Source organism: Lacerta agilis, chromosome 3, assembly GCF_009819535.1.
Source record: "Lacerta agilis isolate rLacAgi1 chromosome 3, rLacAgi1.pri, whole genome shotgun sequence".
In the NCBI taxonomy this organism is placed as follows: Eukaryota; Metazoa; Chordata; class Lepidosauria; order Squamata; family Lacertidae; genus Lacerta; species Lacerta agilis.
The window spans coordinates 72,012,414-72,156,592 of NC_046314.1; the positions used below are offsets into that span (position 1 = coordinate 72,012,414).

Consider the following 144,179-nt stretch of genomic DNA (forward strand, 5'->3'; position numbering starts at 1 on the left):
GACTCTAATCAGTCTTTTGGGTGAAGGCAGAATTTAATTCCTCCTCTCCCTCTTTCCCCAATTAACCAGACAAAAGTGCTAGGAAGTTATCTGAAAAGGGCTGTGTCCATTCCACCCTGCTGGACTACTCTCAAACAAGTTGACCAGGACATAGATTTAAATTCCTCCCACTGGAATCAACAGAATTTGAAAGTGTTCAATTTCTGACTAGATCATGAGGGCACCACTATTGTGTGCTTGAGTTTCTGCAAGATACTGCATAAAGGACAGAAGTCTTGCAAGCCAACACCTATAATGCTGGTAAGTTGGGAAAGGCAAGTTGGTTCCTGTACAGTTTCAGCTCATCCTTTGCTAACATGACAAATATGAACCTGCCCTTCCCAGCTGACCAGCATTTTATATGTTGGGCTGTAAAACTTCCTTCTTGTTTAGGAGTTCAACCTATGCATAGGTCCCACTGAACACACTGGGATTTACTTCTGGGAAAGCATACACAAGCTTTTGGCTATTATTTTCTCTGGATAAAATACTAACTATGTTGATCTGCTATATTAGTAACCACATAAGCAGTCAGCAAGGATCTTTGCCAGTCTCATGTCTGGGAGCTGTTCAACAAAGGGAGGCAGAAGCGAAGGAAACATGCTTATCACATGCTGAATGCCACAAAAGTCAAGTTGACCAAAGAGACGGAAGAGTGAAAAGGCTGCCTGTTTAAAGTAACTGGTTTTCCCTCTGCTAATGTCTGTCACTCAGCGCTAGAAAGAGGCATGGAAGCAACTGTCTGCATGTGTAACTGATACAGGCACATCTGGATGTAGCTTTCCATACATTGTAATGCTTATTCGGAACCCATTCATAGATGCAACCCCCTCCCCACCAATTGCTGCACGTACACTACATCCTACTCAGGCCTAGAGTTGGATCGGGGCCTTTGGGCATTGTTGCAGCTCAGCCATTCAACATGAAAAAAGTTGTCATGGCAATGCAATATATAAACCACACTCCATGCACAATAAATTATCCTCGGAGTATCGTGTTGCCATGCTCTGTTAAGATGTTCCTTCGACTACTGTTTATTATTATGGAATGGAACCTCTTCCTGCTCTCTAAAGCTCAATATCAGGGCAAAATGAGTGTTGTTAGGGACCTTTTCTGAAAACTCTGAATGCTCAGTAGGACACAGGCTCCTGACTGCCCCCCTTTCCCATTTATATGTTTGACAATTAAATGGTGGGGTTTAAAACAGAAACCTGTTGGGCTCCACTTTTTGCTCTTCCTAGCCATCCCTTCCAGTTACTACTTTTGTTCAGTTTAAAAAAACCAACAGAAATCCTTGTTCCCACATGCAGTTCTCTTGTGGCATTTAATAATTGATTTGGGGATATCACGATTTTTCGTTCTTGTACATTTATGAAGATAGAGCTTCCTAAAGTTTAGCAAGTGGGCAGCAACTCAAAAAGAAGCCACAAGATTGATGCTTCCCTACAGAAGGCTTTGTTCTGCTAACAGGTGCTTAGCAGAATCTCGTCTGACCTGGCAGTTAATGAGACCTCTCCTAGCCCGGGTTAGCCACTCACAAATCCACCCTTGAATATTGGAGTGGCTCTATCTGGTGTATATGACAGCCAAGTGTCCACAATCAAGCTTACAGCTTGTTAGTAGTTGTTTCCATCAATACTCTTATGAGATCTGGTGGCATTGCTGATGTTTTATGACCATTCCTTTTTGCATCAGAAGTTACATTCCATGCCCAAGATCCTAGTGAATCTTAGGGCACCATATTTGACATTCTAGCACTACTTCTTTCCTGCCTTCTGCTACCAATATATGAGCTGGAGGTGTCTCTGAGCATTGCATATCTAACATGAAAGCCTAATAAGATGAAAGGGTTAAGCCTGTAGTGCAGCTGGCTGCCTATTCTCTGCAGTAATTCATATTTACTTCTCATGAGCTTCCAAAGTTGTGTGAGATCTCCATGCACTAGAAAGTTGTGGTTCTGAATACTATATTCAGAATAGACAAAATGCTTCGTGTTCTTTTGACTGGTAGTGATTTTCAGTGTTGCCCACTGCAATGGGACAAAATGTAGGCTTTCCAAATAGAAAACTAGCAGAAAGGAAAATGGAAAGTGACCAGGCTAAGCAATTGTTGCCTGCAGGAGCTACCAATGACCACAGCCTAATGAAATGACTGGAAATGAGGACATTAACTAAACTCTACAGAAATTTTCTTATAGGTGAGGTCCCAGTAGGGATGGGGTGAAAGTCAGTTCAGTTTGCATTTTAATGCATGCCTACCTTAAGCCACACTCATTGAAATAATAAATGACTAAAATGAAGCTATCCTTTAAAATTCACACTTCTCCAAATTTTGTGATGTTGTGGTCCAACCAGGAAACAAACAAAAAAATCCCAAATACACACATTAGAGGAAATAGCGTATAAAAATGCACATTAGTGAAAATAACATTAAAAATGCCTTACAGATGAGGAAATTGTGTTGCAAAAATGTGTGTCATGCGCAAGATTGCATATAAGAAGTATACATTAAGAGATGTGCAAACTACAGGCTCATTTTTGTGAATATATATATATATATATATATATATATATATATATATATATATAAGAGAAACTGATGCAGACGTGCTGCACTGAATTCAAGACTAGAAAAATAAGAAAATGAGATAAAAGCAAAACTGACCGACTTGTCCCTTCTTAGATTCCAACCTCCAGAATCTGCAGCTAAACCTGCTCAATAGAGACCTTTCAAAGTTAAATGGGGAGCTCTAATATTGATGCTCAGCAGTGCTTTTCTTTTTTAAAAAAAGAGGTGCAGGTATCACATGTCCTTGATTACCCCCAGAAAAAAAGCACTGCTGCTCAGTGAGGTTCATAACAGAGATATTAGAAGTAACACCTTATCATTGCATTGTAACAAACTATTAGTATGTATAGATTTGAAAGAGCTGCTTAGTCTCCCTTCCATTGTGTCTTCTCATACTCTCTATGAAAGAGTCTTCTCAGATATAAAGCAAAATAACACCCTGTAATAATTACAGGTAGGTAGCCGTAGTCGAAACAAAATTTAAAAAATCCTTCCAGTAGCACCTTAGAGACCAACGTAAGTTTGTTCTTGGTATGAGCTTTCGCGTGCATGCACACTTCTTCAGGTACTTCTTCAATGTATCTGAAGAAGTGTGCATGCACACGAAAGCTCATACCAATAACAAACTTACGTTGGTCTCTAAGGTGCTACTGGAAGGATTTTTTATTATTATTTTGTTTCGACCCTGCAATAAGTTTAAGAGACAAGAGCAGAGGGTTAAAGAGGAATTGCAACCCACTGTTCAAAGAGAGTAGCAAAGTCAGCACTATCCCAGATATTAATGTAGGCTTTACTGTGGATTTTGAAAGATGTGGCAGACCTTCCTAAGGCTTACAGTGCAATCCTATTACACATTGACTCAGAAGAAAACTTCACTGATCACAGCCTCACACAGTGTCTTCCCCAACTTTTCCAGATTTGGGTCTTGGGATGAACCTCAAAAGTGTTGATGAGCTGGTACCATATGATGCCGCAACAGACCTTTTTCTTTTGGCCACACTGCAGTTCGCTGCCTTTAGAAAATAAATTCAACCTGACTAGGAGATACGAGCTTACCAGAGAATTTGCGATGGGTCTTGAGCATTAAAATCCACCATCGCGGCCCACGTACAGATACCCTGAGGCAACAGCAGCTTTCTCCAAGTAAGAAACCAACACTCGTCCTCTGCAAAAGCACTTATTCTATGCATAAGTCTGCCTTTGAAGTAAGTTTACTTAGGTTTTTAAATTAAACAATCAATTCCTATGCACCCAAACCCGCTGATTTCAAACAGCTCAATTTTCTGTTATTAAATGCCATTTCTTTTTAAAACAATATCTGTACCAAGATTCCTCGTTAACGTGTGTGTCACGAGCCTTGATTTTTTAAAAGCATCATTGGTCCTTAGAAACCATTTTCAACTTACACTCCCGTAAGTGCTTAGGTCAGGAGGTACCGGCTCAACCCCTCGTGTTACACCAGTGCAAGTATGAAAATGCAATTCATTTTGAAGCGTTGAACTTTGGCCATTTAGTTATGTACGCATGTGTGTAAATTTCATCCAAATCAAAGACAGGGTATATTGATGGCAATCACTGTGACAGGGCAACCTATTGTGGCAAAGATATCAGAGGTATCCCATCAGCCACCATGCTTTTTACTGTATGCTGCATTTTTCTTTTTGGTAACTCTATTGTGCTTAATGGGATCTTGGTAGGCTTTTTAAACTGCACATGGCATCAACAGCTCTCTGGAGCCCTGCTCAAGTATACCTACATATCACTATGAAGTAGAAGTGTATTAGATGTGGTGTGTATAAAATGTCACTCCCTTCAACTATTCACCTGTTTCCGGAAATAGATATTTGCCATCATGTGTGTAATAATTTAAACAGGAGACCAGCCCTGTTTCTTGATAACCTGTTACTATTGTACTGGGGCAGGATGTTTACTAGATGAAGACAAGAGCTATCTAGGCACAGATGATGGAAGATGGCAAAATCCTCCTGAGCAGAAGACAAGATGGGAACAGCACAAATTGGGTAGCAGCACGAGATGCTTTTGTCCCAAGCAAGGAAGGGGCAATGCTGCAGCTAAGTTTGAGGCAGCACTCAGAGGGGGTCTCCAGAGGGCAGAAATGCTAGTGAGCCTGCCTTCCCTTCCTCTGATCAGAACTTTTGGTGCCATTTATGGAGAACGCCAAAGGACAGAGCGTTGGGAAGTGTGGCTGGAGCATCTACTTGGCGTTCAGAGGATTCCAAATTCAGTCCCTGGCATCTCCAGTAAGGGCTGGGCTGGGAGTGACTCTTACCTGAAACCCTGGAAAGCTGCTGCCAGTCAGTGTAGACAATACTGAGAAGAATGGACCAAATGAATGGTCTGACTCAGTATAAGGTAGCTTCCCATGTTCCCAGTTTTGTAGGAAAGTTTTACAAATTAATCTGTATCAAGGTGTACAATTAGCAGAGACTCCACACTTCACCGCAAGCATGGGATGCTGCTGCTCATGCAATTGGTAAGGGGGAAGATGCAAACAGTTGGACATTCAACTCAGATTGTTCCCACTATACACTTTACAGCTTGTTTTGTTTCCTGGGCTCTGATTCTGTAGCCACTTTGTAATCTGACCCGGAGAGAGGTTTATTTATGAAATCTGTATACTGGAGAGCAAAAGCGAAACTGACCAAAAAAAATATTTATTTTTTTCTGGCCAAACTAAACCAACTTAGCAGTTATGGTATGACGGCTGATATATGTGGCTTGGCATGTGGGAGGAACCAGAAGTGCTGAGAAATCTGAAAGGAAGAGTCAGGTTTTAGTGGCTTCCTTCACCAATTTCAATTGTTTTGGTTTAGGAATGGCTCAGTTTCTGGTTATTAAGTCCTCTTTTTCCCCACAAAAAAAACCAAGACAAACCCTACAAGTGGTTTTTGATGCAGACAGCCTTTGCAATTTTCCCTTTGGTGCACTAGAAAGTTATGGTTGAGATAGCACCAGTCAAGGCACTCAAAATAGATCTTGGGATTTGTTGTCACTTAAACAGGCAAAGGCAACACAGAGATCATGTTCTGGAAGGAAGCCCTATGAGCTACAATTTTTAAAAAAACTTTTAGTTCTTTCCATCTTTGCAACTTACATTCCATCAAATGAAATGACTGTACCGAACACTATTGTAGTGCTGTTGTTGTGAAAAGTGCATTCAACTACCCTTGTATTATCAGGCTATGCTCACAACACGACAATGATAGCAGTTCAGTTGCAAGCTTCCATTTTCTTCCCAAAAAATGTTCTGTTAAACAATGTCAATGATAGATTTAAATGTGCGGTGCTGTTTTGTTTACCATTTGGTTTGAAACTTTTAAGATCAATTTTATACATCTATCTATCTATCTATCTATCTATCTATCTATCTATCTATCTATCTGTATTTGTTCAGGAAATGCATGTGTGGGGACCCTAACAGAATGTTCCCATCAGTATTCCTGGCTCCTTGGTTCATGTGAGGACCTAACTTTTGTGACTATGGTTTTTGTTCTACACAAAGGCACGCTTGCAATAAAATTTTTACACGTTTTCTACACCATAAGCTAAATTCTGAGTTCCAAAATGTGAAGTGTGGTAACAAAACAACTGAATGGATTTATAGTATCACTCTGATATCTTGTCATGTGATTTCCCCCTTCCCAATGCAAAGTTTGTTTACAATCAACAACTTTGAAATACAGTCAAATATAGATTAAATCTTCTCTTGTCTCATTTTTGTTGGAGGGAAGGGTGGAGGACATGATTAAACATCTGAAGCAGGGATGGGGAACCTCTGGTCCTCCAGATGTTATGGGATTCAAAGTTCTAGCATCCCTGACCATTGGCTATGCTGAATGGGGCTGATAGGAGCTGTAGTCTATTAACATCTGGAAAGCCACAGGTTCCCCATCCCCAATCTAAAGAATCCCATCAGCCACAAAGAACTGACCTGTTCAAAGCTCAAATTTGATATCTGACAGTTTGGATAAACAACTGGTATTTTTCTTGTTACTTGGTCATATTTGTTTTAGCTGATGGGGCTCAGTATTTTGACAGCATGTGATAATTGCCAGGCAATGGTATTTGATTTTTGAGAACTATTATTGGAAAAACTGGTAGGATTTGAAAATTGTCAGCTTATGGCATTTGATACCTATCAACAAATAATTCCCAAGCAGTCAGAAGCACTCAAATTTATAACTCAAATTTTGAAGTCAAAACATTTTGAAATTTTATTAATTTCATTATCTTAATTTCAAATGCCCAGAATTTGGCTTAAGCAGATGCACTGCTTTTTCATAAATACCATTTTCTCCAGTAGCATGCTGAATTTTTATAGTTAACAATCGTACTTGAACATTTTAGCTGCAGAACGCTGCAAACCCGGAAGTGTGTTCCGGTTTGCTAATGTTCTTTGGAACCCGAACATCCGATGCGGTTTACGTGGCTTCTGATTGGCTGCAGGAGCTTCATTTCCGAACATTCTGGAAGTCGAACGGACTTCTGGAACCGATTCCATTTGACTTCCGAGGTACCAATGTATTTCTATTTTTTTTAAAGCATACTAAGTGGGGTATGTAGACATGATTTGCAAGCCACAAGATGCAGCAGGCTCAAGTGGAGTCAGAACTAGGAACCGGTTGCTTGCGCTGCTGTGCTGGGAAGCCAAATTACAATTCCTGATTCATGGTATCCAGCTAAAAATATCTGAACACATGGCTGAAGATATTGTGTGTCCCTGTCATTGGCAAAGGCATCAGCAATAACACATTAGATCTGAGAATTCAGCACGGGAGATTTCACTGGAAGGAAGGCATAGGACATACACAACCAATTAGGCAAGCATTATGTGCAATGATTGGAGACACACTGGAATGCATCCAACTGTGGCTTTGCGTTAGTGCCAGGCACTTCCATTTGCATAATGCAGTGATAATTGGCAAAAATTGTTTATCTCATCTTATGCACAGAAGCCACTATTGGGCACAATCCAGTCTCTTCTGTAACTCAATGAATTCCATCTCATACATGATGGCTAGAATTATTAGAGCTCGTATCTGTTAAGTCGCATTTGGAATTTAACAGTTTCAGCAGTATAATAAGAGTTTTTGCATTGATACACCACCTTTCCACCAAGGGCCCCCAAGGTTTGCAGTCCTTACATGCAGGAACATGGTTGCTTTCCTTCTTAAGAAAGGACGGGGAGCATGTGGACCTCCTGATATTGTTGGACTCCCAATTTCTATCACCCGCAGTCAGCTACAGGATGACAAAGGCTGTACATCTAGGGTCACAGGTCACCCCTGCTCTGAGAGTAGTGCTGCATGGTCCAATTTCTAAAAAGGTTGGTGTTTTTCTGCCTCGTTAGGAAATCTTTAGAACTCGGGTGGGTGCAGGGTTTTGATTTTACCTTCTCACAGCAAGGTGACCGTGGACAGGGCGTGTTTTTCTTTCTGGTAAACATTTCACCAGCCCTCTGCAGCATCCCTGGCTGTCCACGCCATCTAAGGGAAGATCTAATTGAAACATCTAATTGAAACACGCCATCTAATTGAAACATGGGCACCCAGGCAGGCTGCAGAGTGAAGTCCATTTGTAGAATGAAAAGCAAGGGCACTCGCAAAAACCCTTTAGCCACCTCAAAACTAAGGTAACTGCACCCCCCCAAAAAAAAACTCTGCACCTGACCCGTGAGAATTGCAGAAGAAAATTTTCTCATGGTAAGTTTTGAATGCAATTTTTTTTCTCATTAACTGGTGAAGGGTTTTCATTAAAGCCCCAAACAATTACCCCCCCATGCCACCCTACAGGATAATAAAGCTCTCTAGATTGTAATCTACATTGAAGGGTTTCCCAATCCTCTGAAGCAGATTTAGGCCATGCAAGAGAGAAGAGAGGGAAGTCCACCAATGCAAGGACACCATTGACTAGCAATTGTGCCTAGCATTTTAATTCCCTGCTTGGGCAAAGGAGAGGAAATTATGGTTTTCAACAGCAAGCATCGATTGTGAAGGACATAGATGTGGCAGAATTATACGTAGGGAGGTGAGAACAAGTGAGAACACTGGAAATCTACTACCTGGCAGGCCAACTATTGCTCTGCAATCCCTTCACTTTTCCAGATACTTGGTTCTGGATATCGACCCCACCTCCAGGAAATAGCAACAGGCTATTTTAACATTCGATACAAATACTTTCTCAGCTGTGGCTTGATGTGAAAGTTAAGGGGAGAGGTAAGTTTCCGGAGCCCAATTTGTCCTGAGCAAAGAAAGGAAAACTTTTACACAACATGCTGTTTCAAAGTTGTGAGGAACTGCAGCAGTTGGTACAGATAGTAATATAGTATTGCGTTAGTAGAAATGGCAAGGAATTGGAGGTGGAAACAGAATGTTTCTGGTGAGGAAGGCAGCTTCCTCTTCAATCTACATTAGATGCAACAATACTGTCTAGTGGCCACGGTGGAAGCCTCCTATCTTCAGCAACTCATAAAACAAATTCATGAAATCAAATCCAAAGCACCACGAACCAATTCAAAGCATCCTTGGTGTTTTTCAAACACCCACCAACCACGACAAATCTCTTTGGAAACTAAGGGAGATTCAGAAGCGCTTTCAGATACAGCGTGAAGGTTTGCTGTTCAAAGTAAAAACCAAAAACCAAATCAGACAGATGCACCTCCCCGACTGGAAATGTCTCAAGCATTCTTTGGATCTGCAAAATTTGGTTTACAAAAACACAGGCCCGGTTTGCACACTCTATTAAACTACAGCTTATATGAAACTTAGGATCCATGTGAATGAGCAACATGCTGGCGCAAAAGTCCCCACCTTTCTTCACCGCATGGAAGAAACAAACCAGGAGCTGGCTTTTTTTAAAATGTGCAGACTAGTGCTTGTAGTTTATTACTGGTACTTGTGTAACAAAACACATACATACCGCCATGGCTTGTTAGGAGAGAAGCCACCCACAAAGTTCACATGTAATGGCAATCCAGCCTCTTTCGGTTCACTCCATTCAGGAAAGGAAGCAATACGGAGGAGTGCTGCACGTGCTCACTTTAAAACCATAGTTGAATTTAATTTATGGTTAAAAGCAATGTCCAAACTAAGTCACCGTAAGAATGCTGGCTAGCCAAGGAGATCAAGTGGTCTGAAGTTCATGTATTCTGGGGCCAGTTCCTGAGTGTACACAAAAACAGAATGGCAGCAAACCTCGCTATCTTATCTATAAAGTATTTATTTCCTTAAGTTAAACAAACAGGTTTTTTTTTTTCAAGGATGGTTTCCATCTATAAAATGAACAAAGTACAAGCTCTGTACAGCAGATTTTAAAGAACCAACTGAAATGACAGTTTCCAAATGACAACTGATTTGCAAAATAAAATTCACATGTACCCCCAATAATTTTTGCTTTGAAGACACTCAGATAAGGTTAGCACAGAGATAGCATTGCAATTTGTTTCCAAGTCTCCTAGTGATTCATTATAAAAGGAAGCGGGGTGGGGTGGGGGAGAGATGTTGGCTATTTCTGATACCTAAGGTCAATATCTGCCACTGCACACCCTCCGTTCATGCCAAAGGTTTTCACACAGTGCTCCTTAGTACACCCCACTGACAGAGGATCTGTGCAGCAGCAGTCGTTGGTGCATAGCACCAGAAATCCGTAGACTTTAAAAAAGGATGAAGTCACAGTAAATAACTTTGGCACACTGTGTCATGTAAACATAGCTAACACCACATTACCATTTTTCCATTCTCATCCATCACCCACAATTTGCGGTCTCAGCATGGAGATACTGTCTGCGTAGGATCTTTAGAATTTTAAGAACATATTCTCATTTTATAATACATAGACGACATTAGAGTTTCTGGAGTGGGGAGATATTATTAATAAAACTTACTAACAACTCTGGTTAGGTTAACAGTCAAGGCAGCAAACTCCTATTATTTCAGAAAACAGCAGCTGGTTTGTCTGCTAGCTTTTAAATCACAAGAAAAAAAATGTTAATATTTCAGCTCCCCTTCATTAAGTTCTTTTCCTAGAAGCGCTGGATCATAACCAGTTGGCTGTATAGTTGTGAGTTGAATGCATATTCCCTCAAATATTAAAACATCACCATCTTCATCTTCACTAATATTTTTCACGTCAAGTGTTGGGCGGCTGAAAATAAAGTGAATCTTGAAAAACACAAGTCCAAAGTTTCTCTCTTTTTGTTGCCAAGGTCATATGTAAATAGGATAAACATGGGAACTTGGAGTGTGGCAGAAGGAAATTTGGTCTGGAAGAGGATTATATGCACAAATCCACATTCAAGGAAAAAGCAATGTGGATTCAAACCATGTAGAATTCATATGACATCTCCGAATACTACCTGAAGATATCACAAGCATGTCATATAACAGTTCAGCAGCCTGTTTTAAACCGGTTCTGCAAATGTCAAAGCCTTTGTGTCCATTTTGTGGCAAATACTGCAGCTATAAGGGAAAATACAGTTTGTGGAACACTCTTAAGACCTATGTAGCTGGAAGAGAACACTGTCAAAACATGATTGCATAACAATTTGTCTTTGTCCTTTGTAATCACCAGAGGGCACCGTTAAAATCTTACATAAGCTGTGTTTTTAAGAAGAGTGTGTGTGTGTGTGGGGGGGGGGATTTACACGCAAAGATGTCAGAGTAACCCCTGACATTACTTTGATATAAAAACAGCAGTTGGATTGAAATGGCTCCTTCCAATGTACTCAGATTATTTTCCTCCAGCCAAGTTTGAAACACCAGTTTAAAACAGGACACAGGTGCAAAGAAAAAACCCAGACCATGATAAAGCCCCGCCCCAAAGCAGAGGCATAACAGCTGAAATGTTGATATTCAGTAGGTAGCTGCCCATGCTTCCACGAGAAGGCTATTGTGATCTTGTGCTGTCAGACAACTTTTTAAAAGGAGAAAAAGAAACGTGTATTGATAAGAACACAACCTGAAGACTAAACCCACCTAGCTGCATTATTTTAAGAAGGCCAAACTATTTTTTTTAAGTAGCCCAAAACTGCCCAATACAAATACCAAGTTTATAGATATCCAGACAACATGGCATGAATTCCCGAACTGGAGTTGACGATGCTGGTGAGATGAACCGTGCCAGCTCCTTTCTGCCATTTGATCACCCTCCTCTACGGAGGTCCGAGATTTCCCAGGAGGAGGAAGCGCAAAACAATAAAAAATAAAAATAGGCACACTTCACAAAGCAGAAACATCCAGTGTTTGCATTAACACAACTCAGCAGCACAAACCTGCATCTTCACAAAGTTTTGTTCTTCTACCAACTGTCCAGTCCACTTCCCAGAAAAGTGTTAAATTGCTTTTCTTTTTTTCTGTTTTGTTTTTTTGGGATAAATTACAGGATGATGAAAAATTGATAGAAAGTTGAAAATTTTGACAATATATATTTTATATATATATATTTATATATAAACATATATAATGTTTATATTTAAGAGTTCTGTCATAGAAAAGTCCATGGTGAAATATACCAAGTACACATGGCAAAAACCCTTCAAAATGCTTTGATTTCTGGAAACCACGAACACTGATTTCTATGTAAAATGGAGACTGCCAATGATCTTCTCCAAACAATTTGCCTCCCTCCCCTCCAGTCCCTCCCTCCCTCCCACCCTCCCCCTCTTCTGTGTGTTGAAAGCAGTTTCCTACTACTGTACATCTGTTGTTCCTAGGAATCTTATCATCTGCTGTGGAAGGATTTAGCTTGATGCTGGAAAGGAACTGGTGAGCCTTTGCGGTGGAAAGGAGCAAGTCGTGCAGCAGCTACGTTTTGACCAGGCAATGGCACGGTCCCCAGTTCACTTGCTTCCCTTTTGTTCACTTGTCGCCTACTTTCAGACAAAGATGGAATACTGAGGTATATAAAGTATCAGTAACGCAATCAAAATGTTGCCCAAGGTTTCGGAAACGAGAACAGTCCTCCTGAGCAAGCCCTACTACTGCTGCAGGTTAAGTGTGAACTTCCACTGCTGCGATAGCGAGGGATTGCAGACTTCAACCGTCAGACCACCGTTTTTGGCATTTCGGCTGTCTAAGCAGAGGTTACTGCCCACGTGCCTCAGTTTTGCGTTGCTTTCAATTTGTTCCCATTTCTAGAAGAAGAAGAAGATTTAAAAAGTTATTCCACTTAGATAAATGTTGATTTTAAAGCCCGGTATTTTCTAGGGTTATTTTGTCTACCATCTATTTTCCATACAGTTGTACCTCTTGTTACGTCAGTCTCCGGTTGCGTTTTCTTCAGGATACAAACGTGGCAAACCCGGAAGTTTATACTTCCGGGTTTTGCCGTGCGCGCATGCGCAGAAGCTCTCTACGTGTCTTGCACATGCGTAGAAGCGCTCTATTGCAGCAAGTGCAGAATAGGCGCTATAGTTGCGGACTTCTCGGGGTGCAAACGGCACCCTGGAACAGATCCGAGCCCGTAACTAGAGGTACTACTGTACAGCAAATAATTTTAACTCCTTAAAGTCATTACTGTTAAATTTACTTTGCAAACCCGCTGTGGCTGTAAATTTTCCTTTAGCATTGTCCACATAAACTTCCCAAATGGAAGCTGAAAGCCCCTGGTATACTAGAGTGAGAGATTAAATGCTGGGAGGTGAATGAAACCTAAGGATTTAGTTACACTAGACAGCTTGCTGTAAGAAAGGCCAGTCATCAGTTCTACTGTTTGTGGAATGCTCTCCCCAGGGAGGCTTACCTGGCACCTTCATTATATACCTTTAGATGCCAGGCGAAAACATCTTCAACCAGGCCTTTGGCTGAATAACATCCTATATCCTTTTAAATGTGTTTGTGGGAGTGGGTGGAGGGTTATTGTTTTGTTTTTATTATGTTTTTATTGTTTTATGTTGCATTTATATGCTGTGAACTTCCCTGAGATCAACATACGAAGGGCGGTATACTACTACTTACTACTACTACTATTACTACTACTAATAATAATAATAATACAATGAGTCTCACAGTAGCCAACCCAAAGTGATTCAATGACACAAACTCAACACTGCTCTACTGGCAGAAGTCCAGCAGACATATATAATATCCTACGGAAAGGTAGGTGGCAGAACAAGGCACAGGGAAGAGGAGCAAATATCTACAAGGGTGTGCATGATATTGGTGTGCTCTCGGCCCTATTTGCACATGGCTGTATTCTGTGTACTGACCTGTCTACCATCATTTTCTCTACAGCCCTGAAGTTTTATGAGTGAGCCAGGAGCTCGGTCTACAACAGTAAGGCACAAATCCATATGTTTCACTGACTTGTCCTTTGTTAAGGCCCATTCCTGCAACAGAAAGGAAATGACACATAGTCATAATCATGCAGAATGCTTGCAAAACATTTCATTTTTACCTGATTGTTACAACGTTCTTCTAACACGAGAAAAGGCTCTTACAAAGACAGAAGTGTCTGTTATGAAATGCAAATTGCTGGTATTCTCCCCCCCCCCACCTAGGGAGAAACATTTGAGAACTCTGCCCCAATGATTTTAGATGGTGCTTTGGAATCCGATATTAATCCCGGAATTGTGAATCTGGAAGTGCAATACTGTACTGCTTTTAAGATGAACTGGAGAGAGTTGTCCTATACTGCCCTCTGCTGGCGGTACAGCACACCATCATACAGCTGGATCCTACCTTCTGGGAATATCTAAATGTATTGAATGAATTTAAAGGTTTTGCTTCACCCCTAAGAAAGTAAGAAACAGGAAAGACTCACAGACAACATTTGAACTGCCAGTGACATTTTATACCCATCTCTCTTATAAAACTTGTATTTCAGCATATAAGGTAATGGACCCCTGGACAGTTAAGTTCAGTCAAAGGCGACTATGGGGTTGCGGCGCTCATCTCGCTTTTCAGGCTGAGAGAGCCGGTGTTTGTCCACAGACAGTTTTCCGGGTCATGTGGCCAGCATGACTAAACCCCTTCTGGTGCAACCGAACACCGTGACGGAAACCAGAGCGCACGGAAACGCCGTTTACCTTCCCGCCGCAGCGATAGCTATTTATTTACTTGCAGTGGTGTGCTTTCAAAGTGCTAGGTTGGCAGGAGCTGGCACAGAGCAATGGGAGCTCAGTCCGTCGCGGGGACTTGAACTGCCAACCTTCCAATCGGCAAGTCCAAGAGGCTCAGTGGTTTAGACCACAATGCCACCTGCGCCCCTTTCAGCACGTACACCAGGCCACTTCTGATGACTATCGCCCACATAGGTAATGCATACTGAGGGTCTCGTTCCATCTTGAACTTGCCTTGAAGTGCAATTTCCCATCATTGGAGATGATCAAGATCTACCTCTCTGCTAACTACACTGTAAGCACGCGGCTCTTCCATAGGAATATTTCAAATGCAGAATTGCAGCAGCGCCTCTTCATTTTCAGTAAAGAAACATGCAGCCTACTTCTGGGAAGTGGCAGCAGATGAAATCTGATTGTACTAGGAGGCACCACTGAGCAATTGACATAACTAATGGGGTTTGGCAAAGAAGCCATTTGGTAACAGTGTTTTAAAATGATTAATGTGCAAGTCAGCCCCTGAATGAAAATACTGAAAAACTACGGGAAGCATGAGATGTTAAAGGGTATTGCATGCATATCTTTTCCAAGTATAAGGTTGTACGTTTAACAAACAATTATTCTTGGTTTTCATTCCATCAGCTTAATTTTACTTCCCACATGACCTGACACGCCTAAGTGGAGACTCGTTCCTCAACTATTAGGGCAGCTTAAAGTATTTCCAAAATGGAGCAACACTTACAGCGAATGGGGAGGGAGGGAGTGTGGAAAAGGATTGAGGCAAAACAAATGTAGAAAAAAGACTGTGGAAGAAAACAGCAGGCTAGGTTGGAGGGAAAGGAGGGCTAGAGAGAAGCAGAGAATGAGGGCTTCCGAGTTGCAGACAGCATGGGTAGCCAAGAGGAGAATGGAACAAGGAGGAGGCATTTAATGAATGGCTGCAGTTAGAAAAAGATAAAATTAAGAAGCTTAAGGAGAAGTAAGGGCCAGGAGCTAAAGGAAAGTGTTCCGCTTTGACAAAAAAGGCAGGAGTGATCTGAATTGTGGGAGTTGCCTACTTTCCTTAAGTTCCACTCCTGCCTTTGACCACAAGATGGAGCCATTCCCAAACAATGACCTTCACAAGCCAAGGGAGAAAAGGCAACTGAAGTTGCAGCGCTAAGTTGCAAGATGAGAACAATTTGACTGCAACTCTGCTGCAGGAAAAGATGACCACAGGTACTTAATGCATCCACTGCTTGAGGTCTGTTGTGTCTCGGAATCCAGCCTATTTTGTCTGGATTCAGTATACAGCACACTCCACTTCCCCTTCAGCCTATGGAGTTTGTGCTCCTGTATCCATGCCAGATATTTTATTTCTTTTCACTCAGCCAAACTATCCCCCATGCACTGCATGGCATATGGAAATAAATACGTAAGTTTATTGACATCACCTCTGCACATCATCTCAACGTGAAGCAAAAAGGCATGAATTTTGAAAATGTCAGCTTTGTGTTCTCTTGTTTAAGGCACCATTTCATCGGTAGCTGTTTAATTATGTTTAACCCTGAGGTTCAAGAGCTGTTAATGGAAATCCATGTTCTAAAAGTAAGAATGTCTCTCTCACACGTATATACACTCAACCCATTCATTCACCCACCTTATCCTCAACATGGGGGGAAAAATGCTTGCAGGCCAAGTCTCAGAAGGATGAAGTAATACTTCAAACGTCTATATGTTAAGTTTCTGTATCTGCACAAACAATGAGGAGTCAAGCCTATTTACAGCCCGCAAAAGTTAAATTATCCAGTATCCTTTCGTTTGTCGTGTCATATCTCCTTAACACAAATGGAAATCCTCAAAGCCGTATTTGGCAAACGTCAGAAGGAAAGGTGACCAAAACACAATTTAACAATGAATTTCCAAATAGGCAGGTCTGAAAGACTTAAAAGGAGTAATACGGTAATAAACCTACTTTCTTTGCGGTGATAAGGAATATAAAATGTGATTTCCCCATCAGTCTTGTTTCTAACATGTAGTGAATTTAATTTATTGCCTCTTGTGAACCTGTGATTACTAACCTGGTTTCCCCCGGCATTATGACATTCATAAACACCAACAACGCCATCTGCAAAATGGCCTAAAGTGTCAAGGCAATTGGTTCCTTGCTGCAAGGCCCCAAAAGCTATATCTTGGTGATCAGGTACCCTGAAAAGTGAAACGCCACAAAACAGTTTAGAATTCCAAACATCCTTCAGTATTAAAAACTACTCTATGCTTGCGTAAAATTCAGAGGCAACACAATGCAATTCTTTTCTAGAGCTTTCCTGTTGGTAGCTCTCTCAGCCTCCCCCAAACCTGCATTTTAAATTCCCCTGGATTTGAAGATAAATGATGCAACAGCCGCCAAGTTTTCCAATAAGCAGGTCTTCAGGCACAGTTATGGGGGTACAGCAGAGAGTAGAAAAATACTGTGCACCTCTCTGCCTTGTATCCTTTAATGTAGGCATTCAAATTATTCTTTCAAATCCCACTTTCTCCCCATAACACACCCGATGAAGCAGCTAAAATAAACTGAACTGCATCCAGAATGACGATTGACAAGAGATGAGAAATTACTTCACACTGATCTGGTTTAAAGTACTGTCAGGGCAGAAACTCCCAATGTACCGTATTTTTTGCTCCATAAGACGCACTTTTTTCCTCCTAAAAAGTAAGGGGAAATACCTGTGCGTCTTATGGAGCGAATGGTGGTCCCTGGAGCTGAATTGCCCAGGGGCCAAAAGCAGATTGTGCTATTTAATTTACAAAGAGAAAAGGGAGTGTTGAAAGGACCCGCTCAGCAGCTGATCAGCAAGAGATCGGGAGAGAGATAAGAGTCCCCGGCTCCCTTTCAGCCCCGCCCTCCTTTGTTGAATGTGCTGCAGAGGGAGGTTGTTTTTTTCCCCAGGACATGTGACTGGCTGATTAGATTATCTGTCTGGCAACAGTAGAAATGGCTCCCTTTCCTTTAGAAGCTGCAGAAATGTGAGTTAAACCCCATAAAAATGGGGCTTTTCCTCTTTGCTTTTCCCCCTTTGCAAAAGGAGCTTTGCTTTTCCCCCTTTGCAAAAAAAGCTGCAAAACCTTTAGCTGATCCTCAACCCCCCCAAAAAACCCCCCAGGGCTTTTCCCTTTGCAAAAAAAAGCTGCAAAACTTTTAGCTGATCCTAAAAAAGGGGCTTTTGCCTTTGCAAAAAAGCTGCAAAACTTTTAGCTGATCCTCAAAAAAGCCAGGGCTTTTCCCTTTGCAAAAAAGCTGCAAAACTTTTAGCTGATCCTCAAAAAAAGCAAAACAAAACAAAACAGGGCTTTTAGAGGAGGAAAACCAGAAATTTTTTTTTTCTTGTTTCCTCCTCTAAAAATGAGGTGCGCCCTATGGTCCAGTGCGTCCTATGGAGCGAAAAATACGGTACCTTAATTAAACATGAATTAGTTATTCCTCAACGTCTTTTCGTCCCACCCTGTTAAATTCACATTTATATGTACAACAGGAAAAAGGGGGATTCTATCTACTTTAGTAATTATGAGTATGAAATAAGGAGTTGATAGCTCTTCCAGATTATTTCCCTAGAAGTGACCACACATAGAAGAAGAAAAATTACCCATGTGACTTTTATATAGTATGGGAAAAACATGGCTTGAACCAGAAACTCTGTGGTTAGGACCCAGCCTAGTAAGCCATCTGGGTCTGTATATTCCGATCTTCAGCTGCTTTTTATGTGCAGATGGGAATAGGGACATGAAATGTTAGCTTTTGTGATTGGCAAGCAGCAGCTGGCCTCTGAAGCAGCCTTCTATTCCAGCCTAGGCTAAATGGCAGAAAGGCAACTTGCTTCCTGTCCCAGCCAACAGTACAGGACACCACTTGGAGCTCCTTAGATCAGGCATAGGCAAACTGGGCCCTCCAGATGTTTTGAGCCTACAATTCCCATCATCCCTGACCACTGGTCCTGCTAGCTAGGGATCATGGGAGTTGCAGGCCAAAGACATCTGGAGGGTCGAGTTTGAGGAAGCCTGCCTTAGACAAAAGGAAGGATAGAAATGAAATAAATAAACCAACATGTATATGCTGCATGTTGTGTTTTTAGTTTATCATGGATTTACAAAAGCAGCAAACCTATTCCTAGCAACACTGTCACACCTGATGTACGAACTGCATTTTGAAGGTATTAAAACAGATGGGCAAAAGTCACAAAATAAAAGTTCAATGAGGAAAGGATAGTGCCCCGTCCCCCCACTCCCCAATTTGCTGAAAAGCAACAGCAAACATCACTTGTATGAAACAGATGACTCACCTTAGCTCAGGGTACACATTTTCAAGATACCACTTGAATGGTTTGCAGTTAAGTCTCCTTCTCAACTCCATTCGGCTTTGAATACTATTGAGAGAAACAGTGTTTATCAGCTATATTTAAACTAGCATAATCTAAAAAGAACCATTGGTTCCTATCTCAAGGGTAAGTTCTGTGGTCAAAGGCAGAGAAGAGAACTTGAGGGAAATCTCCCAGAGTCCTAGCGAAACTCCAACAGGTTGCTCAGACGAGACACAGAAACATACACCGAGAGAACAAATGCCCACTTCCCAAACAATAACTAAATGGGGAAAGCTTGTTAAGCTGGATAAACTATGGTGATTAATTGGAGCAGCCAAAAACAGAGCGGGACCTGATGCCCCTCATCCAGCAACACAGAACTACCTTTCAGGCATGAACCAATTCTTCTTTCTCTTGTTGCTGGAGAAGAGCTTCAGTGAGGAACATGTTAAATAGAAAAAAATGAGGTTTGTTCTTCCACTCAAGATCCCTCACTCCACTCCCCCGGATCATATTCAGGGTTAACGAAGGGATCCAGTGAGCCCAACACTGGTGCTAGAGGAGGGTGTTGCAATAATTGATAAATATTAGCTGTCCCTTGGGGAATGTCAAAAGGGTTAAGGGAGTCTGGAGCAAGTTCAGTCTGACGTGGGGGTTGAATGTGGATGGGTGACCCTTTTGTTGTGGAGCTGCAACTGATCACACTGTCCGTTCTGTGAAGGCAATACAGGAGTAGGTTTTGCCACAGGCAAGTCAGAAAGGATAGCAGTAATGTGACCCTTTAGCTCCACATACATTATCTGCCAACGAAGCTTCCTTTATTTGTTCTGAGAATGTCAGTAGTAAGCTGAAAGATAGGAGCCTGAGAAGCAGTTTGTAGATTGCAGGATTTTATTGGGCACAGAAGGCTGAACGGACTGAATAGAGGGATGGAGGGGATGGGGAAGGAGCTAAAAAACAACAACACAAAACCATAAATTGCCCATCCTCAGAATAGCGGGGAGAATGCAAAACCTCTAAAAGGGAATGCTGCGAGTTGTCACATGGTATCCTCAAGCCCTCACTCTTGATAAGGAAATGGGCAGTCACTAGTCTCAGTCAGGAGGACTGAGTGCTGCTAGGAGGCATGCCTAGATAATAAGAGCAATTGGCTTCACATCCATTTGCTGCTTCCCCTACATGGCTTTCAGGTTTTGTGTTGCTCTGCAGATTACCGGTTGGTTAGTGCTACCTGAGGCAGCATTCTCTGCCTAGCCGACTACCACTAGAGCAGCAAGGAGGAGCCTGAGAGGCCAGGAAGCAAAGTTCCCTTAAGGGAGAGAGCTAGGTGCAGAAGATTCTGGGTTCTGGGAGCTTCCCTCAAATCTTTCTTATCTCTGACCATAAGGTGGGACTGAACCCTTCACTGGAGACAAGTGAAACTGTATTTCTATAGTCAACGATACTTTAAGCATTAACTTTATAATATTTTAAATCCAGGCTGCCTCCGAAAGGCAATCTCAAAACGCATTAACAATAGGAAAGGAGTAATTACACTTACTTGCCATAAGGTACATTTCTGGCTGAAGGCACTGCTGCATAATAGAAATTTTTGTATTCATCCATCCAGACTTCTGCTGCTCTGCGTGTATTTCTGGAAATATAATTCAGTATGTTATGTTACTTTTGCTCTTATTAATGTGGCAGGGTCCTTACTCCCTTGCTATCTGAGTACTGCAGATCCTTGAACATTGAAAGATGCTGCAGGAAACCAAATAATAGACAAGTTTCATTCTTTCCCTCCTTTAGGTCATGATCTTGCTCATAAAAATGAGGATCTTCCTTCTCCACTGACCAAGCGTTTGTAGAAAAACTGATTTCCATGCCATTGTCAGTAAGATATATTTTGAGGTTAACATGTTCACAACTAGCATGACATGTTCCTTTCCAATTTGTCTTTTTATTGCTGCCAGTAATATTGTTGGAGGATTCATTTTGATCTCATGTCCTACTATACTTCTGATACACTTAGCATCTGATCTGTGTTGGCTAACCCAAGGACCTTGATACCAAATATGGGCATGTGTGCACTCTTCCTCTTTTATACTAACAACTCTGACATATTCGGGTACATTTTGACTCCCATATTTTTTCTCGTTGTCATAGAAACATGCTGAAATCTTTATTAATTCAATATGCATTGGTGGATGCTCAATGGAATTTATTCAAAACCTTCTATTTTAACCTTGATAGGCAATAAAATAAATATTATTGGTAGAAGTACTTACACAAATATTTGGCAATATAATTTCATTTTTCTGACTGCTGCCCTTCCTACCCATGAACATGGTAGCTAGGCCTAACTAGTCATGTTCAGCTTTGCTTTCTCTACACTGGCCTGAAATTAACTTCTAAAAGATTTGCTGTATCAGTGAGATCAACCCCGCCTAAACCTTCTAACTACAATTAGGACTTGTCACACTTTCAATGGTTGGTTGGTTGGTTGGTTTGATCATCAATACCGGCAATATCGGAATTCCCTAAAGTGATTTTGTTTCCCAGCACTTTTCTATAATATGGTTACTCTCTTCAACAACCTTTTCGACTGATGTCATTAGTCTTCGAAGGAGAAAAACTATACCACCAGTGTAGTGCATAATTGTTGCCCCATACCAGGGAATGTTTGCTAAAGGTTAACTCATTTAGTTATTCTGACAGTAGTTTAAGCTGCAGTTAGAGACTTTTTAAAAGCCTCAACAGCATTTTACTCTTTGATAAAGAGCTCTGCCAGCTAATTACAGTCGTACCTCGTGCTGCATTCGCTGCGGGTTGCGAACGGCGTGGGTTACGAATGCAGCAAACCCGGAAGTGTTTACTTCCAGGTTTCGTCACGCGCACACATGAAGAAGCGCTCTGCGCAGAAGCGCAATATCGCGCTTCCGTGCATGCGAGATATCGCCGCTCGGGTTGCAGACTTTTTGGCGTGCGAACGGCACCCCGGAACGGATCGTGTCCACAACCCGAGGTACCGCTGTATAAGCTAATCATCTTTGGTTTCATTGGTTTACTTAAAGCAATCTCTTGACCGTTACCTTGCAAAAACGGTACCACTTCCTCCTGGGAAGGTATAAGGGTGTTGTTTTCGGAACACGTGGCCAACTCTGCTACATGGGATTATTTCTAGGCTCCCTCCGCACTGCCAAACACGGAATGAAATCTCTGTCATTGGGAAACAAGCAATAGATAATAAAAAAGAAGAAGACAAGAATGCAGAAATAGTTAGTTCTCTGTTCCTCTAAACCAGGGATGTCCAACAGGTTGATCACGATCTGCTGGTAGATCCCTGTGAAGTTTTGGTAGATCGCGGTCAATCTGTGGCTCCCTTTCTTTAGCGTCGCTAAAACTGACTCCTGCCATGCCCCCTTGCCCCACCCTCCATTGTTGTATGATCTCTGGAAGGGAAGACCGAGGTTTCTCTGGCTGCTGTTTTGATCCATAGTGATCTTTCTGTGAGTGACGATACCCCTTTGTCCCTTGCTTTTAACACCCCCCAAACGGAACTCCCCCCCCAAAAAGCTTTTTTAATAACCCCTAAAAAACGCGGCTTTTCTCCTCCCTAAAAAGCTCAAAAACTTAGAGCTGAATCCAAAAAACCAGGGGTATATCACTGCTAGTTTTTAATTCTGAAAGTAGATCGGGAGAGTTTTTATGACTTGATTGACAAAAGTAAACAATGTGATGGGAGAGGGGGTGTGCATGCACAGATGCGCAGGAATATCTGAATCAACATTTCCCATTTATTTTCTTCCCTTTTTTGTTCTTTAATATGGATTTGTAGGCTATGGAAGCAGTGTGATTGCCTCTGAGGTTATTATCCCATTTTGCTTCAGTAATTTTTGCACAATGAAGCAACATCACACGAGAAGAGCAAGAATGAATGATAAGGAACTCATCAATGTCAGGGGTGGTGGGACACATGTGTGCAAGAATCAAGCTCGTCTCTCCCACGTGGTTTCTATATTCTTATATACTGCAGCAATGTAGATGGCAACCACTTCCCTCAGAATCAGTAAGAACAAAATTGCTATTTTGTCCCTTTACCTTTACTAAGGGAGTGTTTGTATTTAGTTGTGGGGCATCAGAGTTTTTAGGGGGCTAATCAGGTAGGGTATTAAAGTTTAGGAGGTTAATTATGCATAAGCAGGATGGGGAATGAGTCGACAGGCATTTTCAGGATAGTAGGCTTGTCGGTTTTTGCATGTCTGGTGCAGATTTTTCAATGTCGTTGTTCTGTATGGGACAATGACAATAAAGATTATCATATCGTATTGTATCGTATTATAAACCTGCTACTTCACCTCTCAAATTCCCATTTGGATCAGGTTAATTTACTCCCTGTCTTTCCTAATACAGCAAACAGGACAAGCTTATGTCATCAGTACAAATTATTTAAAATGCCCACGCAGAGAAAGAAGTACTCTTTGTACTTACAATTAGGTAATTAAAAATGTTTAAATTCCAACATTCAATACCATAACTATGTAAACATTCGTATTTCTTGACTCTTACATTAACACCTTGAAATAAGGGCCAATAACTAAAGTGCTAGCATGGGGGGGATCAATATTTGATGGTCTAATAGAACTATAAAATCACCATCCATCTTCGGCTAAGGTGCCAAGTGTCTACTAGGAATGATAATCAAAATTAATTAGCTCATCCCTCAAGTAACTACTTTACAATAGATTCCTTAAAGTATTCACAAGAAAATTGAGCCCATAAAATGTGTGTGCCCTGCTTTAAGTTTTTAAAAGTGTGGAACGCTTTCTTAAAACCCTGCTAAATGACACACTTTTGCAACATTTTAATTAACACAGAATGGTGTTTCCAAATTATGCATGACTTGTTTTAAGGCTAAAATCCCTTAAGTTTTTGTCTGCTTCTTCGTTGTACAAAGAAGTCCCCTCAGCTTTCATTTTTCAACATAAAGCTCTAATTTTAGAATGCAGCCCTGTTGTGGCTGAATTTTTGCCAATAATCCACTTAAAGTATTAGTTGTCATTTTAACCCACTCCAGACAGTGAACTAAAGGCCATGAACTCACAAAAATTAGATTATAGTATAATTTGCTTTTCTTCAAAAGAGAATTCTATGCAGAAAGATTCTTACCTAGATTTTCTCCACCCCATACATCCATCATCATATCATATTTTCCCAGCTCTTCAAAATAAAATTTGTCCATCACAAAGAGTCCGCCAGCTATCATTGGTGTTCTAAAGAGATAGGAGGGATAAAAGAAGGAAACTGAACATTACATACTGGCACGGGATAATCGGATATGAAGAATCTTCAACAAAGCATTTTCTGTTCATACCTTAAATAGGCAATTTTGCTCAGCTCTAGCTATCTGCACATGCTACCGCTCTGAAACACGTTATCACGTAACTAATGCGGTTAAGACTGATTCCTGGTTAACCATTTCTCAGATTTCTTGGACGTAAATGTGGCTATTCCTAGAAATTGAAAAATGTTATCTGCAAGCTTGTTCTGAAACTGACCATAAGTAGCCAGAAACTAGGATCCCTAGTTCAGATTATACAAGAAGCTGAAATTCAAACTGAAAGTGAATTCTGCTACAGTCTTCCTTTGGACTGTGCACAGAGAAGTGGGGGAGAAGCGTGCGAGTCCAAGGCTTGTTAAGGCTCCTTCCTGCTCCTGCATACAATCATAAATTAATATGATGTGCCCTAGAGCAAGTTATAGCTTAAGATACATGAAAATATAATTCTTTGCCCTCTGAAGTTCTTGAAATATTTTACAAACCAACACACAAATCTATCCCATTTATCGATTTAAATTCAGGATAACGCGTATTCTGCTCAAAACATTTGGTTATTCTGCTTCTTGTGTTCATGGAGAGGGATAAGAATTTATGTGGCACACAAATCCCACACCTCTGACCACTGGAATTGTAAGAGATCCCCTGCCAACTTTTAAGCGCATCATTCTGAAGGAAAAGAAATTTACATTAATTTAAAGTGAGAGCAGATATCCCATGAAACAGAGTTCTATGCGGAGAACTAAATTTAGGATCTGCATGGAACACACACAGTGCAACAGTTTAAAACAGGGGTGGACTATATATTCATTCTTGGCCAACCCTCTGAAGGGTACATACCATGGTGTGGGCAAAGTGGGTGTGGACAGCCCTCTCTTGCTCTCTCACACAATCCACACACCAACTCATGCAAACCACACACCCCAGAGGCTGCTCTCATTTCCCATGTAAAGTTCAGACTGCTGCCATTTTATTTCTGGTGGTGGGTGGGTGTGGGGCAGTCAACCACACCAAGCTAAAAACAAATCCTGTTTTTGAAAACATGTTAAACTGAAAACAAAAACCAAACTTGCCAGTATCAGGCACAAATTGAGACGGGGGGGGGGGAGTCAAGCTGGGAAAACACCTTGCCTGGGGGGGGGATCAAAGCAGCAACCACATGGACTGCACTTTGCATGCTCAACCTTTCCCTCTTTTTTGGATTTATTTTTATTTCTTGATCCCAAGGAGATGCAAAGTGCAGCTGGGACCAGTCTCAGCAGCCTGGCCCCAGCCTCATTCCAAACTTGCATCTTCTTTTCCTCCCTGCAGGCAGTGGGTGTGGAATGCAAGGGAAGGGGGGAAGCTCATCCTTAGAAGGCTATGGGATGATATATTGACTGTGTTACGTTTTGTTTGCTTCAGAGTGCTACTCCCTTCTGGGAAGGGGCTGACAAGGGAAAAGGAAAGCAAGGAAAGGGAAGGATGCACCACCAGCAATCCATCGTAAGATCATAGCAAATCTCTGTTTTTGAGCTAGATAACCCTATCTGCTCATCCTGCCCAGCAAGAGCCAGTGACTTCAGCTACTCTAGGGAACAGACATATATCTTCATTCATTAAGCATTGGCACAAAGGATGCTAAGCATTGCAGAAGCTCCCTTAAAGAGGAAGGAGCTCTTAATAAAGGAAGTGGCAGCTGCCTCTTACAGTGACTGCACAAAGGAAATTCAGCCCTGCCAAACAACAAAACACAAACAGCCAAACACCCATGGAACACAGTCTCAGTGCCATTATAATAATAATACAAAGCTGCAAAAATTGAGGGGGTCCCCAAAGACCCACCCGAAAACCTTCTGGGAGGCCTGAGATTGCCCACAGGTTAGCCATCCTTGGTTTAGAAGTTAATAGCTTAAAGTTTAGCTTGAGTTTGGCCAAACTGCGAGAGGCAGTGAAGGATAAGCATGCCTGGGGTGCTCTGGTCCATGGGGTCATGAAAAGTCGGACATGACTGAATGACTGAACAACAAACCTTAAAAGTTCAATAGAAATAAGAATCAAACTGTGTACACAAGAATAATTTGTATGCTCACTTTATGCTATTTGGGAGGACAGCAACTTAAGAATGAATTAAGTTAGTACTCTATCCATTTTGTGAGACCACTACTGTTAAAGGAGTCTTGTATTAACTCATTTTCTATATTGCTTTCTTGGTATGTTGTGCACAAAAGAAAATCACTAAGGTTCATGAAACAGTTTTCAATTTCTCCTTCCTTGCGGGCAGTTCAACCTCACCTTAAACGTAAGGTTATACCTTTTTATTTTTTCCAATGGCAAGTCTCAGATGACTCAATATCACTACCACAGCAAAGTTCTTGTATTTAATACACAGTTAGCAATATCTGACTTCAAGTACCAGCCTGCCATATTTCAAGTTGAGACTTTAATTTGCAAGAGTTTCCTCCTGCATTTAGAGTTTGTGGTGTGCAAAGTAATTCAAGAGCAGTCTGCCAAGCATAACCTGGGGAGATGGTAACTCAAAGTTGCACTTACTAAGAACCACAACATTGTTTTGTGAGGGGAAGGGTGGTGGCAGGAACATACTTTATGGGAGCAACTGGGTTTCCTTGCCGTGCTCTTCTTTGCTCAGGTGTCATGTAATCCCACTTGAATACCAAATTCCAATCGAAGCCTAAGAGGCAGTGGGGAGGTGGGGAGGGAAAGGAGAAAGTTACAAAAGTGCAGATCGGATATTATTACAACATTTTGTTTCTTTTAGTTTTTGGACCCATGGTTTAAAACAGACCAAAGTTTGCTTTAAACTAGGGCTTCTCGTTTGCACGTAACGACAAGCAAGGGTTCTAAAGTTAAATTAAACAGTGTGGAAGTCCTGCTGTGCAGGAGAATGAAAGAACAGGAAGAATGCACGAGATTTCCAGCTCATTCACATAACATGGAACCATGTGCAATTTGTAAACCGCAGCTAAGGGTTTACAACGAATGCATCTTTTGGGGTTGTTTGCTTCCTCTCTGCTGATGCAGAAAGGAAACAGTGTTATGAATGAATCTGGGACCGTGTTGTTTTGCTGCAACAAAGCACAACGAGCAAGCCAAGAACAAATAATGGCTACAGACTGAGGCAACAATTCCAGGTTAAGATGTAATGTTATACAGAGGTCCTGGCTTGTCTGCTCCTCCCTGTGTGCACTTAGAGGGCCAAAGTGACCAAGATCAGAGCCCATTACTGGGATGTGCAAGCGAGACCACTGTCTCCGCGCTGGCTGGGCTAGGGAAAATCAGAATGAAATTAAGGCTGCTTTCCCCTGCGCATGTGTTCACTTACTAATGCTAAATTAGGACAATAGTTGTGAGACGTAAATTATTCCTGCTGCTCTGCAAAAAATAGTCAGAAATAGCTTGCAACCATAACTACTGGAGTTATGGTTAGGAGCTTGCAAACAGCTTGCAACTACTAACCATAACTCCAGGACCACATGTGCAGAGACCAGCTGTTAGCCGTTATAGAAAAATCTGCTGATATGGAGCTAACAGACAAGCTTCTACTAATGAAGAATCAGTGATTACAGTGCAGGACTAGGATTGTGAAGACCCAAACTGAAATCCCCAGATTGACTTTGGGCCAGCCACACACTCTCAACCTAGCCTACTTCAAAGGGTTGCTGTGAAGTTAAGTAGGGAGGGGAAGAACCATGTTCTTCAACTTGTTCTCCTGGGTGGAAAAGCACAATTTAAATGTAACACAGGAGAGACAGATATTCTTGTTACCCCAGATGATTGCATTCAGGAATATTCTGCATGTGCCACAACAGTGTAATTTATAATCCTTTTGTAATTGCTGGATATCTGACTCCTAAAAAGTTAAGACAATTATGCATTTCCAAACTTTCCTTTGATGAATAATTATTTTATTTCCCCCAGAAGGAAAGCGGCATACTTTTGGAATATGTATTTCCCAAGTCATACCTAAACACCGTCCAGAAGCATTTTAATATTTTTCTGCAATTTGAAACTTTGTACAACAAGCCATTTTATTTCCCTAAGGCTACGGGACTCTGCTTATCTTGCTAGACTATACACAAGGGGACTGGAAATTGGTTAGAAGTGTCAGAATAATTCACTGATTTTCAGTTGAAAATGAAGTCCAATGGTAAAATGTGCATAATAGGCTAATTAGTATGATAGCAGAAGCAAAATGAGTCTCAACTGTTTCTTCTACATGTGTATACATGCGCTGTTCTTATTCATATGCCCTCCTCTGCTTAGCAGATCTGTAGGCTATCAGAAGCAATATACCAATTAAGATACAAGCTCAACTTACTTGCATTGTACTGAGATCCTTCATCTGAAAAGCATTTTGCATACTAATTTTACACAGCACTAATTGTAGTGTTGTGATCACTAAAATACTTTTTTCAAATAGCAGTATGTTAGGGGGCACAGAATGTCCTTAATCCAAAGAGTAGAACAAATGCAACTGCTTCCCAGCTATTATTGAGCCAGAAGTGGTATGCACGGGAACAGGCATTAGGGGGCTCTTCTGAAGCACGAATGAAAAACAGAGCATAAGATATCTCGAAGGGCTGGCAGGATTAAGGAAAGTAATCTGACATGAATGCATCGGCCCAATTTGATCAGACAAGTTCCACCTACTTTAAGGCTAAATGGAAATTGTGTACCAAGATGATTTGTACAGCTAAAATGGACAACACCATAAATAAGTCTCTCCCCCTTTTCATAATGAAATTAAGTCACCATCACCTGCTCATAATGATTATCTGAAACTAGAAGACATGAATGGTTTGGAGGGGAAGGCCTCAAGGATATGGGAAGGGAAGAGCAAGGGCTTTTTCTGTTCCCTTTTCCCGAAATCCAGTTCAGCCCTTGTAAAGCCTATAAGATAACTGTTTCAGGTTTACAGAAGCCCTCTTACGAGGCGTGGGGATATACTGAACATTCTGCTTGTTCTTCTTGTTATTTTATTTGTTGCTTTCTCCAAAAGATCTCCAAAGCTAATTACAGCAATAAACTTCACACAAATGTAGTTCATACAGATGTAACATTTAAAATCAACTAACCGAGAGAAAGTAATAGCAAAAGAACTAGGCATCGTATATTCTGTTTCCATGCATGCTACTCTTGCATATATGGACTCAAATTTGAGGTAGAAACATAACACTTTATATCCCCTGAACACTTCTGTTTTCATGGCTTAAATATAGCCTTACATTTTTGTGAAGTCATTATAAAGATCTGCCATTTCTATCAGATTTTTCGATTCAGAAAGTAGCATTTCTTTTTTAAAATAAATAAATAAATAAAACCTAACTTAACAGGTATTCATTCAAAACTATGCCATAAAAGACCTGATTCAACAAGAACACCCCAACTCTTTTTACGATTTCAGCCATATGTTGTGTGTTGAGATGCTTTGATGTGTTCACATTTAGGGGTACTGGGAAGATCCTATATTCCAGTGAAGGTACATACCTCCTTTTAAATCAGCAGATGCTCCCACATACTGGAAGTTGTCCATATTAATCACATCAATTATAGGAGACACAACTCGGGTCTTGTCCTAAAATAAATATTTGGAGGGGGGTGGAATCAGTGTAAAATATTCAAGATGGAAGGTCATTAAAACTTTTTGAAATGGATGGAAATTGCCACAAAATCCATACAAAGGCAATCTACTTTTCTGATTATCCCTCCTCCCTTGAAATGTATTTGCTAGAAAATATTTCTCTATAATTAAGTTTTCCTTATGTCCTCAAGCCCCAGTGTTCATTCTATACTTTATTTATGTGAAAAGTAGACCTGGATACTGAAGGCACTATTCACATGGCAAGCAACAGTAATTTGTGCAGGCCTGGCCCTGCAATAGTCTCAAAGTTGAACTCTATAGCCCCTGCCATCGAAGTCATAAATTTACTGGTATCCTATCTTTCCTATAAGAAGTGTTTAACCTCTAATGCATCTGTTGAAGGGAGATTAGGCAGATAAGTTGATCAAGAACCCTCAAGGGAGCCTTGAGTTCAGATCCAACAGGGATTTGAACGTAATTTCCCCCCACATCCAAGGCCAATAATCCAGCTGGTAGGAGGATCACGAGGATCTGGGGAAGGGCGAGGGCAACAGTGGGATGGTACCAAATAAAATGGGTCAGGAGACAGAATTGATGTCAAATCAATTGTTGGCTGACACGTCAACTATTGTTAGGGTTAATTGTGTGTCCTACTAAACCAAGAACTAGCCTCGGGAATTCTTTATTTCAAATCAATGATTATTTACAAACAATTCTGCTCAAATCATGTGAGGGGCAAAATGTACAAATTTCCCTGCCTGAAATACTACTTTTTCAAATTTCATTTCATTCATTTATTTGGTTCATTTACAGACCACCCTTCATCGAGTTAGGATCACAATACAGTAAAAAACTGCTATCCATAGATGAAATCAGGAGTTCACAACTTTTTGTATCAAATTGGCATCCTAGTTAGTACACTGGGAATTATTTTGGGAGAGCGATTTGAAATGAGATGCAGATTGAAAACAGACTACAAATTATTTTAAGCACCAAAGAATTCAAACGAAAGAGTGTTTATGGATCAATAGTCTATGTTCCTCATAACAAACCTCAGCTACTCTCTCTAGAAGAGGCTCCAGCCAGTGCTCGTTGCATTCACAATGACTATCCAAGAACGTCAGTACTTTAGCCTGTGCTGCATCTGCCCCTCGGACACGAGAGCGCATCAAACCTGAAAATCAAGACCGCATATTAGCCAATTTCTTTTCTTTTCTTTCTTTTTTGTCACTCACTCTTCCATCAGTTTAGTAATTCAGTTCAAAAATAATCAGAGCTACTAACAAAGGCAAAACAACTTATCATCCTGCTACACTTATACCTTCAACATCTAACAGTGGCTGCTGTCTAGACAGCCCATAAGACCCGATCCTAATAAACTCCTCTCGTGACTAACACAATCACACTCGGCTTTCCTATTATCACGTTACTGAGAGTCACAACTGCCTGGTGTGAAGCATGAATCTGGTGTGCTTGTGGATGGACTTGCGCCGGCATTCCAAACTGGGCCAACAACCTCCCGCACCCTACCCACCGTGCGTATCCAGAGGTTGCAGCGGAATGAGGGAAGTCTCCCCTCTTCACATCATGGTGCCTGAAAATTAGGAGTGCCGCTGTAGCAAGTTCCTAAGCACTAAGGACACTACGAAACATAATTTTCCCAGCATCCCTGGTGCCTGGGATGTTGCAGCAGCATTCTAAATTCCAAGCACCATGGAGGAAAGAGGGCATCTCTCTTCCTCCACGCCGTTATCATTGCTCCTGAAGTGGAAGCTGCAGTCGCCATAATAAGGGGACCATGGGGGGAAGAATCAGCGAATCAGAGAGCGCTGTACTTCCAGGGATGTCAACAGGAGCACAGCATAGCCCCAACTGAGCTCTGAATTAACATAATTATTAGTTTGCTTGGGGGAAACAGCTCTGTCTGCTGAGTCCAGCTCCAACTAACCTAAAGTGAAATGTTGCCCGTCACTACTTTACTTGGAAGCACTGACACAGGCTAATGTATATGAAGAGGAAGGGGGGAAACTTTCAGCAAACATATAAGCCTTGATATCTTACAGTGTTTCCATTTTTACATTCATCCAAAGTGTGTGATAGACAGCCTTGCAAGCATCACACAGAAGTTGTGCATTGCAGCTTGAATTTTTAATTTGCTTATTTCTCTCTACAACATATTGTGCTTTGTTCATCTAATAAGCTACCCATGTGTGCATCACTTCATATAAAGACTGAAAAGACTACAAACATCCATGATGTAGTAATTAGGTGTAATCACACTTTCTAGTGCAATCCTCATTACTTTCTAGCTCTAATTCTTATGTGTTAAGCAGTCCCTCTCTGCTATAAAACTGATAATAGGAAGAACATTTTAGAATAATTTACGCTGGGATATTCACAACCTTAACCCTCTTCACGCCTCTGGGAACAACACTACTAATGAGCTGTTCAGATTGTATAGACCACACAGTTTAAACAAAACCAATGGGATGTTTAATAATTAACTCCCGTTTAAATTATTTCTTAATATATTTTGGTAGTATAAGGACATGATAACTATACAAGGAAGGTATCTGGGATAAATAACAGTCACGTTATTAACAGGTAACCACCAGTACTCTAGGTCAAAATGATGTTCATGTTTCAAAAATAGAGAATATACTGCAGGGGAAAAATTCTGCAGTAAGAAATAAAGGAAAACTCAGAAAAGGGAAATTATATAATTTAAAATTACTTACACATTTCATGCTCAACAAATCTCTTCAAAAACACTCTCCTGGAGGTACTACCTCTTGAACTTTTCAACTCCCTCCCCCTTTTCGTTTCATTTGCCCAGTGGGAAACTTTTCTTCTGATCATATTCTCCTGAATTTTTTTTAAAATACTGCTCTCTCAGAGATGTTTTTTATGATCCAACAGCAGTACAGAAAGCTGACTATCTCCTTAACTTAGCAGCTATTATAATTTTTATGAGGGAACCCAACAACACAGTGCCTTAACGCACCTTCCACTACCCAGTGGTCTTAATATCTTGCCACTCTTTCTGCCTTTGAACATTTGTCACGATCAATATAATAATTTTACTGTTAAGCTCAGTTGACTATACGTCTCTCTTTCTCTCTGTCATATTTGCAAATATCTGTTAATAAGTTAGTAGTAATCAATCATCATATCCAGCTCTTAATGACAGGTTATTGATTTTATTACTCTGTTTCTCAATGGCTGCAAACTAAGGTTTTGTATATTTTTGGCTAGCTTATAACAAATTGGTTATATACTTTTTAATATCTTACAGTGCAATTATTATGCATGTCTTTTCTTTTTTTAAGAACCCTGTGCATTTTTTTTCAACTCAGGAATCAAGAGATGTGAATAATGAAATGCTATTTACGCCTCTACCTGATCTTGCCATATATTTCATTAAAGCTACTTTGTGAGCAATCTATACATATTATAAACTCCAAAAGAAAACAAAGTTTTAAGTTCAGCACAAGAACAACATTTAAACTTCACAGTATACAAGAAGACTAGAATTATGCCACTGAATGAAGAATTTGTTCAAACTTTGTAATAGAAGTTCCTGCAGATGCAACTATGCCACTACTGACTATGAACTGGAAATACCTTCCGTCTTTTAACTGCCTCCTCAGGTATATGTTTCACGGTTACAGGAATTTTGTAGATAATACAAAGTGTAATTAATAAAATAATTTAATTTCTAGCTCACCCTTCCTCCCAAAGGAGCCTAGGGTGGAAAAGATTCTGTCTGGGCCTTCTCAGTAGTGGCACCCTCCCTGTGGAACACCCTCCCTTCAGGTGTCAAGGAAATAGACAACTATCTGACTTTTAGAAGACATCTGAAGGCAGCCCTGTTTACGGAAGATTTTAAGGATTGATGTTTTATTACATTTTTAATATAAAAATTATATAACTATATAGAATAAAATTATTTTATATAAAATTATTATTATTATTATTATTATTATTATTATTATTATTATTATTATTATAACAAAGCATGGTCTAGCCATCCACAGAGAACAAATTAACATTGACTTTGAAAGTTTCCATTCTACTGCAATGCTGCTGAAGGTTTTATTGCTGCTGGTATTACAAATTACATCCCCCCCCCCCCGACAATACATGTTACAACACCTACAAGGCAAGATTCAATAATCATCTCCTACCATTATGGAAGAAAATACAAACATCAATTCATATATTTTTGAATGCTTAACTACTTGCACTTTACAATCTTTTGCAGGTATCTAGGAAGCCAGGGATTCTAACTGCTTGTAACTTAGTCAGTAGTTTTTCATAAAGAGCACAGACGATGCGGTTCAACTGAACAGTCAGTCTTTCTAACTTATGGCAGTAGAACAAAGCAATTAGACCACCAGCTTTCTACACTTGACTTCTAAAGCTTCTATAGTCAGGAAGCTGTTGATTTAGGAAGGACTCCAGGCCTCCAGTACTGTGAAATGAGAGCATTTATAAAGTGAGCCAGAAGACAGAATAATAAAAGACTATCAAATTAAATAGCTGCCTCTTCTGCGCTATTCAGTGCATTTCATTTCTTCCACATACCACCATACCTGCAGCAGGAGCATGTTTTCCCTATTGCTAACAAAAGTAATTCTCTGCCTGCAATTCTTCACATTTCCCCCAGTCTCAAAACAAAATGCTCACCTTCCCGGCGATCATTTCGAAGTATCCGCACTTTCTCAATTTTACCAAGGAGCGCACCATCCTCAGCTGAGGAAAAAGGCGTAATTGGTTAATCATTTGTTCATACTGGCTCAAGAAACAGATGGGGAGAGTAACAGTCAAAGACCTACAACTACCCAGGTTTTGGAGGTAAGAAATACCTGATAACTTCTTTTCTGGGGCAAACTTGCTTTACAGGATATAACTATGAGCATGGGTAAAAAATTCAGCTGAATACTACTTGAAAAAAGGTTTTTAAATGTTCTGCTTTTAAATTGTGTTTTTTAAATGTTTTTATTGTATGATTATCACCTTTTTAAGGTACACTGCTGTGATATGTTGTGTGATTTACAGGTATATAAATAAACAGATAGATGGAAACTCAGCGCAAGCAACTAGATAGATCAACTGCTTGTGATCACAAGTCAAACTGCTGTATTAGCAGCACTAAAGTGACCTCTCTGAGGCGCAAGCCTAGGTAGTGTGAATGGAGGTCCTGGGTTGCCCAGACAACAAGACCCCCCCCCCCGGCCTTGTTGATGTGGTCCAAAGGAAAGCATATGCTTGGCACCAGCTTGGCTGCAGGAGTTGCTGGAATGAGGCGTACAATGTGCCATCCAACTGCCTTAGGGATACCACTCTGGATTTGTGCAGGGTGTTAACCTACACCCCCAGAGGTGCACCCCATTGTCTCTTAAGACAGATGGATGCCAACAACCAGCTATTTCATTCATGACATCATAAAGAAAGTGTTAACTTTGGTTGCTAAAGACTAGGTAGGACGCTGACAAATATGTGCCAACCACAACCAAAGATAAATCCACAAGCGGTTCAACAACTATTTCCATATGTTATTTTAATCTTCTTAAGATGACTTCAGGAGCAGAAGCCTGTATGAGTACTCACGATCATTACTGTAGTCATCTACTAGTATGATTTCCTTGATAAGATGTGATGGGCTTTTCTTGAGAACACTAAAAAAGAGAGGAATCAATCAATTTCATTTAATAAAATTTCAATTCATATTATCACCATATATCACCACATTAGAGCAATTCCTTGCAGATGAAGAAATTATTCTCAGAAATACCTGACAACGGTTCGAAGCAAAGCCGATCGTGCCTCATTGTGAAATGTGATTACCACACTGGTAGCTGGCAAGTCTATCCGCCACTGCTTCCGTTGACACCTTGACAGGAATACAAAGCATTTCAAGCATTAGACCACTTATGTTTAGCAGCGCCATATAAGCAGAGATGCTTACTGAAAGATTCACAGCAGGCATCCATATTATATCTTGTAGGAGAGGAGCGATGGCAGAAAAGTCTGATGAACAATTGCTGCTGTAGAAAATAAACTGCAATTCCATATGCTAAAATAAGCTCAGGAACAGTGGTAAAGATTGGGATTTGAAAGATTTGGTTTATGTGCGGCGGGTGGGGATCAACTGGTGAGAGTTCTGGGGCTGTTCTGTATGGGCATGACTAGATGACCCTCAGGGTCCCTTCCAACTCTACAATTCTATGTTTCTGGTATTCTGAGTGTTGCTGACATTTGAGTACATGCCATGGAGTACCAATTGTCACATAGGCCTCTGTAGAAATGTTGCAAGACTTGTGTTTTTCGTTCCCTAGCATACGTGCAAGGTCTACTTCTGTTCCTAGGCACAATGTAGATGATACCAACTTTTGTAACCTCTCAAAACTCCCACATCATCTCTGCCCACTTATAATAATAATTATTATTATAATTTCTTATTCATATGCTGCCCATCTGACTGGGTTGCCACAGCCACTCTGGATGGCTTCTAGCAAACTTCAGTGAAACATCACACATAACAAACTTCCCTATACAGGGCTGCCTTCAGATGTCTTCTAAAAGTCAGATAGTTGTTTATTTTCTTGACATCTGCTTGGTAGGCATTCCAAAGGGTAGGTACCATTACCAAGATCCATGCTGCACTAAGATTTATCATTTCTGTGCAAGGTGACATTTTGGCTCAGACAGTCCTCGACAGTGGATAAGTCAAGCTGTGAGTCATCTGCCCATTAAAACTAGTTGTCAAACTGAAAAAGTATAATAACCACAAAATGCTTGTAGCTTAAGAGCAGTGTGGTGCACCAGTTATGTTTAAATCAATTCCTACCAATGATGGCAGAAAATTGTGTCTAAAGCAATTCATCTGATCAGCTTTAATAGTCCAAGTTGAATATAGGCCTTCTAAAGTGAATCAAATCCTCAAAATATTTAAAGGGTCCATATAAAATTAAGCTGCTTAAAAGTCTCATTGGCAACATGACTTGAAAAACCTTGTTAATCCTTTGTTTATTCCACTCCAGAATTAATCGGGGCAGGTAGCCTTCATGCATTTCTAGGCCTCTTTTAAACACATGACACAGGAAGGTGTGTGTGTGTGTATGTGTGTGTGTGTGTGTGTGTGTGTGTGTTTTCTCCATGCATACCAGAGCAGGGTACTTTTATCTTTAGTCTATTTTATATGTTCCAATAGACCCTCAAGTATTTTAAAGCTTCTGTCTGAATAGAGGCCAATCCTTACATTATATTATGAAAAGCTTGAACACTGAAATATCCCATTTAGAATATAATAATAATAATAATAATAATAATAATAATAATAATAATAATAATAATTATTATTATTATTATTATTATTATTATTTTATTTATACCCCGCCCTTCCCAGCCAAAAACCGGGCTCAGGGCGGCTAACACTAATTAAAATCACAGCAAAACATAAAAACAATCAATTTAAAATACAGATTAAAATACAAATTAAAAATTAAAAACTGCAGTCTCATTTTCAAATAGCCCACCAATAAAAGAATGAAGCATAAGTATCAAACAGAAACTAGAACTAGAGAAGGCCACATTTCCACTGGCTTCATCCTTTGTAAATATCTGAAGGACTACAATTTTAGCAAGGGGGCTAAAAGAAGCCACTAACTGGGAAATAGGGGCCAACTTGTAAGGGACTTTACCTTGGATATGAAGCCACATGACAAATAGGCATAGCTTTGGAAGACAAACTGATGCCATTCAAAACAATAAACAAGCCTTAGTTCTTAATGAGGTAGAAAACATGTGTCTATATGATTTCAGATGGCATGTGGGCCTCCTATGAATGAATGTGTCACACTTTAAAAGGGTTAGCGGGCGAGGGGGAGAGGCAAAGTTACTTAAAGGAAGCCAATATTTACAGCAAATTGGTACTTACTGATCATGTCTAGTATCTGGTACACTTCTGTCCATGCGCAGCTTATCACTTTCCACTTGATTAAACTTATTGCGGGCATACGGATCTTGACCAGCCTTGACCATGGTGACTCCAACATAAGCTTCCTGGTCAAAATCTTGCCACCTAACTTTCCCTAAGAAAAGGAAAAACTGGTGTTAACAGATTCAAACAAAAAATGCTAGTTTTGTAAAAGACAATATACAATTAATAGAGAAACACAGCAAAATTTCTAAATCTCAGAAAGGCGGGTGACATCTTTCCTTTAAACTCAACAGGTCGTCGTCGTCGTCCGCCCGCCTCCAGTCACACACCGGCCACGTTTGGATTATCAAATTTTGGTTAAACGAGCCAAGATATGCAAACGTTTCAGGCAAATAAATGCAGCCACTTGCTTGCCCCTTTGTTCCCTCACTCTTGCACAAGCAACCCCCAAAGCCCCAGTTAACCACAGCTTCCTATTCTATCCAAAGTAGGAACTATGGTTAGTGGCTTCCAAAGAAGTCAGAATATGAAACATAATTTAAGTTGGCTTCCGTACGCTGGCATGTTCGGATATAACAGAAAGTTGGGTTAACTGCAGCATTCCGGCTTGTTTCTTTATTCATTCACATGAAAGGAAAAACAAAATGGCTGCATATGGGTGCCTGAAGCTCATGCAGATCCTGGCTTTGAGAATCCAAATATGGCTAAAGAGTCTTCCATGCCAGCACTATCAATAGCATTTTCTTACAAGGTTCTGCAAATAACATGCACTTTGTTGTAAAACAACAACAACAATTGTGCACCAGCTGTTCAGGTTTAAAACCTAATGTGGAACTTGTGAAAAACTTAAAGTGGGGCAAAACTACATGTTGCATTAAATGCATTAAGGAAGTTATAATGACAAAAAAAATTAAACTAACTTAGCTGGGGCTGGCCCTGCCATTAGGCACAGTGAGGGAGCTGCCTTAGACAGCAGATGCAGAGGAGTGTTGGAAGACAGGGCTGTATGCATCCACATGTCTATCCCTACACTCCCTTAAGCTAGCCTGCTGCCCTCCAGTATAGTGGACACTGCTGTGTCCCCAGCAAGATTCAGTGGTCTGTCTAGTCTGCTTCTGTGCATGGAATGCACTTTTATGGAGTGTACTTTTATAAAAGTGCCATCTTGTCATTCTCTCAGGCAGCAAGGATTTTGGTCTGGTTCTGAATTGCAACACAGCCTAATCGGGACGGTGACAGACCAAGAGGAAGAGGTTTAAGGGTTTGTTCCTGCCCGATGCAAGTCACATCCCTCAAGCTGCAGTGACAAACAGCAGTTCAAGAGGGAGACTGTGAGCCTGGTGTGTGCATGTATGCATTCGTGTGGGTTCCGTTTTCCCTAATACTGTGACTGTTCTAATCCCTCTCCTCCCTCAGCAATGGCCATTCATACTTGAAAACCCAGTCGCTTTAAATGCAATTAAGCTTTTAACATAATGTGTATTTTGGACCTTAAAAGGGTTCTTTACCCCAGCGACTCTTTCTTTCTTTGGTGATCACTCATAGCCGAGTAAGATGGCCTTCCATGAACACGGTCTTAACAGTGAGTCGTAAGTGACTGTGGAGGCTATTGACTTGTCCACAAACCACTGGAGATGAAGTAATATGATTTAAATCCAGCTAAGCCAGTTGACCCTGATGGGACTAAATCTGCTTAGATCCAACAACTTTAGCCTTACAAGTTAATGAACTGAATATGAGTAGGTGCAGCAAAGCATCATAAACCACTGATAAACCTACATATGATTTCTCCCTCCCCACCCCACCCCACCCCTCTGGAATGTATTATCGTAAAAAATGCATACGCATAAATGATATGAAGCACAAGTAAGGGTAAACTGTCTCCATTTCAGTTTGGCTCAGATACACCTGGTCAACAGATACACATGAACTACTGAATTTAACAGGATCTATTTGGGTTCAAGTCACCTAAGTTATAGCACTTAAAGATGCTTCAAATGCATGAGGTGTTAAAAGAGGCTTGTGTTGTGATCCCTTTGATTTCTAGATCTTGCGTTAACTCCACTATTCTAACATTCCAGTAGAATAAGAAATGTGCTAAGCTTTAAGTCACTTTGCAACTATTCTTTATTTCAGCATTGGTACCCTGCTTTTCCTTCCAAAAAGGAAGCTCAAATAAGCAGCGCCTGATTAAGGGCGAGTCCTACACCAGAGAGGCTGGCAGAATGTTCCTGTTCAGCCTAAAGTGAATTATGGCTATGACTGAATAACACTGAGTCTGCTGATGCCCGGAGGCATAGCTGGCAAAGCAATGCATCAATAATGGTACAATGCAAAAAGTGGGGGGAGATGTGGAGTGGGGAATGAAATGCAAGTTCCAGTATTACACCACAGTAGTTCTCTGTTAACAGTTATGCAATCGAAACCAGCACTTGCATTCATACTTGGCATGCGCCCTGATAAGATTACAGGAAGAATCCATCCTAAAATAGGTTGTATCATATGACAAGGCAAAAGAGGCTCAACTTCTCCTTAAGTACCAGTTTAAATAGAAGTTAGCATGGGACCTGTAAAGTCCTCTGTTAGTTGGGACCTGTAAAGTCCTCTGTTAGTTGCTCATGAGTAAGCAGGCAAAACTCCAATTTTCCTTTAAGAGTTTTATTGTGCAACCTATGTACAGTGCAGAGCTAATAAGTTCATGTCTGTATCAAGCGTCGTCAGAATCCGGGAATGGCCCCTTCCAGTTCTGACCCCAACAAAAGAGCTTCGGTATATGGAAACCCCACTTCCCATCCTTTCATTTCACCCCTCGACACCTTTGGGGCGCCGGAAGCTGTGTGTCTCCTTCATCGCCCCTTGAGCGAGAGGAGTGCGGGGTCTCTCCAGCATCCTCAGAGCCTCTTCCCTCCATACCCTGAAGAACCTGCCCCTCCCCGCTGGAAGCCTCACTGCTCCCTCTGCTACCAGAGGAGGTGCTGCTGGGCAGGTGGGACCGGGGCTCTCTGTAGCATCCTGAGAGCCCTTCCACCACCTTGCGCTGCACCGGGGACAGTTCCCTGACAGTACCTCCAACAACCAACAGGTCCAAAATTGGGAGAGTTGTGGCCTTCACTTTTTTATGGAGACATTAAATATTAGTAACATTTAATTATTATTATATTAATAATAGTTCTGAAAGATAAGAGTGCAAGAACATAAGAGGAGCCCTGTTGGATCAGGCTAGTGGCCCATCTGTTCTCACAGTGGCCAACCAGATGCCTGTGGAAATCACACAAGCGGGACCTGGGGGCAACTGTTACTTGTAAAGCCTATGTGCATTCTGAAGTGCACCCATTAATTAATGGCATAATCAACAAAAATGTATTCCACAAAACGTAGCACTAGCTTCATGCATAATTCAGTTTACAAGTTATAGCACGCATCATGATGGACCTGCTCTAAGGAAGCTCTACTGCCAATGAAACATTTAAGAACTTAACTTTAAATATGTAATCCTTACAATTGTTAATAGCAACAAAGCTATTTATAACATGAACTAGGTAATGTGCCGTTTTATTACACAATCAGTGAGACCAGTATTTGTTTTCTACTCATCCACTGCACTTTTTTTCAGAGGTTACAGCAATGCAGATAAAAAACGATAGTATAAATTTGAAATACTCTGCTTAACTGTGGCATTTCTTCAATATAAGCACACTGCAAAACACACAAACTCAATCTCAAGAAATATGTTCAACTTCCAGAGCACATCTTCTGAGTGCAAAATGACATTTGCATTTCAAAGTAAAATTTGATTTAGGGAGCATTTATCCTTTTGCCATCTCAGAGCAAATTACTTAGCAGCACCTCTATCAAGTAAGTTTTGTTTTAAATGTCTTTCTTGGACTTTTGGCCCAGGAATCTGGATCTTTCATGGAACCCAATGCCATTGTAACCCTAAAAATACTCTTTTATTTGATTTTGGAGGCCATTAGGGGGTTGTTTTGTTAAGCTGAAAAACATTAGCAGGCAAGAAGTGGTCTGAAAAACAGATAGGCCATTTACTTGAAATACTTTTTAAATATACATACTTAACATCAACTTGCTTACCAACTTGTAAATTTAAAGACATTTAGTTTATATGCAACACACTGCAATAAAATAAACTCTCTCATCAATGTTAACATAGCAACATGAACTACTGTTTCACCTTGGATTTGGAGTCCTTCCACAACTGCTATGGATGTGAACTCAGCAAGAATGAGAATGTAACTACAGTTCTAATACAAGAGGGAGCTACATTCAGTCACACTGCTTCAGGCACAAAGCATCTAGTTAACTGTGCCTAAGGAGACTCAAAGCCTTGATTCATCCCTGAATTCAGGTTGGCAGATTCAAAAAGAATTTGGGTCAGTTTTTGCCGGTTGCTGTTTATGTCAGCAAGGTGACACTATAAACACTGGGGAGAAAAGGCAGCATATTTGCTTATTTTGAAGAGTATACTGCTGGAGGGACATGGTAAGAGATAATGAAGTGTTTCAGAAACCTGTATTAACTCTGGGTTGCATTCAATTGTGTCCTTCCCCTGATGAGAGAGTATTTGGTCCAGTGGAGACTTCCATAACTAGAGGGGGTACCATCTTTGCTGGTTCCTCCATATCAGCTCTTTGCCCACAAAATTTGCTTCGGAGAGTCAGAAGACCAATAGATAGCAATGTGGGAAGGGGTGCAGGAGAAAGGGGGAATCTACAGAAGTCACATCTTCTTCCTTTCTACTCAACTCAAGCCTCTGCTAGGTCAACTAGTCTTGTATCAGCAGAAGAACATTGCTGGATGCAAGTCTACCTTCACCTCATTTCTAATGTCATGCTTTGTTCCCATCTAGTCCTTCCCAACACTTCAGAACATGGATCAGGCAGCCTGTCTCAGATTAGACATCATCAGAAAACAGATTCAGAAGTGACAGGCCACCAATAAGGTACTCAGTGCAAATCAGTACTGATTACATTCTTTGGTAATAGGATAGGATGTAAATGGAGGAGCCAATACTGGGAAAGTAGCCAAAGAGGAAATATTAGTTATAAAGGGTGCTTAGATTTATTCAACCTTTGTTAGTCTCAACCTTCATTTTATTAATATTTATCACAGCTAAAATTAAAAGATTAGAGCATATTAATTACTACTTTATTAAAAAGGTCAACTGCAAGCCTTTCATTACAAAGTGTGTGGTCATAAAATTTTGGTACAATTTTAAAATGATAGTAGTATTTGCGGGCTGGGACACATTAATTCACAAAGCTGCATATAAATCTTTCTTTAAGTTGAGTGTCAAAAGGGAAGCTCAGGTTTTTATGTCCCACATAAGCCGGCACTACTATATTCAGTGAGCTATAATCCTCATACTTTTATTAACAGCAGTGAGGTCAAATTTTGCAGGATTCAGAAAATTCTGTATAGAATTTCAAAACACAGAACATCTGTTTACCTTTTAAAACTTAATGGCTTGCAAAAGCCCATATTCTTTTCCTACTTGTTTGTGATCTTAAAAGATGAAGCTAGCCCACAGAATTATCAATAGACTAAAGCCATTCCGAATGGACATTCTAGTTCAGTCACAGAGGGGACAAAGGGGCACAATAATGCTTATTGCTTCAATGCCCGAGGTCAGATTTATATGCCAAAGTGAACATAGGAAGAAAGATGAAGGACGCTCCAAGAGGCTATGATCTTTATCACCAGGTTAGTAGTAGGCATGTGTGTTTTCTATCAATGGCTCTGCCAGATAGATTACTTGCAAAAGAACTGCTGTCCAAGTGTCATTCTAACAACTTGATAGCCTACAGTAGGATCTGTTGGACATGCAGTTATCATTCTTATGCATGCCCATTCAACGGGGTTATTAGTCAGATAACACAGGTGTCCCTCTAAACCCTTGGTAGAAGAGTAATGGGTTGGATGAACTGATAATGAACAAAGCTCTGCTCAGGATATGGGCCTTTCCTGCCTTCATCTCATTGCAGTCCCAGTACTCACTGACAAAGGCATTGCTAAGAGTCACAAAATGTGGAGCTATGGCAAGAAGGGGTACCTTAATTGGGGTAGCTATACAAGATAGAAATGCCTTCTGCTTGCCTAGGAAGCAGTCTGGATCCAAACCTATACAATATGTTAAAGTGGATTAGTAAGCTAGAAAACAGTGTGGCAATTAATATAAAACCACCAGGAAATAATTTGTTAAACAGACTGCACTTTGTACTTTAGTGTGCACTCACTAGGAAAAAAACAATATTATCAAAATATGGCCTGCTTATCTAGAATAAAATTAAGCTGGGCTACAATTTCTCAGAAGAGGAACATCCAGATACAATTTCTAAGAATTTCTCTTTTTGGGGTCCCCCTAAACTGTTAGTGAAATATCATTCCCCCCACCACCCTTTTTTTGCTGCCCATGAATAGGAGAATTTCAGATACAACTGTGGGTTTAGTTTTAATATTAATTCTAATTTATTAAGAAGGGAGCAATAAACTTGGCTTCTATTCCTTCTGGTCTTCCTTTTTTAATCCATAGCTCAAACTGCTGGTGAAGGAAACAACACAGTCCCCCACCCCTCTCACTCACTCACACTCAGTCAAAATAAAGAACCGAACCTTGAATCTGATACGCCATACTATTGTGCACTATTATTGTTTTAGTGTATACACGTTTCACTTTCTGTGCTAAAGCTGTGCACTGACACAGTTTCTCACAGCTATTCCAGAACAGTCCAGAAGCCAAATATATGACTAGTGACACATTTCATTTGTCGGAGATTGCTCTTGGCAATGATGAGAATCATAGCCTAGTCAACCACAATGTCCAGAAACTTCCTAGCATTTGCTTATGCTGAAGATTCAGTTACGAGTTGCTCATTCTCTAAAACATTGTATAAAAACCACAGTCATCTTGATGTTTTAAGTGTGACCCTTTAGCAAACACTGCCACTTGGGGCCTCTCCCCACAACTGCAATGACCGGGGACTTTACATATTAATGAAACTAAGAATTTCAGGGGCAAAGCTTTCACTGGGGGGGAAAACCAGTTATAACAATTCTCACATGCAGTCGTACCTTGGTTTTTTAACAGCTTAGTTCTTGAACGTTTTGGCTCTCGAATGCCGCAAACCCGGAAGGGATTGTTTTGGTTTGTGAACTATTTTTGGAATCCGAACATCCGACGGGGCTTCCAATTGGCTGCAATCAGAAGCCATGCTTTGGTTTCTGAGTGTTTTGGAAGTCGAACTGAATTCCGGAATGGATTCCATTCGACTTCCAAGGTACGACTGTATATCATTTGTATATCTCTGGGTTGGTTGCCTATAAAGACAGCTTGTTTGGGAAGGTGACAAGGAAGCACCGGGCAGTAGCGACTCTTTATCAGGACAGGGCCTACGAAGTTATACAATATCCTCTGCACACCATGCAGCAGGGCATCGTTGGTGGGCCAACCAGAAAGGGAATAATTTTCCTTTGGGGATGCCACTTCTCTTGAGTTTTAATTTGTTGATCTGCTCCTTTCTTTTTAAAAACCTATGCTCTTATATATTGTTATTATATTTATAAAATTTGTATACCGCCCTATACCTGTAGTTCTCAGGGCGGTTCACTGCGGAATGGTATAGGATACTTATTATCTGCCTTTTGGGATAATAAAGAGGGAGAATGGAAGCTTTTCCGCACTCTGGAGTGAGAACCGACTGTTGCGGATCTGGCCACCCTGGCTGGGAAACAGGCAAGGAGCAGGATGTTGTACGCCTTATATGATTTTCTCTCTCCAAGATCTAGTTATAATAAGAAGTTGGTGAATATTTTGTCTGAGGTTACCTAAACTTCTCAATCTGGCTTCTGCTCGAGGGCGAAAACCTCTTGGGGATACCTGCTCCCCATGTTGAGAAGTGGGAGAGGAGTGCATGCACCCTGGGTGAAAGATGGGGTAGACTTGCTTCATGACTTTGGGTGGTTTTTTTGATGCAGGGTTGCTTGGTTCATATTTTTGCAATTTATAGTGTTCTGATTAATTTAAAGTATCTTTATTGTTCTCATTCATTTATTGTTCTAGAGCTGGGAGAGTTCAGTAAAGCATGAGACTCTTAATCTTACTCTGTCTTTACCATATATCTTTTCTGTATTTGTTAATGTTTTATTGTTGCTGTGCTGACTTGCTGCAAAAGCAGCAAACATTAAATCAAAACATAAAAAACAAAATTAAATCCTACACATGCCTGCTGTAGAGTTCATGATGCTGACTCCCAAGTAAATGGATATAGGATTGCAGTTTGACAGGTTCTAACATTTTATTGTTCAGTTGTATTTATGACGACTTATCAAAACCTTAAAACACACCTCTCCCCTTCATACATATACCAAGCATATTCCTACTCCTGCAATTAGAAGCTAATTTTCATAACTGGTCCATACTTTACTCTAAAATTAAGAAATACTGTTCAAATACCTGGAGGTAGGGTCTCGATGTTTTGCAATTTTTCGTTCCCATTATTACTGCGTTGTTCTTTGTTGTTTAATGCATTAACGTTATTTGGGTCATCCTGAGAAGACAAAAAAACAGATTTGTCATTAAATTCACACTTGACAAAGTTTGTCAAGGAGAGAAATAACTACTTCCTGGAATCAATAAAATTTTAATTCAAACTAAAGTGACAGCCTCAATTAGCAAGAGGGATTATTGAGCAATGGAGCATATATTCAGTCATTTCAGACATCCACTATATGTAGAACAAGCAAATAGTAAAAGATCTATTGCCAAGACTACCGCAAAAATCCTAACGACGACAACAAAAATCATTTACTAGAAAACTATGTAGCTTTACAACTAACAACACACTGTGGCTGGCCCAAAATTATTAAATATCCAATATTCAGGAATGTGCATGACATGCAATGTGTTAAAATATATGCAAGGTAATCAGACCACTTTATCAGAACCAAACACCACCACAACTGGGAACTGTCACATATCTACAGCAAGTTATTTTTCCCACCTGTCTAGATTTTACTAAGCTCTGTTGTGGTATTCTACTCCACGTGGGAGTTATTCGACAATGCATTAACTTTCCAAACATCTGTTTCTAATTCTGTATACTATGAAAACTAGAAAGTACCCTGTGAGTCACTTCTCCTTCCAAGCAATGATGAAATAAACAGTTTCAAATTCTGCAAAATTTTAAGATGCATGGCATGTAACATGAGCTTGTTTTCTGTGACATAGTTGTTTGATTTGCCATAGAAGGGATTAGACTAGCTTACAATTTTATAATGTTAACAGCCAAATTCATTTCTGTGTTCTCACAGAACCAAGCACGAAGTCCTCAGCAACAGAAATTACATGGCAGTCACAGTAATCTATAGATTTCCCCCCTCAAATCACAGGTATATGCAGGTCGGGCAAGGGGGCAGCTGGGTGCACTTGTCCTAGGCCTTGGAGGGCTAAGCCGGCTGGGGGGACACCAGAGACTGGCTAGGAGGTGGGCTAGTTTGCTTCTGCATATATTATACTGAATATGAATAGGGCTCAAATCAGTGGATTCACTGCTATCTTTAGTTTTAAAAATTGGGCATTCCTCCCCTCATCCCCCTATGTGCACTGCTCTACAATAAAGACAATATATGATGCTAACTTTTGTAAATCTTGTGTTTTGAAAACCAGTTCTACCCCGGTGTATTTTCAATGAGTTAACAGCAACTGGAAGAACTACCAACAAAAACCAGAAATAAGTAAATATGCCTATTTTATGAACTTGCTGGTCCTTATTCTACATTTTGCCATGTGAACTTTTCTTTAGAGTCATGCTTTCGTGTTTTGGCCTATTGATTTCCCAATAATTGAGTTTAACTCTGGTGGCCGTTAAGACTATTAAAGTTTGTTAAATATGAGCCTCTATGTAAACAAAAGCAAAAAAAAGAAAAAAGAGAGAGGAAGAAACAGAAATATACTTAGTCATTCTGATGGCTCTGTACTGGAGTGTTAGTTTACAGTATATCATTTTAGGCATTACTGTACAGTACTGCATTTGGTACACACCTTAAAATTGTTGCATAAAAAGGCAAGCTATTTGAAACAGAGGGACCACAAGCTTACTCTTCCCAAAATAAAAATGTTTGTAGTTTCTTTTAAAGGTTAGATTGTATGGGGTGAGCTCCCATTGCTTGGTCCCAGCTCCTGCCCACCTATCAGTTCGAAAGCACGTCAAAAGTGCAAGTAAATAAACAGGTACTGCTCCGGCGGGAAGGTAAACGGCGTTTCCGTGCGCTGCTCTGGTTCACCAGAAGCGGCTTTGTCATGCTGGTCACATGACCCGGAAGCTGTACACCGGCTCCCTTGGCCAGTAACGCAAGATGAGTGCCGCAACCCCAGAGTCGGACACGACTGGACCTAATGGTCAGGGGTCCCTTTACCTTTACCTTACGCTGAATGACAGCAACTCTCCAGAGTTTCAGACAGGTGCAACCTGGCAATGGCAGGAATTGAACAAACAATGTTCTGTGTGCAAATCATGTGTTTCACCACTAAGCTACAGCCCTTCTTCAAATGGGGGTGAAGGTAGTGAGAGAAACAGAACCATGTTTTCACTATAATCCTAGCCCTGAACATCTGCATTCCTGGAAGTAGGGAGAAAATGATGGGACATGATATTGGTTGAGGAGATGGCAGATAACTGCATAACAAAACAGGCTCCGTTTATGGTGCCATAATCCATAATTAAAACGTAATTCTTACTGAACTCAATGGGACTTGGCAATACAATTGTGACAGGTTAATGCCAACATAGCTTATTTGCTAAATTTAGTTAATTTACACTCCACTTTTAAGCAGAAACAACCTCCCACAAGGCAACTTACAGCACTATAAATTTCAAGGAATATTGCTTAGATGGAGTTAATACAGCCCTTGCTTTGATTTGCTCGTGCTGTATTTTCCTCTATTGTGTTTCCCATGAAACATCTGAATGGAGAAAATAGCCAAGCAGAGGACTACACAATCACCTCTACTAGCTGGATATATCTTCACAGAAGTTACAGAGCCAGGGACACCAAGTGGAAAAATCAGAATTTCCAATGGTAATAAAGAAAAGGGCACACACACCCCCACAGGGGCTTTGCCCTTTGAGATATATGACAGTTACTGCCCAAAAATCATGCACAACTGAAATTTTAAAGGAGACCATGGCAGCAGCTATTTCTCACGAACAGGCTTTAGTAAACTAAGCACAGAAGCCAATTTCTACAGACTCACGCCTGAAGCAAATATATAAAGGAAGTTATAAGTCTTTAGATTAACTGACAAAGACAGCATGACGCACAAGCTTCACAGATGAGAATAATCCCCGTCCTGCAATGTTTTATAGCAATACATTTACGTCAGCCCATGTAAAAAATGGCAGATAAAGCTAGGCAAACACTATTAGAAGACTAATCAAATGTTCAGCATTGGGGGACTCAACTAATGATGCAGGAAGGTTTCTTCCGCTATGCATCGACTAAGCACTTTTTGTTTCAAGACACAATAGAGTTTGGTATGTTGTCTGTTGTAACACAGTGGATTTAAAAGCAGCAAATCTACCATTTTCGTGGTACCTTTGCTTTTTATTCCTATTTCTTATATTCACAACAGTACAAAAAGATGAAGGTAACACGTCATGTAGCATTCTGCATAGACAACCAAGGTACAAAATTTATTTGACCGTGTTTCTAAAATATGTCTAGATATGCTAGATATTCAGATTGGGCTGAAGCAGACTTCAGGCCAGACTGGCTTGTTCTGAATTGATCTGTGCTGATCTGTAGCTCAAAACAGTCTCTCAGAAAGCCTGCAGAGTGTTTCTGAAATGTTGCAATTATTAATTACAACACCATATAAGGAGAATGCCAGGGTAAGTAGAAGGCAGGTAGGAGTCAGGGGGAAGGCTAGAATGATTTCACCCCAGCCAGCACTCTCCAATCACAGTGCTTGGGAGCTTCTGTTGATGTTGGGGCTAGTTTGGTAATGCCTGCCTATGGTTCCACAAGTGGGCAACCTGTAGCATAGGGGTGCATTTATGCAGCCCTCCGTACTTCCTGAAATTGCCTATCAGAGTTCCTTCCATTTGTTTCCTCCTTGTTTTTCATGGATTTTAAAAGTCTAGATGCTTGCTCACCTGGGCTCCTAAAATCTGATGTTATTTTAAACTTGGGATATTCAAACCTAGGAATAGGAAACAGCTTTTTGTCATATATTTTATTATATAAAAATTCATATATTTTATTATATAAAAACTCATATATTTTATTATATAAAAACTCATAGTAGTAATTCAATGCTGTGGGGTGAGGAGACAAAAATAAAAACAGAAAAAGTATCCTTTGGGACAGTAAATATTCCAAGCTGGTAAGAGCACTAACCTTATAAAGCCAGTTACAGGTGGGTAGCCGTGTTGGTCTGCCATAGTCAAAACAAAATCGAAAATTCTTTCTAGTAGCACCTTAGAGACCAACTGAGTTAGTTGCTGGTATGAGCTTTCGTGTGCATGCACACTTCTTCAGGTATCTGAAGAAGTGTGCATGCACACGAAAGCTCATACCAGCAACTAACTCAGTTGGTCTCTAAGGTGCTACTAGAAAGAACTTATAAAGCCAACTCATCAAAATAAAGGGAAAAGATGGTTCAGATATACGTATTCCAAACAGTCAACACATTGTAAGAATCTCAAGCAGGGATATAATTTGGAAAACGTGGGAACATTTAAAAAAAAACCTGTCAATGACTGCAAAATACATTTTCACTTAACTATGGTCATTGTTGACCCAACATTATGTTTAGGTAGTTTAATGCAGCAAAGTTTTCAACTGAAGGTTAAAAAATTCACACTCTATAATTGTTTGTATCTAAAATGAGAGTCAGCCCATATCTGTGCAATTATACACAGACAGCTGGATGAATGCTAGGTTTGCTGAGATGAATTTCTCCAGACTGTGTGGAATGTCAATTATACTTTAAGACTGGCTTCTATAAAATAATATATTCCAAGCCATTGCCATTATTCTGAATAATGCCTAGTACTTTGGTTTTACGAAAAGATTCCCAAAGGATTATTAAAATGGACACTGCATAAATTTGGAGGCATTGGACAGAATGTCATTTACACAAAGAAAATAAAGTTTGTGTGTGGATGGTTTAATAAAATCCAAGAACACAATTTAAGATCTAGTGAACGGATTTATACAATTTAGAATGCTGAATACAAAACACATTTCAGTCCCTAACATGTTCCCCATCCCAAGATGTAGTAAAAGGCAGGGAAAGGTGAGGTTGAGTTGCAGCTTTTGGGAGAAGTCTCCCTCTGTGTACTTTAGGAAACTCTAAAATTAACTCTGCCCAGAAACCACATATCTAAGAGAGATCCAAGTTAATTTAAGAAAGAAAACACATACCAAAAACTATGTACTGATCCAAGTAAGTTAATCAAAAAACCAGGTGTGAAACACAAAGAGCTTTTCTATTCTTCTAAAGTTCCATAAAAGACGAGAGATACAATGCTCAAAAATGTAGAACAGAATTGCGTTTGCTACAAATATAGTGGGTCAATTTCACAATTACTATGAATGGGGCTCCATTTACAATTTACAATTTCCCACAAGTGCCACTCTGGATCTAAACCACTGTTTATAGCAGATTAACAGGCCATTTCTGGAAAATTCTAAATGCATTGTGTAACAGTATGACAGACATGAACAGCCTGGGATGTGTTGGAAGAGAAGATGCTTGCAATTTCTTAAGAGAAGCAGTTTAACAGCCAAGTTTTCTACATATCCTGAAATAGCCATCTGTGTGTTTTTATGTCTACTTTCCATTTGTAATATATGCAATTTCTTTGCATTTCAGTGGTGCAATATTTAACACATTTGCTTCAAGAACAAAGTCATACTAATAGAGTTTTAACTATGGTAGGTTTAGAAGGCTGCAATGTGTATTTGTGTACCACTTTCCCCTTACAAGACCCCCCCCCTGACATTTAAATCAGATACAGATAGCAATTTGCAGTTTAGTAAGCTAGGTGGGCCACTGAAGAAAAGAAGGGTTTGCAGTCAATGTAAGCAAAACTTGACATAGTGCTGTGTTTCACTGAAAAGCAAGATACAAGTAAGATACAGTGTCTACATCTTGCTTCCTCAACCTGGTGCCCTCCAGAAGTTATGGTCTGTAACATCATCAGCCCCAGACAGCAGAGGGGGAAATGAAATGGATTATCCTGAAAGACAACACAGTTGGATGGCGCCTAACAGGAGCACTCCATGCTCATGCTACATTTTGTTGCAGATCCCACTTGTAACATTTGTAGAAGCAAAAATCAGGTCAAACTTCAAGAGTGGCTAGGGGAGTTTATTACTGGTCCTATGTATGCAAACAAACTTCTGTTTGCAACACAAACACTTCCGTGCAATCTTACTGTAACATGGCGGTTTAATGACACAATCATGCCAAATCTTTATTTGCAGATCAAGAAAATCTTAGGACTAGTTTTGAAAAAAGTAATTTCAGACAGGTAAAAGACAGGCATTAGTTTGCAGAGCCCTAGTATATTGGAATGAATTATTATATACAGGATTATAGAAGGATTATTTATTTTTAAAAAATCCTTCACATTTTCTCTTATAGAAAAAAAATCATTTCCCCCCAATATGAAAATACATAATTATAGAGCTGAAAAACTCAGCTACCATCAGCCCACTGAGCTAACAAGCCCATAGGATATTGCAATCTCACCCACATGACATTTGTTTAGCATTGCTCAGATTTCAGTGGTCATTTGAAGCAGTCATACCTGTAATATATGGAACTATGAGAGCAGCATGAGCTGATTTCTTGAGTTTCTGAGTACCGGTATGTATTCCTAGATCAATACACCAAGATGAACCCAAGGATGCATATATGGTATTTAGAAGAATTGACAACATAATGACCAATGATGCGAAAATAATAACTGTGTTAAAGACAAAAGGCATGACTGCATTGATGTTATTAGAGAACATGGTACGCCAGTCTAGACCTTGGAGGAGTATAAATTTTTTCAAGGCATGCTGAAGGTGACGCACATTTGTCAAAAGAAATATTTCCTACTACAACTAGGTGTTTCACAGGCAGAGGAAACCTTAGTTAAAAACTGCCAGAATGACAGTAACAGGAGCAACTCAAGTCTACAACTGACTGAGCAACTTTAAAGGTCATGTAGCAAAAAGCAAGCTGAAGCAAGTTACAAACTGAAGTAACAGAGAGATGTGTTAACAGTATAATATTTGTTTCTGGAAGACGTCAGTGTATCATTCTTAAAGCGAATCACACAGAAGGAACTTTGTTTCCAGCAAACAGACACCAAAGCACAGGTCATTTCATGATACACACGCTATCAAGAACATTATATAATGATGAATATCTATTGGGCAACACTAACATCTGCAGCAAAACACTGCACCCTTTCTTGAACAGGCACAAGACCAAGCGCAAATCCCCATCATCAAATAAATCCAAGTGCAGATCAATTAACCGCTGTTAAGTTTTGAACAAGTCAGACAAGAAGAAGAGATTGGATTTGATATCCCGCTTTAGCACTACCTGAAGGAGTCTCAAAGCAGCTAACCTTCTCCTTTCCTTCCTCCCCCACAACAAACACTCTGTGAGGTGAGTGGGGCTGAGAGACTTCAAAGAAGTGTGACTAGCCCTAGGTCACCCAGCAGCTGCATGTGGTGGAGCGGGGACGTGAACCCGGTTCACCAGATTACAAGACTACCGCTCTTAACCACTACACCACACAAGGCCAATGCAGGAGCATAACAAAAGGTTTATTTCCGACTACATGGATTTTTAACCTTCAACAGTTCCTTCATCTGCAAAGGGACTTTTGATTTATCAAAGCATAACTTATCGGTAGACTCAACTTTCTTCCCTTTTAGGTTTAAATCGGTAAGGAAGGCTATTCTTTTCTACTGAGCATTAAGAGGAACAGTTGTTTCACTCCCTACTGCTTATTTTTTTTAAGCCTGCAGTTTGTTAGTTCTGCTTGCTGCTGTGTTTTTGTTATGGTTTTGGTGGGTGGAAATTCTTCATCTTTATCTGTGAGGTACCCTTGTATATTATTTTTGGGTAGAAAGGCAAGATACGTTATTAAACAATTATAAATACAATAAAATAGCACCTTGAACGTGCAACATTAGAGTTGTCAAATACAAGTCCTTGTTATAAACAACAAGAGACGGTACATTTTAGGAAGTTTTTATCATAAAAAATAATTGCCTTAGAACTGCACTAAGCACTGTGTTATGACTACACGTATGTCTGCTTTAAAAATATTCTAATTGAGTTTCCTCGGTAGTTGATTTTATTATGCTAAACAACTAAATTGCTGAAAAATCAGTAACTAAATAGCTGCTTTTTCACAGGATTTAGAAACATCTGTTTGCTTTGATAGAAACCAAGGAAGGTCCAGGAGTCTGCTGACATATACAACCCACTAAGGGAACAATGAAGTTAATCAGAGATGGCATATAAAAACCTTGATTTGAAAACCAAACTAAAGTATTAACAAGCACCGAACATTCAAGTCAAGTTAACAAAAAGTTCACTAATGAGTTGCACCACAGACAGACTAGATTATAATACTTTACAGTACAATCCTATGTGCACTTACTGAGATTAAGTCCCAATGAACTGAATTGGACCTGCTTTGGAGTGAACCATCACAGAATTGTGTTTTATATCCTTTTTTTCTTTTACTTCTATTCCCCTCATCTATCCCTGCTCCTCCCAACACACACAAAAGGCAAAATCCAACTGTTGGGGCAGAAGTACCGGTAGTTTCTCCAGTCCTTTCCACTATTGCAACCCACAAAATTCATCTAGTTTATAAGGTGTTCTGCCTTCCTCTGTGGTGTGCAACTTGACTCACTTGCATTAGTCAGTTGCAAATTCATTCTATATGGATCGTGCAGAATGGATCCATTTTCTTTGTGACATTGGTTGCTTAGGTTTGTGTAATCTGATCTTTGAGGGTCAATGTCTGCTACATGAAAATAATGTCTAAAGGGAGAGGGACTAACTAGATCAGGGTGGTCCAGCCTTTCACACCTAGTGGGTCACACGAGTGGGTCACTTCGACATGGAACCTGCGGGCCACACACTGCCTTACTGTACAGGGTCGGGGAGCGAATCAAAAGTTTGACACCCCTGCCAGCCCTCACAATGACTTCCCAAAGCCAGCTAAGCAAGGTGCCCACTGTTATGGTCTTCAGCAATACCCTGTTTCTTAATGCCATCGTTATATTAAGTAACCATTGAAGAAGTATCTCAAAACACAAATAGTTTTGAGATTCTGAAGGTTTAATTTCGATTCCTTTTTGTTTCAGCCACAGACTGATCTGGCTATAGTCCAGAATCAGAAGCAGATTGCTGACAAGGCAGTTCCATTGAGAACAATTTTTAATAGCAAAAGTATGGGTTATGCATACTCAATGAGGCACCTACACATGCAGCCAGTGACTTCCCTTCTCCCTTCACAGTATGAATTCAATGCAGAAGTCACCGGTTAACCACAGTTTTCTATTCCGTCCAAACTGAGGAACAGTTTAACTAGCTGATAGGAAAACAAGGCTCGTTCATTCCATGGCTAATTAAGCTGGAAGACAATTGTCCAAACAAGTTATCCGAGTATTATTTCAAAATAGAAGTATCCTAAACAATGAAGACTTGAAAGAGTAAAATCCTAAGAATTGTTTTTGAGAAATCTTAATTATTTTTACTTGCCTTGAGTCAATGTTGTCAAACTTTTTAAAAATGCCACACAAAATCCAAAGGCTGGAAGATACTGAATTAGCACCTGACACCTGCTCTCTGATGTTTGGCAGGTAGGACCAGAAGCAACTGATATCCTTATGGACTGCTTTTCTGACCTGAGAATATTCCTTTATGGTAGTTCTGCTGCTTTCTGAAGAATACATTCCAGAATGTATGGCAGTGTACGACTATAGTTCCACATAGGAGTTACTCTGGGCTTCAGTTGTGTCTCCCATGCTTTTATCGTCAAAATAAAACCACCGGGAAAGGTCATCAAGGGGTAATATATCATCACTATATATTAATGATACCCAGCTGTCTTGCTTTTTCCATTAAAAACATTTTTCTACTCCACGGAAGTTAGCAGCTATGGGAAGGAGCTTTGCAATGGGAAAAAAATGACATGAAAGGAAAGGTTACATGCTACTTTCCCCCTGTGGACCTGATCCAGACTGTGGTAATAGACAGCTCCTTTTTAATCAAATCACACTTTTCAATCAAGGAACTCCCATGCCACATCCGGTTTGACTTTCAAACCAAAAATGTATCACACATGAAGTCTTCCAAACTAAGGTTATGAACTTGCAACTCTGAAATGGTAATTCTCAGCAAAGAATTAATTCATACAAATGGTGTTATTCTGTATTAGACTGTAAGGTTTAAAAGGAGGAACATTCCATTTACTAGAAACAAATCACAGTATGAAAGAACTGAACCAGAGTGGTTGAAATGTTGAACTTGGATGAGGGACGCCAAGGTTCAGACCACCACTTAGCCATGAAGCTCACTGCATGGCCTTGGGCAAGTCAGAAGGAGGTTACTGGGTGACCCTGGGCAAGTCACCTTTCTTTAGCACAGGGTGGCTAATTTCCCCAGGCAATTTCTTCTGTCTCTGCAAGAACACACTAATTTTGGTGGCAACAGCAAAAAACAAAAGTCATCCAGCTTTAAATACAACCCCGCTCTTAACTATTTCTTTAGGTTGTAAATTGCAACTAATTAATATTGTATTTTTATACTACTGATATTCACCCTGTGACTTTATGGTGATAACGAATCCAAACATCATCATACTTGGAGGAAAGACAGGATATAAATGTGGCAAACAAAATAATGAAGACAGTTTCTACTTCTACCTAAGTGGCAAACATTTTGCATAACATTAAAACGGAAGGTTCTTATCTTAAAAGCCATTTCTTCCTAGGAATTGTAACACAGCTACTGGTATTATTATGCAACCATGAAGGTCATCAAACAATAATAGACATGGTTGCATCACTACTTTCCCTTAACTTCACCATCCACTTCAGGGCAGAGAAGTAGAGGTTGGAAAGGTATGAGGCCAACTCTCCATTGCAAAAATAATAATAACAGGAATAGAATAGAATAGAACAGAACAGAATAGAATACAAATACTTTATTGTCACTGTACCACTTGTTTACAGTGAGATTAAACGAGCCCCCCCCCCCAATCTCTCAGTCTTTGTTACACTCTATGTGCTATCATACGACCACCAACCCCGAAGGTCAGCTGCAATGTTGCAGTCTTCCATTCAGCAGTGTCACAGCCCACAGGTAGAAACTGTTCTTTAACCTGTTGGTGCGGCTTATCATGCTTCTGTATCTCCTGCCTGAGGGCAGGAGATTAAAAAGGTGCTGGGTCAGGGTGTGAGTCATCCCTGAGAATGTTCCTCGCTCTTCTGAGGCAAAGGTCTCCTGCAATGACATCTAGCGGACTCAGGGGACAGCCCATGATATCTTGTACTGTCTTCACCACCCTCTGCAGGGACTTTCTGTCCATGGCTATCAAACCAGTGTACCACACTGTAATACAGTATGAGAAAAAACTTTCTATCGTGGACCGATAGAAGGAAATCATTGTTGTCTAACACTGTTCTTTCGCAACATGCTAAGGAAATGAAGTCTCTGTTGGGCCTTCCTAATCACCTGGGCTGTATTGACCTTCCAAGTAAGGTCTTCACTAAGATGGACTCCCAGGAATTTAAAGGAAGAGACTCTCTCCACACAGCCCCCCCCCCCCAATATACAACGGGGCTAGCTTCCCTCTCTTCCTACAACATCATCTCCTTTGTCTTGCCAATGTTTAGGTGCAGATTGTTCTCTGAGCACCATGTGGATACCTTTTGAACCTCCCCCCTGTACGCAGATTCATCTCCGCCTGTAATTAAACCCATTATGGTGGTGTCATCAGCAAACTTAATAACTGCAGTAGATGGGTCAGATGAAATGCAATCATATGTATACAACAAATACTTAGCACACATCCCTGTGAAGTGCCAGTGCTGAGCTTCAGGGAGGTAGATGTAACAGGCCCAATCCTCACTGTTTGTGTCCAATCTCTCAGAAAGTCTTTAATCCAATCACAGATCTTAGAGGAAAGGTCCAGGTCCCTTAACTTTCCAATGAGAATGTCCAGAAGGATGGTATTGAAAGCTGAGCTATAATCAATAAACAGCATTCTGACATAATTCCCTGGTCTCTCCAAATGACTCGCTGCAAGGTGAAAGGCTATAGCAATGGCATCATCTGTTGACCTATTTCTCCTATAGGCAAACTGGTGTTTATCAAAGTCCGGTGGAAAACATGTTCTAAGGTGTTGAAGGACCAATCTCTCCAAGCATTTCATCACTACAGATGTTAATGCAATGGATCTATAGTCATTTAGGCAGTTAATTGCTGTTTTCTTTGGGACTGGAATAATGGTGGCCGCTTTCAAACATGATAGAAGCGGTTTGCAGAGAGATGTTAAAAATCCTCGTCAAGACCCCTGCTAATTGATCGGCACAATTTTTTACCACTATTCCCAGCACCCCAACTGGACCAGCAGCGTTGCTGGGATTCACCGCCCGCAATGCAGCTTTTACCTGATGGTTATATAAAACAAGTGGCTGTGAGTTTGTAGGCTGGCAGGCAGGAGCCGAAATATCTGCTCTTTTTGCCTCATAGTGAGTGAAGTAGATATTAAACTCCTCTGCCAACTTATCATTGGCCATGACCATGTTCGTCATATTGCCTTTATCGTTAGTTAGGTGCTGCAATCTTTGCCACACTTGTTTCGTATTGTTCTCAGCTAAGCAGTTCTCAACCTTGAGCTTATATTGTTGCTTTGCCGCCTTGATGCCTTTCCTGAGCTTTATTCTTGCCTCTCTATATGTCTCCATGCTCCCTGCCTTAAAGGCAGTATCCCGGGCTTTCAAGAGTGACCTAATTTCAGCAGTCATCCAGGGTTTGCTGTTCCCATAAACTCTAATGCTCCTCTCTGTCGTTACATTGTCGGTGCATACTTTAATATAGGAAAGTACAGCGTCTGTGTATCCCTGCAGATCTTGATGTTCAAACACACTCCCACCAGTACTTTCAAAACAGTCCTGGAACTGACTAAGAGCCCCCTCTGGCAAGATACTAACTGTTTTTATAGCTGGCTGGAAGTCCTTCTCATCCCACAACTGCTAGAAGCAAACATTGCACTTGCACACATCCCCTTGATTCTATGGAGGAATAATCCCAACAGTAGAGAGCAGCACATGAACTAGTCTACTAGGGCAAAGGTTGTACCCAATTCTCTACCCACCTTCCATCTCCTGTGATCACTCTGAGGCCACCTAGGCACTGAAGTGATCAGCTGGGTGAGGGATCCAGTTTCATCTCAGACTCTCCCCACCTCCTGTCCAATTCTGCCTCCTGCAACTTCTGTAATCTCCTTTCACTGAGGCTTGGGCCTGGAACATGCCTTCCTCATTCAATTTGACAGTCCTTTGCCCTTGCAATTCTTTTTCCCCCAAAGGAAAAAAGATTTACGGATTCCCACATTACTTTTAGACCAGCCATGTACAACACGTCAATCGCAACCCCGCGATCGACCGCCGGGTTGTTTCTGGTCGATCATGGGGGCTTTCTCTGCAACCTCAGGTGCAGCAGCAGTCGCTGCCAGTCTCCACAGCAATACAACCCTGAGCAGCGCGAGGGCATGGGGAGGCGGAGGGAGGCGTGAGGGAGCTGATGAGAGGTCTGTGCGATGCTGCTGGAAGAGGGGGAGTGGGCTTAGCATGACTTTCCCGAGGGGGAAGGGGGTGGCTGAGCTGGGAAGAGGTCTGAGAGAGCGGGGCAGGGAAGGAGAATCATGGAGCAAGGAAGGAAGCAACTTGGAGGGGAGAGAGAGAGAGAGAGAGAGAGAGAGAGAGAGAGAGAGAGAGAGAAGCTGGCTCCTCAGATCTGTGCAAACTAATACTGTATAAAAATATAGTTTGACTTTTCTCACTTGTTTAGATACTTCTCCATCCAGTAACTATTTGGATCTGTCATAATGATATCCAAACATAACTACTGTAATTGTGAAATAAAGATTTGTTTGTTTATTTATTTAATAAACTTAAATGACTTCGGAGGGTGGTAGATCATGGCCAGTTTTTGATACTTGTTGGTAGATTGCAGGCAATTCAAGGTTGGACGTGCCTGGTTTTAGACTATGTTCCAAACTGGATAAAGGCTCTGATGAAACTACTGCCGAGATTTTCAAAAGCAGCTGCAGAGTCCTCTACTAAAATACGAAATCTTCCTGCCAACCTTGAAGCAATAGGGTTTCTCTAAACTGGGGTTGCTTCCCCCGTAAACCTGTCAATGGATTACTGTTGAGCATTAAAGGCGCTGCACATGTTTGCTCATTCTACTAACTAGGAGATGAGGATTGAGAAGAGGCAGACTACACATAATTTAATGCTACAGCCTTTGCTCTATCATTCAACCTCCAGACGACTAGAGAACGGCTAGGATTTGATGAAACCCCAGGTGATAATGCAGCTCATTAAAATGAAAGCCTACCATTAATCTTCTCAAGTCCTTTTCATCCCAACTTATCAAAATTGTTCCCAGCGCACAAGGCTACCTCTTTCTTCTTCTTGGATGCCCCATAGAGCACTTGGCCTTTTGCCTTGCTTTTCTTCAATGCTTTTGACAGTCAAAGGAAAGTAACACAAATAATGAAATAGGGAATACAAAAAAAAAAAGGAAAAAGGAAATGACAGGGCACCTCACTAAGTATTATAAAGAAGTTCATTATTTTGACTTGCTCCCTACTTTTGTTACTCTTCACCGAAAGTTCTGCACAGGCATCACTCAGTCTCATGCAAGGCCCAATACTGTGGCTGTCAAATTTGTCTCAAGTGACTAAGCAAGCTGAGCCAAGAGATCTGGTCTCCCTGGGCAACTACAACACCCTACCCAACAGCACAAGAACATGGGTTGCAACAGAGACTGGCTGGCAATTTCCTCTGGTGAAAGATCTGCCATCAGGGCTAAGCACAGCCTGCACTTTCCCAAGAAGTGCCATGCCCAGCTGAAGTGGGATAGGGCTGGCACTCTCATCAGGGCAAACTGCCTGCCAGCCCTGTCCCATCTCAGCTGGGCATGGCAGTTATTGTGGGCGTGCAAAGTTAGTAAAGTGTAGGCCATGCGTGGCCCTGATGGCAGATCATTCACCTGCTTTGCAGTTCTGACACACTTTTGCTACTCACTAGAGCATGCACACTAAAGCTCATACCAAGAACAAACTTAGTTGGACTCTAAGGTGCTACTGGAAGGAATTTTTTTTTTTTTTTTGTTTCGACTACGGCAGACCAACACGGCCACCTACCTGTAACTGAGAAGCCTCTTGTGCTTGCTGATTTTAAGTTTGCATGGAGTTTGAATCCATGCAATGAGGTGAGCTCCTGTTGCTTTGTCCCAAGTCTTGCCAACCTACCAGCTCGAAAGCATACCAGTGCAAGTGGATAAATAGGCACTGCTGCAGCAGGAAGGTAAACAGAGTATCCATGCGCTCTGGCTTCTGTCACTGTGTCCCATTGCGCCAGAAGCATTTTAGTCATGCTGGCCATATGACCTGAAAAGCTGTCTGTGGACGAACACTGGCTCCCTTGGCCTGAAAGCAGAGATGAGTGTTGTACCCCATAGTTGAATTCGGCTGGACTTAACCATCCAGGGGTCCTTTACCTTTACCCTACTACTAGGATAGTGGAATGTGCAATCCAGATAAATATAAAGCCTTGCAAGGGAAGAAACAAGGAACACACAAATCTTACATACCCTTCAGACAGGCATTAAGGCTCTCCATGTGTGGAGAAGGGGAAGGTCTGCAGTTCACTCCTAGTTCCTTAAATCCTTAACAAAAGCTGCGTCAGTACTGATTCTTTTTTCTAGCACAGGGAGAAGGGAGCCAGCAGTCATGGCAGTCCAGGAGTCCAAATTCCAGAAGACTTTTTTGCCAGTTTAACTGGAGGATATTTTTTAATCCAGGCTTCAATTCAATTAAGACTACAATTCCCATCATCCCTGACCACTTGTCCTGCTAGGGAGTTGTAGGCCAAAAACATCTGGAGGGCCAAGGTTGAGGAAACCTATTTTAATCTATTGTTAAGAGTTTGCTAATTGCCCTAATTCATCAATTAGAGGCTTGCAAGCTGGTACTTTCAGCGTAATCCTAACAATATTGATGGTAGCCAATTTATGACCTAATCTCCTGAAAGGGTAATACACACTTGTGTTTGAGGCAATAACACAGAGGTGGGGGCCCTGTGGGCCTCCAGAAGGTATGGGGCTACAACTACCACACGTGGCCATTGAGCATGCTGGTTGGGGTTGATGGGAGTACATCACCATGTGAAGGGTCACAGGTTTCCCACACCTGCAATGATTTTTCAATGCATATAATGCTCCGTTCCCTTCAACAGTGCAATTTTTTTTTTCACAACAGCCATTTCACACAAACAGCTCCCCATGTGAAAATGAAGTGGCAGAGGATGTGGGTTTATTATGCCAAGAATAAGCATACTGAAGAGCCATAATAAGCCCATTCCATATTTACGGGGAAAGAAAGACCAAGAATAACGCTGTGTGTTTTCATGAGCAGGAGTTCGTTTTGCAAGTCCCTGAATTAAATGGTACAACTCTATATACACCATAGCTGAGAGCAAATACTCAGAACTAGTAATCAGCAAACTCATCTCGCCTAAATTCACAATTGGATCAACTTAACTTCAAAAGTTCCCTGCAAGTAATCAGTTCACATAGATATATGGCAAAAGAGATATCATTCATCCAGCAGCCCTCTGGATAGAAAGAAGAGGTGATCACACTTACTTCTGAATCTGGCCCTTCCCATAATAGGATGCAGCCCCAACAACTTATCCCAAATAGAATGTAGCCCTTGACAGGAGAAAAAAGAAAAGGGAAAAATATTCCCCATTGCTGTCTTACTGTCAGATTTTTTTATTTTTCATTTAGAACTTAGGCAAATTCTAAACCAAGAAATTGGGAACCACAGCTTCATCACTGCTCGGAACAGTTTAAACTGAAACCAAATATGTACACATTAGTTACATATTTAGATACGCTACTAGACAGCTGGGAGAATGCACAGAGCTAAAAGCAATGAAGATTCAGCGCCCAGAAATGCAATAAATTATCATGGCTTCTAAACAGTGTGATATTTGAAGCCAGAGAATATCATCTACTTACCATTCATTCTGGGATCACACCCTGCTTAATTATAGAAGACCACCATTTTCAACTCTGGAGTGCAAGCTAGGCTTTAGAGATTGAATTGTAAATTCAAACAGCATACATCTGTTGCATTATAGCACGTAATATGTAGAAGCATGACCAGATCCCATATTAGGCAGACGTTCAGCAAAACATACCTCTGTTGCCTACCACATCCTTAGGTTTGCATCATTGCACCTTTTAAAAGTGTGAACCACCCTATAACACAACAACTACCAGAAAACATGGTGTCAAGATAGGGAGAGAGAGAGAAACATTCTGTAGTTTGGGCAGGCTCTCCTGCTGAATACAAAAAAAGCAGCCTAGATGCAAAATATGTAGGGCTTGAATATACATGAACTATACTCATGTCAATAACAAGAAACACACTCCTTTTGACCATATTAGACTATCTCCTACATGGGTTTCACATACAGTGGTACCTCTGGATACGAATTTAATTCATTCTGGGGGTCCGTTCTTACCCCGAAACATTCGCATTCAGAAGTGCCTGTTTTGCGCATGCGCGCGGGGCGGTAATCCGCTTCTGCGCAGGTGTGGTCGGTAAAAACCTTTCCGTTACTTCCAGGTCTGCTGCATGCATAGCCCAAAGCATTCGTATCCAGAGGTGTTCGTAACTAGAGGTACCACTGTACACCAAAGCCATTTGTTTTAAAGTTTAGGAAGGATATATTTTCCTAAAGAAAAGCAGTTAGGTCATGCTTTTAAAAAGCAGTGGGAAATCATCTCACTCAATTTTTAGTAACTTAAGTGGTAACCTATACTGCTATTATTTTTCACTATTAGTACATATTATAGGACTTCAATCCCTGCATGAATCTATTACAGCTGATCAGCAGTACAGAAATACAGGCACACTCTCATGCATCTTATGACAGAAGAATAATGGACCTTGTTACCTGGTGCCAAATTTGGACCAAGAATCTTTGTTTTTAAGGAGATACAAGATATAAAGATATGAAGAGAACTTAGCTAGTTCAGCAGCAACAGTCAGTGTCAGTGATCTACAGCAACCTTGGCTATGAAGATACACATTCTTCCAGGTTTAAAAATGTAGGGCATATGTAGCTATAAACTTTTGATATGTGCCAACCTCCTGCTTTTATAGTTAGTTTGTGGATCCAATAACTGTTTGTAACACTTTGTTATTATTATTCTGTGACTACCATAACTTGGCTTTCACAGACTTCTGGCATGGAAACTAAAAAGCATTGTGTAAGTCCATTATTTGTCACTGATATAAATCTAAATTTCAGTGAAGTTCCTCATAAATAAAGAAAAGGTAATGAACCCATCAACTGTGCCAGCTAATTCTCTAGCTGTACTGCTTAGACCTACATTTAGCAACATTCTTTAAAAGGCTCCAGCTTGTCAACCACACAAGCAGCTGGCACTGATGGACAATGCACTTGCCATATCAAAGAAGCCTATGGAAGTGCAAACTCTTATTTTTGCCCATTGCTTCTAGTTAGGATAAACCAGCCTGCAGCCTACATAACCAAAATTACTTCCAACATAACCAAGCTTACTATGAACAGCCAACAGAATTCTGTTCTTTATATGCACATATTTACTGCACCATAAAGATATCACACCTTCCTGTCCTGCTGCAGCGAGTGTGAAGTATCTATCTGAAGACTGCCAGTATGACCGATAGGAAAGAAGGCATGATCTCCTGTATCCTGTGGAGGAAAGACTATGAGTGGAATTCAACATTGTGCTAACATGATCATTCCATCAGTACATGAATTTTGCTTGCTAAATGAAACGATATCCCCTCTCCTCCCCCGACACATTCTGGGAGTTCTCCTGACCCTCCAGAGCAGATCTGGGGAATGCACAGGGGAAGGAGAGGAAGGAAAACCCTGTCACCCTACCAAGAGTCCTTGCACTGACTTCAGTTAGTGCACTGGTTTAGTTGAATCCAGCCCAATGCTTTAGATGCAGGCAATGAGGCTGTACCCTCTGTGCAGGAATCACAACTGGCTAATGGGATTAGCCAATCATTTTGCCATAGAGGCGGCAAATGCATCTTGATATCTGATAATAAGGTAGGACATAGGCAGACAGATTGGTTTAAATGGCAGAAGTTGGATTGTCTATGAATATTTCTGACAAGAATACAAGCTGTTTTAATATATCAGCTTGAAGAAAAGCTGCTATTAAGATAACATGCTAAACGTTAAAAGGTAAAGGGACCCCTGACCATCAGGTCCAGTCGTGTCCGACTCTGGGGTTGCGGTGCTCATCTCGCTCTATAGGCCAAGGGAGCCGGCGTTTGTCCACAGACAGCTTCCGGGTCATGTGGCCAGCATGACAAAGCCGCTTCTGGCGAACCAGAGCAGCGCACGGAAACACCGTTTACCTTCCCGCTGGAGCGGTCCCTATTTATCTACTTGCACTTTGATGTGCTTTCGAACTGCTAGGTGGGCAGGAGCTGGGACCGAGCAACGGGAGCTCACCCCATGGCAGGGATTCGAACCGCTGACCTTCTGATCAGCAAGCCCTAGACTCAGTTCTAATTTCTCACAGCAGGTTATTTATTGTATTTTTTGCAATTATTTTGTCATTCAGCTGTCACCCAGAGAGAACATCAAAAGAAAGCCAGATGTTTTACTAATGGAAGTGAAGAAAACATTTAGCAATTAAAGCTATAAAAAGTATCGTTTAACTACTTCACTGTGAACATAGCACTAAACAGCTGGTTAAGCCCAGAAAAATCAGTTGTCAATTTGTGAAAACCATACTTTAAAAACTGTATCTCAGTGGGATTTTTCATAACAAAGTGAATTACCCAGTGCCTAAATCTTATTTAGAGGTCATGAAGAATTTTCAGCACAACCAGAACAGTGTTTCAGTAATTAAGCAATCAATGATACAGCATGCTAAAGAACATCTATTGTCAATATTCCCCTGAGATTATGAGTACTGATTGATGGTCCTTCTTCAAAAGCCACACAATATATACCGGTAGTCACCTCCTTTTCTGGAAGTGCAAATCTTGACACAACTCTGCCATTTGCATGATTCTCAAGCTTTTTTACCATATGTGGCAAGAGTTTAACCCTAATCTGATGAACTCCCTAAAGCAAGTTACGTAACTAGGGCACAGACCGCAGCAGTGGTTTCATGAACAGTCATGCAGATGGAAGCTGCCATTATGTGGTTATGTGGTTAGGCACTTTCAGCTAAATCAAACTGACCTGGTTTACCAGTAGTAGTATGGTTTTCATCTTCCACAAAAGCACTGTGGCAGACAGACAGCAGGCATGAAATGTAAACTTGCTTATTTTATGCAATCTGCAAGATAGGCTGGAAGAGGAGGAAAGGACAGAGAATGAAGAAAGAGCTGTGAGTGGAGGAGGGTCCTCTTCCCATCCCTTTGAAACTCCTGGGAAACTCAACAAACCAGTTGTATCTGAAACTGGGTGTGGCGAGGGCAGCTGAATGGGACACAGCTGTGGGTAGCCTGAGGAAATACTTATCCACCTTGAGCCTGCATGTAAAAAGCAAATCTAGATTAGGGAAGACCACTGTTTCCAGGAACTCTTCTCATTGTGAGACCTTAGTGGGTGAGCCACAGTGCTTTTGTGGAAGATGTGGAAGATGAAAACCATACTACTAGGGGTCATACTACAGTGAGTAAGAACCCGGAGACTGAGAGGGAGGGTGTGTCAGAAGGAAAATAAATAAGCGATATAGAAATTAAATAATCAATCTCAATGGAAAGGAAAGATCTTGTAGGCTAACCAGTCTCATATAACAACATGCTTAAGTCTAATTAATGCATGATGGGGTTAATGCCGCAAAGTAAGATGTCCTGCCAGGCTTAACCTAGGTGACTTCCCATTACCAGGTGCAGTAGTAAGATGTAGTTAGGACACCAGACAAATACAAAACATGACAGAGCTAGTTTTGATTTGCATATTCAGTGTAAAGAAAAATGTATTACTGAAAAATCACTTATGAATGACTTTCAAGTTGCTAGCACACCTTTTAAAGCAGCTTAAGCTAAAATTTATTTTTAACAATTCAAGTTACATATGGGTTTAAAAAAAGAGGGAGAAGGGAATCCTTCAACAGCTTCTGCAGATGACTGGAAAACTGCTAGGACTGCCTCATTCAATAAGCCACTGTTCACCTGCCTCACAAACATCCATATATATGACAGGGACTTAAGTCACCAGCATGCAGCAGTTATTCATCTTCAGTTAATTAAGTAATATTTTACACACACACACACAAAGCTACTCTAGTTTGCAACTTGTCAATTTCACTATTTTTAGCATCACATTTAGTGAGAGCTGTCTATTCAGTAGGGGGGACTTGACTTCCATTTTGTGGGAAGCTCAGTTAGAATTCAGGAGTGCATTGTGGTATATATTATTCCATGCCCTTCAAAAGAAGAATATATCTAGTATACCATCAATATGCTAAAGTATTTATTTTCAATATATTTATAACCAACCTTTCATCAAAGAAGCTCAGGGGGTATACCTCATTCTTTCCCCCTCCATTTTATCCTAATAGCCTTGGGTTCTAATCTCACCTCTATCTCATGAACTCATGAGGTGCTTTTAAGCAATCCGAACACTGAAAACACTATACAAAAAAGTATTACCATTAAACTGCTAGAGAGCCAATCTAGAAGAGTTTTCTCAAAGCTCTGCTAATCTTGTCTCCAGAACTCTGCAAGTCCTGTGTTCCACTGGGACCACACAACATTTGGAACAAGGCACTGACAGACTAATGGACACTGAAAGCCATTTGAAACCTGTTTTTTAACTTAAGATTCAAAAGACGAGAATTATAGAAGTAAGAGTTGGAAATCTCTTGCCCAAAGCAGGAAAATATCTTAACCTTCCATACAGTAATGTTGTGGAATGACTACTCTGTCTGCCTACCACAGATCCCTTGAGCAAAAGTTAAGGCACAATTTTTCCTACAGCCACAAAGTATTTCATACTGGACAAGATTCACAGCTATGGAAATGAGCTCGGTAGAGGCACCAACAGATATTGATAATCAAGGTATAATGTTTACTTATTTATAGGATACCAGTACCTAATGACTATACTAATCTTCTTTATTTTGTATAAAATGTAAGGTAGTAGTATAAACAAGTGAAATTTATCACCCAATATACTTTCATAAACATAAGCTGATATTAATATATACACAATATAGACAATCACAGTCTGCATCACAGGGTTGAAATTAAAAGAGAAAAGCAATGGAAGCACATTGCCCTTATTGGAAAAATGTTATATGCCTGGAAATCTCAATAAGAATTCAGTTAGATCTGCATAATACTCAAGGGTGGGGAGGAACACTCTTCGATTTGCAAGTCTATGTGACTCTCCTTCATCAAGATTAGCTTAGTGAATAAGTGAGTCAGTGTGAGATAAAGGTTAGAGTGCTGCTACTAGGAACCAGAAAGCCAGTGGTTTGCTAGATCTTGTGACCTGGCCTTGAAGGTCACTAAGGACAATTCCTACCCCATAGCCTAACCTGCCATACTAGGTTGTTGTGAAGTTAATGAAAGACGGGGGGGGGGGGGGGACCATGCACATCTCGATTAGCTGCGCACAGAAACAAAAGATAGAAATATAATAAATATACTACCATTTCACTGTTGTACTACAAACTAAATCCCTATATAGGCTCACCCCCACTTCTGAGAGCCAGTGTGGTGTAGTGGTTAAGAGTGGGAGACTCGTAATCTGGTGAACCGGGTTCGCGTCTCCACTCCTCCACATGCAGCTGCTGGGTGACCTTGAGCTAGTCACACTTCTCTGAAGTCTCTCAGCCCCACTCACCTCACAGAGTGTTTGTTGTGGGGGAGGAAGGGAAAGGAGAATGTTAGCCGCTTTGAGACTCCTTTGGGTAGTGATAAAGCGGGATATCAAATCCAAACTCTTCTTCTTCCTCCTCTCTCCCATAGCTTGTACCTCCTGTACTAGTCCTACCGGCTACCAATGGACCCGTTTCCATAGAATACTTATGATATTATACATACATAAGAAAGCAGTGACCAGAACTGAGACAACACCAAGGATAAGTGACAGAACGGGGGGGGGGGGCATAAAAACTGGCTGAACTTAGTAACTGAATGAACTATCACTTCAGTACCATGTAAACTAAATAATCAAGATTTCAATATAGCCAATCTGATATGTTAAAGTTGTAATTATTTGCTTTGTAAGTAATTAAAGTGAATTTCCCACTTTCCGCAGCAGTAGGATTTCTATTCATAAAGCACGCACACCACTTCAAGTTTTATTTCAAAGTCTGACATCCCCTGTTAATGAGCCTTTTACAACAATTTCAAAAGCTATTACGTTTACACACCTCTTCCTCTGCTTACAATTACTAGGCCATTCTAAAGGTTGGAATTAAATGTTATGCTTCACTGAGAGAAAATAGAATCCTAAATCACCAATCCGTGTATAATTGTTCATTTCCCCCACTTGTGGTCACAGACCTTCAGCTCAACTGGGCCATTACTTCAGACTTTCTCCACTTTAGATCCATGTTAAGTTTGTAGCTCATTTTTATAATTCTAACCTTTTACATTTCACATTTCTTAGCTCCTAAAATGACAGGTTGTATTCTCAACTTTGAGCTCACTATTTATAACACCCAATATGACAACTATGCTCATGAAAGCTTTCATGGACATAGGGCACCAATTCATTTGGTTACTCCTTTGGACCAGTACTCTGAAGCACTAATGTGGTCACTGGTTCTGAAAGAGTGTCAATATTACAATCAATGCCAATTTTTGGCACATATGACCAACTGGCTTGGTTGAATAATCAAGTTAAAATAGTATTAGCAAGAATTTCATGTGCTTCCTGAATTCATATTGTGACAATTTACTACATAATGTTTCTGGCCACAATCATACTATATTGTGTTTCCAATACTTAATCCTCGTACTTTTATTTGCCAAAGGAAGAAAAGAATAAAACTTTCAAATAATCTTGAAGTCAGTTCTTGGTATCCCATTTATATACCAGAAACTCGGATTTCAAAATCTTGCATTTTTAATTTATTTAAAGCAAGTAAATTCCATTATAAAGACAGACTGTCAAACCACTGAACTGAACTCCAATGTAAAAAAATTCCAGGACTGAGGAAAAACCTCTAATTTTAGGGCAGGGGTGGCTACTTGAAGCTCTCTCGATGTCACTGAACTACAAGACCCAACTGCCCCAGCCGGTATGAAAAATGGTTTAGCAACACTGAGACTCTGGACATGAGTGAGTACCACTGCTCTATGCCTCCGATTCACATATTGCCTGCTCAATGAACTATCATGATAGGCCACTTGAAAGATTAAAACAGCTTAGTGAAGCAACTGTTTCAGCACTGCACATATTCAGCACTACCCAAATATTTACAGAATTATTTCAAGAGGACAAAGCCAAAGAACTGATACTGGAAAAGAGGCCTGCTCTTTACATTCCAGAAATCTGAAGATCAACCCACTGGACCCAATTATAGCTAAAGAACACAGCACTAAGCAAATACGGTGGAAAGCAGTCAATTGTTTGGAAAAATTAACATTCACTTCTAGCTTCAGCAGTATTTATACCCTCAATACTGGGCCGGGGGTGGAGGTGAGATATGCTACTTCACCATAGACAAGAGGGGCAATGAAAGTATTTCCAAGGTCGGAGCCTATGCAGAAGAGAGACTTGTCACGCCATAAATAAGCAATTCATCCAGAGAAGTGACAATCCGGAGCAATTCTTACCAGCTTCCCCCCTTTCCCCTAACAACGCTCCCTCCCACGCCAATTCCCCCACAAACTGCGACGTGGCTCGCTTCTGTTGGCTGCGAAGCGACTCGTGCAATGACGAGTTGGAAACCAGGCTGAAGTCCACAAAGAAACCATCTGCTTAATTTCTTTTATTTTCTTTTTCTTTTTTTTTTCTTTTTTTTACAGGGGAAAATGGGGAGAGTCAGGCTCGCTTCTGTGTTCCTCTCAGAAGAGAGCCAGCAAGGCGGGGGGCGGGAGGAGGCAGGCGATCTCTCCCTCGCGCTTAGAGGGCGAACTCCTTCCACTCCTCCCTAGGCAGAGCGAGAGAGAGAAGGGGAGGCAGAAAGCAGCAGCAGCAGCAGCCTAACCTCGTGTCGATTCCTGGATGGGGTGGAGACGGAAAGCGGAAGAGGGAGACGCTGGAGGGGAAACCCCCCACCCCACCCCCACAGCCGAGTCTCGCCTCCCTCTCCCTCCCCACGTCGCAGGCGGCTTTCCCTCCCCGGCAAGACAAGGAAGCAGCGCCCTCTCCCTCACCGACCGAAGGAAAAAAACCCTCGACCCCCGAAATAAGAGAAGGGGGAAGCGGGCATGTGGAGAGGGGGGGGGCGCCATATTTTACGGCACTGCTTTCTGCCGCCCAAACCCCATTTCGAAGGGACTCCTCGCCCCGTGGGGAAAGGGAGGGCGGCAGGAGAAAGGAGCTTGCCTCCTCCTTCGCCCATCGGGGAGGCGAGAAGAGACGCGGGGGGCTCCTTCCCGCTCGGCTTCGGAGCGGGAGACGGGAGGAGAAGGAAGCCGGTCCTCGAAGCGAAGCGCGTGGGGCGGGGAAGAGGAGGCGCCGGGCGGTTCTGCGGGCGACGGGACGGGCAGGGCGGCTGGCTGAAGTGAGCCGCGGGGAGAGAGGAAAGGCAGGGAGCGGGACGCCGCGGTCACGGGGAGGCGACGGCGGGAATGGACGTCGCCCGGCCGGTGTGGGCGCCTGCCTGCCTGCCTGCCTGGCGCTCTCCTTGCTCACCTTCCTGCCGCCTCCGGCGAGCGCGGCGCTGCCGCCCGAGTACATGTAGTAGGCGATGCCCAGCACCCAGAGGAAAGCGAAGCAGAGCATCAGCCGAGACCGGCGCCGCATTCTCCCGCCCGCCCAGTGCTGCAGCAGCGGCACCAGCCGCCGCCAGGCCAGCAGGAAACGGGCAGCAGGCGCCGCCGCCGCTACCTCCGCTGCCGCCGCCGCCGCCGCGCAGGGTCAGGGGGCAGAGGGCGACGGCCCACCCCCTGGCCAATCGCGAGCCGGCCTGCCCCGCGTGGGGCGGGGCCAGGCGCGTCGCCATGGTTGCAGCACGCTAAGCCTCCTGGGGTCCCTCCCATCGAGGCGCGCGGGGGGGGGGTCGGCTCGCGCGGCCTAAGCGCGTAGTGGGAGGGGGGAGGGGTCCTCATCCGGCGAGACGGACCAGAGATCTGTACCGGAGGCGGAGGAGCAGCAGCACATCTCTCCTGCCGCTTCTTCTTTTCGCCCAGCTCCTCCTGCAAACGCGGAGCTCAGGTCAGGCAGCCCTCGGAAGGGCTGCGGGATCTCGGGAGACCGGCCCCGACGGCTATGCGGGTCACCTCGGAGGGCAGATCGGAGCAAAATCGCGACCTGCCCTTCCAGCAGTGGTTTCCAGAGCAGCGACGGGAAATGGCGCACAGGGCGACCCAATGCATGGTTTAAGTTCAGTGGGGGCTTACTCCGGAGTAAGTGGGGCCGCTCGCTCTTGAGCGCTTACTTGGATGTAAGCGGCATCGGGCTCCGGCATCGGGCTCACTTGCAAGGAAACATGCCTAGGATTGCACCGTGGATCGTGTTGGGGGGAGAGGGTCAAACAGTCAGCCGCTCGACCTGTGCAGAACTGATTTCAAATGGCTTGTTGTGCCTATGTAACTGCACGGGGGTAGGGGGCTCTTTGTGCAAGGTGCCTGACATTTGGCATATCCGAATAACGGAATGCCCGAAACTTAAATACTCTTTGCATTAAATATGCCCATATCTGTCAACTTTTTCCTTTTTTTAAGGGAAATTCCCTTTTTCTGAATAGGATTTCTCCCAAGAAAAGGGAAAAGTTGACAGCTATGAATATGCCACTCTTACAAGCTGGAAAAAAAGCAACTGGCTCTCCGATTATAAATAGCAATTAATGGGGAGAATGAAACGAATGCAGTTCAGGTGAATGGAAATTGAAACAAATTCATTGCAAATGAATGGGAAGAAACAGTTGGAACTTCTTAAATTAAAACAAATGGGAAACTAAACATTTCTTCTTTGCATACCCATATTACCCAAGCAAGACTACTGGCCTATATACCCATCATTCATCATACTGTACTCTGTCAGATGTGTGCATGTGCCCCCCAGAGTGGCTGGGGAGGCCCAGCCAGATGGGCAGGGTATAAGTAATAATGATGAAGATAATAATAATAATAATAATAATAATAATAATAATAATAATAATAATTTATCTTCCCAGGAAGTTCTGGCTACAGATCAAACCCAGGTCTTCCTATATGCTAAGACTGTGCCTTTCCACAAACTTACATATGGCTAGGGACAAAGGGGGCTGGCCTGGGCTAAATCTCTGGCCGTCTATAAGGGCCCATTTACAATCTGTCTGTGGCTATGTGACCAGGGGTTGCTTTCTTGAGCATGGAAGATAGGTTCTTATCTGGCCATTCTTTATCCTGAAAGACCATAAGCTTTTGGTCCTGTCTCTCCTTGAGATTTTCCATTTCAAATGGTTAATTGAACCACTTGTAACTAAACTTGAACTTGAGTTTGCATACCTCCCAATCACATTTTCTTTTGTGCTGTGTCTTGTTAGTCCTTGGCCTCAGGCTTACAATCTATTTCTTTAGTGATTTGCAAGCAGTCCTGGGAGCCTATTTTGACTGAAGAACAGGATATATACAGTGCTATTTTTCCAGAAAATGAGGTGCCAGAACTCAACATGAACGCCTCCCTTGTTCTCTTGTAATGGCAATGGTGCCGGAACTGAGTTCTGGCTGTAAAAAAAGCCCTGGAGAGAGAGAGAGAGAGAGAGATCACACACCTATAACCAGGTATCTATCATGGAAAGATATGACATCTGAAATATATATTTAGCTCAGTAGCACCCAAGTTTTTAAAAATGCTCACTTCCAAGAGACAAAGGGTGGGAAAGCATTAGAAGAAATGCTAGCCCTTCATTGTCTTTACTCAGAAGGGGGTGAGATAACTTGTCCCTGTTGGGCAGTGCAACAATTGGGGGAAAATCAGCTCAGTTGCTTAGGCAAAATGGGGAAATACAAACAATTCAATGCACTGCACTGCACTGCACTGCACTGCACTGGCTCATTCTGGTTGCATTCCTTTTTAATGAATGCATGTGTGAATTGGAATAAGACCTGAATAGGCAACAGTACTATGTACAGTAACAGGAACAATCCTGAAGGCAACAGGCTAATTTAGCAGGTATTGAGCAGCCTAGCTTAGGAAGTCCAGATAGAACGGTGGGGCCAGCTTATGCTTCTTTCCCCCTGCCCCCAACACACCGGTTTTGCCCCACAGTTGGAGACTGGAATGCTTCAGAATATAGCTGCTGAAGACCACAGGAGAGGAGAGTCGTCTTGTGCTCAGATTCTGCTTGTGGGATAAGGGGGAGATAAGGCATGAGGCAGAGAGAAGGAGGGTCCTATACACCTTGGCTCTGTACCTCCTTGAATCAGAAACCCCCCACCTTTTTTTTCTATGACATGGCACATTTTGCCTTAAATGTAGGGATCTGCCACAGCTGCTGTCATGCCGTCTGTTAGTTTGGCTCTCGCCTAACAGAAAATGGACTTTGGAGAGGAGTGATCCATTTTCTCTGGTTAGCAATCCTGGATTTTTATGTTTTCATAACAATAGGCCATGCCTTGGAGTGATGCCTCTGAAAGTCAAAGCATGGCCTGAATAGTAAATCAAGTTGTTATTCTTTCTTTTTCCAGTCACTTAATGTTTTTTAACTCACTGTTCTTCTCAAGAGTGGGAAAGCATCCCTGGACCAATTAGAGCATTGGAGCTTATCGCTCCAATAGGTCTCTTAACACAAGATGTTAATAAAAATAAATAAAACATTTTCCGCCTGACTGGAATTTTGGTGAGATCACAGCACTCATTGCTGGATTGCTGCAGTGTTTCATTCCCTTTTTCTCTCCCGCCACCCCCACCCACTTTTTACGGTGTTTTTTTCTTGGCTCAGTAGCCTGCCTACATGTCATGTTCTTTAGCTGACAATAACAAAAAGTGGAGGAGCGGTACGGAAATGAAACAGATTGGGCAGTAGATAAATTGGAATCTAAAAGTCCTGGGCAAATAAAGGGTTTTTGCCCAACATCAAAATGCCAGCTCTTGTGACACAGCATTAAGGGCCACAACAAAAATCATTTCAATCACCTGGGGGATCTCAGCAGAAAACAGGCAGGCAGCATCCCTGCTGAGTTTCAGTCACCTGCTTAAAACCATTTTATTTCAGGAGGGCTTTGCACTATGGATGTTGCTCTCAGATCTATGATATTTAATTTATGTTTTAAATTTTGTATATGTTTATTTTGTAAGCTGCTTTGGGATGGTGAAAAGCAGGTTATACATTTTAAAAATAAATAAGGGTTCAACTGATTCTCTACCCTCCCCTGGGCCCCAGCCCTACTCAAATCTGCTTTTTTTCTGACACACACATAGAGGCATGTTCTTGCATTAGAATTTGTGCCCTCAGCCTTTTATATTGTAAACTGCCCTGTGAACCTTGGATGAAGGGTGGTATAGTAATTTAATATAAATAATAATAATAATAAAACCAACAACCAGATGTCTCTGTTTATTACAACACATGCTCCCCAGTTGGGGAGGGGACAGATTGAGGGATGGAGGGTTATTTTTAACACTAAAGGGAGCAGAGGGGGAATGAGAGCAAAACCCTCCCCTGACAGACCCACCTCACCCCCAAGCTCTGCTGCTTTCTTTTCCACAGCCAGTTCACCTCTGGCATCCAAGCCATGCTGGTGAAGAAAGTCTCAAAGAAGAAGAAGAGTCTGGATTTGATATCCCGCTTTATCACTACCCGAAGGAGTCCCAAAGCAGCTAACATTCTCCTTTCCCTTCCTCCCCCACAACAAACACTCTGTGAGGTGAGTGGGGCTGAGAGACTTCAAAGAAGTGTGACTAGCCCAAGGTCACCCAGCAGCTGCATGTGGAGGAGTGGAGACGCGAACCCGGTTCACCAGATTACAAGTCTACCGCTCTTAACCACTACACCACACTGGCTCAAAGCACTGGATTACTAGTAAGGTGTGTGAGAGAGGGCAACTTTTGCCTTCATCCCTTAGAAGTGAACCCCTACTTAATAACAGGTTATTTAATAAAATTTCACCCATGTCTGGTTTGCTCCTAATAGTCCTAGTAAAAACAATTGCCCTATTGTGGTTTATCTATATGACCTGTATCACTTTCTCAGCATACCTTCAGTGCCTTTTGGGAATTACACACCAGGCTGAGCAACAACCATCCTTTTCATGCTGGGGAGCTCAAGATAATCAGTTGTTCAGATCCTGTATTCATTCCTGTAACCTGAGTAGAGATATGGTTTAAATGCTGGAAACACTTGATAGCAATCTACACTTACCCCTTGAAGCTTGGCATTAGGTTGTTCCAAAGGCATCCATTGACCCTTTAAGAACACATCAACAAAGCAAAACATTCACTTAATGCAAGAACAAAAAAGCAACCTACCCTCATTTTAGTTAAGAAAAGTAGAACAACTTCCATCGTTTTTCTTACATTCATCTAGATTAATGCCATTAATGGCAATGATGACTGCACTAATTGTTGGACTCATCCATCCCACATCTTCATGATAGCTGATGTAAAAGAATTACACAATCTTTATGTGATATTTATCATCTGTATAATCCAGGGGTCCAGATGTTATTGGACTCTAACCCACATCTGCTCCTGCCAGCATTTTCTATGATGAGAGTTGAGTGTTGCAGTTGAACAACATCAGGAGGGCAACCCCCAGTGTAATCCACCGGGAAAATAATTCCTGTTGTTGCTTTTTGTTCTGTTGCTCTGCAGGTGTTCTTTTTTAATGTCTGGACACATTTTTCACTTTGGTGTTTGTGGGGGAAATGAGCCCCCTTTCTGTCAGTTTGTCTTCAGTTTGCATTATATCAGGCAGAATTAAGTGCTGCCTAAAAATTGTTACCTTGACAGGCCCGTAGGCTCCTCTGCTTTCATAATAGCAGCATGAATTTCCCACCAAGGAGTCTCAACTTGACCTCTGCCAAAAGTTTTAAAGCCTTTGTCGTCTTTGAAGAGTTTGAGATACAGCCTTGAAAATGGATGGAATGTAATAGCAAGGTCAGCAGCATCCCTGATAAATGGGTCAGACACAGAAGCCCCATACACTGTCTTGCCCCTGGACCGTTGATGCAATCCTTTCATCCACACAACCCGAAAATGCATGTACACAGATCCAGCAGATCTGATACTACAGCAAGACCTCAGAAATTTCTAAATTACATAGCCTGAGATTCCAGATTACTCAAGCAACATGGAATGCTGAAATGACACATGCTACCTCATATCCAAGCTACCCGGCCTCTCTTGTCTGTGTCCAAAAAGAAGTGGGTAGAACTGTTCAGAGTGTCCAGTGAAGATATAACAGTAAGCCCTGTGTGTAAACCAGGGATGGGAAACCAATGACCTTCCACATGTTGTTAGGTGCCAATTCCCACCAGCCCTGGTCACCCTGGCCAGGGATGATGGGCTTTTTTTCAGTCGGAACTCAGTTCCGGCACCTCTCAGGTGGGTGCAGTTGTCAATATTGGAGAACGATGGAGGTGTTCATTGTGAGTTCAACATCTGTTGCCATAGTGCAACAACACCTGGAGGACCTAGATATAAATTAAATATTTCAATTGACAAAGCCACCTGGAGTTTTCATGGTAAGGCAAGGCTTACCGGTACATAAAAACGAAAACAGGAGAGCAGTTTGGTTCTCATCCATCCCCAGTGCAGGTCCCATATTGCAAAGAAGATGTGTGAAGGTTCTGAATACTGTACAATTAAGTGTTGTCCGTATCACTCTGCAGATACATTTTACAAGTCTGGAAATACAGATGTTACATCTCGCTTGAGTTATGCAATTCCTTGGGCGACGGAGACAGTAGAATTGCACAGATAAACAACTGCTTCCCCGAGGGGCCCTTGGAAAGTACTGGCCCTAATGCTTCACTAAAGCACTTGAAAATGTGTGTGTGTGTGTGTGTGTGTGTGTGTGTGTGTTTTTGGGGGGGGAGGGTTGATAGGAAACTACTTAGACTTAATTTGACAAAATCATCCACTGAAAGAGAAGGGGGAAGGGCAGAAGAAATCCAAATGGAAAATATACCTTATTTCAATTTGGTAGAACAGCAGCTCCCAGATAATTCCAATGTGTATATGTTCCAGAGTTGATGCCAATTACACGAAATAAACAACTCCAAAAATTGCAAATACTTTAAAACAGTAATATGTACATAGAATAAGAGGCAATCAGAAGAGAAAAGGAAGAGGATTTGGGGTTCTGAAGTTCTACTATGAAGCCAGTCAATTTTGTGAATGGCTGTGCTCTCACTGAAATGTCAGATTGTTTTTATTCATTAGAAATGCAAGATAGTTAGCAAAAAGGGTGGTAGATCTAGAATGTGATTCCATTTTTGCCTGGTGCTCTGAGAAAAGTGCATATCAGGAAGCGCAACATCCGTCTTGGTGAAACTCAGCGTCTGAGAGGCTAACAAAATCACCTTGTTTTATTGCTTCTTGGGCTTGGCATTTATCCAGAGAATGAGCCCACAAAAGTATTCACATTTGTGGTTAAACATACGTTGAAAAGGGTTACGTTATGTAGGCTTGTAGACATGGGGTAGCATTCATGTGTGGGGCTAGAGGCAAAAGTGGAAAGAGCAACAACTGTGAATTTCACCTTTGTACAACATCTAGTTTCTATATATTCTTCCACATCCGTCTCTCTTGTCTTTCATCCCAGCAAGGAAGAAGCGTGATCAGAGATCAAGAACACATCCCAGCCAAGCAAAACCACTGAAGAAGAATGCAGAGGTTGCAAGAGGTGCAGTTATGGGAGGGGTGTGGCCTGGGGAAAGTTCCATGGATGAAATAGAAAGGTCGGGCGGGTTAAATTTGGTTCCCAACTCTGAGGTTTCCCCTGCCTGACCCCCAGACAGGCTTAGGGGGGTACCAGATATCCATATTCACTGGATCCTGCCTTCCATCAAGAGTCTAGCAGTGCTAGCTGACATCCAAGCCAGCTGACAATCCAAGACATGCCCATAGCAGCCCAGTTACCATATATCATACAACCACATCCCCGCCTCCCGGGCTCCAATCTGCCACCTCCAACATTTGTGGCATGTCAAGTTCTCCCAGCCACTAATCAGCCAGCTCCCATCGTCCCAGTTACCTGTCTGGAGGATGTGAAGCCAGGCAGACAGGTGAGTAAGCAGGAAATCCAGTGACCTGGGAAGCAGATCAACAGGTAAGAGCAGCCTGACAGCAAGTGGTCCCTGATCCAAGGACTGAGGGCAGATAACTGGCTTTCAGCACTGCGATATTATCACCAGCTAAACATCACAATATATTGATATATCACGATGTCTGGAATAAGGACGGAACTATGCAGAGGCAAACAGAGAATAAGGGGGTCTGGGTCCAGGTCCATGGTTCGAGACTCTCTGGGCTTTAAGATAGAACAATCTTTCCTTATATCCTCCTCCTTGTGCCTTCAGAGGAGGCTTTCCTGTGTATCCATCTCAAATATACTCGGAGTCAAGTATGAATTTCATTGCTCTTTATTCAGCTCATAGTAGCAATGAATGTGTCTTTCCCCAAAACGTCTGCTATATATACATTATTTACACAATGGGCCCCACATGACTGGCTAATTCTGGGCTACTCCTGTAGTCCAATCAGGTTGTGGATTCACTTCCCCCAGAAGCCTGATTGGCTGCTCCTGCAGGCCAATCAGGTTGCTGATTCACTTCATCCAGGAGCCTGATTGGCTGCTCTTGCAGGCCAATCAGGTCGCTGATTCACTTCTACCTGCAGCTGGATTAGGTGGTTCCTGCTGACTAATCAGACTGCTGCATTCTGGATCCTATTGTTCTAGGATTCCAGCTCAGTACATAACACCATCATTAAGAACATAAGAAGAGCTCTGTTGCAGTATCAGGCCCACCTAGTCCAGCAATGTGTTCTCACAGCAGCCAGCCAGATGCCTATGGGAAGCACAGAAGCAGGACCTTAGCTAGAGTTGAAATGATGTGGGAGCTCCCTTGATCAGCAGGCAGGCAGTTTTTCTGAAGCCGCTTGGCCCGTAAACTTCCTTTTCGAAGAAAGAAAGCTGAATAGGACACCACTGCTTTAATAAACAAATGTTCCACTTTGGAGAGCCAGATTCCATTTTCCTGAGCATGACTGCTGAGATGCAGATTTCTAGTGTTCCCTCTGCAATAAATGATTCGGTTACTATTGGCTGCTAATCAAGATTAGTTTTGTCATTGCAAAAGTGGACTGTGTCAGTCAGCGGAGGAGAAAGGACATGCTTCTCAGATGTGCTCCACTTATGTGTCAATAGTTCAACCCTTGGAAATATGTTTAGCCCAATGCATGCCTTGAATGCTGCATATTTATCGGCATCTGTTTTGTGCAGCTTCGTATGTATGTCATTTCCAACCACAACCCTTGCACTTATACAAAGGAGGATGACAGTTATATTCACCCACATACCATTCAGCTCTGTGGGTGGCCTTGGATAAAACCACTCTTTCTTAGCTTGAATGCTATATATCCAAGTGTGGTTGTGACTTAACAGTTGCTAGGCACACTGGGGACAGTTTGTATGTCCATATAACGTATTCTTCCCATATTAACACCCCCCCCCCATTTTTAACCCAGATATAGTGTTTTTGCTGTGGTTTTCTCTTGTCGCAGTTTCCATGCACATGGTAAATCCGGATTAACTGGGGAAATGATATGGGATAGCATTTTATTTATTATGTATATATTTCTAAAAATATTTGTATACCATTGTGCCATGAATATATATATATATATCAAATGGCCAGCAGCAATAAAACATAAAACTATACAATAAAAACATAAAACTATACAATAAAAACTATAAGCAAGTTAAAAGCAGACATAAATTAACTATTGCAGTATTATTAATTCTCTGCAGAGGACCGGTAGAATATAAAAGTTTTCAGCAGGCATTTAAAAGTTGGCACAGAAGGGACCGCTGAATTTCTACTGGCAGGGTATTCCATAGGACTGGGCTGATGACACTAAAGGCCCAATTTCTTCCAGACCCTCCAAGTGTCCCTATGAGAGTGTTGAGCCAAGCATGCAATTCCCATGCCTCTCTAGGTCTAGGCAAAGGTAGAGGTGGATGATGTGGTCCTTGCCATCAGCCCTAACCATCATGGCCAATCATAGAACCATAGAATTGTAGAGCTGGAAGGAACCCCAAGGATCATCTAGTCCAACCTCCTGCAATGCAGGATTATTATTATTTTGCCTAACGTGGGGCTCAAACCCATGACCCTGAGATTAACAGTCTCATGCTCTACCAACTGAGCTATCCATGGTGGTTCATGGTTGGGCATGATGGAAGCTGTAGTCCACAACATCTGCAGGGCACCTTGTTGGCCACCCCTGGAAAAGGCCATTTCTTCCCAAAACACAGAAATGTCCTTGGCCCTTAACTGCATGAGAAAACAGTGATTATATCATAATACGTGGCATTTAAGGCCTTAGGAAAATAGCCCAAGGCAAGGGTGGATGAAATGATATCATAAATTATCCCAAGAGGTGGCATTACACAGGCCTATAAAGGAGAGCCGTAATGCTCTAGGAATTGTGACTGTGCCGTAAACATTTCTGAATTTGCCATTGTAATTTCCAGCCCTCCATCTCGAGTACCTGCCAAGGTTGTCTACTGTGCATCATTTATTAGCAGGATGGAACTGGAGGAGTACTGGTCATGTCAGAACAATAATGGGCAACAGGAGTGCAAATGAAGCAAAGGCTTCTCTCTGCCTGCCTTTGGCTGTATATATCTCTCCAACCATATTTTCTTTATTACCGTGAGTCGCAGCCCAGCAGCTACAGTTTGTGGGCTGTGCTGCACACCTGGGCTGCCACAGTCGCTTCAATGGCCTACTGATGTGCTGCCCTGGGGGGCTTAAACCAAACTTGACCCTCAATTAAAACCAAGTTGAGCTTTAATTCTTACTATTCTGCCGCATCCCCACCCCAGGGCAAAACCTGATGTGCTATTGGAAAATCTTGGTAGACCCTGGATCAGAACTGGCAATGGGAGGTGGGGGAATGCAGTGGGGAGTCACCCAGAAAGAAATAGGGTTTTGTTTTAGAACAGCCCTCGAGAAGTTGTTGGACTATTGCTGCAGACGTACACCTTCCATTTCAAGCATATTTATTTATTTGACAAAATTTATATACCACTTGATTGTAAAAATAAATAAATGGCAAACTCTGGTTTACAACATAAAGCAAAAGATTGACAATGGTTGATTTAAAAAAACAGTTTTAAAATGTATTAAAATATTCAAAAGATGATCACAATGAACTGTATTTTAAAAAGATTAAAACCCATCAACATCTATGTGTCTGGATGGGCTTAAATCCCATACTTCTTCTAATTAATCCTGGCAACAGATGTGTACCCCTCACAGAGCCATAATTCCCAGCACCCTCAGCAAACAATAGTTCCCAGCGTTATTTGGGGGAAGTCATGTGCTTTAAATGTTTTACCTAAGTGCTGCAGGTTAGCTCCCCCAGGTTTCGAATAAGAGTTTGGCTTTAAACAGTGATCTTTTCAATGGTCCTAACCTGGGTGAATCATGGGGATAGTCCTTCTCTTCAGATGTACTTCAAGGGTAAAGTGAACAAACAGGTGGAGGGAGCAACATTACAGTAACAGGCTCCACCCCTGCCATGTTTGATCATTTCACCCTAGATCACAGACTCTCCAAGTGTCCCTATTTTCCAGGGGCGTTCCTGATTTAGAGAGGCCATCCCAGTTTCTGATTTGATCCCACTTTTCCTTACGATGTCCCTATTTTCATTGGAGAAATGTTGGAGGGTATGGAGTTATCTGACCTCCAAGCCATCTGAAGGCAATCCTGTACAGGGAAGGTTTTTTTTAAATGTTTAACGTGTTATTATGTTTTTATATGTGATGGAAGCTGCCCAGAGTGGCTGGGGCAACCCAGTAAGATGTGGGGGGCTAAGAATAGTAAAGTTATCATTATGGAATGGGATGTCCCTATTTTCATCAGAGAAATGTTGGAGGGTATGAGATCAGGGCTTGAGAGTCTGTGGGCTTCTAGATATTTGCAGTTAAACTCCAATTCCCATCAGCCCCTGCCAGCATGGCTGATGGTCAGGGATGATGGGAATTGAAGTCCGTCAACACTGAGGGGGCCACAGGTCCCTCACCCCTACCCTACCTGGACATACAGAAAGCATTAATGTAAGGCTTATGACTGGGTGGTTTTGGTTTCTTTTAAAGACATTTTGGGTTTTGTCACGGAGACAAGCCTGGATCGGGAAGGGAGTGTGGGAGGAGGAACAGTGAGGGAAACGGGCTATCGAGAACCGATCCCATTAATCTCAACAGATACGTCCGATGACGACAGCCCTCTCTTAGAATTATCGCCAGAAGAAAGGGGGAGTGCTGATGTCAGTAATAAGCAGGGGGGGGGAAGCAAAAGAGGGCGGAAGAAGTTTTCTCGTCACTTCCGAAACACCCGGAGATTATTGTGCTGGAAAAGGCGGGAACCGGAAGAAAGCAGTTGAGATGTTTGTACCCAAAGTATGCAGACACGCTTTGTAGCTCTGTAAATAATTAGTGCAATAAAATGCTTTGAAAACCGAGAGACGTCCCGGCTGCTGCCTCATAGCAACTCCAAAGGCAAGGTTGCCGTGACAGGTTTGTTGTTGCATCTGTCATGTTAGAATACATGAGGTCAGAGCATTTGCCCAACCAGTACTGTCTACCATTGACTTCCAACATCTCAGGAACAGATCTGTCCCACATCCCCTGTTCACCATCATTAAGTAAGAATGCCAGGGAATGAACTGAAGACCTTCAACAGGCAAATGCATGCACTGGGAACCAGGAAAAAGGGCAGACAGACCTGCTCCTTCAAGCATAAAGATTAGAATCCACTGTAGATTTTAAATACTACTTAAAACACGTTTATTTCATTCTTGCTGCATAGTAGTTACCAGTCATGCCTGAAACTTTAGTAGTTAGACCCACATAACTTGCTTCACCACATTTTTTATTTTTATTTTTTTGTAAATCAGCACTCTAGTGTCAATCACATTTTAAAGTTTTCCCATATGAACTGGAATGGAACAGGTTTCAGAGGTGCACTGAACTGACTGTCGGGCTTTTATTAGCTTGAACCCAAACCAGCCTGGAAGGACACAAAATATGGTCTGGAGCTGGCTGTTTTGTTTTGCTTTTAATGACTAACTTAATTTCCTTGTCAAGTCCTCCATTGTTAGACATTTTGAGTCTCTGAAAGGATCTCTGTAGTTTGAGGTTGCTATTATTACCGCTCCCGGATGCAACACTTCCTCTGCTAATTATATCAAATAATGTTTACCTAGAAAGAGCTGGTTATTATCTCAGGAACTCTCTGAGCAATTACTGTAATCATCCACACAGAAGTTCAATGGAAGGTCAAATTTATCCCGATAATTTAGAGGCAGCTCTAAAAGATCTCTCCCTCCCTCTCTCTTAATTCTTAGGACTTTTTTGGGAGGAGGGGTCACAATCCTGGTATGGTATGACAGATAGCCAACATGATGAGCTCCAAATATTACTGAACTACAAGCAGAAGCAACCTGCCAGATAGAGTGCAGTCACTATGCTATATTCCTGGCAGTTGGAGTATTGTTGCTTACCAGGAGCGGGACGGCTGAGGTAGCAGGGAGGTCAGCATGGTGCAAATGCATCCAACACTCCTGCTGGTGTGTTTGCACCATGCCAACCTCCCCTTGCTCTCCCTCACAGGAAGGAATAGCTACCCACCTGCTGGAAAGCTAGCACAGAGGATCTGTCCTACCTGGCAAGCTCCCATAATCCCTGGTTGTTGGTAATGCTGGCAGGGCTGTTGGAAGTTGGAGGTCCAACGACATCTTCAGGGCACCATGTTGGCTACCTTGGTGGCAATAAATAAAACGCTGTTTAAACCAATCTGATTGGTGCCATTGGCAGCAGAAGTCTAGGAACAAACTAACCCATTGGCTAAGGGGTATAACAGAGGATGTGCAGGCCCAGCAAGGAGGATCATTGGAGCAAAATATATGACATTTGCAGGGGTAGAGGGCATTCTTCCTCCGCTTTCAGCTTCCTGCTTGTTTGTCAACACAAAGACAAATCTCTCAATTTTTCCTGTCACCCCTCCCAACCTTTTTAGACATTCACAGCCATGTTTTACCATAAAACGGCTAGCGGCTTGGTGAAAAAAAGGCCCTGATTTCTTCAAACCTCAAATTGGCTTTAACTATAGGTTCTGTTTCCCTAAAATGAGTTCCTCAGCAGAACTGAATGTTCAGGGGGGTGGGTAATGGAATGCAGAGGTTCACCAGCTTTCACTCTCTCATTGCTTGGTAATGACCAAAAATTGTTGCTGTCTGACAGGAACCGGTGTTTGGCAGTCTATTCAGGGTTGCTCATCCAGAGAAAAATAGTGTTGTGTGTGACACTATTCATCCTATTAGCATGTTGTCATTTCATTGTAGATATGTCAAAGCCTCTTTTGGCTGCTTCACAGATAAGAATTGCACATTTTGAAATATAAGACACACTGTCGTGGTCTGAATATTGGCTGCACTTTTTCTTCAGATCCGGCTTACCGGTACATAAAAGCTAAATGTGGCCTGTAATCACACTCTTATAGGTAGAGAAGCTGTGGTTTAATAGGAAACCTCAGGAACCATGTGGAACTTTTGTAGTTTTTGTAAAAGCATCACCGACCTGTCCCACTCAACAGGTGGCACTGTTTGCCCAGGGAGTCAGTGGCAGAATTGGGTACTGTGGCACCCTGTGCAAGGCCAACATTTGGCGCCCCCTAACCCTGTCCTCATGCTGCCTTCCCAAAGGCAGGTATGGAGGGGGGCCTGGCTTTGGGAAGGAGGTGAGAGCCTCTAGCAGGGTCCTAGAGGAGCCCTCATGTCTCCTTCCCAAAGCTGGGGAAGTGCTAACTAGGCTTTGGGAAGGAGGTAGGAGGACTCTAGGACCTTGTCAGAGCCCTCACGCCTCTTTCCCAAATCCCAGTGCCTTGCTTACAGGGCTTTGAGACAGCGCCCCCTTGGCTCAGCACCCAGTGCATGCACACCACTTGCAGAGCCCTAAATTCGCCCCTATGGTGAGTTATCCATTGTGAGATGAGTCTAGAGGAGGCACACGTGTTGTTTAGATTTTACGGGATAGTGAAAATTCTAAGTCTTCTGCACAGAGACCATGCCTCCTGTTTTGTATAGCTCCTAGCACCAAAAAATGACAAACAGTAGCGGTACCTTAAAAGGACCTTTTCTAAATGCAAAAGGCGTCAGGTAAATGCTTTTTATAAATAAATAATGGTTGTAGTTTATTATCTGCAGGGCCCTGGTAATTTACCGTATATACTTGAGTATAAGCCTAGTTTTTCAGCACACTTTTTGTGCTTTAAAAGCTGCCCTCGGCTTATACTCAAGTCAACCATTCCTTAAGAAGTGTACAAGAATGGCGGTTCTTTACTCTCCCCAGGCAGCTTGTTCCATTCCTGAACTGCTCACATAAATGCAAACTTTAGACCCCAGAAGGCAGAAAGCCTATCAGTTAAGGAAGTATTAAAACCCCACAGGTGCTCACTTTCCCTGGCTCCTGCTTAAACAGGACAGGATCCCAGCCTTCTCTGTATAACACAAGGGAACATTGCGCTGTGAGTTAAACCACAGAGCCCTAGGGCTTGCTGATCAGAAGAATGGCGGTTTGAAACCCTGCGACGGGGTGAGCTCCACAGCAGCAAAGGAGGAAGAGGAAGGAGCAGCCCAAAGGGCTGCTTTGGGCTGCTCGTTCCTCCTCTACCACAGTGGCAAAGGTGAACCGGCTTATACTTGAGTCAATAAGCTTTCCCACATTTTTGTAGGGAAATTAGGTGCCTCGGCTTATATTTGGGTCGACTTATACTCGAGTATATAGGTATTCCTACTTTTTTTTTAGAGGGGAATATTTTGCAAAGCTATTTCAGAGTTCACTCTAGTTCATAAGTTATCAATATTTTTTTTTTTAAACCCACACATTTTGGCAGAGGAGCCTGCTACTGTGCAGCAAAGGACTGTTAACTTTATGGCGCTTATTTAGTAATGGATTGCTGCTTGCTTTTGAACAAACACGTTTGAGAAATGCACATTATCCAAAAGCTCATTATCTCTCATGCCACATTTTGAGCTTAGGCACTTTCTTGATACGCCAGGGTTGAGGTCCCATTTTTTATAGGAGGTTTTGATGCTTCAGGAAGCAAAACAACTCAGACAAGGTTTGGGAATTATAGCAAATCAGGATAGCTATTTCATCCAGGCAACTAAGGTGGATGCCAATGATTCCATTACGGAAACCACAATTTACAAGAGTTTGTGTGACACAGCTATTCCAGTGGTTTCCAAGTGGAAACCTGCTTTGCAAGATCTGGAAAGTAAAGGCAGCGTAAGGTTACATCTGGATTGCCTTTATTTTTGAGTAACAATTGCGTTGCTCATACTTGCACCCCTGGAGGTGTATATGACACCGATTGCAGTTATTGTACAGCATGGCAATAATTGCGGAAGCAGGCCTTTGGGAGTTCAGCCAATGGGAGATGATATCTGCCAAGAAGTAGCTAGAGGAGCCCAGTCAGTTTGTTCACACTTCTTTTTTATGATTTTTATTGAATTTCCAGATAAACATATTATTTACACATAATATTATTACATCTTATTTTCCATTTCGTATATATATACACAGATAGTTTCTAGAAAGAGAAACTAAACTAAACTGAACTTAAAAAAGGAAAGAACTTCCACACTTCCTTCTTCTGTTATTTTTGTAATCATTCTTAATTTGCGCAGTTCAATCTTCCTTATTCGATTAATCATCTGCCAGGTATTATTCCAATAGTTACAATTTTCTAAACCATTCCCTTAGTCATATTATGCAGTTTGTTCACACTTCTAATACCCTGCTCAAAACGAAGACATGAATGTGCACCAGCAGTTCCATCATGCCTCTGGCTAGGAATCCCAACAGCTGAACCTCAGGAGAACATTGGCAGCATTCATGGTTGCAAAGAAAAGTTTAAAAGTGAGAGTAGGGAGAAGGCTACTGGACTCATGTCTTGCATCTTGGCTTCACATAGGGATATGGTTGGCCATGGAGAGAGAATAGAATGCTGAACTAGATGGGTCTTTGGCCTGATCCTACAGGGTTCTCCTTTCATGGTCTCAATGTACATGAGGCCAACATATTACTGAAGCTAAGGAGACCTGGGACTGGTCAGTGCCTGGGTGGGTAATCTCCTGAGATACCCCTGTCTGAAACTCCAGACAGCTGCTGTCAGTCACTAGAGAATACTGAGTAGGACAGACTAATGATCCAAAGGAGGAGGAGGAGGAGGAGGAGGAGGAGGAGGAGGAGGAGGAGGAGGAGAAGAAGAAGAAGAAGAAGAAGAAGAAGAAGAAGAGAGTTTGGATTTGATATCCTGCTTTATCACTACCTGAAGGAGTCTCAAAGCGGCTAACAATCTCCTTTCCCTTCCTCCCCCACAACAAACACTGTGAGGTGAGTGAGGCTGAGAGACTTCAGAGAAGTGTGACTAGCCCAAGGTCACCCAGCAGCTGCATGTGGAGGAGCAGGGAATTGAACCCAGTTCACCAGATTATGAGTCCACTGCTCTTAACCACTACACCACACTGGCTCTCCGACTCAATAAAGGCAGCTTTCTATGTTCCCAACCACTGCACTAGCTAATTATTACCCTCTGTCGGCAGCCAGTGTCATAGGCACTGCCCAATAAATTCCCTCTACACTAGGCATTTCCCCTGTTCGATATGACCCACTTTGGAAACTTGCAGAACTAGTTTTCTAGGGCTTGCTGTGGGATAGAAAAGGGTCTATTACTTGTACTGAAAATGTCAAGGGCACTTTCAAATCAACCTCTGTCCTTGAAATGGAACTTACCGGTATTTCCCCCCTTACTTCCTAACTATCTTGAGCTCTATACTGTTCTTAATTTAGCTGTATGCTCTTGGCTGTTAAGAAAAATCAAATATGGCAAGTTCAGTTCCACCAGTTCTCTTTTCTCTCTCCTATCTCCTGGGCTCTAGCTCTAGCCAAATCTGTACTGGCACAGGGATTGGATTGTAAGGCTCAGAGGAGGGTGACCATGCCAATCATAGCGATCTCTTAAAAGGGATGCCAAAGAAGTCCTCCTGTGGCCAGCAAGAGTGGCATTAAACTCAATGAGTTGTCACTGCTGGCAGTGGTTTGGATTGCTAATTAAAATATCAGCGCTGAGTAAAAGGTGATCCAGTATGCAACCTACAAATGAAGCATATCTGGATTTAGTAAAAGAAAAAAGTCATTTGAAGGCTTGTGCAGTCTTGTAACAGGTAAAAGAGCTTCTATATGTTGCTGACAAAACAATGCCTGAAAATAGCATTTGCAACAATAACTTGAATTCTGGTTCCAGTTACAGGTAGGTAGCCGTGTTGGTCTGCCATAGTCAAAACAAAATAAAAAATCAAAAAATCCTTCCAGTAGCACCTTAGAGACCAACTAAGTAATGTATGGAAGTGAGAGCTGGACCATAAAGAAGGCTGATCGCCGAAGAATTGATGCTTTTGAATTATGGTGCTGGAGGAGACTCTTGAGAGTCCCATGGACTGCAAAAAGATCAAACATATCCATCCTTAAAGAAATCAGCCTTGAGTGCTCACTGGAAGGGTAGATCCTGAAGTTGAGGCTCCAATACTTTGGCCACCTCATGAGAAGAGAAGACTCCCTGGAAAAGACCCTGGTGTTGGGAAAGATGGAGGGCACAAGGAGAAGGGGACGACAGAGGATGCGCTGGTTGGACAGTGTCTTCAAAGCGACTGGCATGAGTTTGGCCAAACTGTGGGAGGCAGTGGAGGATAGGGGTGCCTGGTGTGCTCTGGTCCATGGGGTCACGAAGAGTCAGACACGATTGAACGACTGAACAACAACAAGTTTGTTCTTGGTATGAGCTTTCGTGTGCATGCACACTTCTTCAGATACACTGAAATAGAAGCCACCAGACCCTTATATATAGTGAGAGAGTGAGGAGGGTTATTACTCAGAAGGATGTTGGGAATGGGTGATTGGCTGATGGGTGTGGAAAACCTGTTGATGACTGTTAACAACTGCAATTAGTCCTAAAGGAAAAAGCAAGGGGTGAGATGGTGTTGTTGACTGTGTACATTTGATTATCGATAAAAACTGCTTTCTGGCCCCAAAGCCACTTTCCATTTCTTTATAGTACTTTGAACATTTTGTCTTGTGTTGGCTATAACTAGCCAAATCAGCCAGTGCAGAATGAAAGATTGGGCCATGAAGTGCAGTGGGAAGACATCAATGGAAGTGTTGGCTGGGCTGGTCATCCAGAAGACATCCAGTGTGATCATCTAAAATGAAATAGAGAAGGCTACCCAACAAACTAATCAGCAGAAAAATTGTGAGCTCTCTTCTGGCCTCCAGTAGCAGGGTAAGTGACATCATTGACTAATTTCATAGACTCTCAGAAAAGCCCCATTCATACATTACCAGAGCATCATGGGAGCAGCTTCCCTATAATTCAGTCTCATGTTGTTTGGATAATGTCTATAAGAAGGAACTACATGAATTCACCAAATGATGTGGGTCTTTCTCACACCGTCGTCACTTAGCTCCTCAGGAAGAGCCTCTGGCAAATCCTGATTGATCATTAAATCAATATGTTGTGTACACACCATACATTTAAAGCACATTTCTTCCCCTATAGTATCCTGGGAACTGCAGTTTACCCTTCATGGAGTGACAGTTCATGGAGTGACAACTCCCCTATAGTATCCTGGGAACTGCAGTTTACCCTACATGGAGTGACTACAGTTCCCAGGATCCTTTGGGAGAGGTCATGTGCTTTAAAGGTATGATGTGTCTCCCAAGATATTTCTCTGCATGCAGTCTTTGCCCAGGATCTGGTGATGACATCTTGCCTGTCTTGGAGATTTATCATTTAGCTGATGCCATGTGGTAGTACTCCTGTGAATGCAAATATCAGCCAGAATTTTCACATTTCCAGAGGCCTAGAATAGTTTATTTACTTGGTTAGAACCCCCTATTTGTGGCCATTAACAATAACTCTCCCTTTCTCAGTGACAGTCAGAGCACCCATTTTAAGAAGGGTTGCTGCTTCTGGACATTCCTTCCCATTTTATTTCAGCTAATCGGGTTTTTCAGGGTTATAAATTCTTGCATGACCTGTTTGACTGGAAGGAATGGTGGGTCAAAAGAAATACATGTGTAACCTCTTTGGAAGCAAAATCTCACTAAAACCATTTTCAGTAGTCCAGGGGAGCAGGGGAAAGGCTGCTTGCTTAACAGCAGTTTTAGGCCTTCAGGGGTTGAATTGCAGGTAAAAATTCAATAGTGTGACCCAATAGGATAGAGTGAATGAACTTGAAGTGGGGATACTTGATTTCAATTCTCCACTTAGATTTGAAAGTTACTGGCAGTGCAACCCTATGCATTATCTGCTCAGAAGAAAGTCCTGCTGAGTTCAATGGAATTTACTCCAAGGTAAATGTGTACAGGATGCTGCCTGAATTACCCTTGGTCCACAGTCTAGCCACAAAGAGTTAAACAGGAGAGATCCCATCCTTACACCATCATGCACCTGTTGAATTCCTGCTTGCCATGCAGCTGATGGGCACAAAGACTTTGCTTGGTAAAAAGCTGGCAGCCCTAGATATCGCAGGAACTTCTGATGACGTCGATTTTTAAGGCATTTTTGGACAGCGCAGAACCAGCTGTAACTCAGTACAGTGGTACCCCGCAAGACGAAATTAATTCGTTCCGCAAGACTTTTCGTCTTGCGGAAATTTCGTCTTGCGAGGCACCGTTTCCCATAGGAACGCATTAAAATTTAATTAATGCGTTCCTATGGGGAAAAAAGTCCGGGGGCCCCTTCCGACCGTCACCGGAGCCTCGCCGCGCCGTGTTTTAAAGCTACAGGGAGCGAACAGCAGCACTGCTGTTCGCTCCTTGCAGCTTTAAAACGTGGCGCGATGAGGCTCCGGTGGGGAGAGGCGGCGTCGGATCGCGCACGGCCATCCAAAATGGCGGCGCGATCCCACTCCGCCCCCCCGCGCACCGGAGCCTCGTCGCGCCGTGTTTTAAAGCTGCAGGGAGCCAACAGCAGCACTCCTGTTCGCTCCCTGCAGCTTTAAAACGCGGTGCCGCGCCATTACAGGGAGCGGAGATCGCAGACATGCACAGTCTGGAGATCGCAGACATGCACAGTCGATCCAAGATGGACGCGATGCACAACACCCCTCCCGACCGGAGAAAAAGGTAAGCCTTTACAGCTCCCTGTAATGGCGCGGCACCGCGTTTTAAAGCTGCAGGGAGCGAACAGGAGTGCTGCTGTTGGCTCCCTGCAGCTTTAAAACACGGCGCGACGAGGCTCCGGTGCGCGGGGGGGCGGAGTGGGATCGCGCCGCCATTTTGGATGGCCGTGCGCGATCCGACGCTGCCCCCCGCGCACCGGATCCGCGCCGCGCAGCGTTTTAAAGCTGCAAGGAGCGAACAGCAGCACTCCCTGCAGCTTTAAAACACGGCGGGGCGAGGATCCGGTGCTTACAGTGGTACCTCGCCAGACGAATTCGTCTTGCGAAAAAGAGCCATAGACGAATTCGTCTCGCGAGTCAACTAAAAACTCGCAAAACCCTTTCGTTTTGCGAGTTTTTCGTTGTGCGAGGCATTCGTCTTGCGGGGTACCACTGTACCACCATTTACAGGTAGGTAGCCGTGTTGGTCTGCCATAGTCAAAACAAAATTAAAAATTAAAAAAAAATTCCTTCCAGTGGCACCTTAGAGACCAACTAAGTTTGTTCTTGGTATGAGCTTTCATGTGCATCTGAAGAAGTGTGCATGCACACGAAAGCTCATACCAAGAACAAACTTAGTTGGTCTCTAAGGTGCTACTGGAAGGAATTTTTTTAATTTTTTAATTTTGTTTTCATGTTGGCTATTTGGACACAATGTTTTATAATGAGCATCTGACAGGCTTTGTAGCTGCCTGATTTCTCCCGACTTGCCAAGTTTGGAATACCAGCATAGCTGCATCAGCACAATGGTTGCCTCTGAGGGATGGTTGCAGCTCTCTGGGTAGGTAGAGAAGGAAGGCTCTGGAGTCTGTGTTTTCGGCATGATTAAACACAGCTATAACTGACTCACACACAACGGATCTGACAATTATATTTGTCAATGTAAATGAATAAAGAAAGCCCAGGGAACTTTGTTTACTTGCTTTACTAATTTGTGCATGTCAGGCTTTGAAATGAGAGCACGAGGCAAGAATTGTCTCTCTCGTCTAGATATTGCTAATTGCTGCATGTCTCTGTGTATGTGTGTGTGGTGCCAGGAGGTACAGTGAAATTACACGTTACATCAAAACAGGGCCTACCCCAGTACCCCACATTTTCCAGTGCATTTCCCCACAACTTTCCTTACTGCAAAAAGCCCGATGCTTTGGCGAAGTGTTTTCGTTGTGCAAGACCTCCCCATTAACAACTGCATAACCTGAATATACCGGTATGTGACTGAATCCCACCCCCAAATAGCTACAGCCTGGAAGCACCCTTATTTTCAGGTTCAAATCTCCATGTATCAGTTGCAGAAACTGGCTGGGTGACCTTTTCTCTCTGAACACCAGCTGGAGGAAACTGTTTTGTAAAAATGAATGGGACAGTTTTTCTGGATCAGATATTCTGGGCTGTTCTGTCCAGTGGATAGGGGTGCAACTCTAGAGCAGGCATGGCTAGCGTGTGGCTCTCCAGATGTGGTCAGCCATGCTAGCTGAGGCTGATGGGAATTAGTCCAGCAGCACCTGAAGAGCCACGGGTTAGCCACCCCAGCTTTAGAGTCAATATTTCATGCAACGGCTCAGGCTTGGCAGCTGAAAAAACAAGCAGGTGCCTCTGGCCATGTGCAGAGTGTAATTCAGTCACAGTACTATTGCTCCTCAAGAACAATCCTCCAAGTGAGGGTAGTTTCTCTCCCACCATTTATCTGACCAGTTTGCCCACAGAATTGGGGTGGGAGAGAAACACCCACACTTGCAGCTATGGTCGATGAAGACATGTGATTCATTTTCCAGTCAAAACTGTCAAATTTTCACTTTTCAAAACAGTATGAGAACCAAAATGCAATCATCCTTCAAAGTTTGCACTTATCCGAATTTTGCAATGCAGTTCTCCACCCAACATATATTTGCAGCAATTAGGGGGAAGTGTGAATAAAAATGAATATACTGGTGAAATCAACAGACAAAAATGCTTTGCGTTAGGGGAAACCACTTGCCAAAATATTGTCCATTAGTCAAAACGGCATGCAAAAATGTATTTAGGAAGAGAAATTCATCCTAAGGTGCTGGTGAATTTTCATGAGGGTGTTTGTTTTTAGATTGCTGCAGAAATGTGGAGGACTGAATTGAAGACTGAAAAAAAGGAGAAACAGAGAGAACTGAAATTGGCAGATCCTTCCATCCCCGCCTTGCAGGGTTGGCTGCTCTGCTAATATGGGGTATTTTCTCTCCTAGGCACACTACCAGGTTGGAAAGCAGAGGAGACTGCAGCTACTTGGCACCCCATCACTATGTTTCCCAGCTGTCTGGCCCAGCTCCAGTTAGATATAATAAATAAGGCTGCGATTGTAGCAGTTGCAGCAGCTTTTGAGCAGGGTGGAAAGACTAGAAGGCTGCAGTAGTGGGAGCGCACACTTTTCGAACAGCTCCCCTCCCATCCAAAGGTGCGTTTTCTCCTTATGTACAAGATAATGGTGGATGTTCCACACAGCATGACTTAAGTCATAACAGGCAGCCTCAGGTTACTATCAGGCAGGGATAGCCAGCACAGTACCCTCTGAATGTTGCTTGGACTGCAACCCCCATCAACCCCCTCCCAGCATGGCCTGCAGTGAGGGATGATGGGAACTGTAGTCTAATGGCATCTGAAGAGCACTAGATTGGCTAAACCTTTTGCAGGGCATTAATTTCAATGTAGTTTACTGCAGGCCAGTTTCTTGACACTCTGCAACTACTCTTCCAGACGCGTGTACAAAAAACCCCAAAACTGTCCAAATTTAGCTTCCTATCCAATGATACTTTATCGGATTCAGGGAGACTGCTTTACACAGCAAATTTAAAGCCGTTCCGGCTCTGAAGGTTAGACAGATTACAGGTTACAATCCACAAAGCTCTGTTTTTGGATCCATTCCAAGTGAAGTCATCCTCAACCAATCCCAGATTAAATCAACCATCAAGTTAATGAGTGTAGCAAAGGGAAGATTTAGGGGTGGGCCTATTTTCTGCTCCATCGCCATTGCCACTGCACACACACACAGCCCTGCTCTCTTGTGCTGTGCTTCAGGCTACTTGCAATTTCATGTGTGTTTATATCTCTAGCAAGTTCCACATGCATTTATATCTTCGGCAATCTCAGAAGTTCTAAGTAACTATTACAGCATAAAAGAGCCTTTAGGTGAGATCAGGAGTAACCAACCATTTTAGGTCTTTGGCAACATTTTGACTTGTGACTGAACATTGTGGGGATCACACGCTCTGGTAACTTCTCCCATCTCCCTTGAACCATGTCCCACAAAAGAAAGAAACAGAGAAAGAGAAAGCATACACAAAGTTTGCTTTCCCCCTCAAGGGATCTTGGTAAACGTTGGATACAGCAGAGTTAATCTGAGCCTTAGGAAGCACAAAGAGCTGAAGGAGGAAGTGAGAAATGGCAGTTCTTATTTGCATCTATGTAGAAGAATACAGATCCTGAAGCTGAGACTCCAATACTTTGGCCACCTCATGAGAAGAGAAGACTCCCTGGAAAAGACCCTGATGTTGGGAAAGATTGAGGGCAGAAGGAGAAGGGGACGACAGAGGACAAGATGGTTGGACAGTGTTTTCGAAGCTACGAACATGATTTTGACCAAACTGCGGGAGGCAGTGGAAGACAGGAGTGCCATGGGGTCGCGAAGAGTTGGACATGACTAAACGACTAAACAACAACAAGAAGAAGAAGAATACAGCAAGCTGTCTTATACCAAGTCAGACCATTTGGTCCACCTTTCTCAGCATTGTCTACTGTTTCAGACAGGAATCTTTCCTGTCCAGAGATGCCAAGGGTTGCATTTGGGACTTTCGGCATGCGAAGTATGTTGTCATGGCCAGTGGCTAACCCAAGAAAATTATAATGAACTGAAGGAAAATTATTTAGTGTGTGTGTGTGTGTGTGTGTGTGTGTGTGTTAATATTCTGGTAGTTTTCCATTTCTGGTTTTCTTTTCATAGCCCCCTCCTCCTCTTGTTGAATTCTCATTGAAATAGCATTTGCTTGGTATTGCAGTGAATGAAAAGGTTTAGTTTCTGGATTCTTGGTTAAAGGGGGAAGGAAAATAGACTTCTTGCAGAATTCCTAATTGGTGAATTCTAAAAGGGCCCTGGAATCCCAAAATGTGTGCCTTGTAGCAGCTTCTATAGGTTGGAATATTTTTGGGTGTGTGTGTATGTGTGTGTGCAATTCATGCCATTCCACTAGCAATATATTGTGAAGCAGAACTGGAGCTTTGCTTTCCACATATAACAAGAAAGAGAGATAATTCCAGAGAATAGATTGCAGCTCCTGCTGCTGCATGGAGTGTGAGATTCATTCTTCCCACACACTACCTTGCTTGCCTTCCTGGAGCCATTCAAGTAACAGATGCTGCCTCTGGAGCAGGAGGTGTCAACTCTCCTCCAACTCTATTCTGTGGGCTATTTTAATATTAACTTCTGCCTGGCTGGGAAAGACATTACTACCAGCTGCAACTGCTCTCTCCATGGATTCCACTGAACTTCTGCCTAGTGAAGGGGGAGCCACAGAAATCTTCTGCTGCAAGTCAATTGGTTTGCCGTTACACTTCGTTGTTTTTCGTGGTGCAGACTCACACAACCCCTCCTCCGCAAGTGATAACCTGTGCTATATAGATAAATAACTATACAACTTTTAGTGTTGGTCTCTAAGGTGCTACTGGAAGGATTTTTTTTTTATTTTGTTTCAACTTTTAGAAGACATCTGAAGGCAGCCCTTCAGAAAGGGGAATGTTTAATGTTTTATTATGCTTTTTAGATTTGATGGAAGCTGCCCGGATTGGCTGGGGCAACGCAGTCAGATAGGCGGCGTACAAATAATAAAATTGTTGTTGTTGTTGTTGTTGTTGTTGTTGTTGTTGTTGTTGTTATGTGTCATAATTAAGCTTTTGCCATTCTAAAGCTACAATCTTATGGGTTCAATCTCCATGAAGATCATCACCCCTTCCTGCACCTAGGCTTGAAAAGAAGAAGCTAAACTGCTTTTTTCAAGCATAATTGTTGAGGGTGGTTGTAAAAGTCTTTAAGTGTGTGTGAGAGAGAGAGAGAGAGTGTGTGAATGTCTGTGTGTGTGTGTGTGTGTGTGTGTGACAGAGAGAGAGAGAGAGAGAATGGGGATAGGGGTTTGGAAGGAATGACTGAATGGATGTCTCTGTGTGAGAATAGATATGCATGTGTGTGTCTATAATGAAATGAAAGCATGAATGGGTGTGCGTTGTGTCAATAGTGTTGGCATGCCTTCAGTAATTGCAATCAGGGTGCATATGACACTGGTGCTGTTCAGAAGAATATGAGAGTCTGCTGGATCAGGCCAGTGGCTCCTTTGTTTGGTGCCTGTGAGAAACCGATAAGCAGGACCTCAGCACAAGAGCACTCTCCCCTATTGCTGCTTTCAGCAACTGATATTCAGAAGCATTGCTGCCCCTAAACATGGAGGCAGGGCATAGCCATCATGGCCAGTAGCCATCAAAGTCTTATCCTCCATGCATTTGTCTCAGTTGTTGGCCAGCACTGCCTCACTTGCACCTGTGCTGCTGGAGTTTGAGACAGAAGCAGCTTAGTGTACTATGCTATCCTTTTGCATCAGCAAAGAGACACTTGCAAGTTTTTAACAAGTGCAGAGGAAGCTTCCCTAAATGATGACTCACAGAACCAGCGACAATATTCGACTGAGTGACCTTCCAAGATATCTGGAGCAGAACTGTAAATTTAGCATTGGAAAGTGCCTTAAGAAGAACGAGATGACCACACATCCACATTACATAGCTATATATAGTTGTTTAATCTTTTGTGCAGGCGTCACGGTCTGTCGTTCCCAGCGTCAGAGGCCAGGCTAGGCTCCCTGTTCCCCTTCATCCGCTGTAACGTTCAGACGGAGCTCTCCTGCTGCTGGAAATTTTATTTCCATGCAATAATTAACTCACCAACAGAGATAACTGAATCACATGCTTTCCTAAGTATTCATAAAGCAAAACCTCTAGGCGAGCCTGGAAAAGTTATTCCAACTGGCCCTGCTTTTCAGAGCTAGAATGACAACTGCAGCTGACTGGCACCAATCCCATATTCTCTACGCTCATCATCCCTTTTGCCAGAATGGCTTGCCTTTGTATTAGGGAACAAATGGCCAGAAAAGTAAAGGAAACTCAAACATCTGAAATGTGTTTACCAATTACTGTATAAGACAGATTGAACACACTGAAATTCCTAATGCATTTGGACTGAAGGCAGGTGAGTGTGTCCGTGTGTGTGGTTGGCAGGAGAGCATTTAGGCAGAGAAAAAGCTGTTGAAAAGTCTAGCAGGATAGCAGGGGATTTTGGAGATGGGCACGAATTTCTGGCACTGGTTTCCTACAAGCCTGGGTCAGACGACTGTAAAATCTATCCTGGCCATTCATCAGATACAATGCACATTACAGCTGGACACACAGTGAAATGGTTGTCTGATCCGGCTGCACAATGATTGCAATGGTGCAATGAGATGACCACTTCACAGCTGCCAAGACTCTGCACAGAGTACCCGTCCCTCGAGGTTTCGGCTTAGTTCACCAGTCGAAAAACATCTCTTCCCAGCTCCTTTTGTTCCTTGGTGTCCTAAATAAGTGAGAACGATAGGGGTTTGATTCACACAGCGCTGGCTCTGCTGCACAGACTGAAGCTGCGCTGTTTGTGGTCGCCCAACAGAAAGGGCTCCTGACAAGCAGCAATCACATAGGAACATCAAGTGTTTCCTGTGATATTAGAGCCCAGGTTTATTGAGTGAATCCAGCCTGCTTTGCTCCCTACACCGGCCAGAGAATGGAGTTAGTTCCCTGTACAGTGTATGGGACTGCCTGCAGTTTAATTAAATATCTACCCCATCTTTCTTCCCAAACAACCAAGTAGTAAAACCACATAATTAAAATAAAACAAACCCACATTTAAAATGTTTTTAAACATTAGGAACATCTCAAAATTTAAAAGAGCCTTATAGCAGGGTAAGAGAGCTGAAAATGATGCCAATATGTATATTTCACATCGGGCGACCAGTGTGCCCCGTTGGTTCCAGATAGTACATATGGTAAGCAGATGAGTCTAAAAAGCCCAGGACACAAATTTTCATGGCCTGCTAGCAGCTATGGTTGGCTCACTTTTCAGAAGCAATGTATTTAGTGTTAAGTCTAGAAGTGTATACTTGATTCTGACCAAACCAAGCCTCCTGATGTCTATTTTGCTCTATAAAAGTTATATAGTCTGTTAAGCCAGCCCCTCCCCTGCCCTAGCTGCATGGGCTGGAGGGGAAAACCCATCCCTTGCCAGCTCATGGCTAGAAGAGGGGCAGCAGTGGTGGGGCTTCCTTCCCCTGGAAGTGGTCAGTCTGCTTGCAGCTGCACCCGCACCCTAGCAAGGAGCAATATCTGCGAGGTGCAATAAAGCAAAGGGCAATGAAGGGATGTATTCCTGTATAGCATTCGACTTTCAAGACAAACAAAGCAGCATCTATGGCCAGGAAGCATTCGTTTCCCCCTCCTTGTCACATCCAACTTCCCCTTGAAAGTCAATCTAATAATTCTAGTGGAACACTGCTAATTTCCAAGGTGACATTTATATATAAATCTAATGACAAGGGTAATGCTTCAAAGACATGTGCCATCTCTGCCATGCATTACAGGGCTGCCATTCATAAGTCCCACAAATAAGAATGCTGCCATCAGAGCTCTAAACCTAATTTCCCTCCATTGCCAACCCAATTTTAATTACCCCATTACTTTGTCAATAAATCATGTCTAAACTAAGAAATGTTCTTGTCAAATGGCGGTTTCCCTTATCAAGCCGGAAAACATATTTATGTGGCATGTGCCTAAAATCACAAGCTAACCGTGGAATTAAATATGAATCAACCTTGATTATTTATTAAGTACTTAAAAGTGTACTAGGTGCTGAGCAAGAGCTCCGACAACAACAAAACCAGACATGGCTCTTGTGCTCTAAAGCAGTGATGGGAAATCTGTGGTCCTCCAGGTGTTGATGGGCTACAATCTTCACCATCCTTGACCATTCGCCATCCTGAACAGAGATGATGGGAGCTGGTGTCCTAGAAACACTGGGAAAGCCACAGGTTCTCCATCCCGAATCTTGAGTGAAGGAAAGGATGTGGAACGAGAAGGTGCTCAATATTCAGTGACTCACAATATTCAGTGACTCACACAGTGCCTCAGAATATATTGGGCACTTTACAGGCGCACAAGGAAAAGGAAGGCATAGAAGGAAGCTGTCAAAGCTGGAGCAGAGGCAGCAGCCTGAGGTGTTTCAGGAGGAGCTGTGGAACAAGCCAGAAGTCAGGACCAAGGAGCAAGTCTGATCCAAAGGAGAAGCCAAGAAGCACCATCTAAGAGCAAGCCAGAAATCAATACTGAAGTGCAACTAACGCAGCAGAACTCAGGGAAATCTTGTTGCTCAAAGGGAACAGGAGGTTCTCTTATACTCACTGATATGCAGGAGGATCTATCAACCAGCCAGGCTGGGCAGAGTCAGCCCAGGGCAGCGGATTCTTCACTGAGAAGACTAGCACCTGCAGTTCAGTGTTTCCACCACCGGGGACAGATCACAGAAAATCCCCAAAACAGGAAATCATATGGGTAACTCCTGAGCCCTACATTCTATTGGAAGATGATGATGACAGAAAGAGTCAGATGGGAAAAGGATGCCCCTGTCAGCCTCCTCTGAGGAACGCCTCTGTTGAGAACTGAACTGAGGAAGCTTTGCATTATGGTTTGAATGCCCCATAAGAAGGTTCTGCATAATGCATTGGATAAGGCTCCATCAGATGCCAGCAAATAGATTTCCTTCTTTAAAAAAAGAAAGAAAAAAGTATAATTGAATAGGTGGAATGTGCAGTGTGAAAATTTGCTGATCTATGGATTATCCTGCAGATTTAGAACCTGCGCCATTATTAATTACCTCTTAATATCAAATTAAGCTTTTAAGCAGCTTACATTTATAGAAACCAATTACCCACACATTGAAATATAAACTTCCATAATTAAAGTACACTATAAAAATGTACAATAAAACAATATCATTAGAACAATGCAGTAATTAAAACAAGAGACTTGGGTTGAAATATAAATGAATGTCTTTGCAGACAGGTATTGAGGAAATGAATCAAAGACAACAACCCTTAGTTTTGTACAACACTTGAGGGAGTTTTATGATTAAATGACCTGTAAATCTTTCTAAATAAATAATAACTAAAATAAACATTTATTCAATGGTCTCGTGCCAATGAGTCAGAATTTCCACTTTTCTCTTTGATATCAAGTTGCTAATGGGAATCATACTTGACAAATCTGTTTGGAACATTTAGTATTGTATCTGCTCCAAAAAATAGCCTTTACAAAATTAAGGTTTCAGATCATTCCTTCAGTCCCCATAAATAGAAAATACTCTAAAATTCAGTCAGATCATTTTTTGTTTTTTTGTTTTTGTGGCTGTGGGAAATGGAAGATATTGTACAATATATTTCATACTCTACTTTGTATAATACTCTGGTGGCCAGGCTTTTGCAAGCTATCCTTGATAGCTGCTCCAGATTGAGGGACATAAATATGATTTGTCTTTTGCTATTTGAAATGGATAAATACTTAACCAATGAGTTACCCTTGTTTGCATCAGCAGCTTATAAGATTCAATATAAATGAGTGAAATCCAGTTAAACTATACGAAGAGCAGAGCCATTTAAATCAATGGACCGAAGTTACTTAGGTCTACTCTAAGTATGAGTAATGTTAGCTATTATTATTATTTATTAAATTTCTATACTGCCCTTCATCTAAGGATCACAGGGCAGTTTACAATATAAAAACACAAAAATACATAACATAGTAACAAACAAAACAATACCCTCCATTTAAAAGACCATAGATTGTTTAATTAGCCAAAGGTCATAGTTGTTGTCTCCATGGGGTTACCCAATTCTTGATACTATTGGACATATATATGATGGGTTTTGGTTCTGAACAACCAAATGGTTGGGCGCATAGGCTGGGAGGGGGCATTCCTGTTAAATGGGACTTCTAAGTTGAAGGAACACACAGTGAAGATTGTGGACTTAAGAAGGTTGTTGTTGGATGAGAAGATAGGCAAGAGACATGCCCACCACTGGTGGTTAGCCAGAGCTTATGTGCCGACAGAGAGCCCACTGGTGCAGCCAGCCCACCCCTTCCTTCATTCTGTCTCTCTCACCTGAAGAGGGTGTGTCTGGAGACACCCCATGATCCTCCCTCTGCCACTTGCTCATTTGAGGTCCCCCTCTCTTGCACAAGTGGGAGTACAACAAAGACCTCCCACCCCTTCCTCCTAACTTGGCCTCACACTTCTGGGGCCAGCTCTACCATTCAGCATGACCTACAGCCTCCTCCAAGAGGTTATATAGAAAGAGGACGGGTGGCTGCTGAAGAAGGTTGGTGGGGAGGTGACCTGGAAGGAGGAAGAGCTGGACACTTCCACTGTTCCTCCTCTTCCTCACACATAGAAGGGAAGCATCAGGAGGGAGTTCCAACCAGATCAGCTCTGTCGGAGCCACTGCCCAGGCCTTGAATGTGTGTCTGAGGGTGGGGAGACCTTAACCATGGAGGGAGGGCAGCTACTGTACGCCTCTTGCCTAGACAGGCCACCTTGGAGAAGAGAGAACGGGTAAGGAAGCGGAGGAGCTTCAAAGGTCAATAGAAGAGAAAGTTGGAAGCCAAAACGAAATGGTAGAGAAAGCCCATGAAAGGGCCAGATCAAAGCAGATGTGCAGACAATCTGAGCCCAGACCAAAGGGGCTTGAAAGAGAAAGTGAGCAGACCGAGTACAAGCGTAGTCAGCCTCTTTGCATAAGAAATAAAGATGAGAGGATCAAAGGTATGTTTATCCTTTCTTATTAAAGGGCAAAGCACATGGTGATGTGGGATTAGTGGGGGGAAGGACTAACCAAAAAATGATGGGTTATTTATATTGCAAAAGGATTCTGGTCTCTGTTTTTGGTACCAAGCATATAATAACCATTGCAGGGGGCGGGGGGAGGACAACACTTTCTCATCTGGGGAGTTTAAAATGCATGTTTAAAATACCTCTTGTTTTGATCTTATCTTCCTTGCACACACCTTTCTAATTTTCCCTCTTTGATTGCTAGGTGGCCTCTGTAAGGTAACCACTATTTGTAACTGACAGGGCTTAAGTCATGTCTTATCTCAGCCCTGCAATGTGTAGGTTTCACCCGAAAGCCTCGGAATGCACAGGTTGGGTCAGATGTTACTCCCTCAGAACTGATTCATGCTTTCAAATGTGTTTCTTCTCAGGCAGAAAGCTGCCTGGTATTGCTCAGCCTCCTGCCTAGAAAGAGCCAGGGCCGCCCCTATCATGAGAGTGAAGTAGCTTCCTCAGGTGGCAGATTATGAGGGGGTGGAAAGTGGACACAGCCGTGTGTACATGGGATATGTCCTTAGACTAGTCTTCTGCCCTCAGGTGCTGTAGAGGATGCTGAAGTAAGATTCAGTTGTGAGTCTGGTCGGCTAATGTATATGGAAATGGGGAGGTGCCATCTTGTCTTTTGATTCAGGCAACAAAATGTCTTGGTATAGCCCTGAGGAAAACTTTGAGGGAGGTATGAGACAGCTCACAGCCGACCTGATTTGCACCATCAAAAAGGACCCAGTGATCTCTCAACCTCTCCAATTCATGCACTCAAAGCTCTCCTCAATGAGGGAGCGGTAGGGGTGGAAGAAATTCAATAAAGGAATAGATAGATAGATTCGCCACTCCTTAACTAGAAACTGACTATATGTAGCAACAGATATGAGTCTTGCATGACATGCAAAATGAAATTTCTATACACCCCTCTCTCCTTCTAGGCCCAGTAAGTGGCCCCATCACCATTCAAGGAAGCAAAAGCATTTGAGGATTGGGGGAAGAAGAGTCAGTTAATAGAGTTACCTGGAGAGAATCCCAAGAGTCAAAATGAGAGGTCTTGAAGGCCACATCTTGTTCCTGGTCCTGAGGCTCCCTACCCCTGGTCTATCTTGTATAAGGTCTAGCACCCTATTACTCACAAAGGCCAGCCAGATGCCTCCAGGAACAACACCATCAAGTAGCATAAAGGCAACAACCTTCCCCGCATTGCTAGAGTTGGAATTTCCATCTCATGGTCCTTTTATCAACCATGAATCTACCAGACTACATGAGCTACTTTCCTCCACAAAAACATGACTAAAATATTTTGTTTCGAGAATGCCTTCAACCAGCTTGCCCAATTACACAAGCAAGCCAGGCAGTCACCTGGGTCAGCAATTTCTAAAAGATACCAGCGAATCACTGTGTGGTCCAAAAACTGTGCGACCCAGAATGTTTTGAATGGCCACAGAGGCTGGTGGCACAGGACTCTCTCCAATAACTTAGTGCAGCTGCAGGAAGCAGTAAATGCCTGGTGGCAGTCCTGCATTCTATTATTTCAGTTTTGATTGGAATGGGGGGAAACATAAAGTGCTGCATGCACCGTATCACTTGTGCTATATGGCTGCTTTTATTTGCGTGTCCAGACCTTTTAACCTCACCCCAAATAAATTCAGACAAGACTCAAATTTTGGTTTGGTTTTGGCACAATTTAGGCCACAGCTTTATTGATTACAGCAAGTGATTGGTTGCATAGGCTCTGGTTCAACTAGCTCCGTGCTCTGCAGGTAGCGCTGACCCAGGGTTCCAGCATAGGTCAGCCAACGGTGAACACCTGGATAAGCGGAAAGCTGGGGACATGCTCTATCTGCCACCCAAATGCCCCCCAGACTCCAGCATGGGCACAACCCCCTCTCAGGGGTTGACCAAACCATCGAGTCCCTGGATTCCTTTAACAGAATACCCTTCACATAGGGATGGCGAGAGTGTTCTCCCATCCCTATAATCTGAACCAGAGCCTACCCGCAACCTTACAAGTTGTGATGATTTGCTACGCGGCAGGTGAAACCCAAATGGCCACAGCCAATCAGCCAAGTGGGGAAAATTCCTGCCATGCCCCTGTCCCAAATACAGACAACACACAACGGCATAGCAAGGTCAAGCGCACAAGCCCTAAAAGTAGGGAGAGGTGAGCGGGTGTTCTGATGCACGCACCAAAAGAGGAAGCTCAGGGTCATGTGCATAGATATTTATAGGTCCCTCGATCCATTTAGCTTGCGTCCCATTGGTCTGATTGAACCCTGCATCGAGGGACCTACCAATTGGGTGTTGTGGCTGTCAATCAAACCCACCCACAACACAGGGTTTGGTTGCCAGGTCTCACCGCAATACGTGCCCTCTTTAAGGGAGGACCCGATTTAACTGAATATGAACACAAATTGTAACACTCAGTAGAACTATTGTGATCCGTTCTTTTAGTCACGGCAATTATTTGTGGCACACTTTTGCAAGTTTGTCCAATGCACAGTGGCTCTCTCCTATTCATTTTCTCCTCCATTTTGAACAGATTCCACCTGCCGTTTCGACGGCCGGCACACGAAGCTTTCAAATGTCAGCTGCCCTTCTCTCCTCGTATTTAGCAATTTACGTATCAGTCAATTGGATTTAATGTTCTGCCAGCTGGCCTTTAAAAAATCTGAGATGCAGCTCTTGAGATCAGGTACCACCTGACAGCCTGGAAGCGCTTTCAGGGAAGTGCTGTCGTTTTGTTGACTCTTGTGGGTAAAAAGTCAAACAGCGAAAAACTGTTTAAAAGCAAAGCAGAAACGTGAATCCCCAAATGGTAGGAAATGAACTGATGACATTTTGAAAGAAGCTGAAAAGCAAACAGCAAATACTTTCCGAAAGGCAGGAGAAAGCGCCGGCGTTACTGCTGCAACTTGTGGTTGCGATGCACAGATTAGGATCCTTCCGGGATCCTGCTGATGGCTTGGCCATTAACAATTTATTTTATTTTTATTTAATGAAAGTTACAAACTGCTTCAGTTTACAAACCTCTCAGTTTACAAGAAATATTGAAATAGTTTAAAACGGTTAAAAGAAAGAGAAATTAAAAGACATGAATATTTACATTTCTGAACAAAAATGTGTTTTATTTATTTACTTATTTATGCTTTTCAAGTTTATACATTTCACTAATTTTCTACATTTCATTAATTTTACAATCATTTTGACTTTTCAAAACTTTCTGTGGTTCCTTAAATTTATTTTTAATATGTTCTGCCTATCCAAATTAACCTAATTTGCTCATTTATTCATCCTCTTTAAATATATACTCTTATGAAACTGCAGGTTATTACAACAATCCTGCCAGTGTTTTTATCTGTTTACAATTTATCTGTAAATATTCAATAAACCTTTTCCATTCTTTTATAAAAAGTTTATCTTCATTTCTTATCCTTCTGGTAAGTTTCACCATTTCTGCATATTCCATAAGTTTTTGTATCCATTCTTCCTTTGCTGGGACTTCTTTCCAAAAATGCAAAAATGTGTTAAGCAGGCACCAAAAAAAAGTACAGTGAAGGTGATTGACTGATGTCAATAGGCAGGGAGTTCCAAAGTGTCGGTGCTGCCACACTAAAAGACTGATTTCTTTTAAGTGTGCAACGAGTATTATGTAGTACCTGTAAACAGGGCGAGTTCCACAGATTGAAGTGTTTTGGAACGGCACATATGGAGTAAGGTCACCCTGCAAATAAACTGGTCCCAAGGCCAGTGTTCCTAATGGGTATTTAGCAGTCTGGTAGGAGAGGTGGGGGCTACCAATCATAGTAGTTTTATGGTATCTCCAGGATTTGGGAAAGGGCGGTAGCTCAGTGGCAGAGCATCTGCTTTGCATGCAGAAGGTCCCACGTTCCATCCTCAGCATCTCCAGGTAAAGCCAGGAGAGACCCCTGTCTGAAATACTGGACAGCTGCTGCCAGACAGTAGGCAATAGAGAGCCAGAACGACCAAGGGTCAGTATGAGGTAGTTTTCTATGTACCACTTGCTGGGGGACACATGGGAAGGATGCTATTGCACTCCTGTCCTGCTTGTGGGCTTCCTTTGGGCATCTGGTCTGCCACTGGACAGAAACAGGCTGCCAGCCCAGACAGGGCTCTTCTCATTGTCCTATTTTAAGAGGTGGTCTTGAACATAGTTGGTGAGGGGGCAAGAAAGAGGATATAGTTGACTTTTGGAATTAGTTGTCAACAAGCTGCCTTGCAAAGCTGCAAAGATTTGTGGGGTCACTTTGACCAATGTCGCTTTCGTCATTTTTGAATTTACTGACGTGTTCTTGTAGTTGTATATTTGTATTGCAAATAAGCCGCAAATAAGTCAACACAAGCGATCTAGCTGAGGTTCCTGCATTGCTTGAACTAGATGACTCTCAAGGTCCCTTTGAACTCTACAATTCTATGATTCGAATCAATCAATCAACTTTCTGTCTGTTCAATGTCAGTGGTGCCAACTTAAATAAAATATGGGGGGTTTCTAGGCAGTGCTTTGTTCTAAAAAAATGTTTAGGGGTACTCTCATTTTGACTCAAGAAAATCACCATTTTATAGTTCAAATCGGGAAAAATAAACACAGTAAATGGACAAAAGTACAAAGATTCACAAAATGTTTAGGGGTATGCGTATTTCTAGGGAGAAGACTCCCTAGAAAAGACCCTGATGTTGGGAAAGATGGAGGGCACAAGGAGAAGGGGACGACAGAGGATGAGATGGTTGGACAGTGTTCTCAAAGCTACTAACATGAGTGTGGCCAAACTGCGAGAGGCAGTGAAGGATAGGCGTGCCTGGCGTGCTCTGGTCCATGGGGTCACGAAGAGTCGGACATGACTGAACGACTGAACAACAACAACAACATGCGTACCCCTGCGTACCCCCAGAAAAAAATTGGACTGGTCCTAGGCACAATGCAAAAGATTACATATTCAGTAAACAAAAAAGAACGTGCAAGGATTTCCACGTGCAGAGCAGTACATGTTCAGGGAGAGGAGAGGATGGGAAAGTTCTCTTGCACAGAAATCCTGATGGAATGAGCAGGTTGGATATTGCCCACAGTTGTTATTCCATAAATCACTGGATCACATTTTAGAGAAAGACTTCTTCAATTTAAAAACGGCTGCTATGGAGCTTGGCTCCACTATATTTGATAGGGCTTGGAGTTCACTGCAAGAGAATTGCTAGGGAGATTTTTCAACCATCTGCGTTCCGTCCAGAACTGGTGACATTTTAATTAGTGATTTGCATGAAGAAATGGAAAGCTCTGCTGTCCAATCTGCAGCTGATACAGGTTTGCCAGAGAGGGCAAAACATTTCCATTCTCAGGATAGTGTGACAAAAGCCAGGCTATACATAGCAAACCCACAGTAATATTTCAAGATTAATGTCAGAAAATAAAACTGAAGGCCAGAAGGACTTATCTAAACATATATTTTTTTCATCCTCCCAATTTATGTGCACAGGGGGGCGGGAAGGGAGACCGAAGTGACAATACATTTAAAATACTTTCCCTCCCCCTTCTGGGGACAGGGACTGATGACTTCATTGATCTTCCTATCATTGATCAGCACACACTTAGGTAGAACCATGACACCCACTCAATGCAATTTTGCTTTAGCCATCACTGGTGTTCGTTTTCCGCAAAACAGAGGTGCTTTCTTACACACACACACACACAAACACACATGATCTGAAGAGAAACCAGAGTGTTCAAGGGAGGGGTGTGATATGGACATAATGTGTTTACACAGCCTGGATCCAAAAACGGAGTTGGAAAACGTAAGTGTGGGTTTAAAGAGGGACACCCTACAATGTGTTCAGTCAACAATGTCCCTTCAACAGAATCTCTCAAAATGCTGCTTGCTGCTAAGTGCTTTGAAGCCAAAGACACAGATATATCCTGAAGAAGGAGAAAAGAAACGCAGATCACCAGAACATATAGTTAGCGCTACGAGAATTAAGGGAGAAAATTAACAGGTGCTTTGAATTGTAAAGAAAGCACCTCCCTCTTCTCTAGCCCTGAGCCTACAACACACAGCAGCACAGCACACAGATACCAGAAAGGCTGTGCTCAAGATCAGCTTCCTGGTTTTGATTTAGCTCTTCCCGGCAGCCCACATTCAACCCTCTCCTTTCCCTCCAGGAGAAAGGAGGTCTGTATGCAGCTTTTATCTCCCAGGCTGACCTCCTTTCGGATTACCTCTTGCATTTGTTTTACTGGAGCCGATTCCAGTCACAGATTGCCCAATCAATTTCCCTTTTATTGAACTGTATTTCACAGTTTTATGTTTGGGCTTTCAGTCATGAGGGAAGAATCAAGGCACACAGAGAAAGAAGGGGGGAGGGGGAGGATTGCTAGATTACAGGAGGGTTTTTTTGGGGGGGGAGGTATTGTGTAGTTGCTATGCCAAAAATGGGCAACTGAAAAAAGAAAGGCAGGAACCAGAAAAAAATGTGGTTTGTGAAAAATGATTACTTACTGTTGAGAAGCTGCTGGAAGTGATGATTCTCCACCTTCATAGATGCCACAGAATTTTCTCCAGTCCATCATATCAGGTTCACTCATGCCTGTCCTTGGGATTTAAAATTTAGTTGGCTTCTGAGAGCCAGTGTGGTGTAGTGGTTAAAAGCGGTAGACTCGTAATCTGGGGAACTGGGTTCGCATCTCCGCTCCTCCACATACAGCTGCTGGCAGGGGCGTAGCAAGGGGGGGCATAGGGGGCAGGCCACCCCATTTCCATAATGGAGGGGGTGACAAATTATCAAGGAACAATTACTGTCCTACTAGGGCGGATCAAAAAAAAAAAACTTTTTTAAAAAAAAGCCTGCTCCAAAGGTCTTATCTTACTATACTAGGGATTATATAGCTATATATGAAATTTCATGCATATTGGTTAATATCTTGACCCTCCTCCACCAAAATAGCTTTTTACTTGGCTGTTTTCCTATGGCGTGAAGGCTGAAATTTCAGTTCAGTGGAGCACTTACTGTTCCCAACCCTAACCCTGCGGAAAGCCATCTCATTAGACTTTAATTTGATTTTGAGATGTTTTAGGATGTAATTTAGTTATTGTTTGATTTTATACCAATGTTATGTATCTGATGTTAGCCACCCTGAACCCAACTTCGGCCGGGGAGGGTGGGATATAAATAAAAGTTTTTTATTATTATTACTTGTTATTATTCCTTTGTAAGAAAATATGAAATAACGTAAAACCATTTTTGCAGGGGGGGGGGAATCAATGGGAAGGTGACAGGAAATTTTTCGCACCGGGTACCACCTGACCTTTCTACGCCTCTGGCTGCTGGGTGACCTTGGGCTAGTCACAGTTCTTTGAAATCTCTCAGCGCCACTCACCTCACAGAGTGTTTGTTGTGGGGGGAGGAAGGGAAAGGAGATTGTTAGCCACTTTGAGACTCCTTCGGGTAGTGATAAAGTGGGATATCAAATCCAAACTCCTCCTCCTCTTCTTCTTCTTTAAAAGAAAAAAGGGGGGTGCAGTGGGAAGCCACCTATAAAAAAAGTTTTTTCACCATCCTGGAGTCCTAGATGTTGAGAATACCTCCCCACCCCTTTTGCCTTAAAGAGATCTTCATCTGTCACTCTAGACTTGCTTTTTATGGGCAGGCCTAAGGTAGATGGTACTTCCTCAGGCTGCCCATGGCTGTGTCCCACCTGAGTGCCATCTCCACACACAGTTCCAGGTACAGCAGGTTTGTTGAGTTTTCCAGGGGATCCAGAGGATGGGGAATGGGACCCCTTGCATTCACAGCTCTTTCTTCGCCCTCTGTCCTCCCCTCCTTCTCCAGTTCAACATAAATTAGTGATAGCAGTCTTCAGACTTTTACAACCTCTGTAATTTTTCAAAAGGGGTTCAATCGTTTTCAACATTATCCTCTCGAATGCTTTTACTTTAACGACGTTTCCACTGAAGATGATGAAACCAGAAAGAGCTCCTGTTTCCAATTTCACAGCTAATAGACACGTGGACAGAAATCAACCATTACAAATGACATCCAAAAAGCCTTAAGACTCTGGGTCAAATCCACAATTTGGTATTTCCAAATCAGTAGGAAAGTGCTATTCTATCTAAGGGATTGCAACCATGAAATTCTTGGAGATAAATGTTCCATGATTGTAATCCAGCCATTATGGTAAAACCTGGTTTTGGCAGGGAGTGTGTTCTATTATTTCTATATATTTTTTATTTCCATGCTACATTTTACAGTGGGATTTTTTTTGTTCTTTTTTTCCAGTGGGATCTTTATGATACCATTTATAGGCTGCAGGTCCATCTAGCCACTGTGCTAATACTTTAACTGTGTACTTAGTTTGCTCTCATGCCCCATGAGCCTCTGAGGAGTAGAGAAAGGAGAAAGAAAAGGCTAGAACAGATGAACCTTTGGTCCTTTGGCCTGATTCAGCAGGCCGGTTCTTAGATTCTCATAGTTGTGTACAATATATGTTGTGTGAACCTGAGACAAGTGTTTCTTATGATCATGGTGAGTCCAAAATGTTGGAGGAGTTATTAGAAACTACAAAGAAGAAATAAATGTATTACACAGGAACATAAAACAAGGAACAAGCAAATGAAGTAGTTCCCATACCTGTCATTTAATCCAGTGTTCCTCAACCTTGGGTACCCAGATGTTTTTGACCTACAACTCCCATCATCCATGACCACTGGTCCTGCTAGCTATGGATGATGGGAGTTGTGGGCCAAAAACATCTGGGGACCCAAGGTTGAGGAACACTGATTTAATCTACAGTGAATATTAGTGACAGTGAATCCTTTTTGTATCAGATTTTACTGTATGATTGTTAGGTGTGTGCTGTTGAGGATGCGAACAAGGATGCTCTTGATTTAAAGTAATTATAGGCCTGTTTCTAGTCTCTCCTTAGCAAAGGTGATGGAACAGGCCATAGGGAGGCAGCTCCAGATGTTTTGAATGAAACTGATTTTCTGGATTCCTTTCATTCTGGCTTCCACACACATTTCGGAGCGGTGGGGGAAAGAGATCCATTGGTATAAGGCCAATTTCTATTCTGTAGGAAGTTTCCAAACAGTTTTGAGGCATTATGGTTAGATACCTTGATGGTAGGTACATAGTGGAGTTATCTCCACACCCATGCTATGTAATACTTGCTTCAAGGATGAGGAACCTGTGGACCACCAGATGTTGCTGGTCTCCCAACTCATTGTAGCCGCAGCCAGTCAGGGAAAGTGAAGTTGTAGATCAACATCTAGAAGGCCACAGCTTTCCCACCCCTGATCTACACAAAGCCTCTGGGAGCAACTATCTAGGTATTGGGAGTGAAATATGCTCAATATACCAATAGCACCCAATGTACTTCCATTTAAATCAAACAATGATGTAGTGACTTGACTCCGGGCTTATTGTTTGAAGTCAGTAATAGACTGGATAAACAAATGGAAACTGAATTCAGATACACAAGAGTTGACAATCCAGATGCAGCAGATTGCTTGTGATGGTTGTCTGAGGGACCCGGAAACTGATGGATCTGCCTGAGTTAGATGGATTACATTCACCCTGAAATATATGGGTCACAGTTTGACATGCTTCTGGATTAAACTTTACTTATGGATAGTCAGGTGGCTGCTGTGGCCTAGAGCTCATTTCACCCATTTCAGCTGGTTTCTCAGTTCTGCCCCTTTCTGGATGACAAAGGTCTCGCTATTGTAGTGCATGCCCTTGTCACTTTTTGACTCTACTTTTATCATCCACTGGACCCTTGAAGACACTTTGGAAACTTCAGATGGTCCAATATGCACAAGCACAACCATCATTTGACACCATATCCAGGGAGCTTATTGTACCAATTCTGCAACAGCTTCAATGGCTTACAGGTCATTTCTGGGCCAAATTCAGAATGCTAGCTTTATAACATTTTTACCTTGAGAAGACATTTTCTCTAAGGTGAACCCTCCTGAGAACTCAGATCAAGTATTGCAAGCCCTGTTACCAAGCAGTGCCTTCTTAGTGGTGGCTCCTACTTCACGCAATTATGGTACCTCCTAAGTGAAACCTGTCAAATGTGTCTGCTTGTCTTAATAAAAGGCCAGTAAATTCCTCTTTGGTTTTTCAGGATTTTAAGGAGTGTTTTTAGCCTGGGTTTGTCCTGAATTTTTTAGTATTGTTACGGGAGTCGTTATGTATTAAAACATTATTTTTGTTTGTTGTTGATTATGATAATGCTGTAGTCCAGGTTGGGGTGAGTAAAAGGGGTTGTTGTTTTCAGCAACTTATGAATGGGAGAAACTATCATTTGCAGCAATCCTCAAAGCAAGTATTCTTCAGATTTCTGAAATACTGGATGAAAAATGCCTTTGAAAGATAAAGGTTAACAGAGTTCAGATAGTGATTAATGACATCCTTGATGGATTCAGGAAACTGTGGATCAAACACTAGAATCAAACTATGTTTTCTAGAATAACAGTTCACTACGCCAGTGTCAGGGTGGATTTTCGAAAAGTAACATACCACACAAGTGTAGTTTAGTTTTATCTAACGAAGAGGAGAAAGCACAACTGGACCACGTGGCCTTTTGACCTTTTAACAAAAACTAGAGTGACATCTCTTTCCCTTTGTGATTTAAAACCCCCAGAGTGAAAGTTTGGCTCAAACAAAGTCAAGCATTGCATAGTATTTTATCAGTACTGCAGCAGCACCTCTTCGGGCAAGCAAGTTGGAGGACTGATCCCAGCCCAGAAAAGGCAGCATTCTCTGGAGTCTGTTTCTAGGTGAAGCGTTGCACAAGACGCCGCCATGTGGCTGATTTTACTAAAAATGTCTTCTTCACACAAGTAACCTGTGGCATTCACTGCCACAAGCTGTAGTGATGGCCAACAACTTGGATGGCTTTAAAAGAGATAAATTCATGAATTATAATGATGCCAATAGCTACTGGCCATGGTGGCTATATTCTACCTCCGCTGTCGCTCCCTATGCTCCCCATTTGCTGAATCACCAGTGCAAATAATGAACCAAGTGGGCAATAACATAAAGGAGACAGGCATGTTTGATGTGGTGGCTCCCACATCTTCAGCCGGGAAACATCTGGGGCTTGAGAGTAGGAGTCAGGCTTGTTGGAGCAAGAGCTCTCCAAGGTCCTGTAACTCCAACATGCCTTGGTGTGGGGAATTATACACAAGACAGGATAAGGCAGCCATGTCTTTAAGATCAGGTATCTAGGTCACCACTGAACTATTTGTGTGGATTTGTTGGGGGCAGAAAGTGAGGCCCCACAAAAGAACAGAACCTTCTGCCTGGCAGCACTGAGAAGATTGCTGGGTGACTTCCAGGCATTCCTGCTGTGGTTTCAAGGATACATGCAGTGGCTGGATACTTAAGTATATTTCTCTTTAAAGAAGAACGCCGAGTATAATAGATTATTTGGCAAAAATTTCTGTGTTACTTAATTAGCAATGTAGAGAGAGGTGGAGCTTTGATCTGCTCACAACAGAGCTTAGACCAGCAAAGGTCCACAGCAGACTGAGTTATATAATCACAGCCTCTACCTGATCCTTTGCTTGGTCATGGTCTGAAGCTTAGTGACAGGTTGCAGTTAGGTCTTCCTCCTCCTCAAGAGTAGATCTTTCCTCCCAGGTAGACCCCCCTTCTGTCAGTTAAAAGAGCTCTCCAGCAGCCAAACTGGTGCTCTTCCTATAATTTTGGGCCTCCTGTCTGGTCCATCACCACTTTTGCTCCTGAGGCCCAGGGAGTGATGGGGGAACTGGGAATCAAGGTGGGGCTGAGGAGGGGGGACAACAGGGCAGGAATAGGGCCCTTCCATCTGCCATTGGACTGTTGCAGGTTTCTTCATGTCTTCAGCGGGAGTGAGGTGCTGCATGGGGTTCCCCAAGCCTCTCTCTCTGAAGAGGTCTCTCCAGGGTTTGGGTCAGTCAAGATCCCTGGTGTTTTCTCCTCTCAAAGTGGCAAACAGTGCCATGTGTACTGGTGTCCTATTTTCTCCTAGGTCAAATCCCCAATATGACTGCAATCCTACTGCACACATATTTCTCTGTTACTCAGTAGGACTTACTTCTTAGTGGAGTGTGGAGTGTGACTGTGCAAGAGTTAACTTCTCTGTGGAAAAAATGCATATTTTGCACTTCCTTTTTCTGTTAAGGCCCACATCAGAGAAGACTATGTCTTTGTTATCTTAATCTTTCTTCTTCCGCTGTAACTTTGTTCCTGACTTTGGTATGGGAATCCAACATTTGTAATGCAGCTACAGTATCAGGGGGGGAAAGCATTCCGGCCTTTATGTATGGACCCAGGGGCCCTGCGTCTGTGTTTGGCATGAGGTCTCAAAAGCCTGATGTGACAGTGCAAGTCAATCACCCGCTTGTTCAGGGATAGTTGGCGCGCCATTAACCAATCGCTCTCGTTTGCAGGAAGTTGCTTGTGCTCCAGTAACAGAATCTGCAAACCAGAGTTGAAAGGAGTTTGTTCCACTTTGTAAGTGAAGAGTGCTTGCGGATGACAGCTGCCCACTCATGATACACTTAGTGCAGTGCCCTGCTTGTGATGAGACAAGAGAGCTGCTCCGAGAAGGGTTCTTTGTGTTTGATGTAGTCGGTGGCAAAATGAGAAAGGCAGAAGTATATATTCTGAGCAGGGATAGCAAAAGGTATTGCCTGCAAGGGAGCAATTAGCAGGCAATGATCAGCTCGAACAAGCAGCGGCATGAAAGATTGTCATTCCTTCGTCCCTGTAAATTCAATTAAGTTGGGAGGGGGCGGCAAAATGCTTTTCCTTCGAGGCTGCTGTTTTCTGCATTATGGGTTATCTGCGCTATAGTCCTTTGCTCTGAATACATGGGAGTCATCGCATCGTTTAGGCCTGGCTGCAGTTTTTCCCCCTACCTGGAAAGTCTCATTAATGCTTTCATTGATCCATGCCTTTGCTCGGTTCAAAATGCCACTCTGTGCCATGCTATTGCACTGATTCAGCACTTGAACTCTGGGCACAGACTGTTACCCAAGCACAACACCGAATCATACTGTCATACAGTTGTCAGTTAGAATTAGGTCAGGTAGCTCAATTCCTGACTTCTACTATTTATTTATTTAATGTTTTGGAGACAAGGAGCCCAGGGCTGTGTCTGTGTTTAGAAATTTAATGCAGGCATAAAAGCAGAACATCAGGCACTTGAAGCATCATCATCATTACATCACTCTGGTTTCCCATCACAAAGAGGATTCCTGTAGTCATTCCATGGCAAGACAAAGATTGCTCACCTTTGGTGTTGGCTGATCATCAAAAGTAGCAGAGTGTATTTACGAAGTAACAGCTCATTCTGCCCTGAGATGTTGGAAGAACATAATGTGAAGCAATCCTAACCCAATCCTCTTGGCCCAGAGGAAATGTATTGGTCCAATGTATCACTCTGACACCTCCTCCATGTCTGGACAAAAAGGGAGAACTCAATGTCATGAAAGAGCCCATTTGCCACCAGAAATATCACATTTACATTTGCTTCTTTCTCTGGGAAAACTCTCAGTGTGACATGATATCATGATCGTATTGTGATGTTTGCCTACCATCGCCAGAATCAGCCAATTCTATATTAGTAGTAGTAGTACACCACCCTTCATTTGAAGATCACAGGGCAGTTCACAACATAAAAATACAAATACGTAATAAAACTACAGAGTAGTAACATGGAAACTCATAGTCATGCAAACAGCTTTCACTAAATGTTATGGAGGAAAGGGGAGAACAAGACCCAGTGTCCGCAATTCCTCTTCTTCCATAAGTTATTGTCCAATCCAAAGAAGGGGTGTTGCCCATGGAAATATGTGGAAGTAGGAAAGCAATAGAATTCTTAAACCCATTGTGTCATGTGGCCAAACTCAGTCTTCAGATCTGCCACAATGGAAGTGAAAGAGGCATGAGAAAGGTCTAGCTCTAAGTGCCTTGTGGTGGTTCCCTCACTGCGAGAAGTGAGGTTACAGGGAACCAGACAAAGGGCCTTCTCAGTATTGGTGCCCGCCCTGTGGACCGCCCTCCCATCAGATGTAAAGGAAATGAGCAACTCTCTGACTTTTAGAAGACACCTGAAGGCAGCCCTGTTTGGGGAATTATTATTATTATTATTATTATTATTATTATTATTATTATTATTATTAGCTTTAAGTATGGTGGACACTCCCGATGCTCCCACCACCACCTACCCCACTCCTGCCTCCATTGCCTGCTCTACCACCACCATGTGCCCTGCGCCATCTGTCAATGACGTAGGAGCTCTGCCATCATAGGTGCCAATTTCAGGCATGATCACACCAATTATGGGTGAGACCTCATCTCAAATCGCATGAGGCCTTACCCAAAATGGACACAATCTTGCCCAAAATTGATACCAATGATGCTGGCGCTTCTCCACCACTGGCAGAGGCAGTGGGGCAGGTGGGGGCACCCATGGTGTGCCGCCTGGGAGGCTTCTGCCACAGCCTGCCTAATGGCTTTGCCAGTTCTGGTTGGGAGTGTATGTGTTAGTAAGGTGAACACTGCACAGTGTGAGTCAGGGTGTGCTTGGCAAAAGGGAGGGTCAAGAGGAAAGGAATCCCTAAGTTGTTGTCTAAATGTGCTTTTTCTGCTTTCTGGGAATGTTAATGTTTGACTTGAAATTGATGTCTTCCAGTTTCATTATGCTACGCATAGCATTTGTTATTTTTTGTAATCCACTTTCAGGTTAAGTAAGATACAAATATACGACATGGAATGAAATGTGAAGGTTTCCATTAAGAGAAGAGTAGGGTTGCTGTGCCTCATACGAATGTAAACGAACTGTGAAAAAGACTCTATGAATCAAAAGTGGAGATGCTATAGGTACATTTCCTTGTTTATTAGTTTGTTTTGTATCACAAGAAAATCTTTAATAAAAACTAATTTAAAAAATGGAAGCAAATGGGAAGCCACTTTTGCCAGTTGCCTTGCCAGTCCTCCAGCCTACCTTCTGAAAAGTCTTCCAGTCTTCTGAGGGAATTTTCAAGGCAATGATAGGAAGCTGCCTTTGAGTCACCTAGTGACCAGAAGTGGCTCTCCAGGATTTCATACAAGGTTCTCTCCCAATCCTACCTGGAGATCTCTGGGAACGAACCTGAGACCATCCACATGCAAAGTAGGTGCTCTGCTACGGAGCTTTCCCTGCAGGGGAAAGGAGAAGGAGTCAAAATCACCCCCCTTCCATTAACGGAGGTGTTCGCTGGGTCATGCCTTTCCACAAACATAATGGTACAATCAGATACAAGCCATTGTATTTGTGATTCAAACCCCACCACTATTTGGTCTGAACTTTTAAGAATATATGAAGAGCCTTCTAGATCAGGCCAATGATGCATCTAGTCCCACATCCTGTTCCCCCAGTGACCCACCAGATGTCTGTGGGAAACCCACAAGCAGGACTGGAGCACAAGAGCATGCTCCCTTCCTGTGGTTTCCAGAAGCTGGTATTCAGAAGCATTACTACTTTTTGTGAAAGGCAGGATATAAATGTAATATAACTCCCACCCTGTATCTCCTTCTGCTTGTCAGGGACCATGCTGAGGAGGGCTGCACTGAGGAAGAATGGTGGGGGCCACCCCATCCCCCTGACCCTAACCCTGAATCTTCCCAGGAGCAGGAGGACAGTATAGATTTGGAACAGTGGTTTGCAGAGGGGCATAGTTCAGAAGGCAAAAGCTGGGAAATACTAGATGGGGAACAGCTAGGAGAAGAAACATTGGAAGAGACAGGGTTAACAGTCTTTGGACAGCATTCCTCCAGCACCCTCCCTAAGGTTGAGAAGAGCTCAGAAAGTCTCAGAACAGAAAGCACAGAGGGTACAATCTCAGATTACAAGATGTAGGAGTGACAAAGATTAATAGGGACGGAGGGGGTGTGACCCTTAATTGGGAGCATTGCCATTCTAGGTAGAAGTGTTCTTTTGTCTCTCACTGTGATTAGTAAAGAATCTAGCTGGTAAGACGTTCCTTTCATTTGATCTCGTCTTATTTACTGCCACAGGGGAGGAAGGCGATTCCCCAAAGCCTGACACTACTGTCTAATGAACAAGGATGATTCTACGAAAATCTTCTAACACCAAAGGGAAATGGCAAAGGGAATGCTGTCCACAATCTACAAAATACTGCTTTGAAACCTCACAAACTCCCTCGACATAATCAAAAGACAATGGGGGGACAACATGGGCTACGAAATTAACCACACCCAATGGACCAGAATGTGGTCTAAACCTCCCTTTAAATCCATATCAGCTAAAAGAAAAGAACTCACACTGAAACTCACTTACAGATGGTATCTAACACCACAGAAACTGGTGCTGATACCCCCCAAGTAAAGTGTGTAGAAAACTCACAGGAATAAAGCATTTTTAATTAGATAGCACCTTGAGAAAGAAAGTGAGAATAAATAAGAGACTTGCTGGCTGAAGGAAGTTGAACCAACTGGAAGTAATTGTTTACATTTTCTAAAGGAGCAATCCAAACCCAAGATCCGCCAGGATGAGCAGAGTTTGAAATAGACAGATCTCTAGCTGAGCCAACCGAGTCTCCGTTCAGCTGGGGCTACCTCTGCTGAAGTCCCTCATCCCAATACGGCAGGAAATAGGGTGATACAAGTCCTCCATCCTGCCTCAGCTGGCTAAGACAAGGCTGAGGTAAATCTCCCCCCAAAGGAGTGGGGTGCAGCAGGGCAGATTGGGACTTACCCCTATTTCCAACACTGCTGCTCAGTCACATGACCTAGCAACCTAGTGGAAATTACACTGGCAAAAAATGTGGTGTAGGTCAAACTCTATTTTAAAGGCTTGTTTGCTCTCTGCAAGGTTCTGCCTGGCTCAGCTGGCAGCAGCTCTGCTCCTGAGCGATGTTGGGAATGTTTATTAATTATTCTTATTCTTATTCTTCTTATTATTATTACTACTACTTTGTTTATTTAACAACATTTACCTACTGTTTGATTGTGAACCAAACCTCTGAGTGGTTTACAAAAATATAGAATACATTAGAATTATTTATTTAAAAAATCAGCTGAAAATAATGCTTACAATCAACAATAGCTAAAAAGAAATAAAACACACACAAATCCTACATTTCTGGATAGGATTGCCTATACAAAAATGTTTTCAGCAGGCACTGAAAAGAGTACAGTTGAGGCAGCTGTCTGAGGTCAACAGGCAGGGAATTCCAAAGTACAGGTGCTGCCAGATAAAAAGATGGAATTTTTTTTACAAGTGCGGTATTATGTGGCACCTATAACAGTGCCAGTTCTGCAAATCAAAGCAGTCGAGTTGGCACATTTGAGGTAAGGCGATCCTGCAAGACGTAAGTTACATTGGCATAATTTACCCCAACATAAATTATACTGGCTTCCAATCATTTGCAATGCTCTGCCCAGCACTACAATTCATGAGGGATATCGAGAGATCAATTAATCTCTGTTAAGGTCATAGGATGAGCGTGTATATTATACAGCATAGAAAATAATAATAATAATAATTATTATTATTATTATTATTATTATTATTAGCCACCCCTATGGGCTGCCCCAGCCACTCTGGGCGGCTCCCACAAAATATTTTAAACACAGTAAAACATCAGCCACTAAAAACTTCCCTTGCTGGATTTTGAAAGGGCTTACATATATCTTAATGTTAGACTTTCAAATGTTTTACCTCTTGCCTTGAACGGTGACATGACTACAGACATTAGAGGGTGACAATGCTGATCTACCATAGCACAGAAAAATGTCGCCTCCAGATTTCTGCAGATCATGTGGCTGTCAGAAGCTGAGCAGGGGAACAGGTTGCTTTTTCTTGATGAGATGGACCTCAGCTGAAAGAGAAGTGCCTGGTATTTTGCTGTTGGGTTCATGAGCATTGCTGGACTTGAAACAAAGATAATCTAAAGCTTGCCAAAGGCCTTTCATTAGATAAGAATGAATGAAAATGAATCAAAGGCATGAATGACAGAAAACCTTCTAGGCCCATATCTCACCATTTGCAAGGTACACCTGCAGCTAATTTGCTATTTCCTATGAGTACGTTTTTTCAGAATGTGAACAGAGGAACGTGCTGTCAGGAAGAGCCTGTGCTCTCTTGAGATCTGTGTACAGAGGCCATTACAAAGTGAGAGAAGAAGAAGAGAAGAAGAAGAGTTTGGATTTGATATCCCGCTTTTCACTACCCAAAGGAGTCTCAAAGCGGCTAACATTCTCCTTTCCCTTCCTCCCCCACAACAAACACTCTGTGAGGTGAGTGGGGCTGAGAGACTTCAAAGAAGTGTGACTAGCCCAAGGTCACCCAGCAGCTGCATGTGGAGGAGTGCAGACACGAACCCGGTTCCCCAGATTACGAGTCTGCCGCTCTTAACCACTACACCAAACTGGCTCCATTCGCCACTTTCCTCTCTAGAATTCACTCTCTTCTTTTCTTTCCATTTTTCATGCTCTGAAGGTCTAACACAGCCTTTCCCAGCATGGCATCTTCCAGATGTGTTGGGCAACAGTGTCTATCAACCCCAGCTACTTTGATGGATACTGGAGTTAAACCACAGCTGGAGGGCCACAGGTTCCCCATCTCTACATTACAGGTAGACAATGCAAGATTGCTGCCAACCAATGTCTCTACAGTAATGTACAGTAGAAATCAGTTAGTTCATCCCTATGCCCCAGTCTGCTCCACCGGCTGTCACTTGTGGAGGTAGGGAAATGATATGATTTGTTTGTTTAAACTACACATTACTTGTGGTGCTGGTTCTATGGAACCCATGTGTCTCTCTGTAAGCCTTGATGTTATTTGGTCCCCAGGATGAGGATTTTAGAAATGTAGTGTGGGTGCTGGCTGTCAAAATAGCAAGAAAGTGAGGAAGCTTAGCCATATTTTATGGGATCCTGTCATTCCCTCAAGGCTAACAGAATATTTGATCGATGAAAATGTACGGAATAGTTAGCTGAAAACCAGTCTAGTTATTTTGGAGCTGTGTCCAGGGAAGATAACTGTTCTGTTTACTGGAGGCTCTTTGTATTTATGAAGTTGTAAAACCTGTGTCTTTCTTTCCAGCTAAATTTAATACAGAAGTAGTTGCGTAATTTCCATCAGGGAAAAGGCAAGTTTTTCCCCATTGTGTAACAGGTATCTGATTTCCCTTAGAGGACAGGGTGAAGCTTCCAATAAACTAGAATCCACCTCACAACCAGTTATAGATTACCGCAAAGGTGGTAAAGTTTAGCGCCAAAGTACAGGAATTAACTGGGCGTAGAAAATCACTTGCGCTTGAACAAATAGTAACTTTCTAAGCTACATATTCGAAGTGTCACAGCTTTGATTGGGAAGTGCCCTAATGGAAGAAGAAACTAGTGAATGATTAACAATACTATGCAGAAAATGCTAAGATGTGGAACCCACTATTTTGTCTTTTTCATGACTTAAATTATATGGATGATTTCGTAAGACGTTTTGATAAAGGGCTACTGCCACTTGAGTGCGCTACGGCAAAGGGGTGGGAAAGGAAGCTATGAACATTGCCTTCCATGAAAGATTATATGGATGCGTACTTTAGAAGAAGGCTGAATACTAAGCTATTAGCAAACGTCTTATCATTCACCAGCATTGTGCTAAGCTAAGGGATGGCAGACCAGACCAGACAAGAAGCAAGCGTTATTAATGCCTAAAGGGGGCTCATTGACACATAATCCATTAATTACTCTACACCTGTTAATGAGAACATACCAGCTAATTTTTTCCTTAGAGCTAAAACCTCTCATGAAAATGTAATGTGGTCATCAGTCAAGATGCAGAATGAAAATAGCAGGATGCAAACACACACACACACACACACACACACACACACCCCACTTTAATGTAGTCTGGGCATATAGATATTTCTGTGCAATTCCTAAAAGGAATTGATTTCCTAAGGGCTGGCTTGCTAGAGAGTGATTGACTGGCCCCTACCTTTAAAAGTACCATAATTTTCAGCACAGTAATGCTAAGTTAAGGGTGCTTCACAGTTTTAACAGATGGGGTTTGTTTCAAGGAATCAAGTCCCGGCAAGAATCATATTCCCTTCGTTAGGAATGGGGGATCTTTGGCCTGGCACATGATGGACCCATTTTCTTTGACCACGTTGGCCACGGTTGATGGGAGACTAACAGCATCTAAAGGGCACCAGGTTCCCCATCTGCCCTGCATAGTAGGGGCTCAAGACAAGCCCCTGAAAGTATGGCTACTGCTCAACCAGAGTTATTTGGGCCTGCAAATGGATTGATCTGATCCAAGTGTTGTGTATTAATTAAGACATTCTGTCAGCCAGGTGGAGTAATGTCATTGGTCAGTTTAAGAGTACAAGCACAATCCACAGCCTGATTGGGTCCCGCCAGAAAGTTCGAATATTATTGGTTCCCGCTTAAATGTATCTATCCTCTCTGTACCAGTGTGCCTTTGAATAGAGCTTCCCCTGCCCCCATTCCCCAGTCTTGTCCTGTCCTGTTGGTTACCTTACAATAAAGAGCTGTTCACGAAGAAGTGTCGTTGGATTTATTGTTCCACGAACCCAAGACACAACACCAAGCTAATTGTTTTCTGTGACAGAATGAATTAGGAGCAAGTGAGCATGGTGTGAAAGGGGGGAAGTCTGCAGCTTCTACAGTGCAGAATGCCCTTTTTCCATTAAGCTACTTACTTATTTAGCAATGCCCTACCCTTGGCTCTGCTTTACTGCCATCTCCCCCAGAGAAAATGTAACAGTTTATTATGCATGAACAGCTACCCGTCTAGTTTCCATGGAGCATCACACTGAGAGGTGTTTTGTGGCGTGTTCTACACAGTCCTACAGTGGCAGAGGCTGTAGACTGATACAAACACCTCCATGTATCACTAATGCATTACACTTTTGTGTGAAGTTTAATTTTAAGTGCTTTGAAATGGTCTGAAAAGTGGAGGAGGAGGAGGAGTTTGGATTTGATATCCCACTTTTCACTACCCTAGGGAGTCTCAAAGCGGCTAACATTCTCCTTTCCCTTCCTCCCCCACAACAAACACTCTGTGAGGTGAGTGGGGCTGAGAGACTTCAAAGAAGTGTGACTAGCCCAAGGTCACCCAGCAGCTGCATGTGGAGGAGCGGAGATGCGAACCCGGTTTACCAGATTACGAGTCTACCACTCTTAACCACTAGGAAGTGCCGCCCAGTGTATGGCTTACAGCTGCAAAGGACATTAGTTGTCTTCCGACAACTTATTCACACATAAATGGTCCGCCATAATAGTTATTCTAGGCCATATACATTTTCTGCTGCATTATCTGCTCCAAAACTATTTTGTAATTAGCTATTGCGAGAATGCCAGAGGTCCACTACAAAAGCTGTCTTCTTTCAGAAAATTTACTTAAACGTATTACTTTATATATGCAATGGGCTAAAATGTGGCTGTCGGCGGCCCATCCCCCTTCACATGATTGGCTGTACAGCTGCGCGTATGTCACAGAACATTCATAAACATTCCAACAGCTGAGGGGAAGTGCCAGGAACAGGAGGTTGACAGCGTTATTTCTGTGTGGTAAGTGAAAAGTCTGTTTGATTTCCAGAACAAGTTCATATAGGAACTAAGGATCTGTGTGCTGTTGGCAGGTGAGGAAAGCAATAGTGGGGGTGCTTGGCAAGGCAAAAGCTGAGAACTGATAGCTGCATGAGAATGGGAAAATCCTATGAAATACATGGGTAATTAATATCTCAAACATAGAGTAGGGTGGCCAAAAGAGAGGTGAGAGATGAAGGAGTTGGCCAGGAAAAAATGGTGGGTTGAAAGATTAGTGTCTGGCACAAGGGTGGCTTTATTTTAAGCTATTTCTCAAGGTTTTGACTCTGCTTATACTACTCACCAAGTTGTCTAAAAGCAACCTAGCCACCGAAAAACAATTTGGTGCAATGTGCAATAAATGTGAAGTGCAATAACTAGCACATACTTCAAACCAAGGATGAGGAACCTCAGGCTCAAGGAACAAATGTGGCCCTCCAAATCTTTGTAAATGGCCCTTGGGGCTTTTCCCACACCCCTTCCCCAGCCACACTGCCTCTCTCTCTCCAGGCCACATTGAGAGGTTTTTGTCTGCCTGGATTCTGTCCTTAAACTCTGATAATGGGATGGAGAGTAGTGCGAGTGTGTGTAAAAACTAGCCCACTGTACAGTATAAAGGTAAAGCTTGCCTTCATTGTTCTGCCCATTTCTCCCTCTGACCCTGCCTGCCTCTGACATGTGGCCCCTGGAACATGGTTCAGAAGGCAATGTGGCCCTTGGGCTGAATAAAAGACTCCTTTAAACAAGAAAAAGCTCAATGCAGCACTCTGAAGCTGGATCCTGCAGAGGAAGCATCTTACTACAGTAAATTATACTGAAGGGAAGGTTTATTGAGGCAGCGCAGGCAGAGAGATATTTCAAAGATGTAAAACTACATTATGAAGATCGCAGACTAAGTATATCCACACAGTATAAAGCAGGTCCAAGAATCTGAACCATGTCTTGTTTTGTTTTGTTCTAACTTTGTTTGTCCTCATGAAACCTGCAATCCCATGAGAACAATGTTCTGTTGTGTTTTGGCATGATTCCTATGTATCCCATTTAATCATGCCCAAGTATGACTAGGAACTGTTTAGTTATGTAATTGATGAAGCCAAGCTATTTAGCATAAGAATATCAAATCAAGTTTTAGGATTGTCAGCTTCTCTGGGCTATATGCTGCAATGGAACTTCCCTATGTTAGCAGCATACATACTCCATTGCTCCATTTCAGTGGGCAATTAAACAATCATACTTAACAGCTACCCCATCATTTTACTTACATGTCAGGTAATTGAATTGAATTTCTGCCTGTTAAAGGCATGCAGCAGCAATTTCAGTGCTTCTTGCATTGAAACTTTACGAACAGCCACAAATTTGCCAATTCTTTGCAACAGACTGCGGTGAGTGCCAAGGGTTATTACCATAGAAGGAAAAACAGTATTTGTAACTCTGATTACCTGTCAGTGGAGGAGAAAACCTTTCCCCTCGACTCATAGGAGCTAATTGGACTGGGATGGTTCTATTTACATTATTTCTTTTAAAAATGGAAAACTCCCACCAAAAGAAGCCAAAGGTGCCATAAAATTAATTTGTTCTATATACACACCTAGAACGAGCAGCTACCCATTAGTATTAATCATGCACAGCAAAATATGTAACCCTACCAGCAGAGGAAGAGAGCAGCCTTTTTCACCTTCCCAGTGAGAGCTTCCTTTCAAAACACCAGCGAGAAAGCAATGCTCCCTATAAATTGGTATTGCCATGTGTGGTGAAATATGTACTACTATTTCTTAAATTGATTAATGTTCCTGAGATTGCAGCTCCTCCCTGCTAATGCGTACTATGCTCTGAATGGCACAGGTTAATTGCAGGAGGCATGGAGGCATTTCAGCTGTGCTGGTGGGAACCCAGTAAAACAGCAAACATAATGAGCCCATAGAACTGGGGGGGGGGACTTGGTGAGTTGTATGTGTCTTCTCATATATCCAGTCTGATCCAATGCAAAGGAAGCCCATGGATTTGTGGGTTTAGCCCCCCTCTTGATCAAATTGTTAATAACCTACAATACCCATATAATATTCAAATTATATAGGGGAGCACGTGGGCTTATTCTCCACATTATCTCTTTTGACAATGGTCCTATCTTTAAAAGACATTGGATAGCAGATCGGAATTAACCAACCAGCAATAACATAGGACATTATTGTGCCCATTATTCATAGCTCCATGGAATCGGGAAGGTATCATGATGAATGGGTGGTGTTCATAAACAGAGCCAGACCTGTCAAAGAACAGAGAACAATCTTAAAATGGCTACCAAAGATTGCACAGTACTCAGTGATGATGCTTAAAGTAGGAAAGCACAGCTAATACCAACAAATGAGCTAGTTATCCAGATTCAGTGATAATTATAGGGCGGACATGTGACTGTTGTACAGAGGAAGGTCCTCTACTTGAAAGGGCCTACAGGTTGCTCATCAGCAGTAACCTCCTGGACAGCAGTGACAAAGCACACACAGCTCACCTGGTCACAGTCTAGTCCCCCACATCCCGATGGTGAGATGTACTATCTCTCCGTTTACATTAATTACTTTGAAACGTCCATATATGCATATAAGGCGGTCCATGAGGTCCAGCTCTGAGGGCCTTCTGGCAGTTCCCTCACTGCGAGAAGTGTGCTTACAGGGAACCAGGCAGAGAACCTTCTCGGTAGTGGCGCCCGCCCTGTGGAACGCCCTCCCATCAGATGTCAAGGAAATAAACAACTATCTGACTTCTAGAAGACATCTGAAGGCAGCCCTGTTAAGGGAATGTTTGATGTTTTATCGTGTTTTTAATATTCTGTTAGGAGCCGCTCAGAGTGGCTGGGGAGACCCTGGCCAGATGGGTGAGGTATAAGTAATAAATTATTATTATTATTATTATTATTATTATTATTATTATTACTGCAATCTGTGTCCTCTGGTGCTCTTTTTTGGTAATGAATTAATTCTCCCTTTTTGATTATGCCTAAGTAAATCCCACTGTGTGTTTAAGATGGCAGCTTCAGAGAATCATAGAGTTGGAAGGGACCCCATGGATCATCTAGTACAACCCCCTGCAATGCAGGAATATGCATCCATACGAGGATCAAACCAACGATCTTGGCATTATCAGCACCATTATCAGCACTTTAACCAACTGCGTAACCAACTAACCTGCTTATTAGCATTGCTAGAGGTGGGGCAGGATTGAGATTAGGCATTCCTCTACAGCAGGCATGTCCCAACGTGGCCCTCCAGCTGTTTTGGGACTACAACTCCCATCATCCCTAGCTAACAGGACCAGTGGTCAGGGATGATGGGAATCGTAGTCCCCAAACAGCTGGAGAGCCAAGTTTGGCCATGCCTGCTCTACACTCAGGGGAGCTCCACTACCATGGAGGCAAACACTGCACCTACTGAAAGAGCAGGTTATCAAGAAGCTACTGCCAGCAGCTTTTCCATGGGTGCTAGCCAATGATGGGTCCTGAAACGGGGCATTGTGGGAGCAGGACCAGCCATGGTTCCACTGGGTCTTAAATCCTAGAGAGGGGACTGGAACAGACAAAAATGTTTCCCCCACGACTGGATGCGACTAAGGATCTACTGCTCTTTGCTTCCCTGGCCTCTCTTGGGATGAATCCATAGCAATTAGGTCAACAGCAATTCCTGCAAAAGTGGTGCCTTCATAAATATGCACACAGCCATAGGATGGATGTGCCACCTCTCCTCCCTAGAAAGAGCACAGGAGGATCCCCCCCCCCCGAATGACTGATAACAGGCTAATAAAATTGGCTTTTCAGAAAAGGAAGCCTTCGTCATATTCTGTAACAGATACAACAGAAATTAATGAAAGTAAATTATTATTTTCTCTTTCTGCCAAAGTTAAAAATAATTACTATGAGAAGAAAAGAGGGGGGAATGGTTTCCACTTTCTGCTATCTTGAAGCATTATGCTGTTTTCTCCTTTTGAAATCTCATTTCCAAGAAGCATATTTCCACAGTGCACATTTCCTGAATACAAATGCCCTTAGTAGATTTGCTAGTATGAATGCCATAATCTCAGAGTCAGGAGGAGGGAGAGCATTGCACTGGAGACCTTAGATTTCCTAGGAGGGGAGGCACAATTTATTGAGTTGCTTGATTTATTTGTTAAATATCTATACCACCTAAGTTGAAAACATGCTTCTCAGTTACTTGGTTTCTGTTTGCCGAATATGTTTTGTGACAACAGGGAGCAGTCCTCCCTCCTTATCTTCACCAGCTATTAGGGACTGGTGTTGCACCTAACCACTGTTGGCCTTCAGTTTAACAATGTATAAATTGCCTCCTTTATCTTCCAGATAGCTATTTCTATAACTGTCTTGTGTCCTCTGGTTGCTTCAATTTTTGTTGTTGTTGTTGCTTTCTGTGCATCAACAAGTCACTCCAGGACAAAAAATCACAGTCAAGATTTGATATATGTGTTTGGTTTGTCATGATGTATTTTGCGTTTGCTGGAGAAAATTTCAATAAAAACCAACCTGTGTAGAAATATGTATACCATTGCTCTCTGGGCAGTTTGCAAAATTCAGTCACAACACACCTGGGAAGCAGAATGGCGGAGGTAGCATGATCCCAACAGGTAGGAATATATGCCTTATTTATGCTGGTGCATAGGAGGACCAAAATTGGGGCTACCAATTTACTGGAAGGACTGGGCTTGCCGCCATATAAGTGGGCTTGCCGCAGCTCCTCGCTGCAACAGCCAACAGCTTTGAGAAACCAATAGTGATGATGACAGAAGGACAAAAGAGCGGAACCACCTATCCCCTTGCAAGCATAAAAGTAGACTCACTGCTGTCCTGGCTGACCGTGAGGCTGTGGGTGCAATGACTCTGATGCTTGGCTTCTGTCTGTTGTTAGCACCGTGTTGAGGTTCTGTTAGTAGCTGAGCTTATGTTCGTTGGTAGCGCTGTTCTGCGGGTCTTGCATCGCAGCATGGGATTCGTAGAGTAGTGTCATTGTTTGATTGTTGGGTGTCATTGGAGGGAAAGTAGTTTTTGTACCCCACTCTCCCCAGGATAGGAGCCTGCACTAGTGCAGAGCTTCCCCTTGCCCCTGGGTGAGAGGCTGGATTAGGGTACCTGTTAGAGAAGCGGCAGTGAATTTGGGTTTATTGACACTGCTATTATGAATGTAGGGTGGTTACATGACTATGGTCATGATGGAGAAGTGGGCATGCACATGAAAGCTTATGCCCAGAACACACTTAGTTCATCTCTAAGGTGCTACTGGACAATTTTTTTTATTTTTTAAATATATTTTGACTCTGTCAGACCAGCACGGCTACCGACCTGAATGATGGAGAGCATTAAGGCCAGCCCATACATGAGGCAAGGTGAGATGACTGCCTCAGGCAGCAGAATCCTCAGGGGCAATGGCAATCTTTATTCTCTCCCCCCCCCTCTTGCTCCTGATGTAGATCTTTACTCACCCCTTGTTGCCTGGTGGTGAGGGAGGAGCAACATTTTGTGGTTTGTCTCAGGTGCCAAAATATCTTGAGCCGGCCCTGCTGAGGGTGAAACTGAAGGTGATGGCTATATACACACACTGTGCTTTTAAAGTCCATTTGAAGTCCTTCGTTCCTTCAAAGAATTCTGGGCATTGTAGTTTAACCCTCACAGGGTTGCAGTTCCCAGCATTATTTAACAAACTACAGTGCCCAGAATTTGGTGAGGGGGTAAGAATGACTTTGTCATTATTAGGAAGGATATTGGTAATTAAGACGAACGTTATTTTTGTTTAAATCAATCCCAGTGATAAGCAATGTGAGTTGCTTCAAAGAGTGGCAGAAAGATATTTCAAGATTTACCTGGCGAGGAAAGAAGCCAAGAATAAAATATAAATTATTAGCAGATCTTAAAGACAGAGGTGGCTTCTCCTTGCCAGATTTAAAATTATATTATGAAATTTCTTGCATATGCTGTATCCGCGATTGGATAGTATTAAAAAATACAGATTTAGTAGATCTAGAAGGACATGATAATAGATTTAGTTGGCATGTGTATTTGTGGTATCAGAAGGCAAAAGTACATAAAAGCTTCCAGAGTCATATAATAAGAAATGCAATTTATAAAGTCTGGGAGAAATATAAGGATTTGTTAGAACCAAAAGCACCATTGTGGCTTTCCCCACTGGAAGCAATATCTGTGAAAAAATTAAATATGAAATCTAATTGGGCAACATATAGAGAGCTGTTAACAGAAATGGATAACCAATTAAAATTGAAGGACTTTCAAGAAGTAAGAGGAAAGATAAGACTGACTACAATATTTCCAGTTAAATGAAGTATTTAAAATGATAAAAAGATAAAAGATAAAAAGAAAGGATTCACATATGAAATCTCAAATTTCCAGAGAGAAATAATAGAAAGTGGTACTAAATTATTATCAAAATAATTGTTGTTAGAATGGGAAACTAAGGATGAAAAGGTCAAGTGTGTTATGATAAAGTGGGCAAAAGATGTGGGACATAACATTCAGATGACAGATTGGGGAAGACTATGGAAAAACGATATAAAATTTACAGCCTGTACCTTAGTTAAAGAGAACTATATGAAAATACATTATAGGTGGTATTTAACACCGGTAAAATTGGCAAAAATGTATAAAACAAGAGAAAATAAGTATTGGAAATGTAAAGAAATAGATTATACGTTTTATCATATGTGGTGGCAATGTAAGGATATTTTAAAATTCTGGGAAATGATATATAATGAATTGAAAAAAAATGTTTAAAAACCAGAAGACTTTCTATTAGGTGTTAAAGGAACAGATCTACCTAAAGAATAATATAAGAATTTGTTTATGTATGCAACAATGGCCGCTCAGATATTGCTAGCCCAACATTGGAAAGAAGAAGTCCCCACCAAGGAAGATTGGCAAATTAAGTTAATGGAGTATGCTGAAATGACTAAAGTAACTGGGAAACTTAGAAATCGAGATGACAACGAATATTAAAAAAAGAATGGGAAATGTTCATTGCATATTTACAAAGCAACGTACACAAGTAAATACATTAGTAGGATTTTAAAAAAAACATTTGTAATGTTATAGACAATGTTTAAAATTAAAGTAACCAGAGATAAAGATTTTATTGACATGAATAAATGAAAATAATACAAAGGAACCAGGGGAGGGAGGGGAGGGAAGTCGGGGGATTCAAGTAATTCCATAATGTGGATTTAATACTGATGGTGTATATAGGTGTTCTAAATGTTTTACTATATGCTTCTTCTTTTTAATGTAAGGTTTTGGTTTTTGTAAAAATTAATAAAAATATACAAAATTTGGTGGGGGGAGGGAAACATGCTTTGGATGTGTTTTTAAAGGTACAGGGTGGACCTCAATTCAATTATTATAATGGATAATAGATTGATGGGTGGAATGGCAGCTATGCAGAGAGAAAATAAAAATAGCCACGCAGTTTGTCAAGGACACATGTGGAATACCTATCTTAAAATAAAATTATGACCGTTCTTATGAAATATGTTTGGTTCTTCAATTCATGCCCAATAAAACAGATTTGAAACAAACACAACCTCCCATCAGATATTAAAACCAGATTTTCCTCCAGTCTTCACTCTGCATTAGATTGAACCAACAACCTCTCTGCTTCCTGGAAGAGAGAGTGGCAGGGCAAGGCTGACAGAGAGGAGGGGAAGAGAGAGAGAGAGAGAGAGAGAGAGAGAGAGAGAGAGAGAGAGAGAGAGAGAGAGGCAAGCTGCAGGATCAAGCGCAAGAAAGGGAGGTGAGGAACGGGAAGCAAGAGAGTTCCCTATCCTGAGTCTGCTGAAAAGCGCAGAAGAAGGGAGTAAGACTCCTTTGCGACAGATTCAATCCAAACAGGGAGATTCTCGGCTCATGTTTTGGGATTCACTGGGTGAGCACAAGGAATCTGGGGGGTCTGGGTTTCCATTGGTGGCTTTCATTGCAAACCACAGGAGCTTAGGAAATTGCCTTCAACAGAGTCAGGCCATTGGTTCATCTAATTCAGTTGAAGAAACATGGGTAGCAGGTCTCCAGCATTTCAGGCACGGTACATTCCCAGCCCCACCTAGAGATGCTGGGGATCAAAACTGGGACCTCCTGCATGCAAAGAAGAAGCTCTGCCACTGAGTTATGAACGACATGCAGGAACAAATAACTTATGCTTTCGGTAGCATTATCATCTGCTAATGGCTGTACATCAAGTTGCTATTAAAGGCACAGCTGGTTAAGGGCAGAAGCTGGCAATGCTGGAGATCAGAGGCTTGCCCAATCAACAGTCCAGTTATTTTTCCAATTGGAAGAGACAGGTGTGTGCCAGGTACACATACTCCAGCTGTATGTCAACTTTGAAAAGTACCTTCTGTAAAGGGGAAGGTCCTGGGGGTTCATGAGGCAAGTACAGTGGTATCTTGGAAGTCAAACGGAATTCGTTCCAGAAGTCTGTTCGACTTCCAAAACGTTCAGAAACCAAAGTGCAGCTTCTGATTGGCTGCAGAAAACTCCTGCAGCCAATCAGAAGCCGCTGAAGCCCCGTCGGACGTTCAGGTTCCAAAGAACGTTTGCAAAGTGGAACAGTCACTTCCGGGTTTGCAGCATTCGGGAGCCAAAATGTTCAACTTGCAAGTCATTCGGGATCCAAGGTACAACTGTATAAGGCTTAACTGACTCCTGCTTCTGTGTGAACCTTGTGTGCAGGAGGTGGGACAGGAAGAGATTGGTACATGCACCTTCGTACATAAGGCTTAAAGGCGGGACATTTGTTGCCTAGAAAGCCCCTTTCAAAATATCTGAGTTGCTTTGACCTCTTTCTCTTGAGGCCACCTGGAAACATAAGGCATGCTTCCCGGTGGAGGGTGGGGGATGGGGGGGTTCAAGCCCAATCAATCCTAAACACTTTTTTATTCCAAAGTCCCACTGAGTTCAATGGCATATATGTCCTAATGAGTCTATGTTGGGCTGCAGCCTTAATCAGTTTATCAGTGCAATTAATCAAGTGAAGCTTTAATTGCAGCTTTGGAAGGAGAGAAAGATCAGTTAATTGGGGAAGTCACTCAGCTTATTGAACAAACCCTTTCTTGTGTCCCCCAAAGTGCTCTTGTTTGAGCCAAGGCAGCTCAGCCAAAGACAATGTTGTGCATCGTGGCCACGCCAGGGCCTTATGAATGAGGATTCATCCCAGCTGCCTTTGCTGCAGACACGCTACGCACATCTCTTGGCTCTGCCAATGACTAGAGCCAAACTGAACGATAGGCAGGAGAGACACATGAGTCTTTATTTAATTCATTTCACAAAAACTAAAGCAGCTTTGGAGGCAGGGTTCAAGAATGGAAGAGGTTAGCCCCTCGCCACCCTACAACACTCCACTGAGCACTTTTGGGAAGTTTTTACGATTAAGTGGCACATGAATTCTGTTAATTGTCTTATTATTATTATTATTATTATTATTATTATTATTATTAAGGCTGCCATCAGCAAGGATTCCACTGACGGCACTTTCATCCAGGAAACAGGGGGCTCTACTATGGCAGAGCGATGCTGGTGTCCCTTTGTGGATGGAGGCCTGCAGAGACTGGCAGGGCTCACCCCCCAAACCCCCAGTCGAGCACAAAGGAGCTCTGGATTGCAGCATTACTGGTGTTGTGCCAGGCTGTTGGTTGGCAAATGAGCAAGGCTAATGGAAAAAGCTGCCAACCTCACCCTGACAAGCGCTCAACATGGAGAACTTAAATGAGAAATTCTTATACCATCATTTGATTACCATGCCAGCAAAAAGCTTCACCTGCTAAGTTTCTGTATGTTGAAAGCTTCACCTGAAAAGTGGCCTGGTTGCCCTTTGCCCCCTTGCCACTATGTTTAACAAAAAAAAACCCTGAATACTACAGTCAGAATAACTTGTGTAAATTCAGAAATTCTGTGCAAATTCTGACTACAGAACCTGGAATCCTCTGAGCAGATTATTATTATTATTATTTATTTATTTATTTATTTATTTATTTATTTATTTATTTATTTATTTATTTATTTATTTGCCCATGGTCTTGCCAGCCCTAATTAAGGAAGCAACCCTATGCCAGCTTACCTGGAAGCAAACCTCATCCATCTTATCGGCACTTATTTCTCAGTAAGCCTGCATAGAACCTGTCTGTGAATGAGTCACTCCCTCATCTTTATCTTTTTTTACGCTCATCTATTTTTATGGTTTAAAAGTAGGAGGGGAGGATAAGGTTGCAATATAGCAACAAAGAAGGCAAGAGGCTCTGCAAGAGATCTCTGAGTCACAAATTCCAAGGTTCGCTCAGAAATGATCGCATCGGTACAGAACAAATGATAGTGTGGAGAATGTGCTCCTAAAGCTTCGCTGGCATGCATGTCATGAGGATGTGTGCTTGTCAGGGAGGGAACTGCATGTTTATAGCCTCTCATGGAGGCTACAGATCCTGCCAGGTTGCACTCCAATACCCCCGAAGCAAGTCACTAGACGTTGTGCACTTTGGTTGTCACGGTTCCCACTGGTCAGCCACAGACCAACTCAGTAAACATTACAAGGTTCTTTAACACAAACTATTTGCTGCTTCTAAGCTCTCTATACACCCCACATGCTGTTTATTAGTACCATAAACATCCTATTCTACATTTTAAGTACCGGTTAAGCCAAACACTGCACAAGTTGGAGCCTGTCTTAAAGTTTCCAAGGTCTTCAGGTTGCCTAATATCCCTGTCTTCTGCTTGTCCTGTGCCCACTTTGCTTCTGCTTGCTCTACCAAGGATGGGGAACCTGCAGACCTCCAGATGTTTGTTCCTGCATTTGCTCCTGCAAAGACTAATTTTGCATAAGCCTCCCCATGATGAGTCAGTCTTCTTGGAGCCAGCCTTAAAAGCTGAAAGTTTGTCTAGATGTCACTCCGCAGAACTGAGTAATGGCTAGGGGAGAGAAACAATCTTTCTGCCCAGGCCAGGAAGTATGTTCTTGCTTTCCAATCCTCATGTTACTCGGCATTTTAAGCTATTTGCTCTCCTGCTGGCCTTGATCTGAACTGGCAGCTGGCAGGCATTCACTCTTACTCAACCAGACCCCTGAGCCATCCAACATGACCCATTAAGGTCATTTGCTATTTTTGTGTTTCCCTTTCCTTTGCCCAAGCTGTTTTATATGCTGATCGCACCTTCATTAGCTTGCGTCCTGGCCATGGTTCTTTCTCCCAAACATCAACTATGTCTGCAGTGAGCAAGTGCTTCTGGGTGGGTGTATCCCACAGAGATCAAACAAGAGCACCAAGGTCAAGGGTCAGCCCATAGCTTAAGAGGCAGAGGGACGTTGTTGTTGGAGGGCACGGCAAATGCTTAAGAATGCCAGGTGCTTTACTGGCCGCACTCCTGTGCTGCCTCTCGTTACACAGGTGAAGCTTTTCCCCAGATGGGATCGGAGCAAGGAGGAAAGCCAAATCTGCTACATCTGTGCATGTCAGAAAACAAGCAAATACTGTATGCACAAATCAGGTGTTCTTAAGGGGAAGCTGTGGGGGTTAGCAGGTTGGCAATTCCCTGTATGTCCTTTTGGCTGTTGTTCAAAGTGTGTTTGCTGCCCAGCTGCTTTTAAAGCAGTGTCTCCTTCCTGGCTACACGTATGCTTGTGAAACATGGACCATCTCCAACTCTTCGAAAGATTCCATCAATGGTGTCTCCCAAATTTTTTTACACATCACTTGGAAAGACAGGCGAACTAATGCCAGTGTACTTGAAGAAGCAAAGATCACTAGTGTCGAAGCAATGATTCTTTAACATCAACTTCGCTGGACTGGTCATGTTGTGCAGATGCCTGATGATCATCTTCCAAAGCAACTACTCTATCCCAAACTTAAAAATGGAAAGCGTAATGCTGGTGCTCAACAAAAGAGGTTCAAAGACTCTCTCAAGGCAAATCTTAAAGAATGTAGTATAAAACACTGGCCTGCAAGCGCTCCAATTGGAGAATAGCCTTTACCAAAGGTGTCATGGGTTTTGAAGACACTCGAATCAGGACAAAAGGGAAAAATGGGCTAAGAGGAAGGCACGCTTCGCAAATCCACACCGTGATCAACTCCCACCTGGAAACCAATGTCCCCAACTGTGGAAGGACGTGTGGATCCAGAATTGGCCTCCACAGTCACTTACAGACTCACTGTTAAAACCAAGTGATTGCCAAAGGAGAAGACATGATCACAGCCAAATGGGGTTAACATAGGCAGCATGATGACCTTACAACATCATCACACAGCCAATAGGGTGGCTATGTGGCGTTCAATGAAGCCAGTTCTGTGGGAGTAAAGGCAGGGAGCATGGCAGTCGCTGAGTAGGCAAACACTTTTGCCCCATGAACGCGGTTGGGAGGGTAGCTGAAGAATTGTAAGAATTGTTGCCTGAATGGTGTGCAATACTTTTTAAACTGTTGACCCTAGCAGCAGAGGGGACATAATTAGGGCTCCACTTCGAACAGAGAAATAGCTTGGGCCAACCCTGAAGATCAGTGAAGGTGAGAATCCTTTGTGGAGGCTGTCCAGAACTCTTCCTTTTTTGCTCAGCACTATTTTTTGCAGGGCTCCAGTGCCTCTTTCAGCAGTGTGATAAACCACAGGTGAAGCAGGCAGATCATGCCATGATGGGAAATCCTGGTGGATTTCTGCTTGCCAAAAAATGGATATACCTCTGGTTGAAAGCCACCAGAGTGCTTACAAGTAGCAGGTGTTAAAAATTGAAATACACACACACACACACACACAAGCAAAGGCTCCACACCTAAATGCAAGAGGAAACAACAGCCTGGACCTCCAGTAGCATGCAAGTTACATCCAGATCCCAAACAAAGGGACACCGTACCTTCTAGTTGCTAGGAATTTTTTCAAAAAGGAACAAAAGAACTGCTTTATACCAAGTCAGACAAGCCATCTCTCTAGGTCAGTATTTTCTACCAGTGGCAATGCTTCCCTAGAGTATCAGACTGGGGGCATTCCCAAACTGTAAGGTGCCCAGCACTGAAAACTGCAATCTTTTGGTGTTTTATTTACATCATCTGCATACGATTAACACCATCTACTGCATAGTTAACAATCAAAGTTAAAAGGCGTAAAGGCAATTAACAAGAACACTAAAAATGAAACAGAAGCAAAACAACCATGGCACAGAACCAAACCTGTAAAACCAGCAACAGCAAAACATACATTAACACACACACACACTAAAAGTTATTAAAAGGATCTTTAACAACCTAGGAAAATAAAATGATCTATAACTAGACTATAACCAGGGGAGGGAATTCAACCATTTGGGTGCCACCCCCATGAAGACCCTTGTCGCAATTCATTTGGATGGGTCATCATGAGAAGTAGATCTTACTGTCCCAGTAGGTAAATGTGGGAGGAAGTGCTCTATTGCTAAACTACTTCCATTCTGTAGTGCTCACAAAGGATTATACCAGATTGGAATATTTGTCAATCTAGTTCCTCTGGCAGGCAGCTGCTCTTCAAGATCTTGGGCAGAAGTCTTTCATCTTACCTTCTGACTCGTCCATTTAACTGGCGATGTCACTGATGGAACCTGGGACCTTACCCAAAGCAGCTGGTAGCTAGAGATGGTCCACTACACACCAAGCCCCAAGTAAGCTTCAGTCTGTTTTATTATCTTCTCTCTTAATGTTTTCTGTAGTTCTCAAGAACAGGTTGACCTCATTTTTCCTCATCAATTATCTGCAGGTCACGTATTATCTTCCTCGATGGAGATCGTGCCTATTAGGGGAGAAACGCATCCAGCAAATCTCTATATATCCTCCTTTTCAAACATGTGCATTCAGTTTTCACAAAGAATGCAATGTTGTTATGCAATGTTAATGAAAAGCCGCTTCCAAAACAAATTGCTTAAAATGGACTATGTTAGAGTAAACACTCATAACGCTTTCTTTTAGACTGGAATGGTCTTTAGTGAATAATGGTCCAGATTCAAATTCTCATCTGCCGCAAGAAAGTTTCTTCTTCTTCAGTAGGACCATTAAAAGCTACTTTACAATAGTTGTGTGGTTCTTTCCTTTTTGCCTCCTGACTCCTCCATGTAATCAGGTGTCTGTATGTAGGAACCAATGGCAATACACACTGATGGGAAAGATATATTGCAATATATTGCAGCAGGGTCTTCCAGGAAGAAAAGTGTTATTGGCACACACTTGTGAATGTGCAGAGCACCTGGAAGATTTACACCTTGTCCCTTGAGAGTGATGCCAGAGTTCATGTGATCTGCATGCAAGAGGTTCTAGGGTTGCTTACGGCAGCGGAGACATTTCAACTCACTTCTTTCTTGCTCTAAACAGAATGCCAGGTTCTGTCCAGTTAGAATGAGAGAAGGATTGAGATGGACTTTCCCTGCCAACTGAGAGAAAACATTCACCATTTATTAAAGGATAACAAACCAGGCTGTACCACACCTAATATGGAATGGGAGTATGGAGGAAGACACCTTTTCAAATCTTGTAGGCATCCATAAGGGAGTCTTCCCATAAATAAATGCATTTTTGGCTCCGGAATTCTGCATATAGATCATAACCTCTTCTCCAAATTGTTGGACTGTCTGTGGTCCCAGGGGCATATGTGGTGGCACTGCCCATGTGTAAAGAAGTTCTGGGATCAGGATATCAAATATCTCTCCAAAATCACAACAGAAACTATTCCTAAAATTCCATTCATAGTGATTTTGCCAATTTTTCTTGGGCATTAAGGTATCACACAATGATTTGATCGTTTTCTTCTAGAGACATCCAGGAGTTGGAAGACGTCGTCAGGCTTTCATCCACAATATTGGTACTCTCCATATTGGTGCATTGCACTGACTGAGAAATGAGCGCATAACAGCAGATGGTCAAAAGCCTTAGCTGAGCATGACACATTTGAAGCAACATGGCTCCCATTTATTCCTTTTAGAAATACTGGGGTAACTGTGATTACACACATTGCACATGATTCATTTCTGAAACATACACTGGCATAATGGGCACTCGGGATACAGTGTTGTCACTGTGTTGTCAAAGTTTTTCTATGGAGTACAAAGTAAGCTGAACTTTCTTTCCACGGTGCAAACATGTAAGCTGTCTAAGAATGCAAGATCTGGATTCGTTTTGTTCGTGTAGGGCCTTCTCTGCAGTGGCTCCCTATCTGTGAAATGCTCTCCCCAGGGAAGTTCGCCTGGCGCCTTCATCATATATCTTTAGGCACCAGGCAAAAGCGTTCCTCTTTAACCGACATTGGTTGATCCGATTTACATCCTATGCCCTTTTAAAAAGTGTTTTTTTTGGGGGGGGTATTGGGTTGCTGTTTTTATTTGGTGTTTTGTGGAAGCAGCTGGAGCCAAAGAGGTGGAGTCAACCAATCCTAGTTTTGCCCCCATCTTTCTCCCTGAGACTAAGGAAAAAGAAGCTACCCCTGGACAGGATGTAAGTAAGAAGGCAGGCAGCGATTAGTAGGCAGTGCCTTCTCTGCTCTCTCGGACCAACCTCCACTGCCCTTTTCCACACCTGTGTCTTCTTGGAACCATCTTTTCTTGGCAGCAAAGGATTTTCTCTCCCTCCCACCGCAGCCCTGTGTTAGACTGAGGCAAAACACTACCAGTCCATAGGGAGCACGTGAGCATTTCTATAGATGGGGGCTGATGGATTGCCGCTCTTTATTCCTAAGCCAGATTGGAATTTAAATTGTTACTTTACGCCAGCCGTGTGGAAGAATTGAACATCGAGGCACCTGGCACAATGAGGCAGCAGGTATTTCACCCACACAAGTCGATGTAATGAGGGTTTGTAGAGGCAGGGATTCCTCAAGAAATGGTGGCATTGCAATTAGACTGTGGCCTGTCACGGCAAAGATCTCGGCACTTCTGATGACGGCAGCCCCGACGCAATTAAGGTTGGAACAAGATTTTAGCTCGAGCAGCAGCTGGGTTCTAACACTGGCAAAAAAGCCACTGGGGAAAACAGAGACAGCGCTGTCCTGGAAGGAGCTGAAATCATCTCTTTGAATCACTTAACACCCTTAGCTAAATTAACAAGCCAACATGATCACAGTCATCAGCTAAATCACTCAGAGGTGGCAGGCAGCACTGCAGATTTTCTGTAAAAAAAAAAGAAACCCAAGCCTATTGATATTAGGCAGACGCCTTCACTATACTATTTCAGATGCCTGCTGAAACCTTTCCCTTGCAACCAGCCTCTCCAGAGATGCAGGGTTTAGTTAGATTTGTTTTACACGTTTTGTTGATTTTATCTTTGATTTTAATTATTGTTTCATGTATGTTTCTTTTTAATTGGTTTTTGCATTTTAGTCATGTTTTATATATCATTGAACTTGTATACCACTGAATCTTCTTCAAATGTTCAGGTTATTTGGGTGTGCATGAGTTCTAGTGTTATGAGAGAGGGGGAATAACTTTCCTCTATCCGCTTTCCTCATGCATGCACAATTTTATACACTTCTATCATGTCCCCTCTTACCTGCCTTTTCTCTAAACTAAAAAGTTCCGAATGCCATAAGCTTTTTTCATAAGGGAGTTGTTCCATTCTCATTCATCATTATGATTATCTTTTTCTGAACCTTTTCCAGCTCTACAATACATAGCACAGTAGACAGTGTTCCAAATGCAGTCACACCCAGGGCTGGATTTAGGTTTGATGAGGCCCTAAGCTATTGAAGGTAATGGGGCCCTTTATATGTCCAGCTGTCCTTTGTCAACAACAAACCAGTGATATTTTAGGAAGCAGGCTAGCGGGCAGGACCCATTACATCATAGGAGCCTAACAACACAAAACACTGTTGCTGTATGTAGGTTTTATTTTATTTGTTTTTTATCTTATATTTTGGAAATGTACGGCACATCCAGTTTTTATCCTTTAATTTTTTGGGGGGCCCCCAAGAGAGTGGGGCCCTAAGCTATAGCTTGTTTAGCTTATAAATAAATCCGGCACTGGTCATGCCATAGATTTGTATGTCCCTAGCTTCCAGTATAAGTGAGCCTTACATATCCATCCATTAGCAGTGCTGGGGCTAATAAACCTACACCACCACCATGAGCACTTTAAAAACGACACCTTGATGGAACCTACACACATATTAAAAAACGCTGTGAAAATGCTTTTTTAAAAACGTTTTGAAAAATATATTGAATTTGCCATAGCTCACTGTTGCCATCTAGTGTCACATTTGTATATTGCACTTTGCAACACACTTAAAATGTTTTATTTTATTTGCAGCTGTATAAGCTGAGTCTCTTATCTGTGCAGTAAACTGTTTTTATACTTTTTCTGGTGGTCCCAGTAACATCTTTCCTCACCACAGAGTTTCTCATTTTGAAGAAATCGCATTTCCCAGCACTTTATTTTTTTGTCATGGGGGTATTGTTGTTACTTTAATCATTGGAGAGTGAGCACTTCCCTGCTATACAACTATGGCACACTCCACTTAGCCATTTAAACGAAACAATAGCTAGATAAATAGCTAGACAGACAGACATGCTATCTAGGCAGTTCCCGTCCTTGTGGCACTGCCCCCACAATTTAATCACCTCCTTTTCTCAATTAAAAGATCACATCTGTGTGATCACCCCCTGTAGTATAAAATGCACAGCTCCAAAGAGCACAGCAGCCTGCTTCAGAAACAAGCAGCTACATAAGCGAGGCTTCCCAATGATGCTGTCCAATGTATGCAAAACACCAGAGCCACATGGGCAGATTTCCAAAAACTCCACATATGCCAGCAGGACTGTATTCCAAGAAACTCTCTGGCGCTCTCCGGGAGATGTGGCTGAAGTCCTTCAAGAGCACTCAGCACTTTGCAACTCTTCATTGCATCTTCAGTAGAAAAATCCCCAAAGATCGGAGGATCCCATATACTGAGCTCTAAAGACACACTTGATGGCTAAGCTAGATTCAGGGACTGCTTCCTGTTGTTTTGTCACGCCATAGGAGATGTGTGTTCTATTACATGAGCAGCCTGTGAATAATGTGCAGCCTGTGAATCAATAGCAACAGCCAAAGGTTATTTTTTTTTGAAAAGGGAGGAGGATTGCAAATTTCATGGATAAGTATAGTAGGAATTTCTGACCTTGCAGTAATGTCACTGGCAGTAGTGCCTAGGGTACTCATTCACATATATTATGCACTTTAGCATAGGATTGATTCCCCCCTTTTAATTTTTTAATAATTTCAAAAGTGATGCAAAACAAATGAAAACAATACAGCACAAGCAATGCCCACAACATCCCAAACATTATCCATTACAGAGGTCAGCAGGATTACAGTAGAGCCAGTGTGGTGTAGTGGTTAAGAGCAGTAGACTCGTTATCTGGGGAACCGGGTTTGTGTCTCCGCTCCTCCACATGCAGCTGCTGGGTGACCTTGGGCTAGTCACACTTCTCTGAAGTCTCTCAGCCCCACTCACCTCACAGAGTGTTTGTTGTGGGGGAGGAAGGGAAAGGAGATTGTTAGCCGCTTTGAGACTCCTTCGGGTAGTGAAAAGCGGGATATCAAATCCCAACTCCTCTTCTTCTACAGTCTCAGTGCATAATATCCCACTTTTCCCACAGAGAGCTTAAGGATTTACAGGTAAGGATCAATCCATTTTCTTCTACTAGATCTATTTCTCTTCTCTTGCAGGCATCAGGATTGTACCCCGCGGCAATCCAAAATAAAGCTTCTGCTCACTGCCAACTGTAAATGAGCAGAAGCCAAAAGCGGGGGGTCTATCATGTTACTAGCATGTATACTCAATAATA

The 144,179-nt window shown here is 42.4% G+C and overlaps 1 protein-coding gene across 1 annotated transcript; it reads right to left on the reverse strand.

Moving 5' to 3' along the window:
- Positions 1–12,262: 12,262 nt before the first annotated feature.
- On the reverse strand, positions 12,263–72,251 carry GALNT2 (polypeptide N-acetylgalactosaminyltransferase 2). Its single transcript, XM_033144257.1, has 16 exons — positions 72,052–72,251; positions 46,325–46,418; positions 37,855–38,008; positions 35,710–35,808; positions 35,526–35,593; positions 34,602–34,667; positions 30,965–31,086; positions 29,819–29,906; positions 26,915–27,002; positions 24,163–24,266; positions 22,086–22,212; positions 20,555–20,647; positions 18,997–19,080; positions 16,741–16,867; positions 13,832–13,951; positions 12,263–12,757 (listed from the first exon to the last, which is right to left on the reverse strand). The coding sequence occupies exons 1-16, from the start codon at positions 72,160–72,162 to the stop codon at positions 12,602–12,604; spliced, it is 1,701 nt and encodes a 566-aa protein (XP_033000148.1). The 5' UTR covers positions 72,163–72,251; the 3' UTR covers positions 12,263–12,601.
- Positions 72,252–144,179: the final 71,928 nt, after the last annotated feature.

Excerpts from the sequence above, each read along its gene's own strand:
- GALNT2 (XM_033144257.1), bottom strand. The coding sequence starts at position 72,162 with ATGCGGCGCCGGTCTCGGCTGATGCTCTGCTTCGCTTTCCTCTGGGTG. Across the intron at positions 29,907-30,964 it reads TTCTAGAGAGAGTAGCTGAG|GACAAGACCCGAGTTGTGTC; the intron begins GTTTGTTATGAG and ends TATTTATTTTAG. Across the intron at positions 24,267-26,914 it reads AACCCAGTTGCTCCCATAAA|AACACCAATGATAGCTGGCG; the intron begins GTATGTTCCTGC and ends CTATCTCTTTAG.